This window comes from Zosterops lateralis (genome assembly GCF_965231275.1).
Source record: "Zosterops lateralis genome assembly, chromosome: 1".
Taxonomy (NCBI): Eukaryota; Metazoa; Chordata; class Aves; order Passeriformes; family Zosteropidae; genus Zosterops; species Zosterops lateralis.
Genome location: NC_139762.1, coordinates 131,954,823 through 132,091,244, shown reverse-complemented (window position 1 = coordinate 132,091,244; position 136,422 = coordinate 131,954,823). Strand labels below are relative to the sequence as shown.

General features: G+C 40.1%; 4 protein-coding genes across 11 annotated transcripts; 3 read left to right on the top strand and 1 right to left on the bottom strand.

The window, feature by feature from the left end:
* Nucleotides 1-5,446: 5,446 nt before the first annotated feature.
* On the top strand, nucleotides 5,447-30,242 carry VIRMA (vir like m6A methyltransferase associated; the record flags this gene model as incomplete). Of its 2 annotated transcripts, XM_083858047.1 has the most annotated exons (24): nucleotides 5,447-5,520; nucleotides 7,871-7,986; nucleotides 8,226-8,312; nucleotides 8,707-8,755; nucleotides 9,227-9,392; nucleotides 10,310-10,432; nucleotides 11,161-11,463; nucleotides 12,169-13,321; nucleotides 14,409-14,900; nucleotides 15,623-15,777; nucleotides 17,715-17,797; nucleotides 18,259-18,352; nucleotides 18,482-19,026; nucleotides 19,581-19,816; nucleotides 20,547-20,799; nucleotides 22,340-22,557; nucleotides 23,737-23,869; nucleotides 24,529-24,681; nucleotides 26,323-26,483; nucleotides 26,743-26,839; nucleotides 27,797-27,963; nucleotides 28,114-28,445; nucleotides 29,275-29,418; nucleotides 29,887-30,242. In XM_083858047.1, exons 1-24 carry the CDS (start codon nucleotides 5,458-5,460, stop codon nucleotides 30,042-30,044), a joined length of 5,481 nt encoding a protein of 1,826 aa, XP_083714173.1. In that variant the 5' UTR covers nucleotides 5,447-5,457. The 2 variants fall into 2 exon arrangements, with proteins under 2 accessions (XP_083714173.1, XP_083714174.1); XM_083858048.1 differs by lacking the exons at nucleotides 19,581-19,816; nucleotides 20,547-20,799; nucleotides 22,340-22,557; ... (6 more) ...; nucleotides 29,275-29,418; nucleotides 29,887-30,242 and having other exon boundaries at nucleotides 11,161-11,457; nucleotides 18,482-19,032.
* Nucleotides 30,243-35,502: 5,260 nt separating this feature from the next.
* Nucleotides 35,503-51,215, bottom strand: LOC310917675 (RING finger protein 151-like). Of its 2 annotated transcripts, none has more exons than XM_083876155.1 (7): nucleotides 51,109-51,215; nucleotides 46,986-47,099; nucleotides 45,803-46,026; nucleotides 44,438-44,577; nucleotides 43,282-43,444; nucleotides 41,816-41,936; nucleotides 35,503-40,844 (listed from the first exon to the last, which is right to left on the bottom strand). In XM_083876155.1, the coding sequence occupies exons 3-7, from the start codon at nucleotides 46,006-46,008 to the stop codon at nucleotides 40,611-40,613; spliced, it is 864 nt and encodes a 287-aa protein (XP_083732281.1). In that variant the 5' UTR covers nucleotides 46,009-46,026; nucleotides 46,986-47,099; nucleotides 51,109-51,215; the 3' UTR covers nucleotides 35,503-40,610. The 2 variants fall into 2 exon arrangements, with proteins under 2 accessions (XP_083732281.1, XP_083732280.1); XM_083876154.1 differs by lacking the exon at nucleotides 51,109-51,215 and adding an exon at nucleotides 48,173-48,382.
* Nucleotides 51,216-54,245: 3,030 nt separating this feature from the next.
* Nucleotides 54,246-118,668, top strand: RAD54B (RAD54 homolog B; the record flags this gene model as incomplete). Of its 6 annotated transcripts, XM_083857920.1 has the most annotated exons (14): nucleotides 54,246-54,383; nucleotides 55,029-55,200; nucleotides 94,548-94,748; nucleotides 97,665-97,952; nucleotides 100,397-100,559; nucleotides 101,241-101,466; nucleotides 107,589-107,796; nucleotides 108,322-108,461; nucleotides 109,043-109,333; nucleotides 110,692-110,867; nucleotides 113,034-113,295; nucleotides 114,607-114,673; nucleotides 114,990-115,190; nucleotides 117,850-118,668. In XM_083857920.1, the coding sequence occupies 14 exons, from the start codon at nucleotides 54,246-54,248 to the stop codon at nucleotides 118,074-118,076; spliced, it is 2,760 nt and encodes a 919-aa protein (XP_083714046.1). In that variant the 3' UTR covers nucleotides 118,077-118,668. The 6 variants fall into 6 exon arrangements, with proteins under 6 accessions (XP_083714046.1, XP_083714048.1, XP_083714050.1 ...); XM_083857922.1 differs by lacking the exon at nucleotides 97,665-97,952 and having other exon boundaries at nucleotides 54,274-54,383; XM_083857924.1 differs by lacking the exons at nucleotides 54,246-54,383; nucleotides 55,029-55,200 and adding an exon at nucleotides 80,283-80,753.
* On the top strand, nucleotides 68,745-75,539 carry FSBP (fibrinogen silencer binding protein). Its single transcript, XM_083858035.1, has 2 exons — nucleotides 68,745-69,778; nucleotides 74,069-75,539. The coding sequence occupies exons 1-2, from the start codon at nucleotides 69,408-69,410 to the stop codon at nucleotides 74,592-74,594; spliced, it is 897 nt and encodes a 298-aa protein (XP_083714161.1). The 5' UTR covers nucleotides 68,745-69,407; the 3' UTR covers nucleotides 74,595-75,539.
* Nucleotides 118,669-136,422: the final 17,754 nt, after the last annotated feature.

The window sequence follows — 136,422 nt, the reverse complement described above, 5'->3', positions numbered from 1 at the left end:
TTTTTTTTTTTTTTTCTTTTCTATGTTTTCTGTATTCTTCACACATACATTTGTAACTCTGTCACCTATTGTATTAGTAGCTAGTTTTCCCAGTACTTTTCCATGGCCTTTCCCTAAGCAGAAAGACAAAACAAATTCCAGAGCTCCGAGCCCTGGGGGGTACAAGGCCCCAGTGGTTCTGGTTCTTGGTTCTCCCTGGGAACCAAGGCCGAGAACAACCCTTTGAGATACATTCTCATGGACAAAGCACAGCTAGTGATGAAGGGTGGACTCAAGAGAAAGGGGCTGGACCTAAGGGGGTAATTGCATCACCACTTGTCCTTCTAATTGGTGCTTTTTTATCAATTATGCTAATAAAAATTTACTCACTTCTGGAGGGGGTGGGCTTTTGTGGACGTTTCCATAACTGCCCCTAAAGGCCTTCCTTAAAGATCCTCTTTTATATTACCTCCTTACTAAAATAATCATGAATTTCATTTCCAGGTTGAGAAAAAGGCAACAAGGAGACACATCAGGATCATTAAGTCCAACTCCTGGCCCTGTGCAGGACACCCCAAAAATCACACCATGTGCCTGAGAGCATTGTCCAAATGCTTCTTGAACTAATGAAGGCTCAGTCCACTTCCTTGGGGAGCCTGTTCCAGTGCCCAGCAACCCTCTGTGTGAAAAACCTCTTCTTCATATGTAACAGAAACCTCTCCTGACTCAGCTTCATGCCGTTTCCTCAAGTTCTGTCACTGGTCACAAGAGATCTGTACTTGCTCCTTGTGAGGATGTTGAGGACAGTCATGAGGTCTCACCTCAGTCTCCTCCTTTCTTCTCAGCTGCCCCTAATAAAGTTTCCCCTCGAGACCTTTCACCATTCTCATGGCCTTCCTTTGGACACTCTGTAAGAGGTTTATACCTTTCTTATATTGCAGTGACACAAATATCACACAATATTCGAGGTGAGGCTGCCCCATTGCAGAGCAGAGTGGGACAATCCCCTCCCTTGCCTGGCTGGCCATGCTGTCCCTGATGCTCCCCAGGACATGGTTGGCTCCCCTGGCTGCCAGGGCACTGATTCACATTCAGCTTTCCACTGACCAGGACCCCCAGGTCCCTTTCTGTGGTGCTGCTCTCAAGCCTCTCATTCTCCAGGCTGTCTGTACGTCCAGGATTGCCCCATCCCAGGGGCAGAATCCAGCGTTTACCTTTGTTAAACTTCATACACTTGGTGATTGCCCATCTCTCTTAATTTGTCAACATCCCTCGGCAGGGCCTCTTTGCCCTCAAAGGAGTTGACAGCTCCTCACAATTTGGTGTATTTGGTTAATTTACTTATATGTCTTTGAGTTCCACATCCAAGTCTTTAATTAAGACATTGAAAAGAACTGGGCCAAGGACGGAGCCTTGTGGAACCCCACTAGTGACAGGCTGCCAGCCTGATGTCACTCATTCACTGTAACTCTGCATCTGACCTGTGAACCCACTGCTCACCCATCACGTCACCTGGTTGTCCAGCTGTGTGTAGGACATGTTTATGAAGGTGCATGTGTTTCTTCATCACCATTCCTTACCATCACCATTCCAGGTTCACAGCTTGCACCACCATTCATTAACACATACACATTTGTTTGGCAGGAAGGGAGCAGATGTGTTTCACCACTGCTGGGGATCCTGTCATCCACTGACTTGTCCCCATAGTGCCTGGCATCCTCTTCCTGCCCTACTGTGGTTTGGTGCAGCCTGGTTCTCCTTGTGGGGACTGCCACCAAACTCCAGCATGACACATGATGGCTGGAGTAATTTTCACTCTCTCTGGTCCAAGATTTCAAAATTAACATTCACTGATGGCAGAGACTGCAATTTAAGGGATTAAAATGTCAAATTAAGCCCTCCAGTGTTTAAAAGCAGTAGCTGAAATTTGCCATGGGAATCTGGTATCAGGAAACAACTAAGATAATTGTGCCCTATTAGTCAGAGGTTTAGAGTACCTGGTTTTCTTTGTGCATTTGTCTTCTGACTTTTGATGCATTGAGTAAAACATTTGTGAAATGAAGGTCTGGGGTGTTTGTCCTCAGCAGTGGCTGCAGGAGATCTGTACTCAGCATCTGAGGAGTGAAGTTGGTCCTCACACAGGGAGTTTGCTTTGTGACCTCTGCTTAGCCTGGAGCAGAAGGATTCAATGGCATAAGATTTCTTTGTGCAGTTTCCCTTTCAGGTCTTAGTTTACTGCAACTTCTTAGAAAAACATTTATACTCTAGTACAAAAATCCAGAAGGCTTCTGAAATCACTTCACAGTGGAGCATGCCAGACAGAGAGTTCTGGCTTGGCTGGCTGCTCGTCTTTCAGTGAAATTTAATCATCTGTCCTAGGCAGTTTCTTTCTCAGTGCCAGTTTGGCTTTTGAGATGCAGCCCTTGTCTTTGTGAGAATGATTTTTGGATGGGCACCTGATCCTTTACTTGTGATTTATTCTGTTCTGGCTTATGCACTTTTTTTCTTCTTTCTTCCATCTTATTGTCTCATCCTATGTCTCTGTCCATCTAGGAGCATGAAACTCCCCAAATTATTGCTACAGCAGACTGCATTATGTATAGTAAACCCTTGCAAAGGTGAAACTGTACCTTGAAAGTATTTTAATTCTTATTATGTCTTTTGTGTTACTGGCTAACCCTTGTATTATTTATTCATTGGTTTATGAAGCTGCTTGTCATTAATTGCTACTGTAGAGCTATTACTTTTTATTTTTCTCTTCCTTGGCCAATACATTCCCTAAAACACCTGTTTTCCAATCACAGTTCCCATTCTACCCTCTTGCCTGCTTGCAGCATCTGGTCTGACAACATGCACCAGTTGGTCAGGTTCCCGTGTTGTGTTGCCCAGGCTCTTGATACTTAAATACTCCCATTCCAGTTGCTTGTCCCTGGTCATTCCGTTGTCCTGGGACTGGTTAAGCGCAGTCTTTTAATGAAATGTCACCTTCCAGATGACATTGGTGTTGTTATCTACAGGAAGGTACTGAGGTGCTTTGAAGCAAGGCGACCTCTCAGGCCTCCTCCTAGCACACTGTTGATGTACTCATCTCCTCTCTGGCAATCATTTTGTTTCCTGCCTGCTGTCTGCCCAGCCCTTTTGCTAATCTCAGTGTAACTGTTTTTCTGTCATTTTTATATTAGTTCTGGTGATTTCCCACCATGTGTCCTTTGTTCCACTTACTATAACAGGACAGTTCTGAAACAACTTCTATCATTCTTTTTGGCAAGGAGCTCACACACCCCCACCCTCTACACTGCAAGGGACCCGTGTTCTTATTTATTTCCTCCATTTTTCTGAAGCTTCCTTCTTTCACCCATTGATCCCCTTCCTTACAAACAACCAACCTGTGACTTTGCACTTCTCAGAATGTCCAGATTTTTTCTGCCAGTTCTGCATCTCCTGCCCTGCTCTATTCCACTGCAGGTCTTCACCCCAATACCAGCTGCAACTGTTATCCTTTCCTGCACAGACCTTTGGCCTCTTGACAATTGTCCCACCTGTATCACTTTCCCCCAGTTTCCTTCCAGAATATCAGCTTCTTAAAACTCAAATTGAAGAATCAGTCCTATCATTCTTTTTTGAATATGTTAATGTTTATCACCTTTTTTTTTTTTAATGTCTCTAAGATAACTTCTGTTCCTAACCAAATTCTGTCGTCTCCACTTTTGTCAGTGGAAAAAAACCTCCCAAACCTCCCAAAACACCCAAATTTCTTCTTGATACTGTGCAACTGTATCAAGCACTGCTGTTCTACCTTGCAGCAGGGACTGCGCTCCTCTATCACAATGGCACACACAGTGATGCCCATGTTTGGAGAAGTTGCAAAGCTACTGCCCCACAGAAGTCTCCAAAGGGTCCTTAAATGTAATCATGACAAGTTAGGCCAAGTGCCAAAAGTCATTGCGCTACTTTAGTAAAATACATATAAAGGTGTTTTTTTTTTTTTTTTTTTTTTTTTTTTTTTTTTTTTTTTTCTTCTTTTCTGCATAAAGATATTGTATTTTACTTCAGGAGTTTAGATCTGGTAATTTAGCAGGATGAAAGAGAGATCCACACTCGGGCAAGAATGACAGCAGATAAATGCCAGCATGGCCAATATTTCAAATTGTGAAATATTTCTTTACAGGTATTTGTAATTTTAATGAAATTAAGATTACATTCTTTAAAATGTAATTTTAAAGAAAGTAATTTTGGACTTCAAGTAGCATGAGGTAGAACCATGTTTTCAGTGAACTAAGAAGAAACTCTAGTTGATGAGTATCCCTGCACTGGCAAAAATCACCTCCCCAGGACTGGTCGGGGATTTGCTGTGGCCCGGCTCCCCACACGTGCTGTGGGGACAGGAACTTCCTGAACTACTTTCACTGCCGCAAATGGATATATTGAACCACAGCCTTGTTTAAAGTGATGCAACATTTCCACGTGGAGTACAACCTAGAGGACTGCTGCTCCTGGTCTGAGTGAAAGTTTGGAGTGCTGAGAGAGCAGCAGGCTCAGCCACTGAAAGAAAAAAGGGGCTTGTGAAGTCCTGATGCACACATAAACCAGTGTATTTCATAAGCAGCTGTTTCAAACACAAGGGGCAGATAGCAAGGGATAATCATCACCGTTAAGGAAAGCGCAGGTATTTGGCTGAAGCTTCCATCTGGAGATATTTTACATCTTTTTACAACTTCCTCCAAAGGCAATTTTGCTGTCAGGCGTAGAGCTGGTACAGAAAACTTAATTAAAAGATTAATTCCACACCATTCTCCTGGCCACGGGCTGGGTTTGGCTTCGTGTTCCCAGTGCTTGTATAACTTGGTTGCTGTTGCAGAAGGGCAATGGACGCTAAACAGGTGCATTTGGCGCTGCAGAAAGGTTGAAAGGAATTGTGCTGCACGAACTTGAGAGAATCGACAAGTCCTTCACCTGAAAAGAGTTTGTTTTAAGCACGGGGAAAGCGGCAAAGGAAATTTCTCAGGCGGGGCTGAAATTGCTGCGGTGAGGCCCAGCGGGGACCGGGGGCTGTGGGGAGCGGGGGCACCGCCCGCTGATCACAGCCCCGACTGCGGCCGGGTTTTGGCAGGAGACAGTTTGGACTCGACGATCTCGAAGGTTTTTCCCCAACCTAGTTCATCCTGTGACTCCGTGAGTGCAGAGGCAACGCTGATTCTGTCCCGCCTCACGGCGCCGAGGGCGGCGAGACCCGCCCCGGTTCGCCCCCGCCCTCAGTCCCGCCCTCAGTCCAGTCCCGCCCTCAGTCCAGTCCCGCCCTCATTCCCGCCCTCATTCCCGCCCTCATTCCCGCCCCATCCCGCCCTCAGTCCCGCCCTCATTCCCGCCCTCAGTCCCGCCCCATCCCGCCCTCATTCCCGCCCTCAGTCCCGCCCCGCCCGCGCGGCCCGGAAGCGCTGTCGCGCGCGCCGGAAGCGCGTCCCCCGCGGCCCGGCGAAGATGGCGGCGGACGCCGCCACCGAGCTGCTGTTCCTGGACACGTTCAAGCACCAGAGCGCGGAGGTAAGGCGGGGGTCGGGTCCGCCTCTCCTCTCACCTTTCTCCTTCTCCTCTCCGTTCTTCTGCGCTACTGCCTGCCCCCCCTTCACTCGCTCCGGGGCCTCCGGGGCGTGCGGAGCCCCCTGTGGGGCGGGCCCCGGCGGCGGCCGGGCAGGAACAGCCCCAGGGCAGGTCCCGTCGCGGGCGGGCTGCCGCCTCCTCCCCGCCTCGCCTCACACCGAGCCTTGCTTGAACCGCTGTCCTGGCAGCCCCAGGTGCTTCTGGCAGGGGGCGGAGGGTGGTGGGAAAGGAGCGGGGATTTAGAGGCGGCGGGGAGTAGAGGCGAGCGGAGAACAAAGAAGATGAGCGTGCTTCGAGAAGGCGATAATGGAAGACGTCGATTAGACGGCCGTGCCCTGCCGCTTTTGAGATTCCTGATGCTCTTGTGTAGCTGAGATGTATTTGTGTTTGAGAGATATTCCCTTAGATTTATTCACTTTACACACAATGAGTATTTCAGACTTTTTTGGCAGATATTGCACTTAGAGCCTGTTGGGATCCTGAGCATCTTTGAAGCTGCTGGTGTTGCAGCAGGTTTGCCCGGGGCTGAGCTCAATTCCACTGTTTCAGACAATGTTAGGCGGGGAGTGTTGCCCAGCGCTGTTCCCTGGATAGAAACAGTAGCCACTCTTACTCCTCTCCAGGACCCTCTGTTCTCTTGTTGAACATTTTTAATCGTGTTCTTTTTAAATACTTTTCTGTCATTTGAATGCTTACCAGTGACACTGTCCAAACCTGAACCTTATGTATTTTATGTGTTTTTTGAAAACCTTCCTTATGTTGCACTAATTCTTCTGCTTTGTGGGTTATGAGTGTTGCACTGGCACTTACAGTTCTTGAAAAGTACTGCTGTGTTTTTGAATAACATTATTTATTTGCCTTAGCCATGCAGTTTAACTGCTGTTGAGCAGTTCTGATGTAGGGTCTGTTTTAATGTTTTGTAGGAAAGGTGGCTTGAATTCACTTTGCTGTTTTGGTGATGTTGATGCATGGCTGTCAGGACATTATCCTGGATCATTTAAAGAGGAATTTGTCTTTTTTTGGGCAGTGCTCCTGGGGGTGAAGCTCCCCAGAGCAGCCCTTCCTCCAGAAATCTGAGTCTCCTGCATGACTCAGATCTTTTTTAGAGGCGCAGATGAGCTCCCACAGCCCTCACTGCATGCAGGCTGCACTCACCCTGTTCCTGTTGGTGCATCTGTGCTCTCTGTCCTGGCAGGATTCCTTTGGTTCCACCAACCCACTTGTAACACATCAGCCCCCAGGCCAAGATGTTGTATTGTGTGCTAAAAAATGCCTGCATGGGTTTTATTAGAAGACAGTAATACATGCCCAAAACCATATCTTAAAAACTGTTTTTAAAACTCCACTTTGTCTGTTTCATTGCTTACTAGCTTTCTAAAAATTTTAGTACTTGCTTTCTGCTGGTTTCATTTGCTTTCTGATTGTGATGAGATACATTTTGACAGCAGATCAACTTGTTTTTTAATTTTCATTTTTTAGTTGTGTTAATAGACAGATCAGTGGTTTGGGTTTTTTTTTTTTCCTATCAGTCTGCTAATTCATCGTGCTAATTGGAAATGTGACTCTGAGCTTCTGTTAAATTCTTTATATGTTTACAATTCAACATAAAGTTACATATGTGTATTGTTTTATGAACATATCTATGCTAAAAATGATGGATAAATGTAATAAGATCTAATGCAGTGAATATAGTGAGAGAAGACATCCGGCATTAATTATTTAGTAGCTGCTACATGGAAAGTCACTGTAAGTTTGATAACTTCCTAGTTTGCTCAAACACCTTTTCTGAGGGTGTAAGAATTCTTTACACTGGCTGTTTCTGTGGTAAATAGAAATGCTGTTTGCTAAAGGTTTTCAGGTATTGCACAATTGGAAAAACATCTTATGGAATTTTTGTACAGATCTAGCAAAACTGACTTGCAGTGTTGTTATAATTTTTTATATTATGTTTGAAATATTAAATTTGTAATGTTTAGAATTACACCACACATCCCTTCTGTCTGACAAAAATGGCCTGTTACTGTTTAAAAGATTCTTGCAAATAAAGACAGTAAATAAAGTAAATAAACCAGTGATACTTTCTGTGAAAAAATAATGTTAAATATACAGAAAGTGTCAAGGTTATGTTTAAAACCCCAATTTTTCTGTGTAACAGTGTTTATCAGTGTTTAGCATTTTACAGAATTGAATTTTGTAATTAAGATTGCAACATGTTCCATCAGTAGAGAATACAAGTACATTATGGTGTTTGTGTTTTATGTTCCTCAGACTTTGGTTCTTCTTTGTTTTGTAGCAAAGTACCAATATTGATGTGGTTCGTTTTCCATGTGTGGTTTACATAAATGAGGTCCGAGTCATTCCTCCAGGGGTGAGAGCTCACACAAGTTTGCCTGACAACAGGGCTTATGGGTAAGTGAAAGATACCAGCTGTCAGATTCAGGAAAACCTTCCTCTGTTTTTTAAACTTTTGTATGTCAACAAATCTTCCTACATAAAAATGTAAAATGCATTTATGTCTTTGCTGAACTTGTAATTGTTTTGGGGCGTTACTTAAACAGTATAATTTTGTGGGTTTTTTCCCCTTGGTAGTCCTGCTTACTCTGAGAAGGAGCTTATCTAATTTAATTTTACTTTTATTCTGTTTCTAGAGAGACATCCCCCCATTCATTTCAACTGGACTTGTTTTTCAACAATGTCAGCAAACCAAGTGCCCCTGTTTTTGATCGGCTGGGAAGGTAAGTTCTTTCAAGATTAATGTGATTCATTATCTACCTTCCTGAAAAATTTTATAGTGCAGAGAATACACCACATAGAAATAGAAAATTCTGTATCTCCCATGACTTTCATGTTTGGTTTGGATTTTGCTAGTTTGTGTTCTTATTCTTTTCTCTGATCAGTGTGGAAGGACAGAAGTTTAGGTTAAACGTAAGAAAAGTTTCTGTTATTTTTAAATTTACAGAGCCCATATATATTAATGCAAAGAATTCTGTAGAAAGAAGTGATTTTTCACTCTCGTATATATTTGTTTAGTGTTTTATTATTGACTTGTGTGATTAGTATTGCTGTGTTTTATTTCTGTAAATGTGCTTTGTGTTGATGAAAAATGACTTTGTATCTTTCATTTAACAGCCTTGAATATGATGAAAACACTTCAATTATTTTCAGGCCCAATGCAAAGGTAATGCAGTGGGATTTAAACCTCTTCTTTCCCTGCATATCTGTCATTTAGGTGTAAATATGGTTTCATGTGGTGTGTTGGTACTGTGTAGTGTTTATTGTTTCAAACCTTATCCTAAAACCTGCCTGTAGTTTAGATACTCTTTAATTTAGTCTGTTTGTAGTTTTAAATATTGTTTTTGGCTTGGTTTTTTGTTAGATGTTTTTTCATTAATAGGCTGTAGTAGATTAGGGATCTATCTAGTTGATGTATATTCTGCAAGGAATTTATTTCTTTTAGAGAAAGATTATTTGTTGCAATGGCTGATGTGTTTAACGTTTTTTCAGTTTTCAAAATGTGGGATAAAGAGGTATTTTAATGTTGGATTTTTCCTTTGGCTTTTATGCAGCTACTGATACAGTGATACTTGAGTAACTGTTTCAAAGTTGTCTTTAAGGGCTTTTTCTTTTTCTTTTTTTGAAAACCCAACAGGTCAACACGGATGGATTGGTTCTTAGAGGGTGGTACAACTGTCTGACTTTAGCAATATATGGCTCAGTTGACAGGGTCATAACTCATGAGAGAGAGTCTCCTCCACCACCCCCTCCACCTCCACCTCCCCAGCAGCAGCCTGGATTGAAAAGGAATCCAAAACACGGTGAGTCTGGGGAGAAGACAGAGATTTTTTTCTTTTACAAATCAGTGTTACAGTATCCCATCAGAAAAGCAAATCCCCAGTTCTTCCACATTTTAGATTACAGTGACTTTCATTTTTCTTTATTACGTCTTTAGTTTCATATTTTCTTCTAAATTTATATTGAATGGTTTTAAGTAGGGTTTCATCCAGTGCTTTTATGAGAGTGGTTTATTTGATCTGTTTCTAGTTAGTTTAGATGGTCAAAATTCAGTTTTACTTGTGTGAACTCATTACAATGTAGATGATTGGAATATAAAAAAAGGTGATTAGAATATGTTGAAATCATAACAAAAAAATTTCACAGTCATATTTAACTGTGCTTGTCTGACTTGTGTGAGATACGTGACAGAAGAGAGCTCTGCACTGGTTCTAAAACAACCGTTAAAAGAATCCATGGTCAAGTTTCTGCTTCAATTTTGGTTTTAGATTTAAAATTAGAACTATTGTTCAAAGTATGGCTAGAAGACTGCAAAATTCGAATGCTATGTGCAGTTAAAAACAATTGTAAACCGTAAAAACCAGTTGAGTGTCGTGTAAACTTTTCTTTTAAAAGCAAATCAGATATTGTTGATAGAGTTACAATATGAGTAGTGTCAAAACCGAAACTGGCAATTACTCATGTACGTTTTAAACAAGTATTACATTAAAAAATCAATAGTGTTAATAAGCTTGTTTATTGATGTAGTTCTTGTTTACATCAAAAATTACTTTGTCAAAAGTGACTTTAGAAAGTTGCCTCATGTAATGCAGAGTGTAGATAAAATAAAAGCTGGGCAATGGTGTTCCCCAGTCAAAAGTAGCACTGAAACCCCCAAATTTTCTGCTTTTATTCCTGTGGTTTCATTAAGTGGAAGTTTTTATTTTCCCAATAAATACAGTTGATGGAGAGAAAGAAGACCAATTCAATGGCAGTCCTCCCAGACCACAACCCAGGGGACCAAGGACACCTCCAGGCCCTCCTCCTCCTGATGATGATGAAGATGAACCTATGCCAGTGTCAGGTAGAATGAGAAGAGACTGTGTTTTATTTGCTGCACATCACTGCTTAGAGGAGGCAGGATTCTGTGATCCTGCCCAGTGTGAGGTTTCTTGTCTGCTATTACTTTTGCTGGACAGATTCAATTTTTGGAAAGGGATATGAGGAAAAAAAATTTTGGCTTTGTTAAATTACATCATTTTAGAAGACAGTAGATTGAGAATATTGGCTGTTGACCAATACACTGTTGAACATGCTGCTCATGTTTTACATAAGTGTTCTGTTGGCCCTGGCATCTGTTGTCCTTCATTATTTTGCAGCATCTGCCAAGTTACCTGGTCTCTGTACTGGTTAAAGCACCAAGAAGTCTGCATGTTCATAGTCCTACTGAACTAAGTGATTGTGTTCGGTCAAATCATGTAAAGATTTTCAAGATGCTTTTTTTGTATCTCTAGTGTATGTGATGCAGGAACTTAAAACATGTATACTGCCATTAAAGACAATAAAAATGTTTCTATAAATATATCAGAAAAAAAAAAAGAGGGCTGAGAAGAATCTCCTTTATTGGATGCAGAGGGATACATACTAGGCTGGAAGACAGACATGGGGCAGAATGAACCCTTAATAAGCAAGGAGGGAATGGTGCCCAAGTGTATGGGGCCAGATGGGATCCACTCATAGGACCAGTCCTGTTCAATATCTTTGGATTTCAGAAAAGTGCTCTTATTTCTGACACTTTGTATTTGTTTTTAGTTGTTGGGGAAAAAGAAGATGATGTGGACCATAGGGAAGATTACTTTGAGCCCATTTCTCCTGATCGAACATCCATTCATCAAGAAAGCCAGTATTCTGATGATGGGGAAGTAGAGGAGGATCAACCAGAAGAAGGGGAAGATGATGATGACGTGGATGTTGAGGAGGAGGAGGATGAGGATGACGATGACGACGATGATGATGATGGTCAAACAGTAGAGAGTATTGCTGATGAGGAAGAAGATGAGGAGGAGGAAGATGATGAAGATGAAGAAGAGGGTGAAGAGGAGGAAGAAGGTGATGATAAGTTGTAAAGAGTTTAGAAAAAAAAAGAGTTTTATGAAATTTTGATGGCAGCTCCTTCATGATGAAGACGTGCAAAGGAAACTGAATTTTTTTCCCTTGGTTATTGCAACATTGTCTTATCTGTAGTCATGACATATCTCAAGAACAGTATTTTGCTATGGAATATTTATTCCTTTATAGTAAAACTTTCTATAAATAGAGGAAAGTAGATACAGTTGTATAGGTGAGAATGGACATTCAATCTTGTTTTGTTTAAAAGTGTAGGAAAGTGGTGAAAGACTATTTCTTAAGTAAAACCCAAATGAAGTTGTTTATGCAGTAGAGTTAGTTTTCATCTTCTTGTGTTACTTGAAGATCCCACCTATGTCTATGCAAAAATTTCAGGCTAGAAGTTTTATGATAGATGCAATCACTGGAAGAAAAGTGGACAATGTACTTGTAGTAATGTGTCCTCTAGTTAAACCTTCTGCTTTATACATTCTTTTAAATGACTCCATTATTACATAAAAAACACCTGTCACATGGCACTTTCCACTCATGTCTTGAAAGAGAGAAGGCTTTTTGTATGTTAGTATGTGATTATTCTCTAGCTAGTTATATTTGTGTAAAATGAATTGCTACTTTGTATTTGGAAGATACTTTCCACAGTTATGAACTGGTTTATTCATAACTGATTTGGTAACTTAATCTTTCTCTTTTTAGGAGATGATGGCTATGAGCAGATTTCAAGTGATGAAGATGTAATTGCTGATCTGGAACGTGAAACATTTAAGTATCCAAGCTTTGATATTGAATATACTCCTGAGGATCTGGCATCTGTGCCTCCTGTGACATATGAACCTTTTGAAAAGGAGCTTGGACCACTTTTATACTTCAGCTGCCCTTACAAGACTGTATTTGAAAATGAAGTTGCTAAAATAAAGGACCAAGAACCAGAAAAAGAAAATTCAGGGGCAGTGGAAGGCTCAGTTAAATTAACTGAACTGTTGGAATTATATCAAGAGGAAAGGGGTGCAAAGTGGGTCACTGCATTAGAAGAAATTCCAAGTTTAATAGTAAAAGAATTGAGCTACCTGCTGGTGAAAGACACAAAGCAAGACTATATAACCCAGCTAGTAGACTGGACCCTGCAGGCTTTAAACCTTCAGGTGGCTCTCAAACAGCCCATTGCTTTGAACGTTCGGCAACTCAAAGCTGGGACAAAATTGGTGTCTTCATTAGCAGAATGTGGGACTCAAGGAATAACGGTGCTCTTGCAGGCAGGAGTTATTAATGTGTTGTTTGAACTGTTGTTTGCAGATCATGTATCATCTTCCCTTAAACTTAATGCTTTTAAAGCTTTGGATAGTGTCATTAGTATGACTGAGGGAATGGAAATGTTTCTAAGAGGTGGCACAGATGTACATGAAAAAAGTGGTTATCAGAAACTCCTGGAACTCATACTGTTAGATCAGACTGTGCGAGTTGTTACAGCTGGTTCTGCAATTCTCCAGAAATGTCACTTCTACGAGATTCTGTCAGACATTAAAAAGGTGGTTGATCAGTTAGCAGAGAACACCCCTCCTCTTCCTAATCACACAGAGCCAGAGCAGGACCAGGACTTGGCAGGACTTGAAAGAACCAACCAAGAATATGAAAACGATGTGGAGGCTCCTATGGACATGGATCATCTTTTGGAATCTTCTAATATAAGTGAAGGAGAGATGGAAAAACTTGTTAGTCTTCTTGAAGAGATCTTCCATTTGATGGAAACTGCTCCTCATACAATGATTCAGCCACCTGTGAAATCTTTCCCGACCATGGCACGCATCACGGGCCCTCCGGAAAGGGAGGATCCTTACCCTGTCCTGTTCAGGTACAGTAGTTGCAAATCCAGTTTCTAGAGTGTTATTTCCTCCAGCTTGATAGAGATACATTCCAAGGGTGGCTTTTTTGAATAACACTTTGCTAAATGTGTCACTTAATTCTTTTAGTCTAGATTCTAGATTGTGCATATAAGGTCTAAGAGAATTTGATAAGTTAATGTACCTGTTACTTTGCTGGCTTTCAATCAACCTAGAATGCACCTAACCAGAAGTTAACATCTCCTTATTACTGGTGATACGCTCGCCCTTCAGTTGCATTCACAGATGCTGACAGGTTATGCTAGGTGCTGTCCAGTTTGAAAATGGTTGTGAATTTAGAGTGTTTCATTTGAATCTTGGAACATGTCTGTGTGTATGGATAAAATAGGTTGGAATTCCTCAATCTACATGTCGAGGTGGCAAGATGCAAACTGGCCTCAGATTCATGGAGAGGTCATGGGTTGTGTCTCTGTAGCTCACTTTGACAGCACAGGCAGAGGAACTGAGGCCTGCCTGCCTTCAGCCAGTTAAAACATCCCGTGGGTTCTTACTCTGTTAGCAAGTTTCTGTCTAGAAAGTATTTCTCTAAATGCCGACAGATTTCTTTGGTAGCAGTGTGTAGGTCATGGCTGAATATAAGCATCTACATGCAAAGAGTCTTCAGAAATTGCCTGCTAGATATGCTATAATGATTGATTTCCTAGCACGTTTAAAATATTGAATCTGACATTCCTGAAGATTCAGATGCAGCAAATTTATTTAAATAAATACATGTCCTGCTTTGTGTATGTAGATATGGTTGAGGTGGTTTTTTTGTTTGTTTGTTTGTTTGTTTTTTTTTCTTTTTTTTCTTTTTTTGGCGATCAGAATTTCAGGATTTATTTCTTGTAAATAGTATAGCAGTTACATTTTGTAAGGTTTAAATTTTGTACTACTTCACAATGAGTTATTATTTCTTGTAGTCCGCAGAGCAATAAGTGCTGAAGCTAGAAGATACGTAGTTTTATAAAACATTATTGTGCATGTTGACAAATATTTGTAACATTGCTGATTATTTTCCTGGTTTTGGTTGTTTGTTGTTTGTTTTTTTTTTTTCAGATATCTTCACAGTCACCATTTCTTGGAATGCATTACTTTGCTGCTGTCTCTTCCAGTGACAGGTGCACATCCAGCTGTGCTTCAGGCTATCCGAGATATATTGCGGTTCCTGGCACAGTCACAGAAGGGTCTCCTTTTCTTTATTTCTGAGCACGAAGCAACAAACCTGTTGGTTAGAGCACTTTGTCAGTTTTCTGATGCAGATCAAGAGGAAGGTCTGCAGTCAGATGGTGCCAATGAGGATACTTTTGCCCTCTGGCTCCTGCATTCCACACAGACATTACAGTGCATTTCGGAATTGTTCTGCCACTTCCAGCGGTGCACAGCCAGCGAGGAGACTGACCACTCAGACCTGCTGGGAACACTTCACAACCTTTACTTGATCACCTTTAACCCTGTGGGAAGATCTGCTGTGGCTCATGTATTCAGTCTGGAAAAAAATCTCCAAAGTCTTATTACTTTAATGGAGTACTATTCCAAAGAAGCTTTAGGGTAATGTATGCATTTATTTATTTCCTTCAGTTTTTTTTAATAATTCAGTAAATATAATTTTTTTCCTTTTATATCCTGATGTTTTTATTTAAAACCAAACCAACTTTTAAGTAGAAGCCTGTAATACAAAATCAGGCCTGTCATTTGTAATCAAGTACTTAATACCCCAAATCTGTGTAGGTCATCCACAAAGTTCTTGTAACATATGTAGGACAAGCTTTGAATTATATGAAAAAAATCAGTAAGTAGGCAGTTTTCATTCAAGCATAAATTATTGCCTGTGAAACAAGCAAAAGGCTTGACTGGGTACAGAGAGTACTGCACACTACTCAGGGGTGGGAATCTCTCAATTCTTCAAGTTCTTGTAGATGTTAAATACAGTCATTGTTTTCTCAGGACAGGCAGTTGTACTACTTTAGGTAGCAGTGATTTTAAAATTATTTGTGAAACAGATGAAATTACATAAAAATATTTGCATGCCACTTGACTGGATCTCATGGTTTGTTGGTGCTGAAATAAATATGAATGTGTATAATGCAGCAGAAAGTGTTCACTTACCAAAAGCATAGGAGGAAATTGTTTGGGTTTCTTTTATTGATTATGGGGCAATCCTTGTTGGAGATAAAAGTTCTGTAGGTAGATTTTTAGGGATCAAACAATGAAAATCCAACATATATCCAGTTGTATTAGCTGAGATCTAAAGAAAATCCTTGTTGTTTCAGAGACTCAAAGTCTAAGAAGTCAGTTGCTTATAATTATGCCTGCATCCTTGTTTTGCTGGTGGTACAATCTTCCAGTGATGTCCAAATGCTGGAACAGCACTCAGCACCTTTGCTGAAGCTTTGTAAAGCAGATGAAAATAACACCAAGTTGCAAGGTACAGTACGTGTAATTATCAACTGAATTGTGTGAATGTATAGAAGAAATCTTTTTTATATGAGTAATTAGTGCTTCACAGTTGTCTGGCTTGGATAATGAAATTACTTTTCCAGTTGCATCTGATTAGTTGAGTCACTGAGATAATATGCAATTTTTTTTTCTGTTAATGAAAGTTAAATAGGAAATTATTTATAGTTAAATTATTTTTCAAGTAAAATAGCTGTCGTGAATTTTGGGTAATTACAGGAAGTTTGAAATTATTCAAACTACGTTGATAATAGGGGGAAAATTTCTGTAAAAGTGGACTAACTAATCAGTGAGCTGAGTCTTATTTTTGTTTACTATTGCTATTGTCGTGGTTTAACCCCCACTGGACACCAAGTACCACACCACTGTTGCTCACTCCCATGCCCACCCCTGGTGGGATGAGGAGGAGAATCAGGGAAAACCAGGTAAAACTCATAGATTAAGATAAGAAGTTAAATTGAAAAAAGTAACATATAATAATCTTAATGATAACAACAATAATAATTATAATAAAGAGGAGAGAAGAGATAAAATCCAAGAAAACAAATGATGGACAGTGCAATTACCCACCTGCTGATCAATACCCAGCCCCTCCCCAGGCAGTGATCAGCCCCTTCCAGGCAACTCTCCAGTTTTCATACTGAACATGACATCCTGTGGTACAGAATACCCCTTTGGACAGTTTGGGTCTGTTCTCCTGGCTGTGCTCTCCAGCTTTTTGTGCAGCTCCTCATTCACAGAGCATGAGACACTGGAAAGTCCTTGATTTAGGGTAAGCACTACTTAGCAACAACCAAAACATCAGTGTGTTATCAATGTTGTTCTCTTGCTGAATTCAAACCACAGCACTGAACCAGCTACTGGGAGGAAAACAAGCTCTGTTCCAGCTGGAACCAGGGCAGTGATGTAGTCTGACAGGATCTTTACTACTAAATAATCCTGGGATTGTTTTAAGGCACCTAGGCAGGCATAGTCCATGGTACCCTGTTACTACATATTTTGGTGTCCAAGCTGTCTCTTGGTGTGTTCCCAGCTTGTGTTGACTTAACAGATCAGGCCTGGGACACTCAGAAAAACCCTGCTGGGGACTATTCTGACACCTGAACATTGAAACTGATGTCCAAAGTTGTGCTCTGCACTGGTTAACTGGCTCATGTAGACATACCAATAATTGCTTCCAAAACTTAAATGTACTGAAAGAAATCAGAATTCTCCAAAGTTTTAGTTTTAATCTCTCCTCTGTCATGCTCTTATTTTTACTCCTCACCTGATCATCAGACTGCTTCATGAGAAGCAGGGCTAATTTATTAAACCGAATCATGAAATCAGTCTGAGTCATCAGTTCATGTCCACTTGATCTTCATGTTCTAATAAATATTTTCAGGAGCAATGGCTTCTTTTAAATCTTTAAATGTCTTATCCTAGGAACATGGGACTTTCAGGTTATTCTAGACTAAGAGAGAGACTGACAATCTGTAAGAACTTCTAATGTGAGTTCAGTGCAGGGCAGAGATTGGCTCTGTTTGGGCACTTAATAGAAGTTTTGTACTCAGTTTGTAATTACCTATTCTCTATATTAAAGGGAATGTGTTTTGGTTCTTTTCTTTAGCTGACAGTGCCCCTTAGTGTCATTTGTAAAAAATGTCTAATTACAGATAATGCAGATAACGAGATGAAAATTGTCTTCAGATTGACTTGAGCCAACTTTTCTCAGTGTGCATAATATATATTGTCTGTCTTGAAGTTTTGTTTTTGTTGATGCTTTTCACCTGGCTACAGCTGCACTATGTGCCCCACAAATTTCATACTTGGTTTTAGTACCTATTGGGTAAATTAAGTACATTTTGATTCAAAAAAGGTTTTATGATCATAAATTCACTGACCTAAGTCCTTCTTTTTTTCCCCCAGAGCTCAGCAAGTGGCTTGAACCTTTGAAAAATCTTAGATTTGAAATAAATTGTATTCCAAATCTTATTGAATATATCAAACAGGTCAGTAAAATATAGGTAGATACTATCTTTTATTTATATTCTATAAACTTAGACCTTTTGTAGTCTGATATTTTGTCTTAGATATGTACTAACATATGGTATTTAAAAATACGTACTGTTATCCAAAAGAGATGTTTCTATTAAAAGTTATGATCCAGGCTGGGTCTTGCATTGTTATATTTATTGAAACAAAATCTAAGGTAAATATATGACGCAAATATCTAATTACTTAGATATATTAGCTTCCTGTAAATCACAAATTTTGCAAATGCAAAATGTTGATGCTCTTTTTTTGTTTCTTTCTTATTTTTTGACTGCTTACAGAAAGGCGAAATAATTACATTTTTGACATACTTACAGTGACTAAATACAGAATTTGAATACTAAGCAGCAATATACTCATAAAGTCCTTCCTTGTAATACAGACTTAAGCCTTTTTTCTTTTTCTCTTCCCCTAAAAGAATATTGACAGTTTGATGACCCCAGATGGAGTTGGTCTTCCCACTGCACTTCGTGTTCTTTGTCATATTGCGTGTCCACCACCTCTGGTAGAAGGTATGGCTGATATATTTGTACAAGTTGAAGTACAAATCTTAGTTTTCTGAGTCTTCTACTTAAACCTGGCTAAAGTGCAACTGTGATTGCCCAGGAGAAATACAGAAATGTTATTTCTTTTCTGTACAGGTCAACAGAAGGACCTTAAATGGAATCTGGCAGTTATTCAGCTCTTCTCTTCCGAGGGAATGGACACGTTCATCCGGGTGTTACAGAAGCTGAACAGCATCCTTATTCAGCCTTGGCGACTCCATGTCAACATGGGCACCACACTGCACAGAGTCACTACTATCTCTATGGCCCGCTGCACACTCACACTCCTTAAAACAATGCTGACAGAACTCCTGAGGGGCGGATCCTTTGAGTTCAAGGACATGCGTGTTCCTGCAGCACTTGTTTCTTTACACATGCTCCTCTGCTCTATTCCTCTCTCAGGCCGCTTAGACAGTGATGAACAGAAAATCCAGAATGACATTGTTGATATCTTACTGACTTTTACACAAGGTGTTAATGAAAAACTTACCATTTCTGAGGAAACTTTGGCGAATAATACGTGGTCTTTAATGCTGAAGGAAGTTCTTTCTTCAATTTTGAGAATTCCTGAAGGCTTTTTCTCTGGACTTATATTGCTTTCAGAATTGTTGCCTCTTCCACTGCCCATGCAGACTACTCAGGTATAACTTAGATTTTAGTATTTAGTTTATAAAGAATTTTTCTTTATATATAATCCTTTAGAGATATGTGAAACAATGAATTAAAGTTGTAAGGCATTTGTGCTCCTACAGATTCTTTGTAGATAAGTCTTTTTCAACAGAGCCAAAATGGATGTTATTTGGAGCATTTTTCTTAAGTTAGCAGTCATATGTTCTTTCGTCCCTTGTGAGATTATCTAGACTCCTGTTCTGTTAGTTAAATGACTGTCTCTGAAGCTTTTAACTTAGCTCCAAATGCTGAACTTGGTATATTAAGGTTCTTCTTTCTTTTGTCATAGATCTTGAAATTGTGATCTTTAATAAGTAAGCATAAAAGATGTGTGACAATCCATGCTCCTGAAGGAATACCTAATTTCCTGGCTCATGCCCTGTCATTTGATGACAATGAAAATGACATTCCGTATTTTTAATGAGGACAGTCCTCATACTTCATCTTTGTTTATACATGATGATAGAATTCAGGTCTTGTCATAAAAACTGACAGGAAGAACCCTCCTGCCCCTCTGTTCCTGCAGGTAATTGAAGCCCATGATATTGCAGTGGCACTCAACACCAGGAAGCTGTGGAGTATGCACCTCCACGTGCAGGCCAAGCTGATACAAGAGATCGTTCGATCCTTCTCCGGGTCATCCTGCCAGCCCATCCAGCACATGTTGAGGCGGATTTGTGTCCAGCTCTGTGACTTGGCTTCGCCCACTGCGCTTCTCATCATGAGGACGGTGTTGGATCTAATTGTAGAAGACCTCCAAAGGTATTTCTGTTTTCTCTTGCAGAGATTTCATTCATGAACTGTTAAATTCACCTTGCTTCTGCGCAGTAGATTTAGCAGGAGGAAAATGCTTTTGGAGATACTATTCCTCATGGGCTGAATGAATTCTCATTCCAGTGCTATATGCTGTGTCCTGGTAATGCTTAAGGTTGCCAGAGAACCAGCTCATACCTCTGAGTTTTGATGTAGACAGTTTTATGTTGCATGTTTATGGTAAGTGTTTTAGGAAGATTTTTTTCAGGCTGGCCTTGCAAAGCCTCATTTCACTTATGAAGTGCTTTTAAGGACCTGTATGACATAAATAAGAAGAGTAGGCCAGTAAAGTTTGATGTACTGGGATTACATATGCATGTAGATGCTTGTAAACTGGAGGAAGTTGAATGATACAGGTTCAGAGGGTTTTAAAACTGAGTGCTCTTTCTTTAAAGCATAATTATGCCCTTAGATACTGTTTACATAACAGCATATTTATCTTATACAGTTAGATGCCCTACAGTATGTTAAATGCATAATAGATTAATTAATGATGTGACCAGAAATTCTTTAGTGAAAGTTGAGCAGTTTTCAAAAAGAAAATGGAATTGTAAGGTTAAGTGTGCAAACTAGGTGCATTTTTTCTAAAATGCAGAATTATGAGTCCTGTGATGTTGTTTTTATAGTGTCATAGATCACTTTAAAACAACTTTTTCACAATGCACTGATACCCTTTCAGCAACACAGAAGATAAAGAGAAACAGTACTCTGGACAGACCACTAGACTGCTCGCTTTATTGGATGCCCTGGCTTCACATAAAGCTTGTAAATTGGCTATTTTGCATCTTATCAATGGAACTACTAAAGGAGATGAAAAGTACGCAGAGGTTTTCCAGGAGCTCTTGGCTTTGATGCGATCAGCTGGTGACAATGTCACTCATCAACAGTGTGCTGAATACGTAACTTCCCTTTTGCAGTCCCTCTGTGATCAGGTATTTGCTATATTTAATGCATAACATGTGTTGATTATTGTAGGAGACAAATTAAATGCGGTTTTTCTTAAGTACTTTCTATTTTTCCAAAATTAAAAAAAAAATCAACATTGTTAAAAAGTGTGCATGGTTGGCTACTTTAGCAGATATCTGCCTTCTTGTTCTTGAATGTAAATACTTTCCATTTTATGACATGTCTTCTGCATTATGTGCACTGTTCTGGTAGCTCATTAGAGACCAGAAACTGAATGGCACAAAGATTTCCTGTCCCATCAGCTCAGAGAGGGATGTCATTTTTCCATGTGGGCCACTGACAAAATTTGACTTGTTACTGTTCATTTCTTACCTAGTTAAATAAATATGTATTCTTAGTGGTCTAACTGAAACCTCTAGAAAATGTATTCCAAATCCAAATGTATTCCACATACATAAAGATATGTATGCTATACTGGTACTGTAAAACTCCTCCATTAAAAAAAAAAAAAAAAAGTAGAAGTTACTAGAGAAAGGTAAGAAATATTAGTTGAAAATTGATTCATAGACAGGCCCGGTAGTTTGTCATTAATATATGCACAGATTTGCATGTCATTATTTGTCTCACTAGTGCATGCAGTGCTTACCCAGTTACACAAAAGACATTTGGATGTTGTTGGTCAGTAGAGATAATCAGCCAATTGCATATAAACAAGATCTCTCTGTCCATACAAACTCATTGGGAAAATCAATCTTGTTTTATTTTATGTAAAATATGGAAATGACGGAAGGTCCTGAACTCCTTAGGTGGTGTCTGCAGCCTCTTAATTTTCACAGAACCACAAAATCAAAGGATATCTCAAATTGGTAGGGACCCATAAGGATCACCAAGTCCGACTCCCTGCTCTTCACAGGAATATCTAAAACTAAGCCATGACTAAGAGTGTCATCCAGATGCTCTCTGAATTCTGACAGGCTTGTTGCCTAATCATTTCCCTGAGGACTCTGTTCCAGTGACTGACCAACCTCTCAGTGAATTTTCCTAATGTCTAACCTGAATGTCCCTTGATGCAGCTTCATTCCATTTCCTTCTGTCCTGTCACTGGTCACCAGAGGGAGGAGAGCACCTGTCCCTCTGCTACTCCCCTTAAGGCACTTCTAGATGGCTGTGAGGTCACCCCTCAGCTTCCTCTTCTCCAGGCTGGACCAGCCAAGGAGCTTCAGCCTCTTTGGGGGAGTGTTTTGAGATTGATGGACACATTGACTATCTAGGCAGGAAACTTTGTATGTTACCCAACGAGTATTTGGCTTTTATTTTAGCTCTGCTACGATATTTCAGAATTTGAAGCTTTTATGTTTTAGAAATAAATAATGATTTGTAACCCTTAACAGAACTGAACAAAAAGAATACTCTAGTATTTTGCTGGTCAATAATAATGGAAATACTGGAATGAGATGATAAAGGGATAGTGAAAGAACCCAGTGCTTCTGATTTCATGTATGGTTTATATTTACTGCAGGTATACAGAATGCATTTTTACTATACATATAATAATCTTTCTTTTAGGATATTGCACTTATTTTACCAAGTTCTTCAGAAGGCTCAGTGTCTGAATTAGAGCAGCTTTCCAACTCCTTACCAAGCAAAGAGCTAATGCCCTTAATTTGTGACTGTCTGATGGAAACATTAACGAATTCTGAGAGCAGTTACAGCTGTCTGCTGACATGCATCCGGACAATGATGTTCCTTACAGAGCATGACTATGGCTTCTACCACCTGAAGAGGTATGGTGTTTTATGATCTCACTGACAGCCTAAAATTGTTTCAAACTGTAGTGTGAAATAATTTCCTGCATGCTTAGTAGAAAATGTTGAGGATAAGGCACCTAAGCTTTTGTTTCTCTTTGGGACTTCAGTGTTTTACTCAGTATTTTGGTGTTCACCCTCTGAATAATTTCTGGAGTGTGCATACAGAAGCATTTAGCTTCAAAAAGTAGACAAAGCACTGAAAACAGGTTTGTACACTCTGTTTCCCCACTTCAAGGCTGGAGGATTAGAATGAGATATAGTGCTCTTGTTCTTTCCCTTTTGAGACACTCAAAGAGCTCTCATCTGGAACACTGGAGAACTGTCTGTAATTCCTCTATTTTTAGGGGATTTGGTTTTGCACTTCCCTGAGTGTTCTGACCTCCAGACAGTTAAGGCTTTAGAAATGAATTGTTTTGTCCAAACTATTTTTGTTAACTCCACTCACTTTGAACAGAATATATATACATGTATTGGACAATATTGTGTTGACATTTGATTCTTTGTTCTGTATTTGGACCTGTTTCTGTTTGCTGAAGTTGAAGTGCAGAGGCCAAAAGGTGAGGTTTGCAGAGAGAAAAAGGAGCCGTGTCAATACAAGGTTGCTCAAAACACTTCAAGTTGTGCTGTTGGATGCAAGAAGCCATACAACCACCAATGAAAAAATAGCAATTTACAGATGCCATCCTTTCTGTGATCTCCTGTGTCCAGCTGTCAGCTTCAGTGCACAGCCTTGCTATTTCTGTTCGTGTTGCCTTTAAAGTTTGTTTTTTGCAGTTAGGCATCATGGGACATAGTGAAATTGTAGCAGCAGGCACAATCCTGCTTCATACATAAGGTCCTTGTGCAAGCACATATTTCTGTATGTCAGTCCCTTTTCTGCTAAAGATGAAATTGTAATTTTTGGAATGTTTTGGAGGTAGTATATCTAGCTGTATATGTGCAGTCTGAAATATCTACAGACAGTACTGGTGAAAACAGGAGTAGTACAGAGAAAATAATGAAGCCTCAGCTTTGTGATCAAGGTTGAACTTGATAATTGTAAAATTTGTGTGGTTTATTTTGCATATATGTAGTTTTCTTATAACCAGTTATGGTGAAATGGTCACAATGTTATTTACTAATAAAGTATTTTCCCTCTTTCTGTTTTTAAAACAGCTCTCTAAGAAAACACAGCAATGCTCTGTACACTGTATTAAAGCGAGTAATAACTAGTTTCAGCAAAGACACAGGTGAACTGGCCTCTTCATTTTTGGATTTTATGCGACAGATTCTAAACTCTGATACGCTGGTAAGTGAATGTGTATTGAATGCTTAAACTCAGTTCATTTCTCTGAAATCTGCAGTGTGGGACATGTTCAGGAACAATTAGTTCAGAAAAGAGTTGATTCTGCAGATTGCTGGGTAAGGCTTTTCCATCAGTAGTGTTAGTGCCATCTTTAGTTTTCAAAGAAATCTGTGAAAGCTGGGCAGGATATATGTTTAGTAAGTAAGAGGGTTTTTCAGTAGGAAGAATGGCATATCAGTTCATACTGACTTCATAAGTGAATAGTGGTATCCCAGTTTTAGATTTGCTGTGATATTTAGATAAGTTACATAATTAGACAACTTAGATAATGCTGTGGTATCCTGGTTTTAGATTCACAGCATCCTGTTAGAGAGCTGCTGTATCAATGTGTAGTATAGAAAGAGTGATAAAATATTTGTTAATTCTGTGATACAGACCTCATCTTGTACAGACAGAAAAGGGTTGCATTTGTCTTGGTGCAGTATATAAACTTGCTAGTTGAAGTGTACTTTGTTAAAATAATTTACATCATATGTTTTTAAATCAAGAGCTAGCTAATTTTGCTAGATTTGCTCTAATGTGTGCTTGAATTCAAAGTGGTTTGCAGTCCAGAAGTACTGAACATTTATGAGTACTTATACCCCAACTGTCAAATATTTCAGGGGTGTTGTGGAGATGATGGAAGCCTTATGGAAACAGATGGATCCCATTCAGGTAGAACACTGGGTCTTACCACTGCAGAGTTAAAACATCTACTGCAGAACAAAGAAGAAACACCAGAAAGCTTGCTTCTTGATCTGGAAAAACATGTTATGGTAAAAGAATTCAAATAATCAAGTTGATGTTTTCTATTAGCACATCCAAAGAGGCCAGGCAGTTAATGGTGTCATGGAAGGCAGCACATGCCTACAAGCAGAGGATATAGGTAGTGGTGAAGCAGATTATTAATGTAATAAACAGGAAACCCAGCTTAGCAGTGGTTCGATGTTATGGGTGACTGGTAACAAGTGGAATTAATACTGGGGGCTGGATTTTGTTGGATGTTTTCATCAGAGGCCTGAACAGTGGATACGTTTTCAGTGATTTTGTGAATACCAGTAGGATGGAGGGGCAGGGGTGACTAATTGACGTGCAGCAAAACCTCAATCCAGAGAGACCTCCATAAATGCTTTAGGATTGATTTGGCAGAAAGTTTGTGTGGTTCATTAGGAAAAATGCAAAGGTCTGCAGTGAAAGCAGGATAATCCGCTGCCCTGTTGCAGGCTGGGCTGAAAAGAGCCAGGTGGTTATGTTGGTTGATAGGCAAAATGTGGGCCAACAGTGCACAGTCACCAGAAACAGGTGAGTGTGTGTGTTCTGAGCACATCCAGGGGCCTTGTCTCCCATCACTGCTGCTGAGCTCTCATGTAGAGTGTTGTGTTCACCTTTGACCAGCTTTGCCCTCTCACCAGTTCTGGGCAGTGCTGGGGAAGCTTGAGAGGGTTCTACTGAGGTGGTCAGGGACCTACAGCACATGTGCTGGAGAGAGAGGAGGAAGAAGCTGGGCTTGTTGAGCCTGGTGGAGACGGCTCAGGAGCTGTTTCAGAGTTTACCACAGGCTGTTTGGGGAGATAGCAACGAAGATGATGGAATCAAACTTCTTTTGGTAATTCCAGGCAATAAATCAAGAGGTAGTGATCCCAAATTGTGGCTTCAGAGGTTCAGGTTGATATTAGGAAAAAAATAAATTAATCACTGAGAGAGAAGTGAAGCACTGAACAGGTCACTGGGGCTGTGGGTGCTCTGACACTGGAACATTTTTTAGGCATGACTGGATAAAGTTATGGCTGACCTGATCTGGCTTTGATTACAGTCCTGCTTCAAGCAGTGATGGTGGGGACTGGACTAGAGGATGTGCAGAATTCAATACATCCAACTTTTCTGTGGTTATAATTGCAAACTTAACTCTGATATTCAAATCTGATTCTATGTAACTGATGCAGTTAGATGGCTTAATTTAAGAGAGTCCATGAAACAGCTGCTCCACAGCCTGTTGATCACAAATGTCTTTCAAGTGCTATATTCCCTCCTATCCCTTCCCTGGCTGCCTGCATCTATTAGGTAAGAGATTAAATGCCACAATTGTTCTGAATGAGGAACAGAAGATACAGGACTTTGGAATGCTTTAAGAGAGAGCTTCTTAAATAAAACCTGGGTAGTGTCTTCCTTGGGACTGTTACAAAGGATATTGCATTATCTGGGAATGAAACCTTGAATGTGCATGCGGTGACATGGTTTGTTTAATACCACACCTAGGAGCTCTCTGCTGTTGTTTGTGTACTCAGGTGTCTTAGTTTCACTACTTGTGACTGGATAGACTGTTGTATAGTACCTCCCCGTTTTTTTAATAAATAAACAAAACGTTTTTTCTTCTCTGAGGAGGGGAAAATATTCAGACTTATTCTGTGTTGACATAGGATCGTTCTAAGGAAGATGATGGCCTCGAATCCTTACTGGACAACATTGTTGGAGTAAGGCAGATGTTGGAATCAGCAGGTGATGCTTGTCCACTGAGTGATCAAGATGTTGAGCCTACTCTTTCTGCACCAGACTCTCTTCAGAATTTGTTTAACAACAGGTAAAATGGTTGAGTGTGTCATCAGTCTACCTGTGATTTGAGAAAATGGAGTAATTTATGCATATGTAGATTAAGTCTATTAGAAACAGGATCTAAAGAGCACTGTTGTCACTACTACCCACTAGTCCCACTATATTTAACATCATGTGAGTATCAAGGGTAAGGCAGCAAAGTTCACCCCAGGTTCTGTGGTGCTGTGTACACTTGCAGCTGCTTGTGGTTCATAACCAAACAGGCCTTTGGCATCGTTTTGTTGTAGGACCACGTACGTGTTGGCAGATGTGATGGATGACCAGCTGAAGTCCATGTGGTTCTCACCCTTTCAGGCTGAAGAAATAGACACTGACCTGGATATGGTAAAAGGCTTCGTTAACCTATCTGAAGTGGATTTAAAAATGAGGGTTAATCTGAAATAGTAGCATCAGAAATTCATATGGTCAAATGGTTTGTTTTCCTCACCTTTCTGACTTGACCCAGATAGAGAGGTTGGCATTTGTTAAAGGGTTTATCAAATGCCTTCAGATTGACTTGGAAGCCTCTACCAAATTGCGATCTTTTGCAGTACCCTAGGGGAACAGTTGCTGTTTGTCAGTCCCAAACTGCTTTTGCACTGCTGAGGCTTTTCATCAGTTTGTATTGAACATAGAAAAGAATGTGATGTAGTTTCTTTTACTTGCTTGTCTTCTGTCATTGCAGTAATATCCACAAGAGCCTGATAACTTCACTTTTTTTTAATTTTAAATGTTTGCTCTGATGTGACAAAAGTGGGAAACATGGCAGTAGTAAATGAAACTATGTGCACTAATGCTTTTCACAGTTTTTGAAACTTTTGTAATCTAAACTTTAAAGCTAATAGTGAAAAATACAGTACCATTCCTGGTTTTTTAGAACTAAGGAATTGGCAGTGTCTTAATTTCTTGTGTGAGAAATAATCAGTTTCTGATGACTTCATTGCCTTAATTCTTTTTCAGTTTTACTCTTCTAATTTATGTGCAAAGAGAGTTATGTTTTAATTTCTTAAGCAAAACCAAAACTGTATAAAAGTGATATTTATAGGACTGTAACTTAAGCAAGAGAATTGGCCCACTGCAGATCATTGAGTGATAAGGCAGATGTTCATATTTGAGAGCTCTGCCCTTCACTCCTTTTGTGTTTTTTGTTCAGATCTGTCAAGATAATTTTGCTGTAGCTCTGCTGTGTATTTTATTTTGTTACTGTTGCTCTATTTTTTTTTTTTGAGGTGGTAGTAATGATTTGATTAAACACTCTCTCGTTACATCTAGTAATGATTTGATTAAACACTCTCTTTGAAGGTAAAAGTTGACTTAATTGAACTGTCAGAGAAGGGCTGCAGTGACTTTGACTTGCAAGCTGAACTGGAGAGATCATTTTTGTCAGAACCATCATCTCCTGGACGCACAAAAACCACAAAGGGGTTCAAGCTTGGCAAGCACAAGCATGAGACCTTCATAACTTCAAGGTAAAAGGAGTTTAATGATTTAACAGTGCCTTCAGCATTGTTTTGTATCTCGTCAAATACCTTTCAAATTGCATCTCCAATATGGAGAATGCCTGACCATCAGTAGTACAGTGTTACATTAGCTAACTCAATCATGGTTTGTCATGACAGTGGGAAATCTGAGTACATAGAGCCTGCGAAGAGAGCTCATGTTGTGCCACCACCCAGAGGAAGAGGAAGGGGAGGATTTGGACAAGGAATTCGACCACACGATATTTTCCGTCAGAGGAAACAGAACACGAGCAGGCCACCCTCCATGCATGTGGATGATTTTGTTGCTGCAGAGAGCAAAGAAGTGGTTGCTCCAGATGGGATACCACCAGCCAAAAGGCCACCAAAAGTGTCACAGAAGATTTCTTCACGTGGTGGGTTCTCAGGGAATCGTGGAGGACGAGGAGCTTTTCACAGTCAGAACAGGTTCTTTACACCACCTGCTTCAAAAGGTATGTCGGTTCCAGTATTAGAACTGGAGCAAATACATGCTAAAATTGCTTCAGTAATACTAACCCAATTTCCTAGCAGTTTATCATCCCCACTGTGAGGTCTTCCTGAAGCAGTGTTGTTGCAATGAGTTGTTTAGCACCAGGAAAGATTCTCTTGAAGATGAGAACCTCCAAAGCTGTACTGTTGAAACAAGGCTGTGAATTCCATTGCTGCCTTTCTGCCTCTCTTCTACAAAAGGAGTCAGCTGTTTCAGCAACACTTCTCTGCCTTTTGTGACATGGTAGTTCCTGAAATCAAGCACCACAGTACATCTCTAGGTTTAAATGAGGCTTTGGAATTAGAAGATGGAAGATCCTGACAAGAATAAGATGCAATTTTCAGTGAACCTGGAGATTGTAGCCTACAGAGAGTTATATTTCTTTTGTAGATAGACAAGATTGCATTCCTTTTCCTTCTATCTCATAATTAGGCCAAGTCTTTGCAAAGTAGAAACAGAAAATACTTGTTTATAAAGTTATCAATACTAGGGTTTATTTCGCCACAAAATCTGAAAGCATGAGTCTGTCTTAGTATGCTAGAAAATGTGAGAATCCTTTTAAACTTGAGTCCTTGCCTGATAAATAGATCCGTTCCCTTGATTCTGTGCAGAATAACTTGTAGACTTCAAGTTGGAATACTGGAGGTTTGTTGATACAGAGTATCTTTATCTATTTGAAGTGTGTAAATATGATGTTACCACCCTGAGTATTGTGAAGATTGAAAGAAAAAAACGCCTCAAACCCAGTGATGTTTGCTCAACAATGTGTTGGTTTTTCTTTCCCTATCTAGGAAATTACAGTCGTCGTGAAGGTGCTCGAGGCTCAAGTTGGAGTGCACAGAGTACGCCCAGGGGAACCTACAATGACAGTAGAGGTGGTCAAAGCAATTTTAACAGGGGTCCACTGCCACCACTGAGACCATTAAGTTCAGCAGGTACATGGTATTCATATGGGCATCGAACTATAGAGAATTCCTTGAATTTCATTTTTGCTTTACAAATGAAACCATGCAAGGATGCTGCAGACACCTTGAAATTCAGCAAATGTTTTAAGCATATATGAACAGTTGTCACTGAGACTGTGTCAAATACGTGCTCTCATACGAACGACCCTGTAACCCATAAAACTTGCTGAATTGAACACTTGATGGCAGAATCTTAATTTTGCACTCAGACTTTTGTCATTCGGTTGTCTTCGTACCTCCATGGTAATCATAGCTCAATTAAAGCAGCAGTGCTTGCCTAAGAGAAAAATGAAAGTTAAAAGGAGGAAACAGACGCTGTTTGTCTTGTCTCTCATCTTGGTTTTGTTTCTTATGCTTTTGCAGCAGCTACTCCGCCTAGGGCTTCTTTTTTTTTTTTTTTTTTTTTTTCCAACTGAGTATACTTTTCTTTGCTTTAAGGCTACCGACCGAGTCCTCGCGATCGTGCTTCCAGAGGCCGCGGAGGAATTGGACCGTCTTGGACAAGTGCTAATAGTAGTAGCAGTGGTGGCTCAAGAGGGAAATTTGTTAGTGGAGGCAGTGGAAGAGGTCGTCATGTACGTTCCTTCACACGATAAAATAAAGACCTAATGGTGGAACCAGCTCAACCTTGTGGACTTCTGTGAAGATGGCAAAGAAAGCAGCGTCACTAATGGACCAATTCAGAGTTTCTGGTTATCTGGAGGACACCAAGAGAATATTTTTGTCTGAAGAAAAAGCTTTTGTTTGATACAAGACTTGAAATTTCAATAAAATTCAAGACTTTTTGTGTACAATTGTAAAATTTTTGTTCCTTTTGAAAGAATGTTTCTTTTTTTTTTGTGGATTTCAGTAGACAATGTTCAGTAAAGCACGTCTTTGAGTTAAGACTTGAAGGACTTCTTAAATATTCATTGTGCCAAAAGAAGGGTACAAGTGTTTTGTGTGTGACTTATTACTGCAAGAAAATTAAAAAATATGTATGTAAGGCAATTTTGGTTTCTTCTCTCAGGTTTAGAGCCATTAGCCCTTTTTCCTTTCTTTTTTTTGTTTTTGTTAGCCAGTTTGGGTTATTAATGAATGAGGCATATCTGCCAGCATAGAATGATTGAAAATAATCTGTTGAAGAATACAAATGTAAATGTAATTTTGTAGGTTTTGATGTACATCTTCGGTAATGAGATTAGAAACTTGTAAGTCCCACACCAGGTAACATTTGAATAAAATCGTTTCTAGCTTCAGGGAGAATAAGTCAACATTCCATCACTTACTTTACAACTCCAGCTCATCCATTAGGAGCACAAGAGTTATTTCATTGGAAAGCAGTGTATACTTTCAGTTTGAAAACAAGATACTCATACCCTTAGAGTACCTGGAGTTAATTTGTTCCCTGCCTCTCCTCTACCTAACATAGTTGAGGAGAGGCAGAGACACAAGTATATAACCTGAGCAACCATGTACTGAGGTAGTGATGTTAAACCTTGTCTATAAAGAGTTGGAGTTTTGTTCCTGGGATTAGACTGAGATACAGAGCAAAAAGAAAAACTTTGAGGAGTAGGAATTCATAAAGAAATGTCAGTACTTGATTGAATTTTGAATTTATTTTCATATTGAATTCAGTGAAGTAAGGTTTTATGTGTTTGCATTCCTTTGGGCTCCATGGGTTTCACAGAATTAACAGATTTTCAGTAGCCATTGCAGTTTTGGACAGGGTGGGGTGTGGCAGCCTAAAGGCCAGATGCAATCTTTGCAAATGAGCTCCACTGTCAGACTTTGATTTTCACTTATGCTTGGTCTGTTGACATTACAGAAGTGCTATAGAGGGGTCTTATTCTACTTAAATACAGCCCAGTTCTTGTTTTATGTGATTTTTGGCTTACTTTGGACAGCTTGTCTGCCTAGACTCATGAACACCCTATTTTAACTGTTTCTAAAGTATGATAATATGTTAAATTGAAATTATTTTACCTTTTATACTGCCTGACTAAATTAAGTAGGTTTTTAATTTGATATACAGAAGGCCCCTATTAGCTGTATTTTTTCTGTGACTGTCCCACTGCTAGGAGGTGATTGAAGAACTATGAAAGTGGGAAGCGCCCATGAATTGACTGGGTTCACCTACAGGGAACAATATCAGGTCATAAAAGGTTTTGCCTTATTTGAAATAACATGGACAGATTTGGATTGGAAGCCAAACAATTTTCTGAATGATAGAATAACAGGGAGATGTAATTTTACTAATAATTATAATGACTAAAATGGGTGGAGCTTTCACAGGCATTACTGTTATTAATGCTATTTTTTTAAGGAGCACTGCATAAATATTTTTAAAGCTGACTCACTCCTTTATAGCATGTGTTTAAGGTGGTTTTATTTTTTTAGAAATTTTACTATTTTTGAAACTAGCAGGGATATAAATCATTTGGTTTCTGTCAGGGAATTTGAAATGAAAAGTAAAGTGTCAAGCATGGAATAAATATGTAAATATTCAGTACTGGTTCTTCAAAGTTTAAAATACACAGCATGTCACATTAGTAATTTTCCAACTAGGAGGAGTTAAAGGGTTGGTTACGTTGGCGTATGAAAGCTCTGTAAATTTAGTTAAACTCGAAAAAAGAAATGTGTGTATATCATGGTTTTTGTTTTCGTTTGTTTTTTAATTAATGAATTTAGTTCTGTGACCCTTCAATGCAATGCGGTTCCTTTCATGGATAAATTCAGCATGAAATAATGCTGTTTAAAACTCAGGTGTTACTTGGTTTGCTGCCATGAGTAAATAACACTTGAAAGTGTTCAATTTTACTTTTGATACTCTGGCTAAAAAAAGACATTTTCAAGTTTTGTTTCCTGACTGGAAGACCAGGAAATGGCTAGCTTTATAGACTCCTATGCTTACTTGAGGAGCAGAACAGTGGGAGGAGGTGAGTGAGGCAGAAGTGATCTCCTTGTCTCCCAGCAGGGACAGACAAAAGCACAGTTTGTGTGTGGCATAACAGTGAAACAAGTTGTGTGCATTTGTTTTTACTTCCATAATCTTTAGCTGCTGTGCAGTCTGTAATGTGGCTGAGGGTCAGGTGCACATGGAGAGGTGTAGGGGATAAACAGGTTATCAGCCTAGATCCTGGGCTGCTCTCTGGTTGTGCTGTGTTGGCTTTCAGCTTTTTTTTTTTCTGCTGAGTAATTCCATCATCAGGTAAGAGAATGTGTTTAGTGAAGGCAGAGGACTGCATGCAGCAGATTTCTGCTTTAGTGCCCCATGTCCAGATTGCTCATTTTTAAGCAAAGACAACAGCTCTGTTGCTTTGCTCTTTTTAGAGGTTCCCACCTGGGTTTTTGTAGTGGCCATAAAAAAATTTGCATTGGGGCTGAGATCCCTGCAGTTGATGGACAGAAAATGAAGTTTTCACTTCTTGCCCCTTCATTATCCTGCTCTCTCTGCAGGACTGGAGTGCTGTTGTACTCCAGGAATTCTCAATTTTTGCCAATGCTTTGCCTTCCAAGCAGCTGCTCATCCCATTCAGAAACACCACTCTGTGAAGTGGGAGGGAAATCCTGGAGAAGGGGGGTAGTTTGACTGAACACCTGCTTTGTTTATTGCTCCCTCCAGGAGGGAAAGTGCAGTTACCTACTGCAGGGCACCACGCCTGTAATTGCAGTGTATTTGTGCCTCTGTGCTCTGCAGGCCAGTGCACCTAAATGTTGCTATGCTGTCTGATAAAGAGAGTACTCAAACTTCTGTACAGAATGAAGAGAACCAACGTGTGTTATTTATGGTGTAGACCCTTTATTAGTTCAACTTTTATACAAAGTGTACTTCAAAGTGATACAAAGTGTTACCATTTCTTATACACATTAGAGATTAAGATCTGTTAAGCACTGGTTTATCCTTGTGCATATAAAGGTAGAAAATGTAAATAGACTGGCAGCGACCCATAATGCTGGAAGACAGTTCAGTGTTTACTCAGTTAATAGAAAGTTGCATAGAATTGTAGGTCTTTATAAAGGCATCTTCTACGTGGTAAAATCTCCCTGACCTACCGTACTCCATCTGACAACAGTACGGGAGAAGAGCAAGGCTAGTACTGCTCCTTGTCAATACTACCCAGCACTTCTAAGGAAAGTGGCTGTAGAGAAGCACCATGCCAGAAACATCCAAGAGGACAGCACACGGAAAACTGCATTTGCAAGGCAACCAATTTCTATAAATTGTAGGAACTGTTTGCAACTGAGGTCTATTAATACATTACTTCATACAAACACCGTAGAACAGTTTGGATAAAACCACTTTGTTCAGTCAAAATATATCACTGTAGCAGGTATTTTGCTTGACTGCAATTCCCTTCCCTTCTGTGCTGACAAGAAACTCTTGTATATGCAAGTTCCCACATACCTTACTTAACCACTTGCTCTCTCTGAGTTTTGTTTCTGAGTCTCCCAGGCTTGGTACTGTGACATTGTGTACCCACCTAACTGTGGATAAAGAATTAATCTCCTTTTAATTCTAATGCCATGATAACTCCCTGCCACATGCTGGCAGCTCACACTGGTAAGCTGGTTGGTGGCACAAGCTGGTGCAGCCACATCTCTGCTTTTGGGCTGAGGGAACAGTCACACCACACTTGTTCTCTCTCTTTGCTTTCCCTCTTCCAGCTGCAAAGAGCCAGAAGCAGCAACTCAAAATACAATTTGCACAGTTACTGGTCCACTTGGAGCAGCAGTTCCACTTGTGAGGAAATGGAACTGATTAAAGTGTGATTTAGTATGAGAATAGTAATACCAGTAATTCTGTGCTGGAATGCTCCTGTAATGCACTTTTAGCAGTGTCTCATATAATGCTAAAGTATGATCATGACTAGAAGGAAGTAGCATTTCCAAGTGAATGTCTTTAACTTACGTCAAGTCCAGTACAGTATTTGGAGTACAGTATTTGGAGTCTTAGTTTTTGTGAACAGGATTAAGAGACTATTCGAAAGAAATTAAAAAAAAAAATCCCTTGCTGCTGCCAACTGCTATTAAGACCTGCATAATAAATGAGACTGGTAAAGCAAGAAGTAGATGAAATACTACCGTAACAGGCTATTTAATGTCAGTCTAGTCAATTGTAAGACAGATCAAATGATACGATACTTCAGCAATGCCACCCTCTGAGGGGTTGATTAGCAGAGGAAAATCTGAAGTGCAGAACCATTACCAACCCAGAGGAATGGCATAAAGCTTAAAGTCACCAGAGGGACCTGATGCCATTAGCTACTGTGTGCCTGTTTAAAATGTCTCTGAAAGTCTTTCTCTGCCGCTAAAGGAAACCCGAACTGACAGCCCTTCCCAGCAGCACATTTCCACGCTGGAAGTTTGGACTATCAGAGCTTGATTGCACAGCAGAAAGTTCTTCCTTACCACCTAGGACATGTCTTCTCATGCAGTTTCATGTCCATCATTTAAGGAAAAGACAGCAGACCAGAGGCTAAGTAAACATTAAATAAATCCCATTTCCCATACTAGGAGGAATTTAGTCATAAATGTGTGGGTGAAGTTTCTAAAGCAAACAAATGCAGAGATCCCATTATGGGGAATTCACAGAGCTAATAACTTGCTTTCTTCTGTGGTCAGGACAGAAAAGATTGGGTTACTGCCCTCTGACTCAGGAAAGATGATCCAGCTCATTGCGTTCTAAAGGATTTTGAAGTAATTTTCTTCTTTACATTAGGCAAAGTAGATAAAGTCACATCACAACCACACAGTTACAGCACACAGAAAAGCACTAACTGCATCTAATAGCATGAAATCTGGTGTTGCCAAAAAGCTTGAAAATTAGTGTGAATGCTGCAATAATGTCATGCAGAGCACAGACACCCACAGCTTGCTTGTTTAGAACATGAGAGTAACAGCATTCTTAGTTTCTACCTATTGCTTTAATACACACACTGATGTAAGTGAACTGACCACTGAATACTTAGTGTGAATGAAGGTCTTCCCAAATTATAGCTACTGGTTTAGTGTTTCAGATTATTAAATATGGCTGCTTGAGAGATGTGCTATGGCATGAATTGGTGAGATTGGTAGTGTCCCAAGTAATCTCAATTACTTTGAATGTGTTTTTTTTTTTTTTTCCCTGAAAAAAACCTGCTTTTAGAAGAGCTATTTATGTCAGTTTTTAAATACACAAGACCAGTTTTTCAATATGCAAGACCTGAATATGTGCACATCTGCCTCTGTGGTACCGAGCAGAAAGAAACAGCAAGTTAGAAGGATTTATTAATGCCCGAAATTCAGGCAGTTCTGACCACAAATCTTCATGATGTAGACTATGTGCTAAAGAAGACTTCTGCCTCTCTCTTTGGTTATGCTATTAGCTATAAAAGCATTAATCTGAGTGACAGCAAGGCATGCACAATAATGGAGCTGCTTTTCAAACTATAATATAAACATATTTGGATTGTTGAACCTGCATACATTTTCCTGAGCCTTCAAAACTGATTTAACACAATCAGTAAACAGAAGGCCAGATTTCTCTATAGTTAGTCCACTGATGAGCTGAGAATAGGGCTTAGTTATATCACTAAAAACAACAGGAACAGGCTGTATAAAAAGTTTGGAGAAAGTCTTTGAACAGATTTCTCATGCAATACTTACAGATAGATACATGCCTCCTTGATTTGTGGGTCTGTTAAAAAGTCCTATTGCAGACTTTGAATCACCAACGGTGGAAGAGACCAAATTCAACTGTCAACCCAGAATTAATCCTGCAACCTCTAAACCACTAACCCAGATCCTGACAACTCTTCAACACCTCCAGGGATTGTGACTGTATTCCAACGCCTGACCACCCTAACAGTGAAAACTTTTTTTTGAAACTCCCCTGTCTGAGCTCAAGGCCATATCCTCTTGTCCTCTCACTGTACACAAAGAAGTGGAGACCAGTCCCCACCTGGCTACACCCTCCTTTCAGGGAGTTGTAGAAAGGGAAGAGGTCTTCCCTGACCCTCCTCTTCTCCAGACTAAAAAAACCCACCTCCTCAAGCTGCTCCTCACAAGAAAAGTTTTCTAGACCTTTCATGAACTTTGTTGCCCTTTGCTGGACACGCTTCAGCATTTCAATTTCCTCTTTAAAGTGAAGGGCCAAAACTGGACACAGCACTTGAGGTGTGGCCTCACCAGTGCCATTTGGGCACAGAGGGACAATCCCTGCCACACTATTTCTGATACAGGCCATGATGCCACTGGTCTTCTTGGCTACCTGGGCACATGTTGGGTCATATTAAGCTGGTTGTCAACCAGCACAACCAAGTTCCTTTCTGATGAAGAGCTCCTGAGCCACTCTGCCCTCAGCACTGCATGGGGTTGCAGCAACCCAAGTGCAGGACCCAGCACTTTGACTTACTGAACTTTGTACAGTTGTCCTTGGCACACTGGTCAAGTCTGTCCAGGTCTGTCTGCACAGCCTTCCTACCCCTGAGCAGATCAACACTCTCATCCAACTTGGTGCTGTCTGCAAATTTACTCAGGATGCACTCAATCCCCACGTCTAGACCATTAATAATGGTGTTAAACAGGACTGGCCCAAATACTGAGCCCTGGGGAACACCACTAGTTACCAGCTGCCAACTGGACTTAGGTCCATTCCCCACCACTCTCTGGCCTGACAACCAGCCAACTTTTTATCCATTGGAGAGTTCACCCATCCAAGTCCCAAGTAACCAGTTTTTTTAGGAGGATGCTGTTGGAAGATGGTGTGAAATGCTTTACTGAAGTCTAGATAAACAACATTCACAGCCTTTCCTTCATCTTCTCAGGAGGCCACTTAGTCATAGGAGATCAGATCAGTCAAGCAGGATCTGCCTTTCCTAAATCTGTGTTGTCTGGGCTTGTTCCCTTGGTTGTCCCATATGTGTCATGTAATGGGACTTGGCATGATCTCTTCCAGAACCTTGCCCAGAGCTGAGGTCAGGCTGACTGGCCTATAGTGCCCCAGATCATCCTTCCAACCGTTCTTGTAGGTGAGTGTTACATCTGCTGATCTCCAGGCAGCTGGAACTTCTCCAGTTAAGCAGAACTGCTGACAGATGATTGAAAGTGTTTTGACAAATACTTGCCAGTTCCCTCATTACTCTGGGGTGGATCCCATCAAGGCCCATAGATCTGTGAGTGTCTAACTGGCATAGCAAGTCATTAACCATCTTGTCCTGGACTATGGGGGCTTCATTCATGTGCCCATCAACAACTTCCATCTCAGGGAGCTGGATATCCTGAGGACAACTGATCCTGATATTGAAGACCAAGGCAAAGAAGGCATTAAGTACCTCTGCCTTTTCCTTGACTCTGTCACTAGGCAACCTCTGGATTCAACTAATGGGGAGACACTCCTTAACCCTCCTTTTGCTGTCAATGTATTTATAGAAACTTCTTTTGTTGTCTTTAACTGTAGTGGCCAAAGCAAGTTCTGGTTGGGTTTTGTCCCTTTTAACCTTCTTCCTACATGACCTTGTGACATCCTTATAATTCTCCCAAGTTACCTGATCTCCTTCCAGAGATGATGTATTCTCTTTTTCCCCCCTACTTAAGTTCCAGCTTAAGTTCTCTGTTTAACCATGCTGGTCTTTCTCCCTGACAACTTGTCTGTCTACACAGTCTGTTCCTGAATATTTAACAAATGCTTTTTCAGACAGAACTTCACACTGAATCTCTGGGTTGGAAGAGACCTTCAAGATCATTGAGTCCAACCCAGCCCTAACATCTCAACTAAACCATGGCACCAAGCGCCACATCCAGTCTTTCCTTAAACACATCCAGGGATGGTGACTCCAACCACCTCTCCAGGCAAACCATTCCAGCACTGTATCACCCCTTCTGTAAAAAATATCCAACCTATATTTAACTTGATGCAGCTTAAGACTGTGTCCTCTTTTTCTGTCAATTGCTGCCTGAGAAAGAGACCAACCCCCACCTGACTACAACCACCTTTTAGGAGGATGTAGAGAGTGATAAGGTCACCTCTGAGTCTCCTTTTCTCCAGGCTAAACAACCCCAGCTCCCTCAGTCGTTCCTCACAGGGTTTGTGCTCCAAGCCCCTCACCAGCCCCGTTGCCTCCTCTGGATGTGCTCAAGCATCTCAATGTCCTTCCTAAACTGAGGGCCCAGAACTGGACACAGCACTCGAGGTGTGGCCTCACCAGTGCTGAGTACAGGGGAGGAATGACCTCCCTGCTCCTGCTGGTCACACCATTCCTGATCCAGGCCAGGATGTCATTGGCCCTCTTGGCCACCAGGGCACACTGCTGGCTCATGTTCAGCTGCTGTCACCAGAACCCCCAGGTCCCTTTCCTCCTGGGCACTGTCCAGCCACACCATCCCCAGCCTATAACACTGCAGGGGGTTATTGTGGCCAAAGTGCAGGACTCGACACTTGGACTTAGTAAACTTCATTTTACTGGACTCTGCCCATCCATCCAACTGTTCCAGGTCACTTTGCAGAGCCCTCTTCCCTTTCAATAGATCGACACACGCTCCCAGCTCAGTGTCATCTGCAATTTACTAATGGAAGACTCAATACCCTCATCCATGTTGTCAATAAAAATATTGGCCAGAACTGGCCCCAGAACAGACCCCTGAGGGACACCACTGGTGACTGGCTGCCAGCTGGATGCAGCACCATTCACCACCACTCTCTGAGCCTGGCCATGCAGACCTTCCCTGTGATCCTTACCCAGAAGTAACCTTGTAATCTTCAGCATCAACTTCAACACAATCAAAACACTCCCTATTGTCCAGTGCTATCCAGCCACCTCTCCTGCTTCGCCTGTCTCTTCTAAAGAGCTTCTTGTACCCAGCCACTGCAGCACTGCCATGATGAGAGTCATACCACTATATTTCTGTGATGGTGACAACATCAAAACATTTGGTGCTGAACAATGGCTTCCAGCTCCTCCTGCTGCTGCCCACACTGTGTGTCAGTGTAGATGCGCTTTAGCCAGGTCAATGATTTTGCCTGCATCACCAACCTGCCACCCTAGGTTCATCTCTAGTGATCCTCCACTTTCTGAGGTGCATTTGACAGGCATTTTTGCCCGAGGGGAGGCAGAGAATGGCTCTACCTGTCAATCTCTTCCTTGAATGCTCTAACGCCCTTTAACCCTCCCACCTCCCCTCTGAGCTGTACTGCCAAGCAGAGCAGATCATTGACCTACTCACACAGGTGTTCTGTTACCCTCTGATGCCAGTGCCAGGCTCTGGCACTCCCTGCAGCCTTCTTGAGCACTAGCACACATGTCTGAAGCCCAAGTGACTGTGCAAATATTCATCTCTTGTGCATATCAAGTAGCCTTAAACCTGCCACAAGAAAATGAAGATACTCTACGTATTTATATATACTTTAAAGACATTGAGTACCAAATGGACTGGTCTTATGCTTAAAAGATCCTGTAGAAACATCTGATACTTTCACATATAAAAGCTTCAAATTTTTAAATAAGAAGTAGATCCATTCCCACAAACTCAAAGTTATTCACACATAGTAGATTATTCTACTACCTCAGGCTTTAGTATTAATCTTTTAAGTGTGTATCATCCTGGGAAATGAGAAGAAGCTCTTAAGCAACAGTCAACCTCACCTGAAGCTGTTACACAGCAGAAGAATTATAATTTAAAGTGCTTGCTTTCCACCTTTGAAATGAGACCTTCTACAGACTACAAAACAACAAAATCTTATTAATTTCTATTACTGACTTACTAATTCTACTGTTCACTTTTCCCCAAATTAAGTACATCTCAAATGGTCACATTTGCTTTTTTGTTTGAAACAGAGATACTTAAATGTTTTTTTCTTCCTGGTCCATAATAGTCTGATTTTTTTACTTTAAAAAGCTGTAGCTTTCGGTCTTGAAAAATTCCTGTAGGTGATGCAGTAAAGAGAGAATAAATCAAGTCTCCTTCCTCTTTTTATAAAAACATTAGCTAAAAATATGTCTTCCAATTACTATTTTTAATGACTTGTATTCCCTAAGAAAAAGAATCTTCTGTTTGTTTTTATGGCCCCAGAGGACATATTTGTAATTAAGACTTTAAAAGAAAACAAGTAAATCAGAAATTATATAAAGTTTACCAGTCATTCAAAGAAAGTAGATTGCCAGAAACCGGTATTTGAAGAAAACGCTTTTTGAGCTTAGTACTCTTTAGATAACTGTAACTTCCCTAGGTTTTCTTTTTACACTCTCTAGTCGTGTCAAAGGGCGGAAATTTGACTTCCTGCTTCCCTCTGTAGTAGTTAATCTACAGTCCTTCTGCAGCCCCTTCAGCAGCTCCATTAACTCCCGTTTTTCCAGCTCTGCCTGCTCCAGCTCTTGACGGTGCTGTCTCTCCGCAGCCATCAGAGACCGCACGTCTGACATCATTCGTGACATCTGACTCTGAAATGCAAATACAAATTTACTGCAAGGAACAAACCCTCCTCTAATGATGGTGCAAGGAAGTCGAGCTGGCCATGCACGTAGGGCAATGGAGTCTTAGGAATAAAAAAACCCACCAAAATAGTTTTTTTATAGTGCAACAAATGTAATAAATTTGAGACACAATCCAGCATCCACCTTCTGGGATGGTCTTGTTCTAAAGATTCCAATATGTTTTTCAAAAATAATTTGTTTTCATATTTTGTTTCTTGCAAAGTATAATACGAAACAGCCAATTTACCCACGTGCTGCTTTTATTTTCTATTTCAAGAACCCAAAAAAAATATGGTTGTGGTTTTGTTCAAGATACATTCTTCAGGGATTTAACATCAAATCCAGTAAAAATAGAAATGTAAACTATGAAGTTTTAAAAAACTTTATAAAGCTTTTAAAAATTATTGCTTTAAAAATCATTGTTCTGTGATATAATCAAAACAGGATGAATAAAAAGATAAGACACACTTGCTTGTTACTTGATGAAGTTTACTGTGAACCTTTCCAACCTTCTGACCACAGTGCAAATATCACTGTTGGCAGCAGGGCTCTGTATCAGCTCTGGAATAAGCCACTTTGAATAGCAATTATAAATGGAGCTGGATGTCTAATTACATCCAGTTTGTGATATATACTCTACTTTTAGACACTGAAATCAGTTTAAGATTGATCTGCTGACAATGTTATGCACACACAGAACACAGATGGAGTACCCAGGTGAGCTCCAGTGATCCTGAAGCAGATAAACCACAGGAATACAGCATCCAGCCTGCTTCTCCACAGAGCTAACCTGGTAAAGCTTTGATGGTTTTGCTTCCCATACTTAATGACATTTTCCTCTGTGTGAGACTTTATTTACAAAATAAGAAACTGCTACTGGGAAAAGCAAAGAGCTAGACTGTTAAGAGAGGAAAAAAAAAAAAAAGGATTGTATTTACCTTCAGTTCTTCAATTTCATTTTGCAGAATACTCTCTTTTTGGACCATATGCCTTCTCTGTGAATCTAACCTTGACTCCATCTCATGTTTTGCCTCCTCCACTCTGCAGATCATTTCTGACCTAAAAAGTTTATTTCTCCTTGTTAAGTCTTGTAAGCAGAGAAAAGAATGATCTTCAAAATCCAGAAAGCCTTCTTGCAGCCAAACAGACTGAACTGATTCCCGTACAGGATGCCCTTGTAGAGGCATGATTTATTAATTTTAAAAAAATCTGGCATAAACAAGTGCATTGTGCCCAGGGGCACTAAAGCACCCATGAGGAGCTTATAGAAGGACAATCATATCATATTCCTCAAGTAATTCCATGAGCTCAAGGTGTATTTATGACTTTGAGTGATTTTTTGCTGTTTGCCTACAGTATGTGCTTGCTAAGTGTTATGAAATAGAGGCAGCCAAGATAAAAAGTCTGAATCCTATAGAACTGCTAAACATGTAAAGAAGTGAGACAGCCTGAGTGTGTGGACACGGTAGGCACTTACAGACACAGTTTAGTGCTGGGCCTGGCAGTGCTGGATTAACTGCTGGACTCAATGATCTTAAAGCTCTTTTCCAATTTCAATGATTCCATGGTTCTATGTAATCTTGTTCACTTTTATGGTGGACACTACTGACAGTATGCAGTAAACTGTTAAAGCCTAGTCACTCACACAGCTCCATAGCCAAAACCAGATGGCACTACATTAACCTTCTGAGTTCAGAAACCAGGTAGCAGAATCCCTTGTGTCTCAACACATTTAAACCATATTTGAGCCTGACTTCGCAGTAGTGTTCAAAAGCACAAAACTTAGGAGCTGAAACATAGAAATGGGAAGGAGGGTGAGGGAGGGAAAAAAAAGTCCAAGTGGAATATAATGAAAAGGGAAAGCTACAGAAACATGTAAGAGGAAAACAAGGATGCTGGTAAGAAGAGTCATATTCACTGCCTGTTAATCTACCGGGACTTAAAAAAAATCAGAATTAGACTTTTAGTGGTTGAATCTACTGTACCTGCCAAAATAATTACAGATTTTTATCTTCTTGATCTGTAAAATCATAAACTAAATTCAAGTATTGAATAATGTGACTTTGTGTCTATAACAGGCCAGTGGAAAAATTAAATTGCCAACTTCAGTCTTCTTAGGCTTTTTGTAATTTTAAATAGTAAGCTCACAGTTATGTTCAACTGTAAGCAATGGTATTTTTAAGATTTATAGTAACTTGGGAAAAAAACCCCAACAACAAAAGAATCAAAGCAGGAAGAATTTAAAGTCTGTGGTGATATGTAATAAAATTCTGTCCCGTTAGCATCAAGTAATCAATAGACCATTTAAGACATACCAGAATCCAGTGCTAGCATTTCAAAGTGCTTCATGCAGTGACCTTAAGCCCAGCCCAAGACAGACAGGAGAGAAAGAGAAGGTTTGTACCGAAGCAGCTCCAGCTCTGTTCTCAGCTCTGCCACACAGTTGTGCTGCGTGTCCTCGGCGCTGAGGATGGTGTATCCGCAGCCGTTGGGGCACTCCCGGCTCCGGTACTCGCACACCGCCAGGTGCCCGTCCAGGTTCCGCCGCTCGACCTGCACGCTGCAACCTGAGCAAGGCAGGGCAGGGCAACACAGCCATTGGCAACAAAAGCGTTTGCAGCCATCCCAAACAAAAACACTCAAGAAAGGAAGCTGAGAAAAGTGGTTTGTTTAGGATATGAAGTATGACAGTAGCTACTAATACAAGGCTGTTAAAAGGTCTTATTAGATATTTATCCATTAACTGAAAATACTGAAAGGTTGGAAGGAGGTATTTTCTGTAAACTCTTCTACCTGTGTCTGTAGGAAGCAGAACAGGTGAATCAAGCATCTGCAGAAGTCACTTACTTCTGAGAGAAATTATAACTTCCAGCAGAGTAATTGTAGTACCTCAATCATCTCATAATTAATTACAATGGCAGACTCAACTATGCCCTTAGCATCATTAATTAGAAATTAATTTTATCTAGGAACATACAACATTTCAAATGAAATCAACTGGGAAATTTTAACAGTATGTCCTTTTTAGAGGCATGTTTTTTTCTCAGGAGGTATAGCCTTGTTTCAAATAAGAACCTCAACATGAACAATTCTAACCAGAATTCAGCTTATTTCCAAGATACCTTCTTGTTAAAACCATGTCACAGAGTTTACAGCTGCACATGCACCAGGCAACCAGGTGTCTTATAAATAAATTATGACCCCTAAGTCTTCTGCAGGGGCTACTGCATTCATTTAAACATCAGAACATGCAGTCAGAATTGGGAAACAAACTCATAACTTGACAGAACACAAAACTAAAGCACTACTACATTTTCATACATTTGAAGTTCATCACATTCATTTTGGTTAGTTTTTGGATAAGAAACAGTTGCTAATCATCATGACTGCCATAAACTGCTACTATATTTTATTCAAAAACAATGCTGTAAAGAGTAGATCATGCCAAAGCTCTGAATTTCTGTTAGGAAGCAATGGCCTTTATTGCAGTTTTATTGACAGGACAATGACAGACGTGTTTCCTAAATATAAAAGATTGAACTTCTTTGAATGTTACTCACCAGCATTGGAGCAAGGTATCTGACTGTACTCACACTCCCTTTCATGCCTGTCTATAGACTCCAGAGAACAAACCATTTCACAGCCATACTCTCTGTTTCTGCAATGTAGCTGAAGACGGTTTAAATCATTTTTCATGTATCTACATGCAAAGAAAAGAATTTGTTTTTAAATCTGGGAACATTATTGGAAAATTTGTATTTTCAACTTTTGGGAAAAGAAAGCAAGATTCTAATCTCCATTGGGAAAAATTGCGAATAACTAGCTTTATTTCTTGTTTTAAGAATTCAAGTGACTGTATCAGTAAAAACCAGCTTGAAATAAACAATGTTAATGGAAAATTCAGCTCCAAATTAAATGTGCAAATGAAATCTTTATTTTTGAATAATTTTTAATTGTGACCTTTCATTGGCTCAGCAGATATTATCAGTAACAAACATCAGGGCTACTCATTTGCCATTTAAGTTCTATGTTTCTAAACATGCCAGACTAAAGGACTACAGTGAGTACAGACAAAACAATCTAAAAATTAAACTCTAGTGCTCTGTCTACACTATAGTTAACTTCCAGATAGTAAAATCTCATGAATGAAAAATTACATTGTGAGTACTAACGAAGTTAAATTTACTGTAGCTGGAGACTTTAAATACGTAACTGTCAGTATGAGCAAGATTACATAACACAGGTGTTCAACAACAAGCAGCATCTACTGTTGAAACTTTTGTGCTGACAATAGCAGGAATTAACAGTTTAAAATATAACTGTTTGTTTGGAAAGGACCAACAACAATCATATGGTCCAACTGCCTGACCAGTTATAGAAGGCACTTGTGAAAACAGCCTGCTTTACATGACAAGGTGGTTCACAACAGATATTCCTATGTCTAAAGATACTCTTTAAAAAGAATTTGAAGGTCAGAAATTTGGTTCGTATCTCCAGGAATTGTTATTTACAAACCTCACTACAGCATCTAGCTAAGATTGAAAAGAAAAGAGATACAGAGTGTGTAGTGACTGTCATCAAGAGTTGCTTTGCTTGTTTTCTCTAAAATAAAGTTTGGAAAAGTTTTGATGCTGTAAGGGACATTCAGAATAATATCCAGACAGGTATCTAGAATCAGCATTCAAGATACAAAAAAGTGGTGGACAAACTAAGTGTTCTTTCAGTTTTGAAATCCCAACACCCTAAAAGTTGGTCATAATAAACAGAAAATGCTAATGCTTTCATGCAAGTAGTTGATGTCTGCCATGGGCATACTGGATAAAGACAGCCTGAGTGACAATATCGACAGCAGATGAAGCTGTGCAAGCAAAACTGAGAAATCCTAAACTCGTGTAATTTCAACACACAGCAAGATTATTTGGTACCTGTAGAGGGGTCGTAGCAAAGACACATCAATCACTTGTCTGTCTTCAGGGCAGTTACTGTGATGAACAAGCCACCCATGGATACAGGCAGTGCAGAAGGCGTGTTCACAAGGAGCCTGCAGAGGATCTTCCAACACGTCTCGGCAGATGGAGCACAACAGCCCCTCATTAACATAGCCCACGAAGCGCTCAATATCATAACCCATGCTCTCCACACCTTCAACCTATTCAAAAACCCCAAACACACAGAAATAAAACAATCTTTGTGCTGCATCTGTATGGACAGATCCACAAAGAGGCCTGAAAAATTCTCAAAACATGGAGACCTTAATGTGAATAAAGACGTGAACATGTGAATGCAAACACACACACACACTTTGGAGACTTTCAGATTTAAGTGGGAATTTGAGAATTGTACTGCTGGATGTCAGAATTGCAATTTTCCATCAAGGTATTCTGAACTCTGAAAGCAAAGACTTTGGCACAGTTGAGCTGTGCTTCTCCTGAATGCTGTTAATGAACTTAACTGTAGCAGCCACTGTGAAATGTACAGTTTCTATTTACATGAATTCTACCTGAAGCCGAAACATCACAGAAGTTCAAATGGAAATGTTTGCTTTTCATTTTAATACCTTTTATGTAATGCCCAGCAAACTTACAAAATAGTGTTCTTATTGACAATAGGTGTGGCACTTTCAGCGAGAAGATCCTGGATTTATGAACTGCACATCACTTAAGACGTTGCTTTCATACTGAAAAAAAAGATTCTCTACTCACTGTAGATCTCCATTTCAGAGGGAACAGCATGACATCTTAACATGCCTAAAGACATACTTAATATTCAGGAAGTAAAAGAAGCCAAAACTGCAGCTAACCCTGAAATCATGAAGAGCTTTTCTTTTCCTGCATGATCTATTTTATAAAACTGAGAAGCTTCTGAATGGATTTGAAAGCTTTGGGAAGAAGAACTAATGGGCAATCTGCCTTCATCTAAATCCTATCATGAAAAACCTTGTGCAATTAGTAAGACTCCACAGAAATCCCTTAAAAGAATAAGTTTTAGGCTCCACATTGCTCCTTGACATACGAAGTTACTTTTGTAAACCCACTGAGACTAGTGAAAGAGGTTTTAATTAGCTGTGAGGTTTTCTAAATAAAATAGAAAAGGAAGAGAAATTCTTACCTTTGTAGATTTCACTACATATATATGTAGTTTGCCCAGATACTTCAGAAACAGTTTTCTGATCAGTAAGGCATGTAATACTTCCTTCAGTTTCTCTTCACTGCTTTATTATGCCTATGAGAAAAATTAGAAAGAGTAAGGCTCAGTAGTGTTTCCTAAGTTACTGAGTCCTATGTCTAACAAGCCAGCTACTGAATAGATGCTGTCCTAACAGCCTATTAAACCCAAGTTTTCCAAAGCAAGCCACTGAAAACCTACAATCCAACACAGGAGAACTGACTAGATTAGGGTGAAAAAAATCATCAGTCTCTGTTTCAATTACTACTGATGCAGATATTTATCACAAAACTGAACACGCTGCTGATGATCAATTTTGAAGCCAGTTTTGTTTGTAAGACTGAAGACAACTGAATTCAGTATTATTGAAAAGCAGAAACTGAAATCTGGTAAAATTATATTCCTCAAAAAGATGGAATTTCCTTATCTACCTGGTCTTATCCAGTCATGACAGGCAGTTCATTTTTAAAACAAAACTATCACAGTCAAGTTTGTTGTATTGGCAAATATCATTGCTGTGATATGTAGCATAACTAGGGTTCCTCACTTAAAACATCATAAAAGATATCATTACTTAAACTCCTTAAGTAATGCTGGAGGACTTAAACAGCACACATAGATGTGACAATATGAAATGTATGCCTAACACTTTGATTGGATTTGGTGGATCCCAAGGATTCTGCTTTTACAAAACTTTCAAGGACAGATAAGTGACCAAAACTAAGTACTTTTACAGTCCTAGAGTTTCTGTTCTACTGGAATTGTAGATGCTGTGAGCTACATTTTGCACAAACACTGGTAGTCCCTGAGGATCAAGTTTTCAAGACATTCAGCATATTTTAGCAAGTTTGAAGACTAACAGAATGCAGGAAAGAGTATTTTTATCAAATGGGGAACAAAAACTTTATTTGTGCTTAACAGAGAAATGAAGTGTAACAGCAACAACAATATATATATATATATAATAAATATACATATTCCTCTGTATATAAATATATATAGATGTATAAGGCCCCAGCCAAACTGGAGTTCAAATGAAGAGTGGATGGGAACTCTGAGGCAAAAAATACAGTCAAGGGGGATTCTTCAGCACATTTTCAAGACTCATGTTCCAGTAGAAGTCTCCTGACCTGAAGAACCAGAGATGTTTTATTTTCTTGTCAACTTCAAGAGATGGACTTTAGTCAAGATAAAAGCAGAAGGAGAGCATCCGATGAATGTCATGCACTTTAGCAGCACATTCAGTATCTTCACCACAAAAATGAGATAATTTTCAGCTTCTACTTATCCCCAGAAACTTCTCGCTTCTCCATTTGGCCTCAAAACTTATTTTCCCAATTCTACTACAATTCACCAAATGTCACACTCCTTTTTTAATTGCACCTAGAAATTACATTACTTTGTTAAGAGTTGCCAGTTGCTTAGCTCAAGCAAGTAACTTCTAAACAGAATAAGTCACTTAGAATTATAATACTGTGTGACTTAGAACGCTGTTTGCTTACATCTCCTTGCTTAGCATATGTATCTTGGGTTGCTGGAAGCCTTAGGCTGAAAGCTGTGGACTTTTGCTGAGACATGCTTTTGGCTGGAACTGAGTTAATTTCCTTAGCAATTTTCCCAGTAGCTGCTACAGAGCTGTGTTTTGCCTTCAGAATGAGAAGAATGTTGCCAACACACCAATGTTTTAGTTGTTGCTAAGTAATGTTTATCCTAAGTCTAGGACTTTATTTCAGTTCCCCATGCTCTATCAGGGAGCAGGTGCACAAGTAGCACAAACCAGAAGATAAGGAGCTCAGGGTCATCAGCAGAAGCTGCAACTCAAGAACAGTTAATAACTTGCCTGCATGGACATGGAGAGAGAATCCAACAAGCTGTTAGAAGACCCCAGACCAAAATAAAAAGGTTGTGTGAAGAGCATGTAGGAGAGGGTGCATAAATTGTCAGGGTATCATTGTGCACAGATTTCTTTGGGAGAGAAAGCACACAAAGTATGACATGCTATCTGCTTTCTATTGTTTCACATGCTTTATTTTTCCCTGCAGTCCTGTACAAGCAAAAATCTCCTCCAGACTTCACAGGTATCAAGCAATTTTTCAACAGTTGTCACCCCATGTTGTTTGCCAGGCAGATGCACATCCAAAACCAGCCTTGAGTCGTGGACTTCACTGCCCTCAAACAGAGATTTGGTGTTGATATGATAACAGGGAGAATACAGGTGGGATGCAGTTCCCAACAACATCACCACATAGCTTGCTAAATGTCTGGCACTAATCAAAGCTATTCCACTGTGAAAGTCAGGATGCTGAAATGAAAACAGTGACCTTCATTTTGTTATGTGTGGTAGCTTCCGATTTTTTAAAAATGCTTCTTTTCCATGTGACAAAACAAAGCACAACTGAAAGGCTGGAGTGAACCACGACAGAAGTACAGGTGTGCATGGCTAAGGCAGCATTTTCAGAAACACTGGAGTAACAGAGTGCTGCTACACAGGGCCCAGGGATGAGGTGACACTGAGACACCACATTTCTTCAGCCTTTATTTTCACAGACACACACTGTGCCTTAAATCCTGCTACACAGAAGGAATATTTTAGTGTGTTTTTTGACACTCTGACACTTCAAGCCAGCATCAATGCCCAAACAGGCAGATTCACCCCTTCAACGGTGACTGTACAAGTGGTTTCTCAGGCACTTGATGCATCACTCTTGGTAGCTGATCTATTTTAAGACTGAATTGGAAAAAAAAAACCCAAAACTTTGGCAGTTTTATTACAGTAGCCTAAGCCTATCTATCCACAAAATAATGTGCTCCTCACCTCCCTCCACCTCCTCCTTTGAATCAGTGAGAACATTTAATTTGCCCCTTTTCTGAAGTGGCTCATGCAAATCACCATACAGACAACTATGCCCTGATTTGTTACGCTAGATTTTCTTGTGGGTGGCTCAGCAAAAGCTCTGGGGACTGTGCAAGCAGGGCATGACCAGGGATAAGAAACTGCAGCCAGGGCAGAAAGAGAAGAAAGACAGACAGCAGCAGTCCGTGGTTGAGGATGCCACAGCTCAGCTCAGCTCCCCAGACTGGTGCACTGGGGAGTCTGACGAACATTCGTGTAAAAGAAAAGAAACAGAGGAGAGTAAGAATAAATCAACAGCAACACCACCTTACGCTGATGCAAACAACTGATTTTTTTTTTTTTTTTTGTAAAAACCTTATATAAAAAATGCAAGACAATTTAAGGCCTCTACCAGGAACTACATAACTACTGTAGCTATTTTGACAAAAAACATTTTTGTACAGCACTGTCCTACAAAACCTACTCAGAACATGCCATCCATGACCTGCCTTGCACAGATGGGAGTCCAGAGAAGGACAACGGAGCTTGTGAAGGGTCTGGAGCACAAATCCTGTGAGGAACAGCTGAGGGAGCTGGGGGTGTTTAGCCTGGAGAAAAGGAGGCTCAGAGGAGACCTTATAGGCCAACCTGAAAGGAGGCTGTGGCCAGGTGAGGACTGGTCTCTTCTCCCAGGCCACCAGTGACAGGATGAGAGGACGCCGCCTCAAGCTGTGCCGGGGATTGCGTTTCACGTTGGACAGCGGGAAGAATTTCTTCACAGAAAGGGTGGTCAAGCCCTTGGAACGGGCTCGGTGATGTCAGAGGTCTTTTCCAACCTAATTCTATGATCACCTTCGAGGCCGGGCCGAGCCACGACCAGGGTCAGAGGAGCTCTCTCCCCTCGGAGCTGTGGGAGAGGGAATTCTGTACAGGTAACGGGGGAAAGGCCTCCGGACACGGCCTGGAAAGGTGCTGCAGGGAGGGACAACGATCCTGGCCACAGAACACAGAGCTGGCGCGGAAACATCTGGAGACGCGACCAGACACCAAACAGCGGCACCTGCGCGGCCTCGGGCAGCGACAAACACCCTACAGCTGCACACACCCCGCTCCCTTTCCCCGCACGCCAGCCCTGACAACTGCTGAGCACAACCCTCGAGCAGCATCTCCCCCCCTGGGCCCGCTGCCCCATCCCCCGGCCCCATCCCGGGGCTGCGGCCCCCGCTCACTCACCCCGCCCGCCGCCGCTCGCTGTCGCGCAGCCAAACCTCCCTTTACGGCCGCTCTCGCTTGACGGCGGAGCGGCGGGCAGCCGCTCCGCCATGCTGTGTGTGGCACGGGTGCCACGGGGCGGAGCTGCGCATGCGCGTGGCAGAGCCCCCCGAGGGCGGGAAGAGCGCACGGCCGAGAGGGGAGGCCGCGCAGGGCGCATGCGCGGTGCGGGAGGCGGGGCTGCCGGGAGAGCGCGGCGGGACAATTGAGCGCAGAGGCGGCACCGGCGGCGGCACCGCAGGTACGGGAGTCCCGGGCGGGGGCACACGGCGGAAGCCACCCTGGGAAAGACCCTAAAAATTATCTAGCTCGACCCCCCGTGCTGTGGGTAGGGACATCTGCCACTAGATGAGGTTGCGCACACCTTCTTCATTCAGCCTGGCCTTGAGGGGTGGGGCATCCACAGGTTCTCTGGGCAACCTGTTGCGGTGCCTCAGCATCCTCGGAGTGAGCAATTCCTGCCTTACATCTAAATCGAAGCCCAGTCTCTGTTTGAAGCCATTCCCCCTTTTCCTATCACCACTTGCTCTTGTAAAAATTCCTTACAGCTGCTTCTGATACGAAGCGATTTTTCGGTAATGTTGGCGTTCAAGGCGATGCACTCTCAGCCTGCAATTTAACGGAGTAAAAGCTGATGCCGTGTCACGTCCCTGCAGTTGCCCACAGCCCCTGTTCTGCCTCTTCAAACTCTCCGGGAGCAGCTGTTGGGTTTGGGCCGAGATGGGCATTGCAGCTGCCTCCGTGTTGAGCTGGATGTGTAAAGTCTTGAAACATTCTATGTGTGTTTCATTTTTAGTGCCGCTGTTAATGCACCCTTAAGGACAAAAGTACAGCAGAATTCAGCGCCTGACAAAGCAGATGGACCCATGAGACGGTTTGGGCTGTGGTTTCGTGGTGCACTGGGTTTGCTATAAAAGCTAGGAGCAGTGCTTTTTGCGTTGCTTGCAGCTGTTTCCCTGCAACCAGACCTAACAGGCAAGTACGAGGTTCCCTGGTGTATCGGTGCTGCCTCTGAGGAAAGGGCATATTTGCATATTCTTTCATTTATTTGTAGTCTGGAGCTGCTCCTTGCCTTGCAACACTCTGATCTTACCTGAAAGATCTGGCATCAGTGGTTTGTTTTACATCCCTTATGTTCTATTTCTCTTGTGTAGTAGTGTAAAGGGACAAAATGTAACCCTTTTGGTTATTATTTTTCTAACATATTTTTGTAACATTTTATTAAAACTTGTATTTTAAAAGACAAAGATGTATTTCTGGATGCAATGTTTAATTTTAAAACCCACAAACCCATAAGGATCTTTGTAGTTGCAAGTTCACTGGTAACAGTGAAGTTACTAAGTTATCAAGGCTGGTGTCTTCAAATGTCCTACTAATTTTCAAATCTCCTACAGAGTCTGTTTTTATGGTTTAAGACCAAATGGATTTGGGAACCAGAGCACTTTAATCATGGCTGTGTGCAATTTATGAATTGTGCAGCTTCTCTGTTCCACAGAACCTGGAGTGCAGTGGGCAGGGTTAGTGTAGCACTGCAGCCAGGCATGTCCTGGGGTGTCTGTGTTGTCTTCCCAGGCATCACTGTGCAGTGTAGGAGTGGGAACTTGTTCAAATTCACAGGGCACCTTAAGCTGGCTGTGCTGAGCACTGGCACTCCCAGTCTGTTCCCTCAGAAGGTTCTAGACACCTTTGCAGTGTTCACAGTGGCTTTTCACGCTACAGATACTCCTGTTATGATAACCAAGCTTCTCCCTTACTGCACAGGGTTAACTAAAATTCAAATGCTGTCACTGTTGTCAGGTAAGCCTGACTTTAGTGAAGTGCTGTAGACACACTCAGAGGCTTCTTTCCTTGTATTTTTAATAACAGCCAGAGTGTAAGTGACAACAGTTAAGGCCATTTTTGCCCCTGAGATTTATGTCTAGTAACAGCATCATATATCTGCTAATTGTGCAGATATGGAGGAGAGAGCAGTGCTGCTGCTACCAATCTCTGCATGTTTGCAAAGTGTTTTGGCAGTGCTCTGCCACTGCTTCAGTGCAAACCTTGGAAAGAACGGTGGTTGTGCCCCAGGAAGCCACTGGAGTGCAGAGTAGCACCAAAAAAGGTGCAGAAACACACTGTTGCAGCAGGATGCAAACATGCTTTTGAGATGGTAGAAAAGTTTGATTCTGCAATCTATATTACAGTTTATTTTTAACCTAGTATTTGGGGGGATCATTTAAAATAAATGTGTATAAATGGAGAATCAAACCTGTAACTGTAGTGTAAGTTGTGCTTGCCTTCTTCATTTCACCAGCTGTGTTATTCTGTTGGAGTTTTCTTCTTTTGTTTGATTTCTATCTACTGCTTTGAAGCATTAAGATTTGAACTTGTTTTTCTATTGGTTGCAAAGTAAACTTTGTCATATTAATGTTTGGTTTTGTTCTAAGGTTGCTCAGGGGAATAATAGTCTTATATTTTGAGGGAAAATCTGTAATACATTCCTTCCACTGTTCAAGTGGACAAAACATGGAGCAACAATATCCACTGTAATTCTGAGATAACTTTCTGCTGAATGTTAATCTCATTATGGTGAACCTGAATGACCAATGTAATTCACTGTTCAATGCAAAATGGTGGTCCCAGGTATGAGACATACCTTCAGGATTCATTGTTCATTGTGCACTAATAATGGGCTTCTCAAAATTATGTTTCAAGTGTATAGAATAGTAAGTTTCGCTTAAAATTGTCTTTTTATAAACAGGTGTAAGTTTGTTAAGTAGTCCTTTACTGTGCTTGTCCAGAGCATTTATTGCTATTGGGAACTGCATTAGTGGCTTTTTAAATGAAAATTGAGGTGTTCAGCTGCAGAACTTGCTGTAGTTGATCTTTCTTAGTACTTGAACAAAGCAGTGCAACGATACTACTTTTTCTTAAATATTATTATGCTCATGAATTAATACTGTTATTTGAAGATCTCATATGCTCTTTTATATTTTGAAATGGCGCTTTTGTTGTCATCTATGGATATATTTTTATATTTAAACCCTATCCTGACTACAGTTGTCTTTATCTGCTTCCTTCCTTCCTGTCCACCCCGCAGAGCAGCACAGAGAAATATGAGGCGATCTGCAGCTCCCAGTCAAGTCCTAGGAAATGCGGGCAAAAAGCCAAGGTTTACACCACCAGGAAAATGTACTGCTCTTTGTCCCAAGAATGAAACTAAGGAGATGGACCAAGAAATTAAGTTAAAGGAGGTAAACTAAACAGTGCACTAAAAAGTATTTTGTACAGTATTGTGATTAAAAGATAACATTTGAGCTTACCACAAACAATCTCTGCTTAAATAATTTATTCAGAACAAATTTTGATAGCTTTGCTGTCAGTACCTTTGATCTTGCTTCTCAGGTTAGGCTTCTCTCACTGTGGAGTGGTTGCAGAAAAATGTTTTTCAAATGAGCCCAAATGCAATTCTTAAGTGTAAAGGAGGTGGGGATTACATCTTGGCATGGGCTTTATTGGATATTTTTTTTTGTAAAAGCAGTTAAAAAGCCAGGATACTTGTCATAAAGTGTCAGTATGCTGGGTTACAGTTCTGCTGCAAAGGTACTTTCTCTGAAACCTTTAATATTGACACAGGAAAGCAGCACAATTTCTTTTTTATATATTTATTTACAGAAGAATTGTATTAAACTAAATTCATAAACTGTTTACACAAGTGTTTGGTATTGTGTGCACACACTTTCTGTTGTGACACATATAGTTTTGCAGAGATGTATACATTTATGTAACAATTTGATAATGACAATTAATGTCTTGAAATCCCTTCTTGTTGCTCTTTTCTCTATTTCTCTTCACCTGCATGAAGAAAATATTATTGTGAACTCATTTCTGTTTTGCAGATAGATGAGAAAGAGGGAGGTGCTTCATTGCTGTCTAAAATAAATGTCCAGAATCAAAATGATAATTACATACAGTCTGTGGAGTCAACTGAAAGAGTAAAGGCAAAACCATGTTTCAGCATTGACAAGTGTAGCAAAGCAGAAAAGAAAATCCTAAATGTGCCCAAAGCTGGTAAGATGCTCTTTCTTTTTTACTACCACGTATAATCAAAGAATTTTAAAGCTTATGAATGATAGACTGCCTATACTAAACTTCTGTGAAGTATTATAAATATTGTGCAGTGGTGGCATTATTGGTGTTATACTGGATAGAGTGAAAGGTACAAGTGTTAAACAATTTTTTTAATAAAAAAGTAAAGAACCAAGGTGTTTTGGAAGCCAATTGACAGTGTTGATATTCAGGTTGGTGTCTTCCAGAACAGCCTTACAGTTAATTCACTCTAATCTACAGTTGGTGCAATACAAGAATTGTGGTACCTTAAATAGCAGGAAAGTGTTGTAATTTGGAGACCTTGCTGACCTCATGCAGAGAAAGCTAACAATTCTGAATGGATTCAGGTTTTTTTTCAGAATTCATGAGGGTTTCTTTTCTTCAGTGTCTCCAGTGGGCACTTAAGGTTTAAGCCAACTTTAGCCACATCTGTGGGTGGGCACTTCACCAGCTGTGCCCTGGTAATGGATGCCTCTGATAAACCAGGGTAGAAAGCACTGCAAAGACATTGAAGTGTCTGAACTATATCAAGTGCATTTGGATGTACCTGAATGATATTGTGAGGTTGAGTGTCTTCATTTCCCAGTCTTGGTGTGCCCTGACCACAGATGCAGCACAGTTCTGTGTTGTGTGAGTGCAAGAATATGACCTCAGGGGCCAAGTACATCTTGAAAGCCTGTGATTTGAACTGGGTTACTGACACTGATGGATGAAAATTGCTCCTTTTGGAGCCAGCTCAGGCACTTTAAACACCTGTCTTACAGTTATTTCACTGTTGTTTCTTCATAATTAATTACACTGATAGTCATGGTTTAAGGCTCATTTAATTAATAATACTTTGTGTAGTGAGCAAAGCTTTAAAAGAGTATTTCAGGGCCACTTATCACCTTGAATTATTGGAAGGCTTTAAGAGTCGTATTTAATTTTGTTTGTTATAAGACCTCTTAAATCTTGAAGCATCATTGAAGCAAAACTGACGGCTCCATGTCCCGAGGTCCAGCCAATTGTGAGGCTAATTCCCAAAAGGGAAAAATTGGTTTACTTAGTGGTGGGCTCCTGGATTCAGTGATCTCCCAGTTGCCTTGTGCCCAAGAGGTGCACACATACAAACATTTCTGGCTGGTAGTTGAACTTACCAGGATCCAACCCCCAAGATGTCCTGCTCTCTTGAGTAACTTGCACGGACTCCTTGGTCCCTTCAGCAGTCAAGTCTCAGACCCTCTGGTCTGTCCAATATCTGGCTCAGAGTCATGGGTGCTCCAGTATTTGGCTTCTAAGCCTCTTACCCTACTTGCCAACTAGTCTGTGTTGGTGTTTGTTAGCCATCTCACACAGTATATCCAGTCAGTGTACTTGGTCTCTGGCCTCTCTGCTTGCTGACATAGCTGGTACCTGAGCTCTACAACCTGTGTGTGGTCCAACTCCAGCTTTCACCTGGGAAAATATTTAGAAATGTACTTTAGTAGGAAGATGGGACTTGGTCTGGCAACAGGATGCAGTGCATTGCTGAGGAAGATTACTCACCTTCATCTGTTTAAAAGTGGCTGCCTTTTTCCTTTTATTGTTATGTGCTTGTTCCTGCCTGAACCATCTTTGTCCCTTTTGCATGTCTCTGTAGTTTTTGATTCTTTTTTTCTCCATCAAAGCCCTTTCTATCTGGAGATTGCACAAATCCCAGGCCCGGGTAGGCAGCAACCCCCTCCATTCTGTAAAGTGCTTTGGAGAGCCTTTTTTTCCCACTGAGTCTTTTTTCTGGGTTTCAGTCCCAGAAAATGAGAATGTGATAGCCTTGATAGGATGCTGCCACTGGCATGGCATGGGACCCAGAGTGTATGCTCTCTTGTTTGGCAGAGCTAATGTGGAGAAATGCAGCTTCCCTGTATGTCTTTAAGTCTTACGGCTTTCACGTTTCTCTGCTGCCTGCTGAAACTTCCAGTTGAAGCCTACACTTTAAGAAAATTTTCAGTGTCTATGGGACATGTTGTTTGAGGGGTCATGCTTCCCTATAGGTACATCTGCAAAAATTTGTATCTGCTAGTTCTGCTTAGCAGTGCACTTGAAAGATAAATAATGCATTTAATTCCAAAATAATCTGGGAAATCAGCAGTCATTCCAGCAAAAAAATGTTATGAAGTGGAAAAGTTACTAAATGTCTTTTCCATATCGTGAATTCTGGGTGCAGCTGGTGTGGGTCCTCAGTGATGACTTTAGAAAAATAACCAAAAAGTTATGGAGTGAAACTGGATGAGCTGCCTCTGTTGGTATGCTGTTGCCTTCCTGAATAAGGCATTTGTGTCAAAGCCCTTTCTGTGTCTGCAGAATGAGGCCACTCCTGCAAGCCTTGGAAAAGCTGTGATGAAATGTGGTATAAAAGAAGGAAGTCTAATGTCAATGTTAGTTATGGTTTTCAGGTTCACTGGTGATGCAAGCACTGTAGCGAGAAAACAATCCTGTATTGAGTCTTCCTTAAATCTTAAGTAATTTCTTAATAACTTAGATTTTCCAGTTTCTGCCTTTTATGTCACTTTTGTCTGCTATTCATTACAGCTAATGTAGCGATTGCATTGATTTTGTAAATCATAACCTTCTTTGTAGTGTGAAGTTAAATTGTTTTGTCAAAGCTGGCTTTGGTATGAAATTCAGAAGTAATGGAAAACAGTTGTGAAAGCCAGAGTCAGTTGGGTTTTTTATTATTATTAATGTTGTAATGGAATTATATTTGACTATCAGTCTCTGAAGCATCATGTTTCTCTATTAAAGGGGCATTAAAATAATTTTAAGATTGAAAAGGTCTGTGTGCATACATTATTTTGTTTTACTGTCTCCATATCATTTAATGCAGATGATAAAGAGTTTGATACATATCACGTTCAAAGCTGCTGTTTGGGTTTCCAGTGCAGCAGTGGAATGTGTAAATAAATACCCTAAGTTCCACTGAAATTCTTTTGAAACACCTGTGAACCATTGGACAACTGCACTGTTCATAGATCTAATCTTTCTGAAACCCAGCTCTGAAAATGCTGTGCATTCTTTCAAAAAAAACCAACAACCAAAAACTCAATTATCTGACACATGGTGTCTATTTCTTGGAGCAGACAAGTGAGGATTTTATTAGATGGAATAAATCTAAAAATTATAGCATATCTGACTTAAAAAATACTTTGTTTTTCTAAGCTTCTTTTAAATAACCCTTTTCCCTAAAATGCCATTAATAAAAGTGAAGTGCAATGGACTCGGAAATTCTGTGAGATGAGGTATTTCCAGAGATATTTAAAAAATTTGTAGCAATAGTTGAATGAAACCTATGTATGTGTTGTAATTTTTGGAGTGTTTGAACTGTAAGATACTGAACATGTTCCTTGGGCAGTTTATGACTTGTGATTATAAGTTCTGAATACTGGAAAATAATGTTACATTTCTTTGTTTAAGAATTGATATTCGTTTGCTTTTAAGAGGAATGAACATGGCAATCTCTTTGGTAGCTTTGTTTTGTATTCAGAATATAATACTTGTTCACACAGTGGATCTTTGGGATTTATTGGACATTGTCACTAATACTTTTTCTCCCGTGCCTCCAAAGCATTCAGCTAAGTGTGCATGCTCTTTAAAAATGAAAATTACTTAAACATTCCTAAACTATTTACCAGTAACTGAAAACAAAACCATAAATGTGTTTGGAAGGATATTATTGCACCTCTCAAGTGCTCAGTTTCTATTTGTCCTCATGTCATTCTGAGTTCTATTAGCAATAACAAGAAAATACAAATAATTTGCATTTGAAGAAACAAGGGACAGGCAGATCCCTAAACTAGACTAAATATTTCCTCAGTGTAGCTAGTGAGCGGGATTGGCAAGAACTGAGGTTTTTACCCAGTCTAAGGATTTAATAAATATTTATTTTATTTATATAAAGCATACATAATTTAATTAAAGTTTATTGTCTGAGTTTACAGTTTGCTTTCTCTTGGTACTTTTAATCTAGCAGAATGTTGCTGTGTTTTGCTCTTTGGGCTTACAGTTTTGTGTGTGGAAATGAACAGCTCTTTCACCTGAACACTTAAGACACAATATTCCAGTTGGACTGAGATTTCATTGTTTGAACCGGATGTAGGTGAAGAGAAAAAATGGATAAAGAGTTTTATTATGTTACAGCTCACCTCCTGTTTGGCTGGTTTTTGGTTCAAGGGTATCTTGTCTTTCATCCATCACTAACATCTGCTAATCCATCTTCCAAGAAGAACTTTGCCAGAAGTCATGGTCAGATAGTATCTTTGAGTTAACAATGAGGACAAATTGTAGCTGTATTTCGTAATGGGGTTAATGTGCTCACCCTAAGTCTCTAAATAGATGTTTCTGAATGTCTTTCATGTTGATGATATCAACTATACTTACTATTTGCATATGGTTTTGAATATATTTTCTCTATCTTCTCTGGATATGCTAATGTTTACTGACTACATTCGTAAGGTTTGGATGCTTTGCATACTTAAGCATTAATCATTTTTCATAATGTGGTTCCTTCAGATTTCTAGAACATTGTTACAGGTCTGTCTGATACCTCTTATCACTTGATATGAATAAAATCCTTTTAACCAATTAATGTGAATATTAAGAGAAAATCCAGTGTTCATTTATGACAGTAGCAATCAATTACCTGTCACTTTTAATCAGAGGATTAAAAAAAATTATTTTCAGGACTTTCATATTGTGCAGTTTCAGTCTACCTGCTTATTTATGGTTTCTAGGAACAGAACTAAAAACATTCACGCCTAGCATCTCATAATGAAGCAGATTATTCCTAGAATTACTTTGATATTTGCAAAAGTAAAATTAATTTAATTTCTGTTGTTGCACTTCACAGATGAGTTAGAAAAGATATTTCAGTCAGTCTGTTTCAGTGAGGGAGCTGCATATGTAGCTGCAGTTCTGTGTGTCTTTTAAAAGTTTTTATAAGCAGCTGGTAAAGCAGTTAAATCTTTGGGTAAAAGATACTCTACAACCATCTGCAGCTCTTAATAATTACCAAGCACACCTTAGAACAGCTATGTGACTGGATGCCTGAGTGTAAGTAATTTATTACTGCATTGTTTGCAAGTAAGATTTTACAAGTCTATAAATTTTGTTGTTGTTTCTTATTTAAAATAGTATCAAATTACTATCATAGATCTTTATGATTTAAAATGTTCTTCTCCCTGCAATGTCCTAGAAGAATAGTTTATAATAGTGAATAGACAAATTTATAGACAAGTTTATTCTCAATTCAGGATAGTTTCTTTACTGTTGAGGTGTCATCTGTGCCTGTTTGATCAGTCCATCTCAAGGGACGGGAACTGGTTAATAAAACTGGATTGATGTAAATACATCATAAGGTAAATTGGATGCTGGTTCCAGAGGTGTTCATTTATACATCAGTCACAGTAGGTCTTGTGTTTTCTGGTCTGTAGCTTTGGGATCCTTTGACATCTCCTCAGGACAGCACCTTTTACTTGGTGCTCTTCCTTGGGGTGTGCAATGATGTTTTCCACTCTGCTGCTGTCTTAAGGCCTTCCCTAGGGTTTCCCCAGCCAGTTGTGCACACTCGTGTTCCCCTGGGCTGTTGTCACATTCCTAACTGTGTTTATTCATCATGAATTTGGGATGCCCACCAGCTGAGTGCTGAGATACATGGTGCTACTAGAATTAGCAGCCAAGAGTGAGATGGAAATAAGAAACTTTACAGCAGCTTCACTACTAAAGGGAGCATCTCATATAATGTTTAGCAACTCTTTCCTGGATGGGGCAGCTATCTGCAATGCTACTGTAAAACAAATCCAGACTTGCATAATTCTAGTGGGATATTTCCACAGTTAGTACAACCTAATTTATAATTTGGTATGATCATATCTTGCTGTCATATGAATAACTAGGCTTTATGTAATAATAGATGATATAACCAGGATATTTACACATTGGAGAAAAGAGCAGTGAATTGGCAGAGAAATGTACTTTTCATTTGCCCCAGTTAAATGTGCTTTGCATTTGAGCTAATGAAGATAATGAAGGAGAAGGGAAGGAAACCAGAAATCAGAAGGGTATTACATGATCAGAAAATAAAGAAAAAGAATTATATTAGATGCAAGATATTCGACATTTCCCAAAGAAGTTGGAGGGATTAAAATGAAAGTTTCCCAGTAGTTACTTGTCTATTAAATGGAACTGTGGCTGCTTCTTTACAATGAAAAATATGAATTGTCACATTTTTTACTTTTGAGCAGTGATATATCTGTTATTGAAGAAAGCTGTGCTCCATGTAAAGATGATAGTCTTTCATGCATTTTTTAAAAAAGGTATTAAGTTACTAAAAGTTAAAATTTATAAGTAAACAAGCAGAAAGACTTTAATACTCACGCAGAAAGAGAGGTCTACTTGGAAACTGCAGATAAAAAGCAAACACCCCTTTCCAAGGGCTGGCAGGGGATGTGTTGGGAAATGAACATACTATCCCAATATATTTATTACAATTTAGCTCCCTAGAGCTGCATGCAAGCACACGGCATTTAGTCTGCAATATACAGATTAAAGAAATTATCTAATACTATAACTTTAAAAATGAGGAACTTGGAAAATACCCTGCATAGAGATTATCGTAAAGCATTCAGGTTTATCAGTAATATTTCTTTCTATTCCCTCATCCATTCTGAGGGGAGCTGTACACATAGTTTCTTCTTACTTCTGTTTTGATTTTCAAAATCTGTTATCAGGCTATGTGAATGTAAAACAGGCAAAAGAGAAATACATGGCTATTCCCATTTTCTGACATGTTTTTATTTTCTTTCCCGTCATTCTTTGTAAAGTCCTAGTTTGGAGTGTGGGGAGTTGGTGAGTGTGCATATTCCCAGCTCTCCTGTCTCCAAAAGATGTGAAGGTGGACTCAGGGGAAGATGAGGGAATGCAGCTATCAGGTGGAGGAACAAGAAATGCTTTACTGAAGGGAACTGGGAGGTTTTCTAGAGACAGACTAGGCCTGGATGCCTTCAAAGCTACTTGTCAAATCGTTTTTTTGGCTGTGCTTGTTGTTTGGATCCCCTTTGTTACCATGTCAGCCTAACTAGAGTTGAGTCCCAGCTTTTAGCTTTGGGCCTTAAGTTTTCCCTGAAACAGAAGCTTTGTCACAGTATGACTTTCCTTGAGCCAACAAGATAATGATAAGATGGGTTACCTCACTGTCTTCAAAATATCCACTGAGCAAGATTAGAAGAATGGAGAAAGCTGTTTCTCTGTCACATGCAGGGAATAGTGCACAGGGTAGGATTTTCAGGATGGTATTTAAAAGTACAATATCCAAAATTTTAATCTCTCTATTAACAAAACAGGAGAGTTGCAGAAACTTGGCTTCTCTTATACTATTTATTTTCCTATGGGCTATCTTGCTAGTGAAGATGTGAGAATTTAGGGGAAATATCCTGGGAAAATCAGACTTTCAAACATTTCTTGTGGGAAATACTAAAGGTGAGAAGGCTTTCAAAAAGCTATGAAAGCAGGCCCCAGAAACAGAAAGAGCAGAAGAATTTAGACTTAGCTGTAACTGCAAAGGTTGAAAGTAGGCTATGTTACAATAGTACAGGAAGCAAGGACATGAAACAATAGTTTGAGTCTTAGGTTTGGCTAGAATAGATCTTAGGACTGCAGAAAAATATGCTTAGGAAGATAGTGGAAAGTTTTAAGCTTAATAATGGAATATTGTTTATTGTTAATAGAAATCATACAAGCAAGCATTGTTCGAAGCAGGTGTACATGTGCTTTCAGTGATTGGCTAGAACAATTGTCTGTAAGCTTTAGCAATATGCTGTTGGCTAGAAAGTTTTTAAAGTGCCCTGTAACAAAGAAATCTTTGGCTGCTGCCGGCAGATGTGAGCTGTTGCCATCTTTCAATTGTCTAAAACCCTGTTATGAGACTGACCCTGCAATAAAGGCTCGAGGAATGTCTAGCAGTAGTCCTGTCCCATTTGTGCTCAAACCTCCAACACATTTCTGTATTTCTCAGCTGCTTCTGGTTAGTCATCAAAAAGCTTGTTGGAAGAGAGGATCAGAGAAGGTATAAGCATGTATTAGGAATGGACGCACTTCTTAATTTGTAAATAATGGGCTCTTAGCTTTTCTATTTTTAAGGACACAACTTATGAAGTGAAGAGCTATTTCATGGAGCTGTACAGTCATATAGTACTTTAGAGTCCTGTAGCTTTAAGCCAAACTTAATTTGAAGGATGGTTACTGATCTGAATGTGTGCATGTTGGAATGTCACACTGAGATGAAGATAAATTCTTTAAAATTTGGCATCGAGGGCATTTTAATTGGCTAATTCATATATTCCCCATTTTGGTGGGCTAAATGTTGAGAGAATGCCTTCTATCAGCAGAGGGGACAGAACTGTGTTTATCTTTTATGCTTGGAATTTTAGCTGCCAAGAGCTCTGGAGCAGGCTGGAACCCTTATTCTTGCAGCAGTTTCAACAACTGTTAGAGGTTGGAAGTTAACACATGCTAGATGCTGATCACAAAAATAGAGGCTGGACAAAGAAAAGAGGTAAAGCTTTGCTTTATTTGTCTCACCTCCCATGCAAGACAGAGGTTTAGAAATAATTGTGCACGAGAAAGGAGTGGAGTGGTCTGAGAGGTCCAGGTACAGCAAAGATAAGAACAATAAAGTATAAAACTGATGGTGAAAGTGCTGATGAAGATGAGAAAAAAAAATCAAGTGACATGAGAAAGCCATTTGAAATACAAATGATGTAAAAGTGTTATTTCTAAAGGGTCTAGTGTGAATGTATTTAGGCACTGTAACTTCCAGGTGAAGTTGTATTACAACTTTTGGTTCACAAAACTTTGTCATCTTCAACCCACTCCTTAGTGAATAATGCCTGCACCCCTTAGCTTTAGACACCACCCATGAAACAACTGTCCCTGTGAAAAACCTTACGAGTTGCAAGTTTTCTTAACTCACCCTTTGCTCAGCAGGCTCTTACAGACAGGCAGATCGAATGACTTGGCTCTGTCTTGCTGTCATGTCAGTAGAGAGGACTATATGATGACCTAATGGAAGTTTTGCAGCTCTTACTACCTATAGACACTCTCATCTTATGCAGCTGCCAAATTCATTTTCAAGGGTGAGCAACTGCCTCGATACTTGCCAAATGTTTCCACTGCCATAATAGCCCAGTATATTCAGTGATGTCTAACATACCCTATCCTAGCGGCTGAATCTTTCTACATTTTTTGTAAGCACAGAAGTACCAGGGTTCCATTTCAGCTTTGATTCATATCTTGCAATCCTCCTCTTGTTCTCGAGGATTTTCAGGCTCCCGGGTGATTGCAAATGCCTAACCCCAGGTCTCTGCAGAGCTGGTTTGCTTGCGTATTACCAAATAAGAAAAGAAGTCCTTCAGACTTATCCTGGGGCTACTGCTTTGTGGGCAGAGCACCTTCACAGGGCTTAGCAGTCTATTGATTTGATATTTTTTTGCACTAGAAGGTCCCAGCCTGAATCACTTAAACTGGTGTCATTCCTTTCAACATTCATGCTTGCTCTCTGTTCCAAATGGCATCTTTCAAGACACATTCTTTCTTAGGGCATCCTCAGTTTTCTCAGATGTCTTTTTCCTTTTGTTTCATGTACCTTATAGTGATTTTTTTTTTAAGTCTGTCATGGAGAGATTCTTTCTCAGTTCTGTGTGATAAAAGATCCTCCCTCTCCCTCCAAATTGCTCCCCTGATTTAAAACATTCTCCTTTTCAGGCTGTCTGTAATGTGTTATAATGTGTCTAAATTTACATGGATCATTTGATGCAGTTAGTGGCTCTGATACAAAGCTATGACTTGTAAAATTTGTGGCCACTGAGCTTTTCCAGTAATTCATAGTGATTTGGCTACTTTAATTCCTGACTCTATTATAGGTGTGATTCATTCATCTCAATAGTTCTCCAGGATGCACTGTTTGTCTCATTTTCTGGTATTAATTCTAGACTTTTTCACAGCAAAAACAGGAGATATAAAAGGCAGTGAAGTGGTACAAGGGTTGCAGTTACATTTATTTTCTTCAGTGGTGAGCAGAATTTCTCTCCTGCTACCTGTGGTTTGCTGTTCCCTCAGTTGTAGTAATACAAGTCTTTAGGAATATGGTTTGCAATTCACCCTACAATGATCAAGACAGAGACTGAAGAAGCTTTTTCAATATATTTCTTTCTGTGAGTTATTTGTCCTGTGGCATACTGGATTAGGGAACTGCTGGTGATTGAAACTAACCCAGCTCAGAAAAAAAATTATTAATATGAGTTGTCCAGATTTGTGAGTGCTGATATCAGCACAGTGAAGGGGCAGGAACATGACACAGTTGGGGGGAGGCAGAAATGACTGTTTTGACAATGTCCCACATCTATGTTGACTTAAGCCAATTATTAAATTCATATTAAATTCTAATGCTTGCAAAATAAATAGATTATTCTGTGGTTAGATCATCTTGCTGAACTGGCTGTGCACTGTGTTGCACAAGTGCTAGTGTTGGTGAAAGGTATAGGATGAAGGGTGGATTGTGGCAACATCTTTGGTTTTTGTAATTGTCTTGGAGCTACACCTATTGTTTTAGCTTGAAGATGTCTATATGTATCATTAATAGTCACGCTTTTCACATTCTCTGATTTCTCATCCAAGTACTGATGTGACCTTAGGCTGATGAGCAGAGCTATTTTAAAAAGCGAAAAAAAAAAAAGTAAGGAAAAACATCTTGGTTGGCAGCCAGCTTCGTTTTTTACAAGCGTTATTTTACCCTCATGCAGAATAATATGTAATTCAGGCATTTCATCAGGCATTTGCTCAAAAGAAAACTACAGCAGTATTTTGCTCTAATTACGTTAGTGTGGAAATTTAGTCTCTCTAGCAACATTAAGCACTAAGGTAATAGCATAATACAAGTTTTGGTAAGTCTGATATTGGGAGTCGCTGCATCTGGTAGCCCATTATAAAGGAGACTGCTGCAGCTCTTCGTGGCCAGGACCACAAGGATGTATCCTCAAGAGGCAAGTATGCACACTAGATGTCTATTTAATAGACAAGTTACTACTGCAAAATTTCATTTTAATCCCTCCAACTTCTTTGGGAAATGTTGAATATCTTGCATCTAATATAATTATTTTTCTTTATTTTCTGATCATGTAATACCCTTCTGATTTCTGTATATACAGTCAGCACTCATGCAAACACAAGCAGCTTCAATGGTCTCATCCTTTCCATTCACTGGCGGACTGTGAAGAAAGCTTGTTTGTGGCAAATGCTTATGTATACAACATAGATCCTCAAGCAAGTGGCCTTAAATTCTTGCTCTGCTTAGTTCCTGGTCCCTGGATCCCCTGGTCTCCCAGCTGATGCACAAACATGCACTGAGTCTCTCTGGCAGCTGGTCTGACCAGTGGCCTGTCCCCAGGGGTCCTGTGTTCCTCCAGTAGCCAAATCTCAGACCTTCTGGTCTCTGCAGTATCTCAGTCTGGCCCAGACTCATTGTTGCTTGGCTCCCAAGCCTTCTGTGTGACTAGTCTGGCTTGGAGCTTGCCCCAGGTCACACACTGACACAGGTATCCAGGCCATGTGCTTGGTGCTCTGTCTTCTGGTGCCTCAGGCACCCTGGGTCCCTGTGACCTGTGGTGGTACAACTCCAGCTGCTGGCATCCACATTTCCCTACATGGTCACACCAAAGGAGACTTTCCCTCACCCAGGAAAACAGTTACAAATGTAGTTTAACAAGCAGACAGGACAATCTGCCCTGCTCAGGCCCAGGGCATGGCTGAACAACTGTACTGGGCAGCCACCTGTTTACATTTACCTGGCCCCTCTTAGCCCTTTCCCCCCTCCCAGTGTCCTCCTACGCTTGTTCTTTCCCAAACCACTTTCATGCTTCACTATTCCTTGTCTTGCCTTCAGTTCTTCCTCTAAATATCCTGTACTGCCTTCTGCAATCCCAAAATACTCTTTCTGGCATCTCAGAATGAGTCCCATACCCAGTGGGCAGTAACCCCCTCCTTGAGTCTGTGAGATGGTCTAGAGAGAGCCTATCCTGTGGACTCTGTCTCTCTTGCCCCTGGGGCCTGGGAGCAGCTGGACTGAGGGCTTGGTTTCTTTCATTGGGATTATTGGGGTTCCTCTGCCCCACACTGTTCATTTGTGCTCTTTGTGTCTGTGGGGAGGAGCCTTTAATCACTGAGTTATTTTTGTCACTAAAAAGTCAAGAGTCTGGGTGAGCACTGCACAACTGCTTCAACAGTGGAGGATACAGCATAGGCTCGCCTGTGACTCCTCAGTGCTGATACTGCCAGTCTAAATTATGTGAAGCACATCCAATTTTTTTCAGTTACTGAAGAACAACTAAGAACATAAATTAAAAAACCCCAAAACTCTAACCACCAGCTTTGTATACTTAATATTAGTAAAGTGCAAAGTGAGGGGAAATAGGAAAGGATTAGGTGTTTATAAGCAATGGTTTTCATACAGTGCTTCTAACCACAAGAGAATTGTTTTTCAAATTTAAGTGTAATAGGCTTCAGACTATAAAATGCTTTATTTAATCTTGGCTTGAAAGCAATGCCAGTGAAGTGGACTGGTCACAATTTTGTTAGGCGGTACTGAGTAGCCAAGTCTTAGAAATGGTTCCAAAGTGCTTGTTATTCTAAATGCTAATTGATTTTCAGCAGTTAAAAGTCTCCCTTTGTTTAGGGTGAGTTTCTTGTTTTGAATGCGGCTTGTGTCTGCTTTGGGATTTTTCCCCTTAGAGCAAACAAGTTTATACCTAGATCTTTATAGCCTTAGGATATTTCAAGCTATAATTATTTCTCTTTCCTCCCCCCTGCTTCTAGGCTCCCCTGTTTTCAAGGCTGGACATGTTAAGCTTAGGAAGCTGTTGCCACTATCTCAAGTGGTGTTTGTTTCCACCCTCCGGACTCTTTCAGTAGAGTATGTCATTTTTCAAACTAGTTTTTCCTTTTTGTACTTGAGAACACCTTTCCTTCTAAGCTGGGTTTTCTCTTTCTCCGATTTGTTGCTTTAGTTCAGACCACAGAAATGTAAAGCCTTGCACGCGTTTTTATGTGAAGAAGCCTTGCTTTAAGGCGACACGTTGCTGAGCAAGCATTAGAAATGGAGGCACATCTTGTTAATAAAAATCGGTGGTTTTTTAATCCCGAAAAAACGCCTGGATAAATATAACAAAAGTTAGTTGTTTGCTGGTGGGTATGATGAAAACCCACAAGGCGTAAGGCACTCGGTAAATCTGTCGGGACTGCGGGCGGCCGCGGCCGGGGGGCGATGCCGGGCGAGCCGCCTCAGGGCCGGCGCGGCGGCGCTCGGTGCCCGCTCCCACCGAGGCTTTGGTACCGAGGCTTTAGTGCAGCTCCTGCCGTGCCGGAGCCCGGCCGGGAAGCGCAGCGGGCTCTTTAAGAAGCCCCCGTGCCGGCTGGCGGCTGTCGCCGGCAGCCGAGTGCGGGAGAAGCCGAGCTTTGCGGCGAAGGCCGAGCGTAAGCAGGCGGCTGGGCTGGGGGAGATGCCGCCCCGCGGTGACTGACAGCGGGACCAGCTCTATGCAAATGGCGCCGGGGGCTCTGCCGGGGCTCTCGCCACAGGCGCCGCCGCCTCTCGCCTCCCGCTCCCCGAAACGCGCCCTGCCTCGCTCAGAGCAATTGTTGCCTTTTTTTTTTTTTTTTTTTTTGGGGGGGGGGACGTTGTTACATGTAAAATCATCCCCAGCACGGTTTCAGTTTGAGATTTGTGTGAGGAAGCTGGGAGATGTGTCAGAGCTTGTTACTCCAGCTAAATTAGGTAATTTTTAGCTGGGTAATGTGCTAATCTTTAAACCTTTGTGTTTTTAAATCCTGCATATGTCTGGTCTCTTCATACAAAAGTGTATTTTGCTTGTTTCTTCTCGCCTTCTTCAGTCTGAAGCCTTATGTAGGTCAGGCTTGGCTTAAGCAGATTTCCTGAACCTGCGTCAGCTTAAGCTGAAGGAATTTTAATAAACCCTCCCTTGTAGGCGTGGGCCTAAATGAGACTAGCCTAGTTAAGCCTGATCTTTTTCTGTTTGTGAAAAAGAGCTGAGCAGAGCTAGGGACTGCATGGTGGCTCCAGGAACGGCTTCCTTAATTCAGAGCTAACAATGGTTGGGAAGGCCAGATCTTCTAATTTTACCTTATCTGAAAAGCTCGATTTGCTAAAACTCGTGAAGCCGTACGTTAAAATTCTCGAGGAACATACCAATAAGCATTCTGTAATAGTGGAAAAAAACAAATGCTGGGATATTATAGCTGATAACTACAATGCCATCGGAGTAGATCGCCCTCCTCGTACTGCACAGGGCCTGCGCACGCTGTACAAGAGGCTCAAAGAATATGCCAAACAGGAGCTATTGCAGCAAAAGGAGACTCACTCAGATTGTAAAAGCAGCATTTCCGAGCCAACCAAGAAAGTTGTGGAGATGATTCCACAGATTTCCAATGTGTGTTTAAGAGACAGGAGCGGTGTTCAAAGGTGAGACAATTCTTTTTTATTTTGTTACTGAATGGAAATTATGGCGCCTCCTATCTACTTTGTAAGGCTTTTGCTTGTGCTCAGGCACCTAAAGGAAGTGTTTATCAGAGAAAATTCCCAAATGGGAAACAATGACAAAAATAACACTGCTTTTGTTTTATGAGAAGCTTTATGTTGACTTAGCATTGCATTAATTTTTTCAGCTCTTTCAAAGCTTGTTTCAGAGTCTTTGTCACACTCTGGAAAGTGAGGGTTAAGAGAGAATCAAAGAGAAATAGTAGCTCCAACCTCTACCCCTCCCCTACCTTTTAATAGGCAGATTATTCAAACACTGGCAAACTGATGGCTATTCTCCTCCATTTAAGGTAATACTGCAGTCATTTTGCAACATATGGAACTCTTACCAGTTTATATAGGATTTTTACTAAAGTTAGTTTACAGAGCTAAGAAACATTATTCACCTTTTTTCTCTCATTTACTTTGGTGTTCGCTTGTTATGTTTTAGCTAATCCCAACCCTTTAAAGAAAAAAAAATTGATTCTCCACACTGCAGTGCCTTTGTGAGTGCAAATGTTTTTTTAAATTGTACTTTTCTTGCATTGACGGTGGTTCCCTGAAGCTGAAGCAAAGCTTATTGCAGTCTAAACTCCAAGCAGCTCTCTGTCGTATGTGATGTAGTTTAAATACAGAGAGAAACTGAGAGGTACAGCACTAGAAGTTTTCCTTTTTTTTTTTTTTTTTTTTTTTTTTTTTTTTTTTTTTTGCAAGGTTTCTTTTTTTTACTGCTCATTAAAGTGAGACACACTGTCTAGATTTGAGCCAGACATAATACAGGCAGGCACTGTGCAGGCTTTCTCCCACAGCTGGCTAATGCCCCTCATATCTGACTTGCAACACTCTGCTGGTTCTGTATTGGTCCTTGAGGGATCAAAAAATGCCTGGGTCGAATTTTGGTTCCTCCAGATACAAAAACTAAGCTGGGGAGTGGGGGAGGGAAGTCAAATAACTCCCCAGCAACCTTGAGAAAGCTCTGATTTTTTTCTTATTTTCTCAAGCAGATTAATGGGAAGCGAACTTTCCGTATTTTAATCAGATGCACTGATAGCGAGTGCAGTAGCGTAACACTCTAAGAAAAGCTGGCATGCGCACACTCGCTGAATTGGATTCATGGTGCCACTGGTTGAACTGAATGGTAACAATTGTCTAAATCCCAGCATGCCAGATGCTCTAAAAATATTCTGTTGTGGGTTCTTTACCTAAAGAAGTCTAAAGCAACTGGACTGGGCTGCTGCTCCTGGTGAATGCCCCTGGAGGAACCACTCCAAAGAATTCTCTGGAACAAAATGAGGCTTTTAATTGCGCTAATAAAGGTTGCAGTGTCTTGACTACCAACTTTTCTAAGGAGGAGGGGGAAAAAAAATAGTGTGAGAACTTTAGTTTGTAGATTGGCTTATAAAAAGCACTGACGCTTTTAGTGAATGATTAAGAGCTAATGATCTCCATAGTTTGTCTCCTGTAATTTAAACATTTTTTGCAGTTTTTTATGGGTCTGGGAACACCGACTTGATTACTGCTTACCCAAAATGGTTGTTCCTAGGAACAGCCACTACACTGTGGGGTGAAGCAAAAGAACATAATTTAAAAGATTATTTTTTTCCCTGCCCAAATATGTAATTATTTGATAGTTCTCTGGGTTGCATTTTACCCTAATTTTTAAAAGCCAGTGTTGGGTTTTAACTCACCAGGATATGACTTAGGTTTTGGAGGAGAGAAATATGACTTATAACGAGCCCAAATTCTTACTCGCACCTTTAAGCAATTTCTACCTCGCTGTGATTAAACAAAACCTGGTGAATCATGGGTGCCTGCAGGGTTATAAACACCATGACCCAATTGTGGTAACTGTTGTTTGTCTTTCTTTCAGTCAAGTTGTCAGAAACAACATTAGTAACCACCATACAGGCAGAGCTCTTTTGTTTCTCAATTCCTTCGTTCTCTCTTTGCTGTCTAATTGTTTTCCTCTTAAGAGGCTGACTAAGGAAAAAAAAAACAAACAAGCCTCATCAGAGTTACCTGAAGGTCTGGTAATTTTTTTAGTTGTGTGTGGATTACACTATTAAGAGCTGGATTTTGTTTTCACTGTTTGGAGGCTCTAGTCTATGCTGCACAAAATCTTACCTTTCTTTTTTCTGTTTAACCTCTCTTACTTTCTCTTTCTGCTCTTTCTCCATTTCCTTTTGTCAGAATGACCTGCTTCTCCTGCTGGTTGTTTCCACTTTTCTCAGGCTAGAAGCTGGCCAGGAGCCAGCAAATAAGAAGGAGAGAAGCTTTATTAGAAGCTGTGGTTGTGAAGAGGGGGGAAACTCAGAATTGCACTCAGCACTGGGGAAAGCAAGTGAAAATTTGTGTGCAGGATAATGCTTCCGATGCTGAGAGGACTAAAACAATATAAAGAAAGAAGCATGTAGGAAAAAGTGAAGCTTTGTGGCATGAGGTAGAAGGGAGTAAGGTGATATAATGGATACTCCATAGACAGCTCAGGTAACAGTCAATAGAATTAAGATAATCTTGGTTTTTTCTTCAGGGGATTAATGAAAGGTCAGTTTTCAATACCTGCTTCAGATGGACGGTGGTTTTAAAAGAATCTTTAGTTTAAATAGTTTGTGTGGTTGACAGGCTTTATTTTTGGAAAATATATTGCTCTGACTCTGATGAGCCTTTTTGCAACTGAGTACTGAGAAGCTTTCATGTTTTTATTATAGAAAATGCATTTTCATGTTAATGGATAAGTCAGGCTTAGTCAGAGGCTAAGTCAGAGTCCTTCAGAAATTGCAACTATGATTGCTTACTTCTTTTAAACCAAGAGTTTTGAAGACCATGGGAGATCCAGAAATTATGATCATGCCACCTTTTTATTAAGGAGTAAGTGCATTGATGTGAGAACAGCATGTATAAATTACATTTCTTCTTTGCTTCTGGGAGTTTGAATCCACATCTCTTACTAATCAGGATCGTGTTATAATAATCAGATAGTTTCTCAGTGTGTGGCTTGCAGGTCTCTGATGGCTCTGATTTTAAGGTGTAGAAAAACTCGACTGCTCACCCCCAAATTTAAGATGCCGACTCAAGTCCTCCAGGATTGGGGAGCATCTGTGAATGTTACGTTAATCATGGGTCCACCTGCTGCCTTTAACTGCTAGCAGCAGTTTTTGAAAGGTTCAGAAATGCCTTGAGTCTGCAGCCACCAGTTATAGCCTCTGTTTTAGACAGTCCTGGCCATGAGGGTGCACTGACTTGGCTGTCAATCCCGAGTTAATATATTCGTGTTCCCATGTAACTCTATACTGCCTTCCCAGTCATGCTGCAAGTATTCTTTGTAGATCTGTACAGTAATAGATCAAGGAGCTGATCTGGCTTAAAAAAGCATTACCTGAATAAAGGAGTGATGTGCAGAAGTGTAGGGTTTCAAACACAACTGATGGTAGGAACAGCTTGAGCCATTATTATCATCAAAGCCAGTGTAATGTCAAATCATGATTTGAGGTGCTGCTGACTCAGGGATTTGCACAAAGACAGATGAGTCAAGTGGGTGTTGTTCTTCAAAAAAGAAATGCACAGAACTATAGGCTGTTCTTAATGGAAACATTTCTGTGTCTTGAAGCTTCAGAAGAAATACTAAGATCAACAATTCGAAGAGAAGGAGTAAAGATTAGCTTGGTTCCCAAATCTACTGGCAAGGGTTGTCTTTCAGGCTCTGGTTTCTTTTCCCAAGGCTCTTTGTGTAATTTTGTTTAGTAATTATTTTACATTGAAACAACCCCAAATACTTGGGTGCATGAATCAGAAACAGGGAGCACATTAAGACAGGGGAGACAAATAAGTTTGGGAGATGGAAGTGTTTCCGCCATAGTCCATTCCATCTAAATTAGTGCCCTTTAAAATTCACCTTTTATATTATATAAACTTTTTCCTATTACTTGCATGACTTGGTGCTGCCTTTTTTTAATATAATTTTCATTTGTCACTAATGGTCCTCCTTGCTTCTTGAGTGTTAGAGGGGCCTACCAGATGAGCTCTCTGTTGGCTGTACTGCCTTTAGAGCAATAAAATCTGAGTAAGGCAGGGCTGTGTGGTGGAAAGAAAGAGGGGCACAAGTGGTGTTCAGGTAATGAAACAGAGTCTCGGGCATAGATAGCAGAGTAGTATTCAAATGGAAGTTTTAGTTATTTACAGCTGTGCCTTTAAAATAGTTTTTAATGGATTATTTAAATATGATTTTATGTGTTCTAGTGCTAGTATCGATAAAGAAACAATTGCTGGTACCAGTTCACCGCAGGCAATGTTGGATCACCATCCTGCGACAGTCATGATGGACTTGCAGTCGGAAGAGGATGTCAAACCTCCTCCTTCTCTGATTATAGACTCACAGCAAAATGAGCAATTAGATCAAGAGGAAGAACACCAGCTGGTGCATATTATGGAAAGGTCTCCTTCAACATCAGTGTCTTCAGTTGATATGAGAGTGATGATGTCTCCTTCCCCTGTACCAAGAAGAGATGAGTTTTTTAGGCTTGAGGTTGGAGAACGCTTTAGACCAATGTGTGGTTATGACCCACAGATGTTACAAATGCTGAAAGAGGAGCATCAAATAATATTAGAAAACCAAAGAAAAATTGGTCTTTATGTCCAAGAAAAAAGGGATGGTTTGAAAAGAAAGCAGCAACTGGAAGAAGAACTGTTGCGAACAAAAATCAAAGTAGAGAAGCTGAAGGCGATACGACTACGCCGTGATCTGCCAGAATACAGCAGTATCTAAATATTTTATTACTTCTGTCATATTCTTTGAAATACTTAATAATAAATACAAAATTGTTTCTTATGTTAATATGGATGGATCAAAATCTGGGTTTGAGACGTGAAAGGGCATGTTGTTTAAGTACCTTAGAAAAATACCTCCTGTGGGTTTGAATGCACCAACTCTTCTGGTCAAAAGTGTAATCAAATCCACGTGTAAGTGTTGAGATTGATAAAAATCCAAACTCTGAAAATATTTCCACTTATCTCTAGAGTTGTGATGAGCTAATGGAGATTTAACTCAACTCTTGTTAAAAATTTTGGTCGTATGCATTATTTTTTCAAATAATCACCTCTAATATCTTAATGAAGTTGCAGGTAAATAAATGCATATAAGAGGCTATGTTTAAATGTTTTATTCTTTTCAAGTTGGTAAATCTTATTACAGTAGTGACATTTTGCTGATATGTCAGCTTGGAAGGCAAAATTACTGGATTGTTATATTTTTTTATTGTTCAGTAGACAGTTGAATAAATGTACATCTTTTTAAAAGTTAATACTTTTTAATTTTTTCCAGTGGAGAAGTGTTTCCATAGGATGCTATCAAAATAGAGACAATGAATGCAACACTTGGTTTTTAAAACTGCATGCATATGTAATTTGTGTGTACAGCTACCATGATTGTGTATTCAGTTTTAGTGATTATACTGGTGATCAAACACATAAATATCTACTTTGCTCATTTGCATGCATAATTACTACAGTGCATGTGCAACCAAGACAGTTGCAGGTGCCTTTGATCAATATCACTATGACTATAAGCTACTGAAATCAAATAGTTTCTGTATGTAAGTAACATGTGACTTGAAATCAACAGAGGATTGTGTTATTCTGGGTCCCTTTTATAGATGCTGTTGTTCTGATCTTTCGATTAGTTTCAAATAAAAAGCCCCAAATGAAAACAAAATTGATTCTTTTTCTGTCCTAGTAGCAGCTGTTTCCTCTCTAGTTATGATCAATGTTCATAACTGGAAGAAAAATACGTGGAAAATATCAATCCTAGATGATTAATTTCTTCATAATTCTTAATCTCCTGCCTGTTGTGAAGGGATCCACAACTGCCTTGGACCTCTGGCTCCTTATTCCCTGTAACAATGCTTTCCCCTTCCTCTAACCTTTACAGCAAGAAAAGGAAATGAAGGACAGCATCAAGGAAAAAGAGAGAACAAAGGAAATGTAATTCCTCTGGTGCCTCCCATCTCAGAGGGCCCCAACAACAGAGTGAACAAAAGCAATAGGAAGGAGACTGTTCCTCACTCCTGTCACCACTGTTTTCCCAAATTTGCTTCTTTCTCCACTCCCACAAACCTCTGCATGCAAGCATGAGGCACTGGTTTGCATCAGCAGACTTGCAGTGAGGTAAGCCTCACACCTCCTTGTTGGTCTTCTGAGTAAATCAGGTACCACAGGGGTAGGTACTTCTGAAAGCTGAAGACTGGAAGCATTTAAGTGTAGTTGAGGGGCTAATGGAGCTTAAAGCATAGTAGTTAAATTTCGTGATACAGAAATCTTGACTGTCACTGCCCAGGATAACTTTCAGGTTTCATGTAGGAAAAGTAAACGAAGCAAGTCTTCTGTTTACAAACTGAGGAAAAAATACAGAACAGTGAAAACAGGTGTCAGCAATGTGGAGTTCTTCAATACTTCTTCAGTTGTTTTCTTGAGAAGAGAGTACTACTGTAAGTGTTTTGGGAATTTTTGTGTGTACTGAAAATTACAATGCCTGGATACGCGGTCTTTGTTCCAGTAAAGTCCTTGTCTTTCTGCTGTGTTTCTTAGTTCAAGGACATTGATCTGGTTTTGTGTAGTTGGAAACGCTTCAAGGAGTTACTCACATCTCTGAGTTCATAAAGATCAAAATTCTGGATTTTATAAATAAATATAGATCTTTTTTGTTCTGCTTCTCAGAAATGGGAAACAACACAAAATTATCTGTTCTTGTCTTGTAGTTTGGAAATGTATGATCTTATCCTTTCAGTTGAAAGTCAGAATTCTGGTTACCAGCAGTAAGGAATTAATTTCTAGTTTCTGTTCTTATATATTATGCAAATGAACAATTTTCATATAGTTCAGAAAATAACTCCCATATGGCTCATTGTCTTGCAGTGGTTTTGAATTACAGGTACTCTTAACACTGGCTACCAAAATGCTGTGGAGACTTAAGGATATTTTCTTTTGATGCTAGATGAAGAGGTGATTCCCATGGTTTCTACTGGCATGGTGCTTTTATTTTGAGGACTAGAACTAGAGGAATTTTCAGTCTTGGAAAGCTTATAGTCTTTTCTGAGCTGACAGGCAAAGTAGTTGCAAAAATAGGACTGTGTGTAGAGCAAAGTCTCCCTTGTGAGAAGGAAGGGGATGTAAATGACTAAAGAAATAAAAGACACTGTCCCCTTATAGTTGGTGTTCTTCTGTGTTCCGTTGTTCTGACTTGTTAGTGAAAAACTTTATCTGCAAGCAGCACCTCTAGTTCAGAGATCTCATCCTTGTCATTTGCTGTGTTCTCAGTTTTGTTTCTTTTGACTTTTGGGGAGCTTGGGAAAAGAGGAGACATCTGTTGAGTGTGTGCCCATGGATTTTGCTCCTTTATTTACTAGCGAGATGATTATTTCCTTTCACTAGAGAAGTGTTTCCTCTTTCAATGCCATTATGTTGCTCTCTCAGTGCAGTGTGGTGCTGACTATATATTATACCTCTCTATGTTGGTGGATTTGCATTTCTTCCTCACTCCACATCTGTTTTACAGTATCAGGTTATCTTTCTGAGTCAGACTTCTCACTTCTCCGTGCTTGTTCCTGCTTTTTTTCCATGTATTCCTGATGTTTGGTACATGCACCACAGCTGTGGCTGGTCCTTCTGGACCATCAAGTGCTCTGAATTTTTACTGTTCCAGCCAACGATACTGTGCTAGCATGTGTGAAAAGGGATGGTAGGAAGCCCTTCCCTCTTTCACCCTCATTCTTATCCTCTTACTCCCTTTGCTACATCTGGCAGTGCCATTCCCTGTCTGCATGTTTATAATGTACAGAGTACAGGCAGAGTAATTTTAGGCAAGGACAAATTTCTACCATATGTTCATGTCCTTCTACTAAGATAACTGCAATAAACAGGCTGTAGGAGTAACTTAATTCCAAACATCTAATGGATTTATGTTTAGGATTAGAATAAAAAACTGTACTTACGATAACTTTGTGATAAATGTGATAGCATCTTGTGTAATTTCATCTATCCAAGTAGCTGGCTAACAATCGGTCTATAATTTCATTGCTGCTACCTAATTATTTTGCTTTTTTTTTTGTTTCTACTTCCCTCTGTAAGCTTTTGATTCCTGTGGAATGCTCGCCTTAGATGAGAATTCTTACCAGGTAAAAATGGTAGGAGAGAATACTCCAAGACTGGGAGAGATTGCTTGTAGCTAATTGTACTTGTCATACCCCTGTTTTCTAACATTTTCCACTTAACTAGCTTTAATTTATTCTTTCATTTATATTTCTACACATTTTCTGACTTGTGATTTTTTTCATCCCATACAATGAAAATGTGTAAACTTCAGCTTGCATGCTTTCTTCTTTGGACAAACTTGAGCTCATTGGATTTCCAATAGTCAAAGCCATTAAGTTCCTTATAATTAAATGATAGTTATTTCTGAGTGGGAGAAAGAAACAAGAAATTGTGCTACCCAGGCTGCCTGGCTAAGCTGTCTTTTAAAATTTCCTATGTCTTTCTTTAAAGTGCTTTAGGGTGCTTCCGTGTCAATTTTAATTTCAGTAAAATAATAAAATGGTTACTCAAGAAGATGATAAAATGTTGTTTTGCTAAGGTGTTGATTACTTTTCCATTTTGCCTATGAAAATAAAAAGAAGCCTCTAAACACTTCTAGCATTAAAATGCACCAAATATAGCTTCTCAGTGTGTATTCCTAACAAGTAAGGCCATTATTCTGTTTTCAATATCCAGGTCTTAAATCATTTGAGAAGTCTCACTGCCTGTGTCTTAGAGTAAAAAAAAAAAAAAAAAAAAAAAAAAGGTGCTATTTACAGTAGTTAAAATAATGTCTGTTAGCTGTGTGTATAATATAGGACTAAATCTCAGTCATTTTGTGGCCACTGTTTTATCTCTGCTAAAACCAAAAGTATTTGCCTTGGTGTCAACCTGTGTGTAGTGATGCTTGCCCTTAAATAGCATCCAGTTTGTCTGGGTAAACTTTTTCCCCATACTAAAGATACTGAAGTTTCCTGAAGTTCCAGTGAGTGCTAACTAACAAAATGTGAATGCTTCCTGGTAAAATCTACAGTTGTCCAGTAGTAAAATAGTTGAAAACCTTGCATTTGATTTGTGTATGTGGGGTGGTGGATGAGGGTCAAAGAACCCAAGGGAAGCTCAGCCATTCCCCACTGCCCCTGCCTTTATTCTGTGCTGTGGGATTTCACACTGTTTTATCCTAGTGATTACACAGAATGTTTTATTGATGCATCCAAATATCTCTTCAGTATAACACCTTGTTTGACTCTGTATTACTCACACAGGAAGAATATAATATAATTTAAATTGAATACTTAATCAGCAGTCACTCCACCTAATTTATGATTTCTATTTACTCTTTAACAAAACCGCAGACTTGGAGAATGCTACTGATTTTTTTTGTATTTTACATATGCAATTATATATATTTTTGAAAAGAAGTCATTGTTTCTGGACCATTCCCTTTTGGCTCTTGATTTTCATTTATTGTTAGGCATTGTAGTTAGCATAATTTGACATAAATAGCATAAAAAAACAATTCCACTGGCTTACATTGCCTCTCCAGATTTGGTTGACTTCAGGACTCAGTTTGGTTAAGGCTCAGCCATTTTGTTTACAGTATTCTGTGTGTCACAATTTGCTTGCTTTGTATGTTGTTGTAAGAGCCTTGTCTGTATTGCTAATAATTTCTCAAAAAATATGCATTTTCTAAGTTTGGAACTTTCTGCATGCTTGAAATAAGGCAATCTATAAATTACTGATTTGAATATTTTTTTTAGCTTTCATTTAACAGAAGCAATTGGACAAAGTGTTTAACTAGTTTGGGGATGGGGAGAAGGGATGTTGGACTGTCTGTGGTTATTTGCTACCATATTGTTTGTGTCCTGCATTGCATCAGATAAAAACTTGCAGTAGTGTTGAGTTTTATTTGTTATTAATCACTGAGTATTTCATGTGAAAGAAGTAGTTTATCATAACTCAGCAGCAGTTTGCAGGTAAATTCTACATAGGCCACTTGCCAATACTATCATTTTGTGAAGTGAAAACGTTTATGTGTGGTAGGTAACAGAGATACAAGATTAAAACCAGTATTTTACTATTGCTATTGCCCTGTTCTCTACTGTAATATGGCATTTGTTTGGGCTGTGCTGTAAGCCACCCCCAAGCAAAATTGACCTGTAAGCTCTGCCGGTTTCACCCAAGTAATGTTTGCATTGCTTTGCATTGTAAGGAGGCTTTGGCAGTAAGTTGTACATCACAAGATGACCTTAGTAGCATTAACTGTCAGTTTGGCCAAGCTACTTCATGCTGTGTTACCTCCTCTCAGGCTATAATGTTTGTGTTCTGTGTATGGGTTGGTTGATGACTCATCTTTTTCCTGTGAAACAGATTGCAGGGAGAATACGCTATTTAGCATATATTGAATTTTTATCATCTTTCCTTTGTAGAGTTCCAGTTCCCCTGTGCTTTTGAAAAAGTACTTGGAACTTGGCATCAGGCTGGTCTTTGGCCATTCCTATAAAACCTCACTCAAGTTTGTCTTAATTTGTAAGTCATTAACAAGCAGAGAAGGTGGTCATTTTAAGTTTGTTATACTTTGGATGTAGTCCATAACAACTGATTCTTAGGAAAGTCTGTCCAGTCTGAGCACTTTGCACTCTTGAGAGTGGATCAGGGAGTTCTCAGCTGTGAGCACCTTGAATGAAAGCAAGAAAATGTGACTGTAGTTTTGCCAGTAATGGGACAGACAGCTTCAGTGAGGAAGCTGCTTTGTTTAGATCCAGGGGGTGGTGGATGACAACAAGGATCTCAAGCACACGTGGCCTTCTTTTTGGGCAGTAAGGATTTCAGACAGATGTTGGACTGTCCAGCTGTATAGGTAATGGCGAGGCTCTTTTGCAAGAAGACCAGCAATAGCCTGGAAAATATAGGTTATAAGCTCTGTGATTCAGAGTGCTGCATAGTGTGTGTGCAGAAAAGGACTGGACTAAGTTTGTTTAGGGAATTTAGCTTTTGCTGTTTGTTAAAATTATTTCTGCTAGATAAAATCTATTCTGTTATGTAACTGTATGTGCTAATTTGCTATACTTGAGTTTTGAAAATACACAATTCCTAAGTGAACTTCTGAGGTGGCACTAAAGATGTTTTTCAGCGGTGCAGAACTTAAATATACTTGGAGAATTTCATAATACTGAAGCTCTGAAGATCTAGTTGGCATCTCTAAAGCTTGTTTTCAGAGGACATAGACATAAATTTAATCTTTTTCTAAATCTCATCCTTCTCTCATGAGTGTGCCCCTGCCTGTATGTTTGTAGACACGCCCATACCCAATGAGATAACACATAGGGGCAGTTGATAAGAAGAGCTGCACGTGCTGCAGAGGTTTTCCAGTGACACCAAGGGTCAAAGTAGTCCTTTGGGAATGGCAAGTAGAGCCAGTCTGCTGATGGAAAGCTGCCACGTTTCCATGTCTTCTAGCATTTCCTTATATAAATGGTCAGCTCAGGGCCAAAAATAGGCAGGGTTGACATAAAGTAGGCTCTGTTAAAGGCATTGTGAATTTAAGTCTAACTGCATGGAATCATCTTATTAATTTGCATTGGACTTTGTATGCAATTTGTGTTCAGTTTTCTTATATCCAGAGCCAGCAAAGGCAGCACAGTAAACACCTCGTACCTCCACAATGATGAATTTCTTCTCTTCCCTCCTTAATTTTCCCTGTTCTGTTTTGCTTTTGTAGTAAGAATTACAACTAAAGCTCTAGGTTTTTGTGTTTGGGCCATAAATATTACTTTTCAGCTTGGACTACTGAATGGATTACGTTTATGTAAATCAAAGTTATGTAACTTGATTTAGAAAGATTACTTTTTCCTTTTCCAAATATTTCATCAGGCACTCTGCAAGTAATCATTGCTGCATAACACATGAAAATTCTAAAAAATATGACTCATCCTTTGTGTGCCTCTTCCCAGGGTAATGTCATAAATTTTAAACAGTCCTGTTTAAATAATTTAGGACAGGAATATGTTGTGTTTCATGCTTGTGACAATGGGCATAAATTTTATTGATTACTTGTATTTTGAGGACTCTTTTACTATAATCCAGGGAAATCAAAGATGGCTATTAACAAACACAAACAGGACATTAAAAGTTTTTTTACTTCCAGTATGTGCTAAAACAGATGTTAATATGAAGGATGTGTAATCTTAATAAATCCTTTTCTGCCTGCTTGCTTTTTGTTACAGATCTTAAGTTGTTTGTATTTTAGAAATAGAGATATTGTACAGTACAGAAATAGTTTTATTTTTCTAAAACAAAGTGACAGAAGTATTAAGAAATGCTTAAGAGAATGCCAAACCACATATTTTCAAAGTACCACATATGGGTTTAGCTGAGTACTTTCCATTTACATTTAAACACAAAAGGATGAAGACTTATATCTCTGCAAGCTGCTTCCAAAAATGACTGCTTTTTGAGAAGGCTACAATTAGCCTGTGATTGTGTAATACTCTATTAGCTTTTTTTTTAATAATGTGGGGTTTTTTGAAATTTAAATATTTGGAATATTTTCATATCACATTTACAGTATAATTTATTGCAATAACATTCAATATTTATAGAACCCGAGAATAATTTTGCTTTCGGGTATCACTTCTGCATTTATTTTTTGAAGTAAACCCCCCCTTTACTTGACAAATTAATCAAAACAACTTTCAGTGTGGATGGCAACATTAAGAAGTATAGTAAACAGTCGATTTGGATGGCATTTGACTGGTTCCAATGTTTTACCGAGCTGATCTGGCTCACTGCGCCGAATGATGCCTGCAGCCTTTCAGAATTCTCAATGATGCTGCTTTTTCCTTTGATAATAGAACTTGCACATCTATTTCTGTGGACCTGACAGAAGCTTTCAGCTTAGTTCATTAAATTTTTACAGTGAAAGCTGGAGTCAGTTGGATTTGTAGACAGCTGAGGGTTTAGGAAGAATAGTTTTCTGCCATGGAGCTGTAATTTTGAAAGTATGTGCTCTCCATCCTCCCTTCTTTACAGCTGATATCCTTAAGAGGTAACTGTTTCATTAAGTGGTGATGAAAGGATTGTTCCTACATGTTTGAATTAAATAAGTGTGCCAGATCTGTTATTGTATGTATATAGAAGGTTCCTATTTGAAAATAAAGGTTACACACTCAAGTGTTCAAAAACTTGCAAACAGCACAACCTGAACCCAGTTTTCACATTCTGTTGGGTATAGTCATTAGGTACATGATTAAGAATTGTATTTCTGTAGGCTTCCTTGCCTGTTCACAGAATGGACTGTGTCAACTCCATGAGTCACTATTCAGTATTTTCTTTCCACCTCTTTGTTCAGTAAGAGAGCTACGCCTTGTTCTCAGCACATTTTTTTAAACTATTTTGAATTAATTAGCTAATTTTTTTTCCTCTGGTGCTCATTGTGATAGTATCTGAGTACCTACAAGATGTAATTATGTTTCACAACATCTTTGTGAGACAAAAAGTTGGTGTAATCTCCACTTTCTAGGAGATAAAGTGCGAGTTGAGGCAAAGAGAACAACACCAAAAAGCCCTACTTTTATGGAAGGTGCAGACTGAATCATGGAGGACTGCATTGTCTCAGTGCTTTAGGATACTGGGCAGTTAATCTTTCCCAACCACAACTTCCAGTTACACCCATGAGTGTTCACTATTAATACAAATGAGACCGAATCACAAGTCAGGCGCTCAGACAAGTGTTTATTGCTGAAAGTTGGGGTTAAATGACTTTCTTTGTATCACAGGGAGACTCCAGAAGACATGCAAGTAAAGTCCTGTTTTTAAAGGCATTTATTCAGTTTATCTAACCACAAGATTGGACTGTCTGTCCTTGCAGCCTTGTCCATCCCACACCTTTTGCAATTTACTATAAAGCAGTGCAGGGATGGCAGAGGCAGCAGCAGCCTTTTTTCCTGCCACTTTTCTTGCCTTTCCAGCAGTTCAGTTCTCTGCACTGAATGAGCAAGAGGTCCCACGGTAGTGTAGTGCAGCATGTTGTCTCTAAAGAATTTATCATAAACGTATATGCACAGTGGGGCAGATCAGGCCACTGGAACACCGTATTTTTGACATCTTCAAACTTTGCTTGACTTCACAACCTTAGAACCATTCACTTGATGAAGATGGGTCATAGGCATGGTGGGAAGGTGGGTAGTGTAGTTTTGTACCACAAGGTTGTTAATCTTTTGAGTTTTGGAGCAAATAACATTTCTAAAAAGATTATTCCATATAATTTGGTATTTTCATCTCTGTAAGACAGGATTGAAAACCTTATCTTTCCCCTTTAAAGTAGTAAAGCAAATTACTGCATTAAGACATCATTGCATTCATTGTACACCATTAGTGTCAAGGCATGCAGTGTTTTGCCCAGTGAGTTTTCCACAAATTTTCTGACAGCAAAGAAATTGAAGGACTGAAAATTTTTTGGGTTGAAGAGCAGAAGGTACTGAGGGGACTTCAGGGAAAGCGATACGATGATTGAAGCTTTAGCTCCTGCTTTGCCTGTGTAGACTTGTCCACTAGAAGATATTTGTCTGATTCTGGGTCTTCTGCTGGTCCTAAACTCAGAATTGATTTGGGTTTGTCTTGCAGGGAATGTGTAGAAGCATCCGTGACTTACAGGGACAAGGTATTCTGCAAACCTGAGATATTCTAGAATACGTGGTTTTATTGCAAGGGTCATGGGTAGAAAGGGCCTTCCCTTCAGCCACCAGCCTCGGCTGAAGGGAAGTCCCAGAGAGAGAACGAGAGAGAGAGCAGAGGATAAGCTGGCAAAGAAGAGGGGAGAGAGCTAGAGAAACGTGGCAGGGGTCAGAGTGCAGGGGGAAGAGAGAAGAGAAGAGCAGAGAGGGGGCAAACCAAGAGAGAGGAGAAGAGCAGGGAAGAGAAGTGGGCCAAGAGAGTGAGGTCCAGGTTACAATACATTATATCTCCTTTTGTGATGAATATTCTAATTTACAGTGACCAACCAATACAAGACACACAACCCTATAGAATCTACATACAGCCTATAAGAACTACTACATTACCATGTGTTATATTTTAAACCCTAAAAACTACTCTTTAGACTTTTCTGTTTTGCTACATTGACCTTTGGATTCCTTAGCGAGCAGAAAGGCATTGTTCAATCAAAAGGGATTCTCCTTCAGCTGGCTAGGCTATTGTCTTTAGGTTATACAGCAACTAAGACTTGGTATCCTACAACTCAAAGTACGCTTTCATTTCGATTACAGGTTTCATATTTTCAGAATCTTTTGCTAAGCAATCATATTTATAAGGTTTCCCTGATTCATCTTTCCCAACATCTCCCCCGTTCTGTTGAACAACTAAAATACTAGAAATCGTCCTACTAGTTATTTTTTGCACACACTGAAGTATACAGGGTATTGTTACTAAAACTACAATTATTACTATTAAAATAATCAAACCTATTTTACAGAGTTCCTTTAGCCAAGGTGCAAAGCTCAAACCGTTAAACAAATTGTCTAGGCAAGATGGGTCATCTGTTGTGATTTGGTTAGGCAAATTTCTTAAATTTTGTAACTGTTTATAAATAGAAACAGAATTATTAGACAAGTTTATGTGGCCAATAGTTTTCAAAAGTAACATTGTCAAAACCTTCTGGGAAAGGTACTCCAGCTAAACAGTTTGAGAAGGGTTTGTTAGGGTTCATTTCAGATGAGCAGATGGTGTCAGAGCCTGCAGACCTGGCTAAAACAACCCAGACATTTGTTTTTGGTTGATCTACGGGTAAAGCTTCACTACAAAAACTAAAAACAAAACGGTAAACACAACATGCATTCACACAAATAACGAAAGTCCAGTTTTTTTCTTGAGCTGTTTCTTGCAGGCCATCTTCTTCTGATGAATCTGTGCAGTTCAGGGTTGGGTGCTTGCCTCTTAGCTTCTGTTTGGAAGGTAACTGGCTGGTGTGGGGATGTTCTTTCAGTTTGGTCTTTTTGTTGTTTAAAAAATGTCTATAAATGGGGGGATCAGGCTCCTCTGCAGAGCCGTTCAAGTAATTATAAAAGTACAAGGCTATATTCAACTTTCTTTGAGGTGTAGCCTGAGTTTCTCCCCCTTTCGGATGATGAAAAATGCGTTTTAAAGTTTGATGTGTTATGTAGTGTGAGTTCATAAGAATTATGGTAGCAAGGTTTTTACAGTCATTAGGTGTGTGTCTTTCCAGGGTACTTTTCAGTAGTAGTTTAAAGTAAGGGGAGCAAAGCAGAAACACAGCAGTGGCTGGGCTGGGCTGGGCAGCAGCGGACAGGTCGGGCGGTGGCGGCTCGGGGGGTGCCATTGGCGTGAGCGCGGAGGAAGCGGGCAGCGATGGCATTGCCGTGGCAGTGGCGTGCGGCAGCGGCAGGGCTGTGTTTTGCTCGGAACCGGGAGGCCGTGGTGGATGCAGCGGTGGCGAGGCTGCGAGCACCGGGGGTGCCGCGGGTGCAACAGGAACGGGAGGCTGGGGTGGCACGGCAGGCTGGTGGGGTGGGGGTGCTAGCGGCGGGGTTGTAACAATGGCAGAGGCTGGCAGGACCGCCGGGGCGGGAGGAGGGGGCAGGGTCGCGGGGACAGCGATGCCGGCACTGGGCAGGGCGGCAGGGGCAGCCGGGGCGGCAGGAGGGGCAGCCGGGGCGGCCGGGGCCGGAGCGGCAGGAGGGGCTAGGGCGGGAGGAGCAGCCGGGGCAGCCGGGGCCAGGACCGCGGGGGGATGGGGAGGGGCTGCGGGGTCCGGTGGGGTGGCGGGTGCCGCGGTGGTTTGCGGGGCCGCGGCGGCCGGAGCAGGGAAAGGGGAGGCCACGTGCTCGGGGGTCGGCAGCGCACAGACTGGGTCGGGGAAAGCGGGGGCCGGCGGGGGCGGGGCCGCGAAAACAAGGCTCGCACGGGGCCGCGGGACCGGGGGAGCGGCTCCTGCAGCAAACAATTCAACGAGCGCCCTGCAAGCTGGGAGCAGCTCCGCAGCAGTCATATCCCGAAGGGAGATGTTATTAAAAAGCTTAACCCCGACTGTATCCCAAAAATCTTTGCTAAAAACGGCTGAACGGTCAGCATTTGGGAAGTTGCTCAGAGTCCAAGCTAGGAGTTGTTTTAGCTCTTCCTTAGGCAAATTACTTGAGCTGGATTTAAGTAAATCTTTTAACTGTTTATAGAGAATTCTGTCTGGAGCAGAATAACCTTGTCCCATGATAACACCGGTTGTTACTCACCTATCAGGGGGTCGAAAGAGGCTCGTCCGTCAGAGCTCCAATGTGCTGCTGGCCAAGCAGTTATGGGGCTCCACCCACCGTGGCCAGGTCCCTCTGTGCTCAGGACCCCACGGGATATCCACCAACCACGCAGCAAGGGCTCTCCAAGACTCCGGTTAGGCGCTGCTTTCAGCAACGTCTCGCCGAGCCTGGGGCCTGCCGCGGACAGATATTTACCGAGCTCCAATTCACGGGTCTCTGCAGCGACTCCGGGGATGGGCTCACCACGCGGTGGGGTCCTCTGAGAGCTCAGCTCCCGGGGCACCGCGGAAAATATTTTAAGAGCTATACCAACCGGGATGCCTTTCAGCAGCCCGAGTATGCTCCCTCCCACGCCAGCAAGCCCTCTAAGCTAGGCCTAAGGGTTGCCGCGGAAACACCTTTTAAGAGCTCCGAATTAGCGGTGCTTCGCAACGCTATCCGTGCTCACGGACGGCCGTTTGGGGTATAAAAAGAAAAAAAAGAAAAACAAAACAAAACAAAAACAACCGGCAGTTATAATTACCGTCAACGAAGTTCTACAGATGAAAAAACAGAGTCGGCTTCCTCACACGGGGCACCAGACTGTAGAAGCATCCGTGACTTACAGGGACAAGGTACTCTGCAAACCTGAGATATTCTAGAATACGTGGTTTTATTGCAAGGATCGTGGGTAGAAAGGGCCTTCCCTTCAGCCACCAGCCTCGGCTGAAGGGAAGTCCCAGAGAGAGAACGAGAGAGAGAGAAAGAGGGTAAGCTGGCACGAAGAGGGGAGAGAGCTAGAGAAACGTGGCAGGGGTCAGAGTGCAGGGGGAAGAGAGAAGAGAAGAGCAGAGAGGGGGCAAACCAAGAGAGAGGAGAAGAGCAGGGAAGAGAAGTGGGCCAAGAGAGCGAGGTCCAGGTTACAATACATTATATCTCCTTTTGTGATGAATATTCTAATTTACAGTGACCAACCAATACAAGACACACAACCCTATAGAATCTACATACAGCCTATAAGAACTACTACATTACCATGTGTTATATTTTAAACCCTAAAAACTACTCTTTAGACTTTTCTGTTTTGCTACATTGACCTTTGGATTCCTTAGCGAGCAGAAAGGCATTGTTCAATCAAAAGGGATTCTCCTTCAGCTGGCTAGGCTATTGTCTTTAGGTTATACAGCAACTAAGACTTGGTATCCTACAACTCAAAGTACGCTTTCATTTCGATTACAGGTTTCATATTTTCAGAATCTTTTGCTAAGCAATCATATTTATAAGGTTTCCCTGATTCATCTTTCCCAACAGGAATGATCTGTGAAATGGATCCGGGTCAGGAGCTTAACTACCTCCATCTCTTATGTTGCACTTAAATCTTCCATTCCAGCTCTCTTCACCTGTAAAGCAGCTACCAAACCTGGGTCTGTAAAATTTTATAGAACAGTGTAATAATCACAGTATTTTTAAGCTGACTATCTTTAAGGCCACCATGGTAGTCTTAAAAATTTAATTAGGGAAAAAGTTGAAGGATGGGGCAAATGGGCTCTGTTTACCAGGACATTGTGTTTATGTGAGTGCCCTTCATGTCTTTGTGCAGTCAGTGCCCTTCTGTGCTCAACTGCTTGCCATTTTTTATGTAGCAATGCCATACTGTCTTTAGTTGGTTTCTTCTCTTGTCATTTTCCACTTCCATTTTCCCTGTCATTGCCTAATCAGCTCCTGTTCTCCTTTTTTCCTCCCAAGTTGTCCTGTTATTTGCCTCAGTGTTTTCCAGCTTTACATTTTCATAGTGAATCTTGCATTTTGAGGGTCAGAGATGAGAGGCAGTAAGGGTTTTTTTGCACCACCTCCTACTCAGAAATTTCCAACTCTGTCTGGTCCTTGACTCTTACACTGGACCCCAGTCCCAGTTTGCTTGAGTGGTTTTCCCCAACCACCCTCCTAACATATCCTGTTGTCTTCTTCCTCTTTTACTCTCTACCTGGTTTCTAGCCTTTCCCTGCATGCTCTGCTTCCAGCTCAGACTTACAGTCTTTTACTCAGTTGCCAGTTTTCCACTGGTTCAACATCAACATCTTCCTTTCCAGCAAAAGTCTTTCCTGAAAGGCTTCATCTTTTCTTTGTAGCTGGTCCTTGTCCCTTCTGCCATTCTTGCCTGTCTGGTGCCAGGAGAGGGGAAGATGGTCTGAAGGAGAGGGCTGTGGAAAAATTCCCTGCTGGAATTGCGGAAGAAACTCAACTTTGGTCTGAGCAATGAAAGCTGTGACTACAGGGAAATCTATTCTTGGCCTCAGAGCATGTCCAGTGTGGTAATCCTCAAGAAATTAAGCTGTAGAGACTGCAAACTGCATTTATTTCTAAGAGCTTTTAGCTTTCAGGAATGGTAAAAGTTTTACCTTAGAAAAAAAAAAAAAAAAAAAAAAGTAGTGTTATCTACTCCGCAGATTTTTAGATTCTTTTCTGGAGTATTGAATTAGTAGAGCTTCTACAAGGAGAACAAGTTCATTGTGGCTAAGACTGGATGAATCTGTAATTTTTTTTTTTCTTATAAACAGTGATTTTTCTTTAACTGCCAGTTTTTATCGACATTGTGCGTGTGTGTGAATACGTGTGCTTGAACTGAGACACGAGCGTGGAAGGTGTACTATGGACTCATGAAGACCTGGCAAAGTCATTAGCTTTGTAAAATAAAATCTACTGGAGGAAATCCCCACAGTATTGTGTGGTCAGGAATCTAGTGGCTAGTTTGATTGGCATTTCAGATTATTAAAAGATTTTGGAACGAATTTTATTTTTTTTAATTATCATTTGCATTTTTGTTAAAAAAAAAATTTGATTTAGAACAATGATTTGTTTCCCAAAGGAAATAGTCCTGCTTGAAATAGCAGTCTTTGGGTGAGTTCGTTGTCTATGCTCATACATGCAAAATGAATTACAAATACATTTTGTCTTGGAAAGAGAGGTACAAAGCACCGGGTTGTAATCAAATGACTCTGAAATGTAATCCCAGCTGTCATTGATTCCTGTAGGTTTAGTGCAAGGCAGCTTGACTCTTAGTGTTTGCACTCCTCCTGAAGTCTCACAGAAGTGCCATGGGAAGAGTTATTACATATTTTTCCATCTTGGAGGCACACTGATATACATTTACATGTTAGCATAGTATTAAGTTTATGATTAGACTGAAATAGCTTTGCAAGTGAAAGATAATGCTATCTGACTCATATTTCTTTAAATATTCCTGGATATCTTAGGAGTGTGTGACATATAGATCTTTCATAGATACCTAGACATTTAACTGCTACGTAAATGTCTGTTCTCAAAATGTTATGAATTGATTTAATTCAGGAACTTTTTGATTACTTCCTCTGCTCAGAAGAAGGAGATGGTTCTGGCTCCATGGAGCAGACTGATGGCACTCTGGGCAGAGTCACTGCAGAGGCTACAGCAGAGCACTGGCATTGAGTTTGGGCTATGATTCATTCAAAGCCTCAGTCCCCTTTTACTGCAGTTCAGATTTTTTATTTGCCTCCCTCTACTTCTTAATTGTTCTTTAATTGCTATGGAGTGCAACTTGAATCAAAGTTGTCCTCTCTAAGCTGTGGTTTTTGCATTGTGACAATACTTTTTACTGAGAAGATTCAGAGCAGTTGAGTGAAAACTCGCCTGTCGTTTCACATATGCTTATGTCGTGGAAGTTCAGGTGTGGAGATGATGGGTAACATAGGACCCATGGTTTATAAATCACCCCAACGTAACATTAGCTGCTACAAGAAAATGGGCAGCCTCCCAGTCTTCTTGGTCCAAACTGCACATACCCCTTCCCTTTATTGACTGTAGTTGGTGATGGGATTCACTGAGCTGGCTTTCCTGCAGCTGGCGGATGAGAAGCAAAGCAGGAGAGGGAAGGAAAGGAAAGGTGAGCTCATGGGCTTTGGCAGCAGGCTGCAGTTGGATGGGGTTAAGCCATGCATGAAACCACACCCAGGCCAAGGTGCCAGTGCCCGGGTCAGTGGAGCATGTCCCTCAATCCTCAGGGAATGTGCGTGTACTGACAGTGCTGCAGCCCACAGTGCCCTGAAAGTGAACGCTTGAGGTACCTTGGGGAGTCTTTCATAATGCAGCTGCTTTCTTGCCACATTGGGAGTAACCTAACGCACTTAATCAATGCATTTTCTCTAAATCCTGATCATCAGAAACTGGTTAAACTAGTTTGCCATTGGAATGCTCCCCGTCCCCTCTCCTGGATCCCATCCCAATTTCTGTAAATCATCACCTTTTCCTCGTATCAGCAAAGCTATGGTTTATATCTTGAAACCTAAGCCCTTGTTTTCTCAACCACAGAGAGAAAGCTTTATTTGTGGAAGCTTTGCAAAGCCTTGTTAGCCATGACTTTGAAGTTCCCAAGCCCTTCCTTTTGGGAGGAGAGCCATGCCTCTTGCTACTGTTTCTTCATGGTTAAGCAAACCTCCCTGCCAGGCTGGGCTTTTGCTGCTTGGAAGAGGAATGAGTGGGCATGATTTCCTGATGTTTCTCATACCACAGCATGGTTGCTGTTACTTATTATTTTCACTCCAAACTGATTAAGAGCAGAGCTCAGAAGGTACAATTGCAGTTTCTCTTCCAGGGTCTCAGCAAATCCAGCTCTATTTCAGCTACTCTCTATGGTCTCTGAAGGGGTTTCTGTTGAATCCACTGCTCACTGTACCCCTATATCAAACACTGAACTTAGTTCCTATGCATAACATTGCATTCTCATTTCAATTCCTGAAAAGCCCATGACACTGTATTTATTGAGTTTGAATATTCTGCTATTGCACTGGAATAATCTTTAAAGTTAAATAGGTATCAAGCTGAATACAAACAAAACTGATAAGATAAAAAGGAGGTTGAATGCAAGTACCTAATCAGCATTGTTGGTGAACAGGTTTAGGTTTTCTATGCAAGGAAATTATATGGAAGATAATTTTGAGACAATGTAATTATTTTTAGATAAAAATGTTTAATTAAAACACCTTACACTTTTATCTGAAACTCTACCGCAGTTATTGGGAAAAGAAAGATAATTATATGTAGGATAGAAACAAATTGTTATTGAATATTTCTGTAAACAGAAGTTATGGTAATTCAGAAAACAAATTGAAGGGAGAAATCTGAACATTGCAGAGGCTATAATTTTTCATTTTCCCCATAAGAACATGGTGGTATTGCATGGAATATTCATGCCCAGTTTGCTTCTTACTGGGAACAGGTTGCTTTGGAAATCTTTTTCAGCAAAAGTCACTATTACAAAAGGCTATAATTTCCAGCTTTGTTTCTGAATTATTGGTTTTCTAATTATTTTAAATGAAGCAGGGATAAGACAAATTTGAACACTTTTATTGACTTAAAAGTTAAGCTACTGGTGATTTAGATAATACCATCCAGGATGCCCTGAGTAAAAGAGCAATGACCATAAAACAGATCTCAGGGGTCACCAAACTCATGTGGGAGGTCAGTGAAGGAAACAAAGAGGTGGTCATTTGTTTATGGATGGCCATCCTTCAAGAGAGAAGAAAATTCTGCAGTGAAATCTCCAGTTCTTGCAGTAATAGTTTAAAATCTTAATAGGTGGAAATAGTTGTTGATTAAACCAAGAGAATAATTTTGAAAAACAAAAAACTCCCCTCATCTTGTATTATCTGTTGAATCAATTTACAATTAGAAGCTCAATATAGAATAAAATTAATCTTTTGCAAGGTACAGCTTTCCTCTCTTCCCCCCTCTCTCTTTCACTTCTCTAAATCTTATCTCTTGTGATTTTTGAAGATCCAGTAGAGCCTTTAAACTCTTTTTCAGAGCTGCAAGGATTTTTTTGTTGCTGTCTGGTTCATTTACCAAGATTCATCTACAAAGAATTCCCTACATTTCGAAAAGAGTTGCTCTGTTCCATATTCTTATCCTTCTGTGAAATGCCAGTGCTCAGTAGCTGTTCTGTTAATTCCTTGGGGATGGGGACACATCTGCTGCATGAAACTACAGATGTTGGCTAATGCACTGAAGAAACATCTACGTATGGAGAATCCTGTCTGCTTTAGGCACTGCATTAGCATAGTTTTATACAGACAACATGGCTTTTGGAATGTTTTTGAAAGAAAATTCAGCTCAATAAATACAGCATTTTTCATTTAGATAATACCTTTTAAGTAAACACTAGTCTGAAAAATTGCACCCATTTTAGGCATGTAACTTAAGAGAATTTTGCAGTTTTAAGAATATGTAGACTTGATGTTGAACTGGCAAAGCTGCTCCTGTGTCAGACTATTACTGTGAGCAAGAATTTCCTCTTGCTGCTTCTCCTTTAAATACCAGCAACTTGCAAATTTTGGAAAGGTTAGTCTGTGGCATAAGCGCTTTTCTGTAACAGATTTGTATAGTGTTGAATCCCAGATGGAATCAATGGAGCAAACCAATTTAAGCTTTTAACCAGCATGCAAGGGTATTTTAATGAAAATTAGTCTGATTCTCCTTTTGAAGCTGTGCATGTGCTGAAAAGGAATGCTACAGATATTCCTTTAGGTAATGCTGGTGACTTCTCTACCATTACTTGTCTCAGGTTGCTAACTCTTGAAAGCATGTGTTTGTTGTTAATCGATGTTATAATCAACTGCTGTCTGTTCTATTATCATTTCTTAACCTTATTAACCTAAATATTACCTAAGTATTAACCTAAATATTTACATCCATGACACTTATAACCGGGTAACTGCTGACAAATCTAAATCAATGTAAGCCTAGTAACACTGTTTGAGTTGGTGCATACTCAAGAGATTGTCTGCTTCAAGATTTGCACAATTACTTACTTTTGAAGGGTGCAAGGAAAGGAGTTAAAATTATATTCTGTATTATTATTACAGTTATGGTTATTTTGCCACTTAGTACAGATGACTTCAGCTCCAGATCTGAAGTCCAGATTCCTGGACTCCTTTGTTCCCTTTTCTGAGTTCTGTGTTCCTGTCCTTGCTTTCAGAACACTGCCCAGCACCATCTCATGAGGACCCTGTTTTCATTTTTTCCTGTGGTCGTTTCCCTTTTGCTTTTTTTATTCAGCCTTTCCTTTTATTCTTGTTCCATTCTTATTGTCTTGTGTATATGTCAAATTAGGAGGTCACTTACTAATGCAACAGGTAATCTGATTTCCCATACTTTCTGAAACAATGTAATGTTGTTTTGCTTTGTTTTGTTTTTTTCAGGGTGAGTCCTTATGTGGTGTTGTGTCTTATTCCAAACTTACCATAAGGACAGGAAATATACCACTTTGTTTATATAAGATTAAATGTATGGATTGTCCTTGATTTTTTTTGAAATGCAAAAGACTGTACACTTTATTAGGAGAACCTGAGATATTATTTGTTATTTTATTTCCCTTTTAGATGCACTGTGTTTGCCAACATCAGGGACTGCAAAGGAAGAAGCAGCTCAGGAAGCACCTGACTGCCTTGTGAAATATTTCAGTGTCGTGTGGTGTAAGGCATCAAAGAAAAAGCACAAGAAGTGGGAAGGCGATGCTATTCTTATTACAAAAGGAAAGTCAGTAATACTGAAAGATATGGAAGGCAAAGACATTGGCAGAGGTACTGCAGGTTTGCATACTTGCTCAAGGGAACACCTGGCAAAAAATCATTGTGCTTTGAATTAACAGAGATATTAGATATTTAGATATTTTAGTTCTTCATACCAATGTTGACCATGGGATGAAAAAACAGTAGAGATTTTGCGTTTGTTTTTGGTTTGTCTTTTTTCTCAGGATGGGGGGAAGACTGCAAGAAAGCTTTATATTTATTACATATAAGGCAGATGCCTGGAGGAGGCTGGAGCAGTATGAATAACATAATTCACAGAAACACCAAATGCTAGTCCAAAGAGAAGATCTGGAAATCAGCGGCTGTACTAATTCAGCAGAAATTCTAAATGAGAGATGAGTGATGGATTTTGGTTGCTCACATAATGCAGAAGTGAAGGAGTTAAAATTTGGGGAAAAGATACAGTCAGATTTCTTGTAAATATTTCAGTCAGCAGTAGGGCAATCAGGAATTTCAGAGGTTGGATCTCTACTTTTCAGCCAGTCAAACAGCTAAAAATATTATCTTTGTTGGAAAGACAGGCAAACAGCAACATCTTCCAGCCCAGCCAAAGTCAACTGTGTAGCAATTTTTAGTCTTGTAGTTTTAGCAGCAGCTGCTGCTGTAAGACATAGTTTGGGTTGATATCAGAGTTAAAAATAAGACTTGCAAACCATAGGCTGCTGTCAACTTGAAGCAGTAATTTTTTACTGAAAGTAAAGCAAGAATTAACTTTGATAATGGAGCCAAAGATATTCTGTAAGGGATTAGGATTGGACAATGTTTCTGCAAAGCGTAATTTGATTTATTTTAAGTCAGAGATGGCTGCTCTGCTCTTTTCTTACAATCGTGACATTGTGAGCCTTGTTAGGACCAGGCAGTTTTGATTTGCAAATCAATCTGTGACTTAGAAGTTAATTTGAATTTATTTATAGCAAAGCAATATATGTACAGACTTGCTTGTTTTTGGAAATGGCAGAGTGAAAGAGAGTAATGCCTGGAATGCATCAGCCACCACCCTGTTGTTCTTGTGTTTTTTTCAAGTCCTGTCTTCTTGAATTAGCAGCAAACACAATAGAAAAATGAACATTGTGATTTTCTCTGGTAAAAGTTTTTTTACCGTGTTGGATGGTGTCAGAGAGCACAATACCAATGTCATTAGTGCTAACTTGCACATTCAGAGCTGCTTTCAAGTCTTACTGATTATAAGAAAATAATAAATTGACCAATTTAAGCAGTGTGAGTTTTAAATTTCTGCAATTATTGAGCTCACTGAGTGGAAAAGAAAGGTCCAGTTGTGGTGCTTACCTCCAAAATTATATATAATACTGGGAAGTTTATAGTGAATGTGTATGAGCCTTTGGGATTATTATTTTTAAATGGGAAGAAAAAGGCAAAGGAAGAATTTTTCTTTTTTTTTGCTTCGGCTTACCAGGGCTGGATCAAGGATGGCACAAGGGAACCTAAATTCAGCACAGATTATAGCTCATTTTTGAGGCTGCAGAACATCTTTCTGTTCTCCCCTGCAATGTCCTAATTCCTTAATAATGCATTGCAAAGAATTTAGGACGTGCTCTCTTGTAAATTGCTGTATGTTACAGAAACGGTTATTTCTGGCAGCTGCATAAACAGTTGAGCTTTGTAGTTTTGCTTTTTTCCTTCCCAGTTTCCATCTATCCTTAAACCCATCCTGTCTTAGAATTAGACTCTTCTGACCAGAATCTGCACAGGTCAGATTCAGTATGTTCAGCTTTAAGCTATGTAGAGGTAATAACAGGAAACGAAAATGCAGAACAAAGGAGATCATAAATGCCCTCCCTAAGCATACTATTTAGGAAAACACATGTATTCTTATGTGTTCAGGCATCTTCAGCTCTTTCTTGATAGCAACTGCTCCTTCAAGAGCCAAACAAGGTTTGCTGTGTGCTTTCTGAATACTTTCAGAGGAGAGGAAGAAAAGTATTTCCCTTTCCCTTCTGGCCCGACTATTTTTCAGCCCTTGCTTAGACTGTGAACACCTCAGTAATTTTTTCCTCTTAAAGGAATTCAAATGCAGACCTTCGCCTTCCAATCTTTCACATTCCTAGAAGCAGCAGACCTGAGCTTTGCAAACAGCTTCCAGGAATCCTTATATTTGGTGGTTTTTGGATAAATTGTGCCTTGGGAGGCCTTGTTTCTTTCTTCACAGCTGAGTGATTTAACTGCTGGTCTACACAATCATGCCTTTTTTTTTTTTTTTTTTTTTTTTTTTTTTTTTTTTTTTTTTTTTTTTTTTAAATTTTGGTTTAGCCTGACTAAGGATCAAGCCTGTTTATCCAAATTTAGACAAATTCAACAATTGAGATAAAGAGTTCTGAAACAAAGATGTGGCTTTGACCTCTCTGAGTTAAGAAAATAAATTATATATGTCCTCTGTTTCTTACGTGAGAGGTTCAACCAGTAGAATGATATTTAAAAGAAGAAACCCCCAATCTTTCCTACATTGTTGTCTTAAAAGGAAGTGACAGCTGTAGCTGTATTTTGTAATGAGACCATAGTATTTGTTGCTGCACTGAGAATGCCCACCTGACCAAGCCCAACAACTATTGAAGTTACTCATAAATCTTGGCAATAATCAGAACATGCTCCAGAGCATATGTAAAAGTGAAGATTTCAGATGCATGTGAATCTTTAAGTGGAAAAAACCTAATTTAGAATTATTTTAGAAGTAGAATACACTATTTAGATCATTAGCAAGAGGGGTTAGGAGACTTCCTTTGGGGGCATGAAAGAAAAGGAAAAGGATGTAGGATGGGAAAGCCTTTGTGTAACAATTAAATGTTTCAGAATCAGTTACTTTTTCACAGTTTTCCCTTCCTGCAGAATTCTGGTGTTAATGAAGTAATGTGTGATGTGTGATCCTAATTATTTCATCTTATGTTCTTTTAGGTACTGGATATAAAGCTAAAGAGCTAGACAGTCTTGATGAAGGTCAAACACTGATGGTTGGCGGAAAAGAAATTGAAGTGATGGGTGTAATTTCAGCAGATGATTTCAGCAGTGGCAGGTGTTTTCAGGCTGGAATAGGCTCTCATGACACAGATGCAATTGCATTATCTCAAACTAATACAAAATCATTCTGTAAACCATTCAAAAATGTCTGTAAACCCAGTACTAAAGAGAATATGCTCAAAGATTCTCAAAGCTGCAAACCTCGCCATGATCCAAATGCTTCTAGTAAGATTGAATTTTTTTAAGTTTCTTTAAACATCCTCTGACTCTCAAATGATATTGAATGTGTAACCAAAATTTTCATGTTCCTTAATGTATTACTGAAGTATTTCTGGCATCCAGTACTAGTGTCTAACCATGTTAGGATTTTGATGTGTGTGTTTCTAACAAGTAAAATACTCTGCACTGCATAAAGTTTTTCAAAGTTGTTACAGATGGCTGTGGAAACACATTAGAGTAGTTTCTGAGAGTTTTGCCAAGGAAAATGAGTTTATTGATCATAGAAACAATCTGACACATACTAGAATTCTAGATGAGTTCCAGCTTCCCACTGGGATCAGTGAAATACAGCCATAATGTGGCAGCACAGAGGCTGCAGTGGAGGATCAGTAATAGACAAGTTGTGCCACTTCGAGAGAATTGCTTCTGTCAATGCCTGATCCTTCACAGCCAGTGAGTGTAACTACTGTACTCAAACTCAAATAGATTTGTTTTGGAATGAATGTTTAGTTTTATAGTGCGAGAAGTACTCTGTGCTGAAGAGCCATGAGAGTTCACATAATCTATAGGAACAGGCTGGTTAAGCAGTTGTGTAAGAGGGACCCTATAAACGTTTGATAGCTTCAATGAGTGGTGTTGATTATCTAAGCAGAACTACTCTTTTGTCTACAAACCATTTAGGAGCTATATTCTGCTGCTAGCTCTATCTTTCAGATGGAAGATAAAAGTGAGTCTAAAAAAATGTTGCTAAGCAGAGGAATGGTTATTTGAAAAAATACAACTTTTTTCTACATTCTTGCTATAATACCTGCATCCAAGTTCTTATCTTATATCCTGACATTATGGGACTTTTTGAAGTTGTTACCTGTCTGCTATATAAATAAACAATGAAATCTTAATCAATGGTAATTAGTGGTATCGCTGCCCATTTTGAAGAGCATCCTTATTAACACCAACTTCTGGTCTTAATTTAACTTGATTACATTTTATCTAAGAGTGTTCCTTCCTGAGATTGTGAGATGATGCTGCATTAGCATTCTGACTGAAAACCTGACCTAAAAAAGGCAATATATTCAGCACGTAAATTAACTTCTTTTCTGTTTCTGCACTAGTTTGTTAAAAAGTGACATTTTATGTTAGTTGTGTTCTGTGACTTCTGGTGAATTTGAATACCTCCTGTCAGATTTTGGGAGCCCTCAACACATCAATAGGTTGGAGTCTCTCAGTCTTTAGGTTTGCTTGCACAGGAGAATCACATTATTTAATGCCTGATTGCATAACCTCTTGGAGAAGTTACTGAGATACTTTACAAGACCAGGACCTTTATATTGGAACAGTCAGAGGTTTTCATGTTGAAGTCTATGATTATAGTTGATTAAAATGCAGCTTCTACAGAATGGAAAGCCAGCAGAACAGAGCACAGTGACAAAGATGTAAAACTGTATCTTCCACATACAATTGCTAAGCTTTTAGTCCAGTGTCTATCCAAGCCTTGTTTCTTCCTCATTTTCATCCAATTTCTTTGTTAGAAAAGTTACCTTTTTGTCACCACTGGCTCTTAAATACATACACATGCAATTTGATTTAATCCATCAGAACTCAACCCTTTGTCAGTAGCAAACAAAATCTCCCTAACTGATATAGGTCTTCAACCAGTCTATTCCCATGAATAAATTATCAGTATAGATCTAGTGACATAAAAATACCAGAAGCCATAAATTGTTTTCTCATTTCTGTCCTCTGACAATACAGCTTTTTAGTGAAGGTGTGTAGCAGTGGCTGAAGCAACCCAGTATGGACATTGTCTAGCAAAATTATAATGTAAACAGATTATGGCAAGCAAAACTGTTTTTCAGATGTTGCGCAATACTTCATTCTCTCTTTGCCTCTGTATGTCTTCAAACCTGTCAACTTCTTTTATTCATGCACTGTGGCAGTCTTTGTCAGCTCATACTCAGTGCTTCCTTATTTTTCTTTAGCAAATCAATGGCTTTTATCTCTGTTTCTTGGGCAGCGAAGTCTTTCTGGGCTACTGCAAGAATATCCCCTTGAAATGTAGTATTTAGATTTTATGTAGATCATTGTTTATGGTTTTTTTCTTAGACTTTCAATTCAGAAATATTTTGGAACTTGTAATTTAGCTCTAGGAATTCAAAGTCATCAAGCAACTTTTATTAGGTAGGCGGTTTCACCTCATCAGAAAATAACCCCCTAGTATCTCTCAGTTTATCACCTTTACCTTTGATAAAAACTACAAACTATTTGGAAAACCTCTTTAAAAAAGATGTTTTTATCTAGAAGGCAATCTAGGTATTTATAAATGCCTTTTCAGTCTGAGAATGGTCAATATATTAAATAGTATTTTTAGCAGTAATTGACTTTAACAAGTTTTGCTTACAGGCTAGAAGTAATACTTTTGTGTAATATGTGATTATGCTTTGAACTTCAAGATTCTCTAGTTATGCCACGACCAAATGCAAGTCATCAGTGGATGTTCAATAAGGCTGGTTTCCCTGTGGTGGATGTAGTTGTAGATCCTTACATTGCAAATAATCTCCGCCCACATCAGAAGGAAGGAATTATATTTCTATATGAATGTGTGATGGGAATGAGGTAAGGTAATAATTATCCTTTTGGCTTTTAATGCTTATAATATTTTCACACCCATGTTTGAAATGTGACATCTTGGGAAGTTTTGAGCAATTGTTCAGTTAATTAATACTAGTAATTTTCTCCCAAAAGAGGCTGCACAAGTTTTTTCTGACCTAAAGGTAGCATTACACTTGCCATGAGTTTGCCAGATGTCATGAGAAGCTAGTGCACCCAAAGACCTGTCAGTTCTACATACCAAGTTTTTGTGAACACAGGTATAATCAAAGCCATGCTGAAGAACACTACTTTCTGGGATTTATATTTCAAATAATTCAAAATTATGCATGTAATTTACAATTCAGGCATTTAGAATAAAAAATATGTTATTTCAACCTGTTTAAAAAAATACAGCATTGTTCTCAAAAGTGTTTTCTTGTGTCATAGATTCCTTAAGGTATTGGATAATAATTCTAGTTCTAAAGAAGATCTAAACTTTAGTTTTAGAGGACTAATAAGTTACTGTAGAAAATGAGAATTTTCATTCTAAGATCTTCTCATACAACTGAACAAAAACCTACAGTAGACATAAATAGGTTGTTTATACTTCAGAAAACAAGCACAGAAGCAAATCCCTAAAGCAGGTATGAGTAGTTATAAATATGTCTTTTAAAATGTTACCAAGCACCTCATTCCATCTTACAGAGTTAGTGGCAGATTTGGAGCTATTCTTGCTGATGAGATGGGCTTAGGAAAAACGCTGCAATGCATTGCCCTTGTCTGGACTCTGCTGCGTCAAGGGCCCTATGGATGCAAACCGGTACTAAAGCGAGCACTAGTAGTCACCCCTGGGAGTCTGGTGAAAAACTGGAAAACAGAATTTCAGAAATGGTTGGGAAGTGAAAGGATCAAAGTCTTTACAGTTGATCAGGTAAGATTTATTTCCAAAAGGGGGTTAGGTCATTATTGGCTCAGATTATAGGAATTATGGGGGTTTTTTCCTCTTTTTTTTTTTTTTTTTTTTTTTTTTTTTTTTTTAACTAGAGACCAAGCCTAGTAATTTTCTGTTAATATTTATTTGCAGTACTTTATTTCTTCTTCAGATTATTGTCCATGTATTTTGCTGTCAGTCACCAGGTCACAGCCCAAGCTCACATGTAGGTAGCATAGTAGTCTGTCTTGCCTTTCCTCTGGTTCCACCTGTGAAGTTCTAAAAGGTGACACGCTCCTCTCTGTGCCTCTTCAGTTTAAAGAGTTTTCTCCTTCCCACACCTTCCTTGCTTTACATACCAAATCATCTACCTTGTCCTCTGTTTCTGTGGTAGTTGCTTTTGTTCTGTATTGAAAACTTCTGATTTATTTTGGCTGCCTATTTTGGGGTGCTTCAGAAGGTTATTCCCTTTACTCTCACTGTCAAGAGTTAGATCTCTGTCAGGATGATTTAACATCTCGTGAGTTATCAAGCCTAGAGTCTCCGTGTTAGGTAATGAGACTGTCTCTCATCTCTAGAAGAATGCAGACAAGTACTAATCTTACTAAGAAGCAGGATGATGCTGTTCCCTGTCCCCTTCTGTAGTGAAACTGTTCCTGCTGGTATTAACATTCACAAGTTCCAGGGAAGTGGAGAGCTTGTAGTACCTCCATTGGTGCTTACAACAAAGATAAAGATACTTAGATTCCAAAATTGTTTTTTAATCTAACGATTCCATACAGGTAGACTGATGAAAAATATACTGCTTCATTCTAAAGGTTATCCAATTCTACAGCAACCAGATTTGCCTTCAGTTTCTTCCATTATCCTTATTAGAAGAATGAATATTTCAGATGAAACAAAAGTTTTCAACAGAAGTTTACTTCTTAGTAGATTGTACAAAATTTTGTAACAATAATTATTTCTTTAAATTCAGCTCATTATTGCCTAACTCTTGAAACTGCTGATCTTCCACTGAAGACAATGCCTGTGTAATAGGTGCATTTTTCTATCATTTACTTTTCTTAGTAACTTGTTTCAGGTTATGGAAATGAAGCAAACTGACTTGTCAGGATCTGTAATATAATACAGGTTAGGATAGGTGAGATAAAATTTCCTAAAAGAAATGGATACAAGTTATATTCATAATATAATATGGCAACATTTTAACCTAAAAGGCTAGTTAGAGATAATTAAACATTTTCTTGCAGTTTTTATGAATAATGTTGGGAGGAGAAAGCCTGAATTTGATGACAATTACTATGCTCCAAAATGACAATAGCTTTCATTTTCTTTAAATTTAAATAACTTTAAAACTCTTACTCATCTCGTTGGACCTATTTGATTGGAGACAGTCAGCAGCTTTAACGACTCTGTTCCCGAATACAAAGAATACACTGTCATGCAAAAGGAAGACACAGTATGACTTGCCTGGGATATAATGAGGTATTTCAAAATAAAAAAAAAATACTGTCTATCTTCTCTGGAAAAACAGCAATTACTATACTATTATTTCTCCAGTAGAACTTAAAAGGAAGAGCTTGTCTCAAGCATTTTTTTTCTGTTCTTGTCTATAAGGAATGCGTTCAAAGAACTGGTAGAGTTCTGAAAGTGTTTTCCTCACTTTCACGCTGAAACTCCACAAACTGATCCTAACCCTTCAGCCTTCAGTAAAAGACTTTTTAAAACACCAGGATATTACTGCTTTTAAAATGTGATTACCGTTGAATTATGTTGAAATGCAAATGCCATGTAGAGAGCATTGCTTTTAAAATGAAGGCATCCCCACAAAGGTTGTTTTTAGGTCTTGTTAATTCCTTTTATAAGCATTTGTGATGTGTTTGAGAGAATAATTCCTTTATCTGTCTGCAGAGTATCACTTCTTCCTGGAGTTGTTTTGATTTGTTTTTTAAGTCAAAATATCTGGAAAAATAATTAATTACAGGATTACATTACTTTATGATTCAGCATTTTTGAATTTACACTTTACCAGCTACACTGGATATGTACTAGCACAAAGAAAGGTCTGTTCAAAGAGGAAGTCTGGGACATTATGGACCTCTGATACTGATTGACAAGTGCTCCATATGTGGCTCCAGGCAACTCACTTAAACCTGTCAAGTCACTTTGGGTAATTGTTAAAATGGAGGCTATAATATAGATTTATCTTGCAGCCAGTTAAGAGTATGAATTAATTACTTGAAATTAGCTTGTAAATTTATTTTAATTTTTCATCCATCATCCACTGCTGTTGTTACATTACATACAGTAGGAAATATATAATATATATAATATTTGACTGCAGGAGGCTTGTATGTGACTCTCCTTTTTTTTTTTTTTTTTTTTTTTAAGGAGTTCAAACTTTCCTGCGCACTTGATATTTTTCCAGGGGACAGATATTGGTGGCTGTTCCCAGTGCCTCAGCACTTGTCCTATCTCAGCTCATAGCCTGAAAGTGTGGGAAAATAAAATGGTTTCTGAACCCTGGGCATCTTCTGATGCTTGACCATGCCAGGGGAAGTTCAGAGAGACATTGCCTCTGTCTTCAAGGCTGCAATGTGGAGCCTGTATGCTGAGTTGGGACAACACTGGGTCTTCCCTACAGGCTCCTCTGTGTCTCTGTTCCTGCATTGGGAAATTTTCTGCTCCTGTTTTGAAAATGGCAGTAAAAATACAACAAGAAAACAGGCAGTTAACTACAGTCCTGGAAACAACAGGAAAGCTCAAGTCCAGTCCCAAATACCTGGAGTGATGGGTGCCTTGTCCTTAGTACTCCTTGCTTCTTCCAATGTACTGGGCCTCATCATGAGCAGCATGTGGGGGACTGATCTGCTGCATGGTACTTTGTGAGATAAATGTGCTGGATTCATCTCATAGATTCATCTGAATCACCTGCTAGGAGGCTCTAAAGGGTGTGATAATTAAGTGGTGCTGCTTTTACAATGTATTACACCATCTGGCTTCAGACTTAGTTGTCTGTGTTTGGTAACTGATCTTGTTTGGAAATAAAAATACCTCCTAAAGCTCTAGACTGATTTGCTTTCATAATTAAAGAGGTTCTTCAGCTTGTCAGCTGCACCCATAGTCTGCTTAGTTAGTGAACACTGTTAGGACACAGGAAGTAGCATTCATGAAATTAGTATCTGGAGCCAAGTGGAAAGGTGAGGGACTTGCCCAATAGATTTTTCCAGTGTTATGCATAATTGCAAGACAAGTAAACAATCCTAGTACATTTACAAGTCTGCACAGAAATGTCGCTGTTTCTAGGAAACCTTTTTTGGGGGAAGCTCTCTGTCCCATTAGAGTGAATATTTAGTGTGTGCATTTCCTTCAATAGACATGAAAATTCTTGGTGTCTTTTGAAGGAAAAGGGCTTGAGGTGTCTATAAGAGAGGAGATGATTGCAGTAATTTTCTGATTGGTAATAGAGGGATTAGAAATCTACCAGTAGACAGACATGTTTTCTTGGGCTGGTTATGGACTCTTATCTTCTGAGTCCCGGGGTGATCTTATTTTGTTGGCCAACCCATAAGTGTTAAGGGCTAGTAACAAAGTTAATTACAGAAAAATCATGAAATACCCCATTGAAAGGGACCTCAAGAACCATGTGGTCCAACCTTTCTTGGCAAAAGCATCATCTAGACAAGATGGCCTAGCATAGTGTCCAGCCAAATCTCCACCACTCCCCTGGGGAGATTATTCCAATGGCTGGTGGTTCTCATTGTGAAACATTTTCCTCATGTGCAATTGGAACTTCCTCAGGAGTAACCTTGTACCCATTGTCCCTTGGTGTTTTCCATATTACTTTTTGTAAAAAGGGAGTCTCCATCTTCTCTTTAGATAGTGGAATATAGTGAGGAGGTTTCCCCTAAGCCTTCTTTTCTCAAGAATGAACAAACCCAGTAGTCTCAGCCTTTCCTCCTGTCACAGACTTCCCAGTCATTTGATCATAATTTGTGGCTCTTCTCTGGACCTTCTCCAGCCTGTTCACATCCTTTCTGCACAGCAGGGACCAAAAGTGAGCACAGTATTCCAGTGTGGCCTGATGAGCAGTGAGCAGAGTGGGATAATGACTTCTGGATCTCTGCTGGTGATGCCCTTATGGATGCAGCCCAGCATCCCGTTGTCTTTCTTTGCCAGCACAGCACTGTTTGCTCATATTGATCTGACTGTCCACCCCAGATCCCTTTCCAAAGAGATGCTCCCCAGCTGGGTAGATCCCAGCCTGTGCTGCACACCTGGGTTATGTTTTCCCAGGTGCAAGACCTTAGGCTTGCCCTTGCTGAACTTTGTCAGATTCTTGTTAGCCACTTTCCAGCTTATCCAAATCTTCCTGCAAGGTGCCTCTCTCTTCCAAAGTGTTCACTTTCGCACTCAGTTTGGTATCATTGGGAAGCTTCATCATGGTACACTTGCTCCCATCTTCCTGATTACTTTATGATGATATTAAACAGTGCTGGGCTCAACATGGATCCCTAGGGGATCCACTCATGCCACGCTGCCCATTTGGAAAGGAGCCATTTACGAGCAACCTCTGGGTGCTGCCTCTCAGCCAGTTCCCACCATCACCACTCATCCACACCACAGCCCTCCTGTTTCTCCAGAGGGAGGCTGTGGGAAGCCGTACTGAAAGTCATGGAGAAATCCAGGAGGCAATGTCCACCACCCACCCCACATCAACCAAGCAGCTGACTTTGTCACAGAGGGTGACCAGGTTTGTCAAGCTCAGTTTGTCCTTGGTGAGTTTGTGTTGGCTTTTCCCAATCCCATGCTTCATCTGACATTTGATAACTCCCATGAAGATTTGTTCCATAACTTAAAGTTCCTCCTTTAAACCCTACTTGTAGATGGGGATGATATTATCCTTCCAGTCCTCTGGGATATTCCCTGCTCTCCTTTGACTTCTCCAAAAGTTATGCAGAATGGCCTTGGATTGATGTCAGTCAGCTTTCTTAATACCCCTGGGCAATGCCAGGGCCCATTAATCCATAGGGGTCAAGCTCCTGTAATAGCTCACCCTCACTGGCACTGGTGGGTCTGTATTTGCAGCAGCCTGGATTTTTGTTCCTGGGGCTGGGGACCCAGCAGTGCTGGTGAAGACAGGGGTGAAGAAGATGCTGGGACAAATTCACCTCTCCTGTTTATCGCTGGGCCAATATTTTCCTTCCGTTTCTGCTTGTTTTTTACATACCTGAAGAACTGTTTCTTGCAGTTTTCAACATCTCTGGCTAAATTAGTTTCTAGCTGAGTTTTTGCTTTTCTGCCACATCTCTGCAGGCCCTGGCAATGCCCTTGTAGGTCTCAACAGATCCACATTTCCATCATTTGTACGCTTTGCTTTTGATTTTGACTCAGAAGCTTGCAGTTAAGCCAAGGGGTCTCTTGCCCCATCTGTTTCCCTTATCTTAAAGTGATAAACTGTTTTCATGCTTCCAGAAGAGCATCCTTGAAGAACTCCCAGCACTTGGGAATTCCTTTGGCCTCCATGAAAGTTCCCTGTAGAATCCTTCCCACCTGAGCTCTGAGCAAGCTGAACTTTGCTCTTCTACAATCTGATACCTCAAACCAATTCAATAGGTTAAATATTATCAATATAATATCACATTCAATAATATAAAATTCAATTAAAAACTACAAAGGGAATTCTGGTAGAATGTGGTAACTTCCTTCTAGACATTACCAGGCTGACATCCAAAGTGAGTGTACAAGGAGCTACCGGTGGCCCTTCATCATCTTGGCTTTAATTATTCATTTGAAGTTTACCCAAATGCCAGCAGTGGGAAGCTATTACAGAAACTCTGTGCTTTTCACCTTCATGGTAATGTGTCTCAGAGGATTTGAAGGCTTAAAAGAATAATAAATTTTCTTTTAATGAGGTGGTAAAATTCTAAATTGCTGTATCAGACTTCTTTTGCAAATTAGGAAAGAATCAATAATCCGAAGTCATGAAGGAGATAGTAAATATCTTGTGTCATGTGAGAAGAAATTTCTGTATTTACTGTATTTTTAAGGAATGTGATGATTTTTAAGGATGTGATCTCCAATGAAATAGTTGTAAGATGTATTTTTCTTTATGCCTGCAGGACCACAAAGTAGAAGAATTCATCGGTTCTCCACTTTATTCAGTTATGATAATCAGTTATGAGATGCTGTTGCGATCTTTAGATCAAATTCTGTCTGTAGAATTTAACCTCCTAATCTGTGATGAAGGACATCGTCTGAAAAATAGCTCTATTAAGACAACTACAGCCCTTACTAGTCTGTCTTGTGAGAGAAGAATTATCCTTACTGGTTAGTATCTACAGTTACTTTTAGTATTTTTTTATGTTGATAGTGCTGGGTTGGGGTAAAAGAAAAAGGTATTCTTACTACAGCATGAAATCAGTTGGAATTTTGGCAATGGGTATTAAATGAAGTAATCTCAGGTCTTGTAAAAACAGGTTGCAATTTTTTTTACATAAAGGCAAATTTTGTCAGTCTTCAGGGAGCCTTGGATCTTCTGTAAGGGAATCGGGGCTCAGCGTAGAGTCAATGTTTTCCTTTTTAGTTATTTAATAAAATTGATTTAGAAGTTGACTTTTTAAATTCCTTTGTCAGAACAATTATATCTGCAGTCTGTTTAGTTAGGAGTACAGTATATTGTTATTCATGGTAAAGCTTTAGATCAATTCAGGACTCTGAGTATATTCATATTGAAATATGATACACATCTGTTTTCAAGATACATTCCCGATATTAAACCCTGTATTCAATGTATTTCCATCAGTTTAAAGAAAAAAGTAACCAATTGCAGAATGTTGTTTTTTCCCCTTGAAGGTACTCCAATCCAAAATGACTTGCAAGAATTTTATGCATTAATAGAGTTTGTGAATCCAGGAATACTTGGGTCTTTATCCACGTATAGAAAGATATATGAGGAACCAATTGTCAGATCTAGAGAACCTTCAGCAACAGAGGTATTTGGTTTAAAAATTCAGTTGCAGAAGAAAATTCCTAGTAACTGAAATTTGCATTCTGTGAAATAAAGTGAAGCTTGTGACTACTAATAGTAGCTGAAGCTTTTCACCTTCCTACTTGACATAAAGTCACTTGTTTTCCAAAGGGAGCAGAAGGAGAACACACATGTTAAAATCACCTCATTTCAGCAGCCTGTTAATTATCAGGCAACAACTGTGCTTCCAACACCTGCATTCCCCAAAAGGCCGTGTGCATTGCCATGTGATGATACTTTATTCATTGTTAGCTTCTCCAGAGTGCTGCAAGGTCTGCATGCTTTCACTGCATCTCAAGAAATTCTAGAATATAATTCAAGCCTTGGATGTCATCTGGGACATTATTTTCCTTTGTTTAAGACTTTAGAAACCAGACACAGAACTAATGCAGTGGTACTAATTGGAGAAGTATTGGTCATTACAGTCCCATGTCAGAAAATGGTATGATACTTTTAAAAGGTTTTTTAAATACCTAATTAAAATCATGCAGAACATTGTTCTGATGAAATGCAAGATTATAATTAATTTTGTGTTTGTTCTTTTAGGAGGAAAAAGAATTAGGAGAAAAAAGAGCAGCAGAACTCACACGCCTCACTGGACTCTTTATTCTACGAAGAACACAGGAGGTTATAAACAGATTTCTGCCCCCCAAAAAGGAGAGCATAATCTTCTGCCGACCCACAGCGCTGCAACTTGAATTGTATCGAAAACTGCTTAGTTCTCGTGTTATTACATCCTGTCTACAAGGCAGGCTGGAAAATAGTCCACACCTAATATGTATAGGAGCTTTGAAAAAACTTTGCAATCATCCATGTCTTCTGTTTAAAGCTGTAAAGGTATCTGTTTGCATGGGGCTGTGTGCTTTTAGTCATTTCAGCAGACGCAGGTCACTAAAGCTGTGTTATCAATGTGCATGTTGCTTAAGGTAATTTCCATACTCTTACTCTTGCTCTAGGAAGTCTGCTTTCAAAAGCACAACTGTTAAGAAATCTAAATGTACTCAGGAAAGGTTTCTCACCAGTTTCCTATTACCTTATGCCGTTTTCTCTTTCTTAATGTATTTTCCATCTTAACCTTGTCTCTGAATATTTGTAAAAATACATATAAATGTGAATTTTACAAGGGGCACCGTTAACTAGGGATTACTAGTCTAGATTACTAGTGTGTACTTTGTCTGCTGGTTTCTCTGAAACCTCCCTGTCCACATGTGATAATTTTACTTTTTCAAGATTAATGACACTGGAAGCTGCACGCTCAAGATGTCAGTGCTACTAGATTGTCTCCATTACCTCTTCTTTTGGGATTGTACATAAAGAAGTGTTCTAATTCCTATAGGAAAATAGTATGATAGTTAGAACTTGGTAATAGTAACTTCTATGGCCACTAGCTGAAGTCCAAGTAAGGTGGGTGGAAATGTAAATCTTTCTGAAAAGATATACTTCATGACTTTGCTGGAATATCCACAGTGCAGTATCCATGTAACTTTCAATGCTGCCAGGTAAAGTTCATTGCCTTTACTTCATAGTATAAGCATTAGAAACTTTTCACATGCAAAACCACAAGCCTTTATTAAATATAGGGATGGAAAGGACTGTATGTGCAAGTCATTTATTGCCATTGTGGTTTTGGCATTCGAGTGGTCTGGCTTTTTCCTCACAGTGAAACATTGATTTTCTAAATACAGCAAAATATTACCTGTATTTCTGCATTTATTGGTTTTGTTTGCTAGCTTTTCTTCATTTCCAGTAGTATAATTGAATCTTAATGACAGTATTTTCCTAAACAGAATCAATGATTGGGAAGTTTCATAATAAAGTATTACGGGATTTAGAAAGAATAAATAGTGTACTGATTTCCTCCTCACTCCCAAGGTTTAGATATGTCTTTACTCTGGAAATACATTTGTGTGGTTGTTTAAGTAGAGAAGTAGTACAGTTTTCAATTTTAAGTATTTCAACTTTCTACTTAGCTGCAAACAATGTCTTAGATTAGAGAGTGTAAACTAAAATAAACACTATAAGTATTTTAAAACTTTGCTTTCAGTCCTGTGTTGGGAGGTTGTCATGCTCATGCTCACATAATACATTGCTTTGTGGCAGCCTTTTATGCCTCTTGTCTTTGTGATAAAAATATAGCAGTCTTAAAAAATTGTTTTAGAGGGTAAATGGAATTTTAATCCTTTTATTTTCAATAGGAAAAAAGCTGTGATCCCATGTCTGAGGAATATGATGAGTCCAGCCTCTATGAAGGTGTAATAGATGTCTTCCCACAAGATTATACTTCAGACACTTTCACTGAAACTGATTCAGGAAAATTGCAAGTGCTGGTGAAGTTGTTAGCGGCAATCCATGAGCTTAACTCTTCTGAAAGGCAAGTGTGAAAGAAAGGTAGAAGAGAGATAATGGGAGTGACCTTCTGCATATTGATTTGCTTTTCAAATGCATAGGAGTGTAACATTCAAAATAAATATTGCAGCTGTTTGCAGGGGTGCCAAATAATTTAACCATTGTAGTCTTGGCTTTCTCATTAAATTGTGAAACTGGAATTTGCAACTGACATAATTTTTAAAGATGCTCTTCATATTTTTTTCCCAGATAGTGGTACTTGTATTTTTTACACCATAAAGCAAGTGAGGTGTTTTGCTACAGGTGTTTTGCTGCACCCTGTACTTGCTGAGGCTTTCCAATACTTTGTATCTTCATGAAAAATGTGTTAATCTATTAAATTGCACTGAAATATTTTCATTACTAGATTGTAAGTTATTTCCGCTTTAATCACACTTAACTGCTCACTGCTTGCTGCCTTTTCTGAAGTTCAGGGCAACTATTCTCAACAGATGAACTTGCCCAGCAATTGTTTATTTCCCCTGTGCTAAATGCCACTGACATGTAAGAAAACTTCTTTTTGTCTTGGGGTAATAGGATGCAGATGATTAATTTCTGTGCAATTGCTCATTTGTGGGAATCTCACATGACCTGGTGTCCCAGGATAATTTTATATGGACTCATGCCTTAAAGCCCAACTATTCCAAAAGTATTTAACTTTTAACTTTTATTTCAACTGATGTTTAAACAGGACACACTGAAATTCAGTAGAGTGGGAAGTAACAGCAGATCTCTTGACACTGATGTAATGGAACATGAAGATACTTTCTTTTTACAAATCGGGAAGTTGAGCCTGTTGCTGGAGTTTATATACTTAGCATCTATTGAAAGCAATGACAGCTGTATATCTAAATGTACTGGCCTTATTATGTGTAGCTCAGCAAAACAAGGGTTGTCAGTAAAACCCATATTTCTCTGTAGCAGTGCTTTAGGAGCTGCTGAGTTGAGGCATTACTTTATGCCTTTAAGTTTTGTTGCATTAATTCAGTGCAGCTCATGATTATTTTTCTTTGGTTTCTCTGCTTTCATTGGTACAAAATAGTTTTTGCAATATACAGAACTCAATTTCCAGTCCTAATCTGAAGTTTATATTCTGTTTTGGGGTGCAGACAAAACTGTGAATGTTGTGTTGATTGACAAAAAAATAAGTCTTGCGAAGTCATTACAAACAAGTCATGGATGTTGTTCAGTCGTAAAGTGTATTAATAAAAATATTCTAAAACACTTCTAAAACATTAATATTTTCCTTTTCCACTGAAATTATTTGTCTAGTTCTTCAGAACTTGTTTTTAATAAAAATTATTTTTTTAAAAAAAATATTCTTTTCAAAAAATAATGAAATATATTACTTTTAGTTTAGATTACAAAAGACCTCTAAATGAGATCTGGCAGAAAATGCCCTGTTCTTTAATTTGTGGCTTAAATTCAAAAGATATTTCTCTACTTAGTAGAATCATCCTTAATATTTGGGAGGATAGGAATGCTAGGTTTTCAGACCTTTAAACCTATTTAGTCAAAATTTCAGATAAAATAGACCAACATAGCTTGGACCATTACTGTAAAGAATCAGACTGATTTTGCTTTCTAAAAAAAAACCCAGTGTCAATCTTTCACTAGTCTTCATCCCTGTTCTTTTCAGCCAAAAAAATGTAGGAAAGAATCTCTGCTTTCCCGCTCGACTTTCATTATGATTTTTGGTAGAATTTTCTGAGGTTTTCTGTAGAAATTCATAGTAGTTTTTTCAGTAAGTAGAGTTATATATATATTATTTATTAGCTCCTACAACATCCTCTGCAAATGCTGTCTTAACAACAGTTATTTTGTATAAACAGAGATTTAAAAGAAGAAAATCTGTCTTTCTGGTTGGTTCTGAATGCCTGCAATCTGTGCATTATGCCAAGTTCTGTTGCAAAAGGAGACCTTAATTATTTAACATTTGAATGCTTGACACTATAAGGTATAAGGCATCTAGATCTGGTATATGCTTCTAATTAATTGGAAATGTTTTATTTCATAGAAAGTAAAACTAACCCTGGGTTGATGTGTAATTTTTCACTCTTAATTTTATTTTCTTAGATGCCTTCAGTAATTTGTTATTGGACTTTAATTTTACCAAGGCCTAGGATGATGACTTTGTTTTACTCTTTGACAGAGTTGTGTTGGTATCCAATTACACTCAGACATTAAACGTATTACAAGACATATGCAAACATTATGGATACTCCTATACTAGACTCGATGGACATACTCCTGTCTCCCAGAGACAACATATTGTTGACACTTTCAATAGTAAATTCAGCCCAGCTTTTATCTTTTTGCTGAGTTCAAAGGCTGGTGGAGTGGGACTGAACCTGGTTGGAGCATCTCATTTGATCCTCTATGATATTGACTGGAATCCAGCTACAGATATTCAGGTGTGGTAACAACTGTGTACATGTGGGTTGGGATGGGCATCAAATGAATTCTTGACTGATTTTGAATTGCTTGACTTTACATGTCTTAGTGCTGCCAATTACCACATTTTATTGGGATAAGTACAACAATGAGGGAAAACTATTTCTGAGAAGAAGAAATATTTCTCTGTCATATTATATACATTGGGATCAGTAGAAACCTTCTTGCAGTAAAAAAAGAAAAGATTAAATTCTAGTTTCTTTGGAGGACTGAGTCATGTATCTTCTTTGTCTCTTGATGTCTTTTTATCTGGAGAGTTGCTGTGTTTCTAAAAAGAAAAGGAAAATGGGATTAGATTGCATAGCAAATGTTGCTGTTGATTTGCAATCCCTGAGAAAAAGGGAGAGACTGATCAAAATTGCAAGAATGAGAAAATCACATGGCAGTGATGCCAAAAGAAAGAAAAGAAAGCCAATGCTGTGCTATTCTTATAAAGGCACTGTAGGCCTCAAGGGATTATTTAGTTGGCATAAGAGTCCTTAGTTAAAATAGTCCTTAAAAATAACAATTAAAAAAGTCTTTTTATGAACTCAGTAAGGAACTTTCTATTGTAGAGTATTGCCATGCCCTTAATACCTGAAGTAAGCCTTGATTCTTGAACCTTGCTCCTCTTCCCAGAGTGAATTAGTACCCTCATGTGGTCACTTGTCTTGTTGCTTGAAAAAGTCTTCTAAGCCAGACAAAATTGCTACAGGTTGCCAGAGACTGCGAACCGTGTTGTGTGTGCTTGCACCTACATCCCACCAAGGATGTAGATGCAACCCATACATTTCTGAAAAAAAAAAATCATGTAACAGTACTCAGTTTTACATTGTGTTTTTTTAAGAAATAAAGGACATGCAAACAATCATTTTTAGAATTTCAGTAGAAATGTAAAAGTCACTTTTAAAGATGTATTGTGGCAAAAAAGCAATTTTGGAGATGGGGGAGAGTGATCAGTATTCCTGAACTATTAAATAGTTGTTAATGCTGGGAAAACAAATATGAAGAGGGGATTTGTTTCAGGCAATAATTGAAACACCTACTTTCCTACTTTAGTGTACAGAAAGGAAGAGAAGCATCAATGGCAGGAAGTAAATTATACTTTCAAAACTGTTTACAATTAATACCACAAATAATCACAGAGAGTTATTGGGAAATGTATTATCCAGATAACATCTCTTTGAGCAAGTGAGCAGAACTGGTAATTTGGTCAGTGAAGGCTACAAGCTTTAGTAAAGTATCCTTGTATAGCAGGCTGTTAATGCTCTTCATCTTCTTGCTTTCCTCAGGCCATGGCTAGAGTGTGGAGAGATGGTCAGAAACATACTGTCCATATCTACAGGCTGCTAACCACAGGTCAGAGATGGCACTCAACTTAGAGTGAGACAGATATTGACATTTTGTCCATAAAAGAAAGAGAGGGAATGTTTTTGGAAATAATTTGTTCTATAAAAAAATATATTATTTGTTCTTTAAAAATATGTGTATTTGTTCTGAGTTCAGTTAAGATGGAGGCATCGCATTGATTCACTTGCCTTTGCTTTGGTTTTTCTTAACTGAAAATAGTGATTTAGCATTTCCTATGTATTTCGTTATCAAGAAATGGATTTGACTTCTTTGTAAATACTGGTCAAAAATTATCCCAGTTTATCTGTTTTTCTTTTCAATACAGGCTCAATAGAAGAAAAGATTTATCAAAGACAGATCAGCAAACAAGACCTTTCTGGGGCAGTTGTAGACCTTTCCAAGACATCTGAACACACACATTTTTCTATTGAGGAGCTTAGAAATCTCTTTACTCTACATGAAGATTCCAGCTGTGTTACTCATGACTTGCTTGAGTGCGACTGCATGGGAAAGATTGACCATCAAAGTGAGTTTGTTTTTCATTATCTCTGGCCACTGCTGAGGAATCCATTCTTAATATATAGTCTATCTCTGGAGAAAACTTTGATGTTCAGTAAAAGAAGATTGAAATAATGAGGTTCATTATGGAATCTTGCACATACTGTCTGATTTATCTAATCCATAGGAGTCCTTCGTGAAAGGAGGAGGAGGAAGATTAATTCCTTGCAGTAACAACCAGTTCATTTATCATTCAAGTAACAAATATTCACATCTATGCTTTCCGTAGGAACCTGTCTCCTATTCTTTTGGCGTATCAAAGTTATTTTCATACCTTGCTGTGTACAGGTATATAAGTTTAAGTTGGAAACAGGATTAAAAAAAATAAATGATCATAAGCTATGTTTGCATCTTATCCATTTTAGTTTTTATAGCTCATCCAGTTTCTTAAAGGAAAGAGTGTCTATTGCCTTGGTATGTTTCTCTTTTGGGGCATGAAATATCCATGTGCACTATTTACAGTAGTGATAGTGTTGTACCAATACTGATGTCTTCTAAATGCACACAGAAACCTCAATAAAAAGAACTCAAGAAATGAGTACAAGAGAGTGTGTTCTCAATAGGCAGGAGCAGGGAAAGAAGTAATGCAAACCCAATACTTTTTTGCTTGATGATTTGCATGTTTCCAGGTAATAGGTTAGACTTGTGCTTCTTTCTCATCTCATTCTACCCAAAATGGGGAGGACCTGGCTTGTAAAAATACAGTAGCCATAAAAATTTGAATATCTCCTTTGTTTTTGCTCCATATGCTGATTAAATCATCTTTGTATCTTTCTTTAATGATTGAGAAATTAGACCTTCTGTTTCTGCATAAGTGATTTTCTAAATTTACCATACTCCGCTTAGGTACTATTACAGGATCTGTGTGGGATAGGCATCTTTTGTGTTAAATGTTAGCCACATTTTCCCAGTGGTATGCAGTGAGGCAGGTGTGGCTCCTGGATTGCAGAAATCCAGAGTAATTTTGTGTTGCTACTATGATAAACACTGGTGCTTGTAATTTTATTTAGCAGTTTGCAATTGTCTTAACATCTTGGCTTATTATCTTATGTTTTGAACACACTTTGGTTTCATCAATTCAGTTACAACATTTTTGGGGCCTCTTGGGTTCTGTGACTTTTTCAAGGTCCCAGTGGACAAAACCATTTGGCAGTAAGTCCAGGAAAGCCTGAAGGTCATTATTAGACATAAGTGGTGGCAATGATAGAGTGAGGAGAAGGTTTGACTTCCTAAAGAGCAGAGGACAAGCTGGCTCATTGTCTCCCTAGTCAAAATGTTCTGAGTCATGGGTTTGATCACCCTAGAATGCAGGAACCATTTGCCTTTGCTAAGAACAGAAATCTCTCAAATTACTGCATCAAAGAACCAGATTCCAGGTTACTGGGGATAGATTCTGCTGCACAGTAAAGCCAAGAATTTTCATTGACTTCTCTCCTTTTTTTCTATCAAGTATGATTCAAAAGATAAACTAAAGAAGAGCCAAACAATATAATACAGGTCTCACAACTATGCCTGTTGTCCATTCACTCTAGAGTCATCTATGGAAAACAGGGGTCTTGAAAGGAGGAAATTTCCTGTGCATGGATCATGCAGATGGGTTGCTTGCTATTCTGCTGGCCTTCACATCAGCTACAAAGCTATAAGCCTGTTATTTTACCTGATCATAGTGTGTCTTAGGAGTTAGGATGGCAGAATCTGTAAATGCATCTATTCTAAATTTTCTTCTGGACAGTAAAAAAAAAATATATTTCAAACCTACTTCAAATGTCATATGCCAGTCAAAAGGAAAGTCAAAAGGAAAGTTTTGTGTTTATGAGCTATGGACTCTCAGAAACTTAAAAATACCAGGACTAGTCTGAATCATGCTGCTTATGTCACTGGTCTTTCCTAATGAACACATAATACTACTATGAAAATATTTGATGACAAATTTTAAACCAGTAACAGTAATGATGCAATTTTTTTTCCATACAAAATTATTTCTTCATTTTTCTCAGCATCAGATGAATCATAAAGCCATCAATTTGTGACGTGCACTGCAATGACCTGATACTATTTGGGGCTTTAGGATCCTCTCTTAAAAGTGAATTAATCTCATAGCAATAGTCTTTTCCTTACTGTGATATACAGTATTGTGTATATTGAACAACATGGCATAATCTGGATGTACAAACGGTACAGATCTAATGTGCTAAGTCAATGAAGCAGCTACTCAAATTATTCTTAGCTGGCTGGAGTGACTCCTCTGGGAAGAAATTGAACCTAGCATGAATTTTGCTGCAACATACATCTAGATTCAGATTTATTTAAAGAATGAGAGCAGGCCAAATGTCACAGAATTAGGAAGATGGAGGAAAGGAAATTGACGGATAAGATATTTCCTTTCCCATCAGTGTGTAAAAGGATTTGTCTTTATGCTAGCATATGGTAAATTTGATAACCTCAGTCACTGAGCAAGAAACCTTCCGTTTCTTACTGGGGATGTATGTTTGGATTTTGTTGGTACAGAAGGATTATATGTGCTGTTCTGTTTTCCCTTGTTTGTTATCACCCACTGTCTTATTGGTTCAGACTGAAATTTTCTGTCGTAGTTTTCTCTGATTAGTCTACTGCATCATTTTTTCCAGATACTTCCTCAGAAAAGCCTCCCATATCTAGAAGCTGCCAGCTTGAACAGAACCATGGGAAACCTAATTCAAAGAAACCACTTTCCATGTCACAGTTGATGCAATGGAAGCATTTCTCTGGGCAACATCAGACTCTTGCTGATCCTTTCCTTGAAAGGATAAAAGAGAATGTTTCTTTCATTTTCCAGAATGTGAGCAATCCTACTTCCCCACCCAATAAAACTTGAGTGTCTTTTTCTGCATCCTCCTTGTCATAGGCCTTGTAAACAATTGATGTGCAGTTACCTGTTGTTCTTTTTGCCTAGTTTTGTTTTGTGTTTCTTGTGAGGTTTCTGGGTAAATGTGATTCCTAGTGTTTATACAAAGTTACAGTTATTACTAAGTTAATCATACTTGCTATAATCATAATGCAGATCTTTAAAACTAACTTTGCTTTCCAGTGTTCTGTTCCTTTGATATAATAATTAATAAGATTGTTTTTATGCACATTTCTACTGTAAGTCTGCTTTGGTTTATAATTTTCATTTGATCATAATGATTTATTGCTTGTAAAGTTGGCAACTCTTCAGCCAAATTTTATAAATTAGGCAATGCTATATACATGTATATGCTGTTTACAAGACTCTGGTTGGATTTTTATTATAAGAATGTTATGTGTCTGTATAAATGCAGGTTTATTACAAGGTAGATTATTTTTTTCTTTGAATTTACAATTTAATGAAATTCAGAGCAATAGTCACCAATGTCCAAAAATATGAGGGCATGGCTTGATACAAAATATTCTAAAATTCTCTTATTGCTTTTACTTGGGAAAATAAACTTTATTCCTCAGACCTACATAGTACAGGATTATCTTAATTTTGTTAACTCCTTTTAAGGATGTGTGTTGCCAGACTGAAGTACTGAGCATTTTTATGGTATATTTTTTACTTACTGTATTTCCCTTCTTTGAAGACACAAACACTGAAAATCAGTTTGTAGCTTTTAAGTGAAGTACTTAGAAATGCCCACAAGAGCAGAAGAATGGATAATTTTCAGAAATACTGTAAACTTACAGAATTTGAAAGACTTTGAGCAAGAAGAGGACTCCATTGTCATAATCCTGCATTGTGTCACATGATGATATTTGGTATATATGGCAACAGACCCTGATTGCCCAACCAAATTTCAGAAACATTTAAAATTATTCTCTGTGTTATTGTTAGTATTGTCTCTTTCCCCAGACTGGCATGGAATTCACAGCCCATCCTAACCCATCATCAGACATTCTCCTTGCATTTTGATGCACTTTTGGAACCTGATAGCCATGTGCACTGACCTCTATTTGCCACCCATATTTATTTCAGAGGGTTTTTTGAGTTTCCTTTGACTCTAATGCTGGATGACACCAGGAAGTAACAAAGACTGAAGTGAGAGTATGATTGAGAAAGTCATCAATTCTGAACATCTTTTTGGCGTGCATATTGTGTTCTTGGTCATAATTAGAATTATGCTAATAATAACATTATTAAATAAATAATTAACATTTTAGGCTCATTCTTCACCCAGTGAGTGGTGATGTGGTGGCCACACTTACCCAACTGCTGTGGTGCCCATTTGCTGTCAGGCAAATTTCACACAGCTTATTTCTCTTAGCAAGGACAAGGTGTGCAGCTCTGTAACTCAAGGTGGAGATTCTAGGCACTCTGTATAATGATGGTTATTGTAATTAATAATTATCTGAGACTGATGATACTTAGATCTGTGCTGCCCATAAATCTCTGTAAGTTCTCTCCTGTCCCTGTCTGTAGGAGCACGTGCTGGCCTTCTCTGCTGATGCTGTCACACTAGGGAATGTTCCTTCAAGGTCAAGAAGGCCAAAACAGCCCACACAAACACGCTCAATGCCAGTCACAGCTTCAGTATGGTTCCCTGTCTGTGCCCAGCTATGCCTAGCTACCCCAGATCTCTGGCAGTGGCAGCTGCAAGATGATGCTCAGGGGAACAGCTCCTCCAGCATCCACCCTGCCAGTCAAGTGTGTCTCTGCCTTCACCTGTCATGACTTCAAGGCATGAGGGAGGTAAGCATGTGCTTCTTGGTTGTGTGGCTAAGACAATACTTTCCAAGCAACAGGCTGCACATGGCATTACACGTGATGCAGACTGAAAATCTGATTCAGAAATTTTATTTATCCTGGAAAATTATGTTTCTCACTGGAAGAATAGGTTGTGGAAAATATAGGAAGCATGAATATAGACTCTAATTTACTGTGCCATCTGTGATTTTCTCACAGTAGTCTGCAACAGCCTTCAGAGTGAGACCAGCTCATCCTGCTCATGTTTCATCATAGTATAATAATCTGTGTTACCATACAGACTGCAGCAAGTGGACATGTGAATTTCTTCACCCTTAGGAGAGAGATGTCTCCTAGGAAAAGCCCCTGTGGTGAATTTCCTGGTAATCTTAACTGTTGACTGGTAAGGTATATTGGGGATTTCAAGTCTCCAGCTATGACACGTTGCCACTTCTCTTAACAAGGGTGAAACCCCAGAGAATGGGGAAGTGGCTGGTGCTGAAAGACAAATATCAGGAGGACCTGATACTTGGTCTAGCAGATGCTCTCAGATGCAGCTTCTGGATTCCTTGCCAGTGATGCCAGCTCTAGAACCCTATGTGGTTTATGTTGCATAAAATTAGTGTCTTAGGTCAAAGACTTGTTCTGCAGAAAGGGGGAGGCAAAGGGTGTTGAAGCAATGGCTGTGTTCTAGTGCAATGCTTGAATACCAGGTGTTAATTAATGTACTTGGTTGCCTTTTCCAGTTTTTGAAGGACATAAGCATTCATCCACCACATGGTAGTTCATATGGGCACATGCCAAGGAGCAGGGCAAGTCTGCCTAACAACAGGTCTCAAATGCTGCCTTTTCATTGCAGATACTACAGGTGTAAGCACAGTGGCAAGCAGCATATTCTTTCAACAACTGCTGAGCAAAAATTGCCAATATTTGACATTTATTCGTGCTATGGGAACAGTATAGACTTATGCCCAGGGCAGCAGGTGGTGTGTGCAGTGCCAGCTAAACATCCCAGTGTCTTTATAGGTGTGAGATGTTGAGGGTTATCAGGTGAGGGTGTGCTCCATCTGAGCTGAGACTGTTTTAGGGCACTTCCTGGAATAACACTGCTTTAAGCTGGTTTCACCAGTGGCTCAGAGAGGAGTGCTCACCTTTTCAGAATAAAGAACAGGAAGACACACTCTTTAGGGAATGGTCTGCTCATCTTAGAATGGCTGCTGCAGGTCTCTGAATCACACTGGGCAGGAAGGCCTGTCAGCCACTCCTCAGATACAGCAATCAGTATTGTGTTTGTTCCTTGCCAGGTCTTAGATGGGAGGAGGGGATTTTGGAGAATTTCAATTACTTCTGGTACAGGCATGCTGCCAGAGAGACAAGTGTACTGTGTGTTCCTGCCTGAGACCAACCCTGATTTTAAAAAGCAGAAGGAGTGGTGTTTCATTTATTTCTGTATACTGCAGCAAAGTTTTTTTTTTATGGGTTTCATATGACTGTTTTTGTTGATTCAGCTTTTCACCATCTTGGCACGAGTTTTCTTGTCACTGAGATGGTGACCCTTAATCATTATTCACTTAAGGAATAGCAAGCTGAATTATAACTCCATTCACTTGGGTGTCATACAGGTTTGTATGGCAACTGCCATAGATATCTTACACTCTGACAAGAGGTTGACATCAAGTCCACTTAAGGGTCTGCCTTTTTCAGAGGTCATAAAGTTCTTTCATGTGTCATCTGGTACAGAGAGGTGCCCAGTGGTGACCGAATGATTCTGTAATGGAAAAAAACTCGTGGGAAGTTCTTAAAATGCCAAATATGGAACAAGCTTTCACAACTGCTTGGGTTTACCACCAGGAATTTGGAAAGATGTGCTCCAGCCCTTGCAGGCAAGTAACACACAGAAGGAAAGTAGTTCTTTCATGTGCTTTCCATTGAATGAAAAGTTGACGTAAATCATGGTTGTTTATGCGTGGCTTAAATAAATTATGTGTTTGTGGCTAGAAGATCTGGGAAGGCCATAAAAAACAATGAGAGAAACCACTTTGGGTTTTATGGAGTAACTGAAGAATAAGCTGAATTGAAAATGGTTTTTAACGAGGCCTTGTGTTCTTTTCCTTGGTACAAAAGCAAGGCTGCTTTTGTAGGCATAGGCACTCATGGGACTTAAAATGTATGATGCAGTGTTCCACTCCTGTGAGGTGGTATGTGTTTTGACAAGCAGCACCAGGAGGACCAGATAAGTAATCCTGAACACTGCAACTAGCTTGTGAGTATTGCGATAGCAATTTCCCTTCACGGGTACATTGGTTGCTGCTACCTTTCTCCTGGCTTTTCATTAACGTGTGAAAATAAAAGCAGATTTGAAGGAAATATGTCCATCTAAAAGCCTCTGTGGCTGTTGCTCCTTCCAGCCTTTTCTTCTCTCTCAGCCTTGATGTCAGCCTGAGTTCTCCCTGTACTCCTTTGTTTGCTTAGTTTGATTTACACCCACTTGACAACATATGCTCTTCATTCTCCTCTAATTAATTTCCTTCCAAGTAGGCAAAATGTCAGTCACTGTGACAAAAGCCTGGGCCCTGTGAGCTTTTTGGGTATTTTCTGTCAGTTAGTTATAGATCTTTTCCTCCTGTCCACGTATCACTACCTTGGCCCAGGTTTTAGTTTTCTAGAGTGGGAGTTATGACATGTAATAGTGAGTTCCCTCTTGACCCTTGACTTTTCCAGGTTCCTTTTGAGGAATAGATTTACTCAAAAATAGAAGTGTAATTTGAAATTCCTCCCTCCACCTGGGATATGTTGTCTTGGATGGAGTTTTCATCCCGTAGGTGGTTTGGGCAGAGAGGTCTCCACAGCCTCACTGAGTCAACAGAGAGTTCTGTGCAGGAGTCAAGGCTTACCCAAAACCTTGCAGAACCAAGATCTGAATTCAATTCCCAAAGCAATGAGTTAAGATGAACCTTTGTGTGTTGTTCATGCTAATGTCACATTTGATGTATGTACTACAAGTGTAGAAGGGGTTAACTACTTCCTAATGCTAAAGCTGCCCAGAACCTCCTGCTATACACCACTTTCCTCTTTCCTTTGCTACTATGAAACTTGTCCTCTTTTTTCCTCATTAGTTTTATGCTTTCAGGCTGATTTATGTTTGTGTTGAATCAAAACTTTCAGCAAAAATCTGATCTGTTCCTAAGACTGGGTGGGAGAAAACACTTTGTTTTGTCCTTATTCCAGAACTGGAAACCCTTCTGCTGAAATGCCTTCTTGCCTTCATATTTTGGATAAGGACTTAAAATAGAGGTGGGAAAAAAATAGGAGGAAAAGGCATGGCTTCTGCACTAGCATGTTTTTCACTGTTCCCTTTAGTTTCTGCACCAGTTTATAAATATTTGCAAAAAAATAGGCAGTAGGAATATTCTTTCTTTTGAGCAGCTAAAATGTCCCCTAATTTCTTCTACGCTAGGCTTTTATGGGACTCAGAACTGCAATGCTATCAGTTTGAGCAAGTTGCATTCCCTCAGAGCTTTTACCAGTGATCAGGCCCCTGAATGCCCCACATCTCACAGAGTGAATAAATGCAGTCTAACTGGAGTTATTTCAAGAGATTCTTTCTGCAATTCTTGATTCCAGTTGCTCTCTGCTGGGCAGGGCACAGTGCCACAGTTGACAGCAAAGAACTGTCTCATCCGTGTCCTAAATCAGGCATACCATCCTGGATGGAGGGCATCCCATCCAGATGGAGGAAAAAAGAACCACTCACTGCAGTAAACATTATAGCCAAGGATGGGAAACTGGTGAGATCGGGATTGTCATGGAGAGAGAAAAGGAAGTGGAGGGGACCTAGGAGTGGAAGGAGATGATAGGAGAGAGGACCAAGACTGGGCAAACAAAGGCTTAAATGGTGACCTGCTGACTGAGCAGGATGTGTGGGGACAAAAGGTAAAAAAAAAAAAAAAAAAAAAAAAAAAAAAAAAAAAAAAAAAAAAAAAAAAAAAAAAAAATTTGGAACCAGATAACACTACTAAACAGAAAGAAGGATTGACTTTGGTGGAAGGAGTGAGAGTGCTTGATTCCTGGTCTCACATTCTGCTTTCATTAAGTGCTCGTTGTAGTTGGTTAACCTTGATTGGAGACCAGGTGCCCAACAAAGCTGCTCTGTCACTCCTCTCAGCTGGACAAGGGTGTGAAAATATGACAAAAGGCTCATGGGTTGAGATAAGGACAGGGAGGAATCACTCACTGATTGCCATCGTGGGCGAAACAGACTTGACTTGGGGAAATCAACTGAATTTATTGCCCATCAAATTCCAAATAGGAGAATGAGAAATAAATCTTAAATCAACTTCCTACACTGTCATTTCTCCTGGGCTCAACTTCACACCCAGTTTTCTCTCCCTCCTCTCTCCCAGCAATGCGGGGGGACGGGGATGGGGGTTGCAGTCAGTTCATCACAGGTTGTCATGCCACTCCTTCCTCTTCAGAGACAGAACTGCTGACATTTGGCTCTTTTTTCAGCATGGGGTCTCTCCCACGGGAGACAGTCCTCCACAAACTGCTCCAATGTGAGTCCTTCCCATAGGCGGCAGTTCTTCATAAACTGCTTCAGAGTGGGTCTGTTCCACAGGGTACAGTCCTTCAGGAATAGACTGCTCCAGTGTTGGTCCCTTGCAGTGTCACAAGTCCTGCCAGCAAACCTGCTCCACATGGGCTGCTCTCACCATGGTGCCACAGGTCCTGCCAGGGGCCTACTCCAACTTTGGCTTTCCATAGCCACAGTCTCCTTCAGGAATCCACCTGCTCTGGAACAGGGTCCTCTGGAGACTGCAGATGGATCTCTACTGTGGACTCCCATGCTCTGCACCATGGGTTCCTGGGGAACCTCAGCTTCGTCACCTGGAACACCTCGTCATCCTCTCTGCCAGTGTTTCTCTCACATGCTCTCACTCCTCTCCTCCATCTGATGTTCCACATTTCCAGATCCTTCCTTTCTGCCCCTCCTTAAACACATTCCCTCAGAGGTGTCACCACCATTCCTGGGTGACTCAGCCTTGGCTGTGAGGGTGCTGAAATTGTTTCATAGGTTTTTTAGTTGTAAGTTTGATGTGATTTGGACTTTAACCCTAGCCAGGTAAAGTTCTTGTCTTGGATTGTTCTTATCAGAGGTTGATAAGAGTTGCCAAGGCAACCTAATCCTCTGCCCAGAGTTTTGGTCATCCTATTGTATTTTCCCCCATCACAATGTATTCTCCCCCACATGCCCATCATCCCCCAGGCCCCAAAACCTTCAGGAGAGGTGTTGGACAGTGATTGGTGGATCTCCCAGGACCCCATCCCAAATTCACCTGATTTGTTAATGTTGTGTATTGCATTTGGCCTTACCCACCTGGCTTTGTTTCATTGGTCTTGTAACTTGTGCCCACCCCTGAGATTTCTGGTAAACAAAAACCCCCTGCAAACCAGGCCGGGGGTCACTCCCCAGAGGCACAGGCCTGGAACCAGGGACTGCCCCTGTGTTTCCCGAATAAAACCTTTCTCCCTGAGCCTCGAGTGTCCCCTCTTTCGAACCACGGCCGTGACAGCCAAGGCAAAGGGGCTGCGGAGCCAAAGACCCATGCAAAGGTACTGTTGGGCGTATCAGAGCTAGCAGGGTGGTCCAGCTGAACACTGGACTGGCCTGAGAGACAGATACGCGAAGCAACACTTGGCCACTGTGGGTCTGTCTTGGAGCTGGCTGGCATTGCCTCTATCAGACATGGAGGAACCTTTAAGCAGCTTCTCACAGAAGCCACACCTGGAGCACCCCTGCTGCCAAAATCTTTCTACTCAAACCCAATACTCCAGTGGAGTCACTGGCAAAGCAATTGTTTCCTCTCAGCTCATGTCTGTAAGCTTTGGGAATCATTGACTTCTTTGCTATTGATTTGTGAATCACTGGAAATTTGAAAGTATAATCCAGATGAAAAAGTTTGCAACCTTCATTGAAGCATGACCTCTTAAAGGACACAGATACTGTTTTGCAAGCTGTGGATGTTCAGGATCAGTGTTGCCTTGTACAAGGACATTTAATGACCTTGTACATATGCATCAGAGTGGAGTCTTGTGTGAACACATATTCTATTTCTTTGCTTCATCCAGCTACGAGGATGGACAGCAACCTGGGAATTAAGTGTTTCTACATATGGAATGGAACGGAATGGAATATTTTCTACATATAAGAAATCTAGTATCATTTCACAGTGGTCATTCCAAATTAGCCAATGTCTTGGTCACCACAATATATGAAAGATATTAAAGTATTAGAGAACATCCAAAGGAGGGCAACAAAGACGGTGAAGAGCCATGAGGGGAAGCTGAATGAGGAGCAGCTGAGGTCACTTGGTCTGTTCAGCCTGGAGAAGACTGAGGGGAGACCTCATTGCAGTCTGCAACTTCCTCATAAGGGGAAGAGGAGGGTGTCAGGGTCCGCAAACATATGCGGGGAACCTGATGGTTCGTTTTGGAGATCTCAAAGCGCAAAAGACACAACAGGGGACAAACCAGTTTGCTTAAACAAAAAAAATGCACTTTTATTTAGTGCCCACAATGCGATAGTAGGGAGAAAAAATAGAGAATAGTGAGAAAGATAGAGAAAGAGGGGAAGGGGGATTATAGCTACCACGTGGAGAGTCGGAGGTCCTCAAGACGTAGAGATGCCCATAGACGCGATCTTCTCCAGTGGGGTGTACACAAAGGGTGCACGGGATCCGCAGAGTCTTTATAGGGTGGTCAGGAAAAGGACCAAGGCGAGTGGAATGGAGCCAAAGAGGGCACTGGGCCAGTGCAGGCACCTGCGTCAAAGTTGGGTGCTCAGGAACAAGCAGCAAGCTGTACCCTTCTAGCACGGTCAGTATAACCAGCTCAGTCCACTGTAATGAGCTGCTATTGTTCTTGCATTCCATTCTTGTGGAGATGCGTATCAGTCCTCGGCAGGTGCCCCACCTCAGCCAGGCCAGGGGCTCTCCCCAGTCTCTCCGGGGGTCTTGGTCTTCAACCATCGGAGACAGTTGTGAGGCATAACACATCCTCGGACAGACTCTGACACCACCCCGTGACTCACGACTGACGACGAAGGTGTTCTTCCATCAGCAGGTTCCGTAATCTCGTGAAGTCTTCAGGACTCATCCACATTGGCAGCATATCCCAGAAAAACAGAGACAATAGAGAGGGTGTAGAAGAGAGAGAGAGAGAGAGAGAGACAGAGAGAGACAGAGACAGAGAGAAAGAAGGAAAAATACAGAAAGGGAATAGAAGCAAAAATGAAACAAAAATTAAAGAAATTGATTTAACAATTTTTAACAATTTTTTTCAAAATAATCAACATAAATCACCAAATAATTAATATAACAATTTTTCAAAATATTAACTCAAATTACTAAATAATTAATATAATACCATCAATTAAAATCAACAATTACAATTTTCAATCAAATACTTAATTTAAAACAATTTTCTTTCACAAAATTCTTTAAATTTTTAAAATGATAATAATTTCTAAACAAACAAAAACAAAAAAGAAAACAAAACAAAACAAACCTTAATTTTTAATTAACATGACTAAGACAAAGCAACATTAATCAAATCAAACTGCTGTTACAGGCTTAACTTTCGCTGTCTGGGTAGTGCATTTTACGTCAATAACTTTAGGAGTGTCTTTTGCAAAAGGGATGTTAACTAAAACAAGGCCAATCAAAACCAAAATCAAAAGGAGGACGTAGCTGGGACTTTATAAGAAAAGTCACATCCTGTAATTGTGGTAAAATCACAAACACAAAAATTTGAGTGATTTTTAGTATCTACTATTGCATTTTCTACAACTACAACATCTCAGACAGTCCTAAAGCATGCACACCCATTGCCTATATACACGAGCACTGTTCCAGGAGCTTCGTTAGGATGTACTTCAAAATGACAAATATTTTGCTCAGTGTCCAAACAAATGTCCTGAGCTATGATTGCATTACTTTCACAAATGAAACCTTGCTGCTCCCTAACAACACAAGATTCTAAATTGACAGTTTGCCATTTCTCACCAGTTTGACGGGCCCATTCTCTATGCTCGGAAGGATAGAGAATAGCTCCATCATGGTTTATACCTAATGCAAAGATAGGGAATATCAAATGTACTGAAGCATTACCTATTGTTAACACAAAGGCTGTAACTGTGTTAGTATTGGGGTTGTAGGTAAAGTTCACTAATTTCCACCAGGATTGGAATTCTCTTTGAAAAGAATTTGCATTGTCCCAAATTATTTTCCAAATTTCAGTAGGAAGAATTCCTTCTTCTTCTTGCCTTATAATTGAGGCAACAACCATCTGCATCCAAAGCTGTGCCTGGATGCAGCTTAAGGGCCAAAGAAACATGGTTTTGTGTAGCACCAGGTGTATCAATTACCAATTTGCTATCATTCACATTTATCTTTTCCCAATTTGGTAATATGTTTAATAGCAATCACTGAAGTGTCCTCAAAGCCAATAAGGACAATTATAATAATTGTTATAATTTGGTCAAATCTTTGATTGTGGCAACCAATTTGTTCATTAATATTTCTGAATCAATGCTATTTAAAATTTCTGTTTAAAATATTTATCATGGTTTATACAGCCTTCATGTCCCTCGGAGTTCTCCTGTGGAAAGTAAGCACAACAGAATCTGCCACGAGGAGGCAGGAGGTTAGAATGATGAAAATTGCCCATCCTGTATTTATTCGATGCTCTTTCCCTAGAGCATCAAAGGCTGCCCATGTATATTTATTCAGAGGGGTTTTCTGCACTAGTGGTACTTCCCCTACAGTAGGGAGGTCCACCAAAACAGACTGTCCAGGGTGACGTGCTGGATTGTTGGAATCACTTGGTCCCCATAGTGAGGGAATTATGCTTGAAGCTGTCAGGCAAAAGGCAGAAGGATCAGTAAACCAAGGATTTGCTGGCTGTTCGGGGGAAAAGGGAGGGGTAATGGCTGAGGCAGGTTTGTCTTGGATGCTATCCAAGTTTTCTGCTTCTTGTAGTGCTAGATTTTTCACAGCTCCTTCAGTTATTGAGAAGATGTTACAATAATGTTCAATCTGAGCAGACCACTGTCTTACTGAGGTCCTCTCAGCCACCCCGGCAGGTGGGGGGGTCCCAGTAGTGACTGACTTAACCTTGAAGGGGCCTCTCAAAACAATTGGTTGTTGTTGTGCAATTTTCTCCACTTCTATGAGAGCTAAGCTAACCACAAACAAGCCTTTTTCCCAGGTAGTGTACCTCTTTTCAGCATCTTTAAAGCCACAAGAGCAAGAGCTGACAGATCTGATTGGGCCTTCAGGACCCCTTTGCCATATATACAATGACAATCCTGAGGTGGCAAATCCCCATTCTACGTGAAAAGGATCTGTAGGATGAATAGGGCCAAGGGCTTGGTGAGCAGTTGCTTCAAAAAGCAGCAATTTTATTTTAACCAATTTATCATAAGGCAATTTGTCCATTACTTCTCGAGGTAGTCCCCTTTTCAGCCCTAGCAACCACAACTGCTGCTGGTTAGGGATTTGTCTTTCCTTTTCTGGTTTTTCATTAGGAGAAGCAATGTGCCTGACTTCTCTGGGTTTTTCGGGTTTGTCCTCTGAGTGCTTCACTGGTCCATATTTTCCACTGTTATGACTGCTGTTAGATTGTGTGCTAGGAGTAGCAAAAGGCGAGAAGTCAGTGGAGTCAGTGGAACCAGTTTGATCACTTGTGTGTCCAAGAAATCTTTCAAGCCTGTCTACCGGAGTGATAGACGCTATTGTTTTTTGAAGAAGAATTGCTGTTGGTTTAAGAGATTCTGGCAAACCTCGAATTAGAGGGGTCATTATTTCAGGTTTGACAGGTAGTTGCATGGGTGATTCATAGCCATAAATCAATTTTCTTTCATGTATCATTTGCAAGCATGCAGCTTTGTGTATGTTTTCCAGGAGTTGGTCCGGGGTGCTGACTATTGCCAGAGGGTCGCCCCTTTCAAGGGGGCTTAGTCCCCCTGCCCAGTAAGCTGCACGCTGTGTCAGGGACCATGGGGCACGTGTATTCCCTGTTGTTAAGAAAACTCCATGTCCCCAATAGCCACTTACTTCTTGTTCACTTAATTTAATTTGGTCACCACCAGTAAGTGAAACTCTAAAGACATATTTCGTCTCTGATTCGCTAGAAAGTCGGGAGTATTCTTTCTTTAATTTAGCTAATTCAGTGGCTGTGTTGGGTGTTTGTTTGGTGGTTATATGGGGGTCATGAACCTCTGCATTTATATAACTAAATTCTGTTTTGACAAGAGGTCTCAAATTGGAGCAACAGAGTTCCCCACAATTTTGCATGTGTACTAATTCTTTCTGAGGGTATATCTGTTTAATGCTGTATGTCTCCTTTCCTCCTGTTTCCTTTGGTGAATCTACAAGTTTTGAATTTTTGCTCCGCTCTTCTGCAAGGGAAATCTCCAGCAAATATTTCTGATTTCTTTCCTGTTCTAATTGTTTTTGCAAAGCTTCTACCAAATCTTGCAGGGATTCTATTACTTCTCCCTCTCGATTTCTTTCCTGTTCCAATTGTTTTTGCAGGGATTCTATTTCTGCTCTCTCTTCACTTACCCGTTTAAAATGGGTTTCTATGGCTGCCGAAAGGCAGGCCCCCAAAACTGAGCAAAGAATGGTTTTATTTCTGCCCAGTTTATACTTAGCATCATGTTGCAAAGAATATATTCTATCTACAATGTTTTCACACTTAAACCAATTATCTTGTGCCCACTCTTCTCCGGCTGGAGAAGGTCTAGCACCATGCTTTGTTAGCAAAGCAAAAAGAATATCCTTATCTTTTGTACTAGAATTTTCACTCATTTTTTGTGAAGGGACAAAAACCACTCTCAGGGAGGTATTCTTAAAGTTACAAACAATGGCACAGCTAATACTGTGTTTCCCTTCGCTTCCCTGGAATGGGAGAGGAGACCCAGCTGCTTGGGAGGCACTTCTTCACAAAAAACGCCTGTTGTCTCCTCAACTACACCAAGCAGCTTAAAACACAGAGTCCCATCTTTTGCACAGTGAGATCGTTTCTGAAATATCCTGATGACAGGGAGTGCTTATTCGCCTGGGTGTATACAGTTAGCGGGAATTTTCCCTCGCCCCCCTTGCTTTCTAACAGCGCTCACCGAAGTGGCGTGCTAGGTGCGGCTGAGACGAGGGTCCTTCCCCTTCTACAAACTATATAAAACCCGCAACTCCACAGTCTATCAAGATCCTGTCCGTGACGCCAATTTAATGTCAGGGTCCGCAAACATATGCGGGGAACCTGATGGTTCGTTTTGGAGATCTCAAAGCGCAAAAGACACAACAGGGGACAAACCAGTTTGCTTAAACAAAAAAAATGCACTTTTATTTAGTGCCCACAATGCGATAGTAGGGAGAGAAAATAGAGAATAGTGAGAAAGATAGAGAAAGAGGGGAAGGGGGATTATAGCTACCACGTGGAGAGTCGGAGGTCCTCAGGACGTAGAGATGCCCATAGACGCGATCTTCTCCAGTGGGGTGTACACAAAGGGTGCACGGGATCCGCAGAGTCTTTATAGGGTGGTCAGGAAAAGGACCAAGGCGAGTGGAATGGAGCCAAAGAGGGCACTGGGCCAGTGCAGGCACCTGCGTCAAAGTTGGGTGCTCAGGAACAAGCAGCAAGCTGTACCCTTCTAGCACGGTCAGTATAACCAGCTCAGTCCACTGTAACGAGCTGCTATTGTTCTTGCATTCCATTCTTGTGGAGATGCGTATCAGTCCTCGGCAGGTGCCCCACCTCAGCCAGGCCAGGGGCTCTCCCCAGTCTCTCTGGGGGTCTTGGTCTTCAACCATCGGAGACAGTTGTGAGGCATAACACATCCTCGGACAGACTCTGACAGAGGGGCAGGCACTGATCCCTTCTCTCTGGTGACCAGTGACAGGACCTGAGGAAATGGCCTGAAGCTGTCTCAGGGGAGGTTTAGTTTAGATATCAGGAAAAAGTTCTTCACCCAGAGGGCACTGGAACAGGCTCCTCAGAGAAGTGATCACATCATCAGCCTGACAGAAGTGTTTGGAAAACACACTCAGGTACATGATATGACTCTTGGGGGTGGTCGTTGGTGGTGCAGGGCCAGGAGTTGAACTTCCTGATTTTGATGTTCACTTCCAACTCAGCTTATTCTGTGATTCTGTGACCTTTAATTGCTGTCTTTAGTATCTATGCTCCACCTCGTAAGTGCAGTTAGGAGCTCTTCAATCAGAAGGCAGTGATGTGAAGATAAATTAGTCAAATTCCATGCAACACTTGGGAGAAATCAGTAATCCAACCTGAGGTTTAGAGAGAAGGAGGATCCGAACTATTATCAGAGGTGCACAACAAAAGAGTAGAAGGAGACAGTTATTGACTGTAGAATGAGAAAATCTGAAATCTGACTGGAAAAAAATAAATTATAATAACAACAACCACCTCACACAGCAAAAGAGATTAACATTGAAAGAGGCCTCCCAGAAGTCTGTGGAAGCTCTATCCTTAGTGGTTTTTAAAACCAGACTGAAGCAAAATCCCTGTGTGATCTAATAATTAAGTTGGTCGTTTTCTCAGTAGAAGGTTAAACTAGAGGATCTCCTAAGGCTTCTTCCAATGTAAGTGATCTCCTGGACTGTATTAGGAATATGGAGAAAGTACAGATCTGCACGGCATGTGCCTATTGTCAAGGGCTCCTTGGGGTCTAAAACCTGTGATAGATGTAGAACAAAAGAATCTGCTCAGGAGCAGTGAGGTTTTAAAACCTGATATGATGAAAGAGGTCAAGAATCCTGCTTTGTGGAGGAAAACTCAGTATGACCAGGATGAAATCAACAGCCTGAGAAGAGTTGTGAGGTCTTTTACTAACTGTTGGCAGCTTCCAGAAGCCAGAGTTAACCGAGGAGCCTGTGGCAAGCACATGAAGAGTGGAAGATTGCCGAAACCCGGGAGCCACTTGAAGTGCCAGCTTTCATCAAAATCCTTTTAGCAATATCCTACCCTTTGTCTAGCCGTTGACAAACTATGTTGTTTTGCATAGCCGTACAATAAAAAAAAAAAACTTAACTCAAAACCAATTGTAATCTCTGTATCTCCTCCCAAAGGCGTTGCAAGGTTTAAATGTCTCAGAAGCTGTTGAAGAATCTGCTGAAGTGTTGCAAAAAATCTCACCCTTGATTTGAAAGATAAACACAGCTCAGAAATTACCTTGATGGACTCAGAAACCAACAGACACTGTATTAGAAGGGAAGAACATGAAGGCAGATGAAAATATTGCTGAACTTGACATTCCTATGAACAAAACTCGTTTGGAAAATAATTTCTGCTTTCCCCCTACTTTGGCATATGAGCAACTTCTGGAAAGAAGCTTCCAAGAAAAATCGTACTCACCAGCATTCACCTGGAGCATACATCATCAAGAGGATGTGAAATTTCCCCCAAGACATGGCTTATTTAGTTCTGCACTGAGATGTGCCTGTAAAAGTTATCCTCAGACAATTTCTTTTCCTCTCCCTAGGAGAGCTGCAGAGGTATCACAGTGCTGAAAGGACCACAGGTACAGCAGGAGAGCAAGAAGAGCAAAGATTTGTCCCACCTTCAAGTTGTTTTTTGATTAACTGGCTAGACAGTAAAAGCCAAGCCCCTGTTTGCAAAAGACTGCCATAAGCCAAGTTCTCTCCACCGAGCTCATCCCTCCTCCTGCAGTGCAGCAGGAAGCAAGAAGGCACACTGCTTGCCTTTGGAGTGATTCCCTGCCTCACAGCACTGAAAGTTCTCTCTCCTATTGCTCTCTCATCTCACCTTTTTCAAGACCTATGCCCCTCAGCTGGTACAAGCTGATGTAGGTGGCGCCTGCTGGCAAAACACTTGTTAAAAAGCAATTAGGATTGCTTGATGTTGTGCTTTTGTCCAGCTTTGGCAACAGCAGAGGTTCTAGCCGCAAATGCAAAACTACTGCTGGGTAAGAGAAGCGTAAGAGTGTGAGTGTCTAGTTTCACCTGGGGATTTACCTGGGGTGTCGGTAGTGGGGAATTAAGGTGATTTGAGGCCACCTCCTTCTTTAGCTCTGGTTTTAGTTTCACTCCTGTAGTTCCAGTCCTTGCGAAATATCACGCTCCTGAGGCAGGCACAGCTCGTTTTGAACTATGTGTTCCTGCAGGCTGGACGCAGTTGCCTGGCTGGCTGCCCAAGTGTGCTGGGCTGGTTTGGGGAGAGCTGAGGCATCATGCAGCAGAGGGACTGTGTGCTGCTCCCTGCCTGCAGGTCTGCACTGCAGCCCCACTCCTGCACCTGAAACTCGATCGTGAGGGTACTCAAGCACTGGAACGCTCTGCCTGGGAAAGGGACGGAGTGGCACTTGGGGACATGATTACTGCTGTACTTGGCAGTGCCAGATTAATAGTTCGAATTTATGATCTCGGAGGTCTTTCCAACCTAAACAATTCTATGATTCTATGACTGTGGCCCCGCTGGTCCTCCTGCTCTGCCCTTTTATGTCAGAGATGCCTCTGCTCCTGCTCTTCCATAGAACACGTTAGTTGGCACGTCCGCAGGAAGGCAATGACAACACGCCAGTCAGGTGTGGGAGTCCTATCAGCAGCAGCTCTGCTGTGCTCGCTTTTCATTTAATTTCTTTTTAGAGAGCCTCCAGCAAAGGCAGAAAGCGAGGTTTCCTGCCAAGGTGACCTGAGGGTGGCAGCAGCTGCTCACGGTCCGCCGGTCCCAGCGCTGAGCGAGGAGGCTGCAGAGCCGGGTGATGGAGATCCGACCGGGCACTCCAAAGGTGACCAAATATCAGTCATGCATCGGGAGGCCTGGTACCAGGAAGGTGACTTTGCTACAAAGCTGACTTTGTGTGAATCTGATCCTTCCAGGCAGTAGTAAAGCACAGTCTCTCTATTTCTGCATTGAAATCAGTGATATCTCCGTCTGGTGACTGGCTGAGTCCTGAGTTATGATGCAATCACACCTCCCGGCAAGGAATAGTCCAGCCGTGCAGGTTGATAACTGATGGGGATGACCAGAGTTTGTAAATCAAAGCTGCAGCCGACACCTGACCATGGGCACCTGAGAGCTCCAGGAAGCAAGTGCAGACACGGTGGGTTACAGAAGCAAAGGAATTTGGGTACCTGAGTACTGCCCTAGTCCTGCTATAGGCACTGAAAAACTCTGAGTCCTGAAACCACTTTGCAGCTGCAGGCTGAGTTGTAAGACATCTGAATGCACCAAACATCTATCCCAACCAATAAATTCCCTGAGGATAATCTCAGGTCGGTGTTTAGTTGTCAAAGACTTTGCACCATGATTACAATGCCCTTGTGTCTTTCCTTTCTCCTCATGCTGTAGGCATTTGTGGAGCCCAGCTGAGGTACTCAGCTCTCCCCAGGTATTGCAGAGATGCCTGTGCACTCAGCTTGGGCCTGTGATTTCTGAACATGGGGAGAACACTGAAAAACTTGATGCCATAATACTGAGTTTCAGAGCATGTGTCTCTGCACATCTGGCTGATGCTGGCATCTTTCTCCAAGGTCTGGTTACAAGCCAAGAGGAAAAAGTTAAAATGACTGCATAGAACTCCTCTATTCCTTTCATTTCCAGGGCAGCAGAAGTCAGTAGGAAATTGTGATTTAAGCCTGAGCACTTCTATAAATTAAAATGTCATGTAATAGCTGGAAGAGGTTTTTTCCATCATGACATTATAAACTTCAAACCTTCCCTTCCGTGGTTAGACCACGGAAGGTCCCAACTCTATCCATTACCAAATTTGGCCTCTTTGCATCATTCTATCAGGATCCAGGATCTTGGAGTTTCATTTGGGAGGGTCAGAGTCCTGTGGGACATAGTTAATTCTTACTGCAATTCTAACTTCTTCTAAATTCTAACTTCTTACAGTTAGGCAATAAAATCTTGAGACCACACACAAAATTTCTTTCAGGCCACAGTTCTCCTGAAATCCTTGGGTAAGAATGGAGCAGAAGAGGGTCAATGCTCCAAGTTTGGCCTTTTGGTTTTTTGCTGAATCATGAGCATGCCAAGATTCAGTTCAAGCAAACCTGGCATTCTCCAGCTGTTTTTTCCTGTTACCTGTGAGCCGTTGCACCTTAGGAGTGCTCAGCTGCAAATAGAATAGATTTCAAGATACAGGTGGCTGACCTGCTGTGGAAGGTATCTGAAACTACCGTGTCTTGCTTGTTAAGTCTCTTCAGATATGACCACTTTATTCCACCTCCAGGTGCTCACCATGTGGTCAGTACACATCCCAGTAAGACATATCTTCCGCAGCATCCAAACCAAAACTGACTGGGTTGATTCCAGTGTGATGACATCTGAAGTGCATTTGTAAGAAATGAGGAAGTATCACCTGAGAAAGGACATGAGGAAAAGTCTGGCAAAATGTGAGGAAACATTCTCTTGCATCACTGATAACTGCCTATCAAAGTGGGTGCTGTTTCCTTTTCATTTGGCAGTATGC

What these genes read in the sequence shown, in the direction of transcription:
- LOC310917675 (XM_083876155.1), bottom strand. Translation starts at nt 46,008, where the DNA reads ATGGGTTATGATATTGAGCGCTTCGTGGGCTATGTTAATGAGGGGCTG. An exon ending in GATACCTTGCTCCAATGCTG is followed by an intron (nt 43,445 to 44,437) that starts GTGAGTAACATT and finishes TGCCTTGCTCAG; the next exon opens with GTTGCAGCGTGCAGGTCGAG. An exon ending in ATGAAATTGAAGAACTGAAG is followed by an intron (nt 40,845 to 41,815) that starts GTAAATACAATC and finishes TTTGCATTTCAG; the next exon opens with AGTCAGATGTCACGAATGAT.
- FSBP (XM_083858035.1), top strand. Translation starts at nt 69,408, where the DNA reads ATGGTTGGGAAGGCCAGATCTTCTAATTTTACCTTATCTGAAAAGCTC. An exon ending in GACAGGAGCGGTGTTCAAAG is followed by an intron (nt 69,779 to 74,068) that starts GTGAGACAATTC and finishes TATGTGTTCTAG; the next exon opens with TGCTAGTATCGATAAAGAAA.